Consider the following 144,179-nt stretch of genomic DNA (forward strand, 5'->3'; position numbering starts at 1 on the left):
TCCCTATTATTTGTTAATAAAGATTTCAGTGCCTTACTTCACCCTTTTCCCTCCTCTCCTGACCTAGGTTAGGTGTATGATATGCTGGCCTGTCAGGAAATCACAGCAAAGATGCTAAAAGTCTCATCCATGGGGACGGATGGAAATTTAATCTCTTTCCAGTGCCCAGACAGGGCTTTGAACAGAACTGCCCCATGGATTCAGAGAATTTTACCTTCCTCTTCTGGGATGCAGTCCTCATCTCATCTCCCATTTTGAGACCCAGTGTAGCACCTACGTTGAGAAGGAGTGTGAAGAGAGGGAACAGCAAAAGTCATACAGAGCCTCCAGTGTGGTCCTGCATCCTCCTTCCACTTCAGGAGATGATCTGCAACCAGGAACCGGGGCTGTGCAAAGCACACAACACACTTGAGCACAACTCCACCTCCAGCCTCTGCCCCAGAGTGGGAATCACAGGCTGCTCTGTTTGGGGACAGGCAGCTGCCATTGGAGCTCACCACACCAAGAGAGACATTTTCCCTTGTCCCACTGTGATATACTGTGGTCTGTGATCACCCAGACCCATGCACAATCAGTAAGGCAGGCAGTAACTTGCAGTTGTCAGAGTAAACGTGCAGCCAACACCATCTCGATGGCTTGGTGACAATGCCTTCAGTGACAACGTGGCCTGTGTCAAAGCAGCAGGATTGACCCTGATGTCTGGGGGCTGTGTAGGTGGAAAAGACAAGACCTGCAGTCATAATCAAAGCCTGAAGAAAATGAATTGAGAAATAATTCAGGAACAGTTCAAAGCCCTGCATGTGGGATGAAAGCCGACTTAAGTTTAATGAATCTAAGAAATGATTCAGTAATAGTTCATCCTGTGCAATGGGATCCCTGTAATTAATGTAAGCAGCATCCACGAGAGCCAATACAAATTAAGTACTGGTCGCTCAAATTAATTCTCTGCCTTTGGGCAGCTTTAGTTTTGTGCCCAAGTTAAAAGTTTTAACTGAGAGAAAAGCGAGTCTTTTTTGTGAGCACGGTCACTGTAGCTAGCTCTCACGGTATCTCGCCTCCCTGGTAAAAACACACGCAATCTCTTCAAAATAACAGATTTTCCCTCTTTCAATGCTCTGAAATCCACATTGAAAAGGTGTGTCTAAGGACAGCTTTGCAATTGAAGAGCTCTCAAATTTCTTCCTTCATTTTGAGGCATGCATCACTGCATTGAGAGACTGACACTGAAATACCTCAGCATCGTTGCTCACCCTTGTTTATTTCTGTCCTTCCAACTTCAGGCTTATCCCTCCTTTCCCTGAGCCCAGTGGTCAGTTTTTCCCTACTTTGAGAGCCCACAATATTTATGTGAGGAAAATAACATCAGCTATGGACAGGTTCAGTTTAATGCTTCTCAGAGCAGCGATCAGCAATATTGCTTCAGGGAGTGGGTGGTACCTTTCTGAAACACTGAAGATATTTCTAGACACATTGGTCTCAAAATACACAGAGGTTTTGAAGGCTTTCAAGAAGGAGGAGGAAGACTGCTCAGAGAATGCACTGTAGGAAGGCCAGAAGCACTGGCCTTGCCAAGCTCTTCAGACAGCCTTGCTGTGAAGACTTCAGAGCTGTGGTCAAAGCAGGGATAAGTGCATGCTTTTAGGTTCAAACACTTTTGAACTCTGAGCAAGCCTAGAGGGCAGTCCAAGATCTGGAGAAATGCCTTAGCCAGGAGGCAGAAGTTGTGACCTAAGGGACTGCAACCTAATACAGTAGAAGTCTGTTGGCTGTAGGTGTACCTTACCCAGTGGCAGACTCTTAAGCCCATCTGCTTCTGCAGCCTGATTTAGATCTTGCTGTTATTTGGTTGGATGTCCTGAACGCGTTAGTCAGCGTGAACCTGAAGGAATGCATGGAAAGTAAGAGTTAGGGTTGACTCAAAGTCAGAAGCTCCAAAACTTCCTGTAGTCAAGACATTATTTCCAGTTAGCTCCTGTCAGTTCTCAACAAATCCTAGCTGCACTGAGGGAGAAAAAACAAACAAACAAAATAAACCATCAGCACTGTTGAGAAACTGGTTTGCTGTTAGGACTCAGTAGCTAGCAGCATCTTGAAGAAATGAAGAGGTTATCTATCAAACTTGCTATTTTGCCCTCTGAATAGTATTCACTAAAGCCATTTTTGGCCAGCTGAAAGAAGTCTGGGAAACCTGTTGCTGACAGCTGCTGTTGGTCACTTTCTTGATGCTGTCAGTGTCAAACTATGCCCACCCAGAAGAAAGGGAAGATAGAAAGGGCTCGAACAGCTCAGCACTTCCATGGTCACAGGCTGGAGGCACTTCAGACTGCTGCTCCGCGCAGCACTCACTGACTGGTGATTAGATAGCGCCCAATTATCTAATCCCCAGAAACTCCACAGGTCAAGGGGAGGCGAGAGGGGAACAAACAAACAAACAAAACAAAAACAAAACATAAGAAAAAGGTTTGAAAGAAGTTGCATTATCATTTGGATCTGACCAACTCCAACAACCTTGTCGTTTTGGTTGGAGGAATTTGGTGGGTTTTGCTGGGTTTTGTTTTTTTAAAGGACACCAATGCAAAAAGCAAAACAAAAAAACAAAAAAAAAAATCCAAAACACACACACAAAAACCACACAAAATCCCAGAAAACAAACAAACAAGAAAGAAAACAAGGAAAGCAGAAAAGCATGAAAAACAACAAAGAAAACAAAAAAGAGAGCAGAAAAAATGCCAGAAAACAACAAAACAAAAAACAATTCTCCCAAAAACAACAAAAAAGGAAACAGAAAACAAACCAAAACACACACACAAAGAAAAAAAAAAGAAAGAAAAAGAAAAGAAAAAAAATAAAACAGAAAACAAAAACAAGAACGGAGCAGGTCAGGACAAGATTCTACCCTCTAGGAGAAAATGGTGGTAAAATTAAAAGCTAGAAAGTCTTCACTGAAAACCAAAAAACAGAACAGGTTAGTTTCAGCCGTTGAAGCTTTGACAGTTGCATTGATAAGCTCTTTTCTGTTGGCGAGTGAGTTAAGAGAAAGATTTGGCCAGACCCCAAATGGTTTTCTAGTTCTCTCTCACTTCGTTCCCAGCTGCTCTATTTATGCTAGTCTTTTTTTTTTTTTTCTTTTTTTTTTTTTTTTTAATTTTTTTTCCCCAAATTATCTCTTTCTATGAGAAATTCCTTTACTTTCATGGGGATTGGTGACTTCTTTGCTCTGCTTACCAAGATCTTCAGAGGCAAGGAGCAATAATAAATCTTGATAATAAATGACGTGATGGGTCTACGGCTTCTTCGTGACCAGGATGAAACGTAAATCTCAGTAGAGGGCCAGACATCTACCCACTGCTGGATGTGCCTTTCTAGAAATCCCTTCAGTAGACATCACAAACACTTCACACAACAAGGGAGGCTAAGAAAGCTGCTCTGGAAATACACTGGAGCAAGCGATAACCAAGCCTGCTTGGTTATTTCACCCTTGGTTACACCAAGGTGCAGCGCTCCACTGGAACTTAAAATCCCCCTTGTTTGGCCACATTAAATAGCCCCCACATCTCACCCCCACATCCAAAATGCCACCGTTGATGTCAGCTTTCATTCCCACCACTCCAGGAAGGTCAAGTGCTTGCTGGACGCCCAAAATAGCCTCGTGTCTCATCTCTGCTCTGGAGCAGTTTCTGCCTCTGTCCAATTTTGACTGGGGCCTCTCACAGTTCGGGAGACCGCACAGGGAAATAAAGAATTGCCTCCTTTGACTCCTCCTAAAATACCTTTCCCTAAACATATCGGTACTTCTAATTCCCCCCTTGACTGGCTAACCTACAGGTAATTTGGTGACACCCGTTGGCCGTGATGTTCCTCGCCCCCATCCGTACTTGCACAGCACGCCAGGCCTGGGCCTAGCGCTGGAGCACAACCCTCTCCTCTCTGCTTCCACGGGTGTTTCAGCTGCAGCAGCGCAGTTACCATGGCGTCGTGCAAAAGAGATTTGTTGTAACACGTCTGAAATATCTCGGATAGAGGATATTTATTTGCCGTGGAGATCTGTTTGAAAATATTGCCTCATGTTCTCAGCACAACCGTGTCATAGTCGTGTTGGGAAACCTCCCACGTGTATCTGGGAGAGGAGGAAAACAGAGTAGCTATGACAAGAGTATCACAAACTTCCCCCCGATCCATGTACTACAGACAAGATAATTACTTTTCACTACGCTGTCATTTGCATAAGAAGACAAAATACTTATACGTAAGCAAGTGGTGTATTATGACCCCCACTGCATGCACTTCACATGAGGTATAAAGCTGCAACATTTCAAAAGTTAAAATACATAATAAAATACATTTATGGGAGAAACCTAAGTAAACGGTATGGATATAACATTCATTACTGAAATAAGATGGTGTATAATTGCTCTTCTGAATGTTGAACTTTCCGTGTAATTGTACATAATGTAATGTAATTGTACATGTATGTAATTGTAGATAATGCTCCAAGAGCTTGGCCCACTTCTACTAATGCAAAGTTCTTGAAAAATTATAACACGCAAACAACCCCACCCAGAACAGACAGACCCTTGCTAAAGTAGGTTAAAGTAGAGGTACAGAAGCACACTGAGCAGAAATAGTGGAATTTTGGGGGGGGGTTCAAATGGCATTCCCCCTGCCTATCCCAAAAGACTTGTACAAGAGTGTAGGCCAGCTGTCTGAACCCTCGCCATACACTTTGATGTCCCAGCACTCCAGATCTGAGTTCACAAAAATCCATTCTGTCCACCAAGTGCCTATACACAACCCATCCACTACTGCCATTTTCAGCGTGCATTCTCAAAGCTGTCCTGTATCTGTACAAATTTTTACTAAAGCTCCTGATAATAACAGAAAAAACGTAGCGTAGATACAGGCACCCCCCAAGAAATAGCCAGATGTTAAAACTAGAGATAATAAGTAGGAGAGACAGAACAGCTTTGGCAGAAACCGCTGTAGGGAAGGGAAGGGTGGTTCCAGGAATTGGGAGTATAAATTTTGATTAGGGCTGGGCTGGTATTTCCCACTTCAACTGCCTAGTTTTTTCTTTAATGAGGAAATGGGATTTTCACTTTTGCCCCACTCCATGAGTGATTAAGCGGGAACAAGGACTTGCCTCCATCAGTAAGCTGACCCAAATGTCACTCGTAAAGCATGCCCACGCTAGGAACAGCGGTGTTTTAAACTCATTCCTGGTCTTGCTGTAAAGTGACTTAGACTTTAACTGAATGTCACAGAAAACGCAGCACTTCTCTCTGCAATTGCTTCTTCCAAACGGTGAGAGAAAAATGACTCTTTTCTGAAGAGCAGCTGTGTTTGGGGTCAATCTTCACTCCCTGCAAACACACTGGAAGCACTAAGCAAACAGAGAATAGAAGTTGAGATCCTGAAAAACAAGGTCAGCAGAAGATAAGCACAATTCTGAGTTTACACCACAAGCAGTATGGGTGATTCTTGTATAAGTGAATGAAAATCGCAATGACTGACTTTACTTCTGCTATGTGGGAATGGCAAACTAGTCTGTACCATAGGATGCTCACAAGTATTTCGTACAGAAATGCCACTTTCAGTACAAACATGGGATAATGTGTGCTTCTTTATCAATAGAAATTTGCCAACAGGTCCCACATAGATTGTGGATCTGGGCCAGGTTCAAGAACAAAAGAGGAAGGAAGCTATACTAAAAGGCTGTTAACAGGAGCACAGTCATCAAAGGGAGGAAAGGGGCAGAGAGAGAGCCTAAATTATAGGTTGGGGAATGGGTGTGGAAATCAGCAATACCCAGTTTTATAGACAGAATGACTTCAGAACAGCGTGGCGAGGTTCACATTTATCCATCTGCAAAGTTTCTAAAATGTGGGCATTCCTTCTGCTCCAGTTGTGTAAACTACAAGCTTTGCTAAATCTATTTTCTGCAGGCTGTATTATAAATTGTTCTGTTTGGTGATACAACAGGACTGCTTCTTCAGGCTCATCACAAAGAGTCAGTTGTTGAGCAATCTGGGCTTTGAAACACGGAGATAATGATCAAGAGCCAATGTTTATTAATAGATTTATGTGCTTTCATTCAGCTTATAAAGCCCATACTTCCCAAGATCAGACAAAATATATTAGCTATGGACACAAGCCAAAAAAAGTATTTAATCTTTATGAAAGAGATAAAAAGATAAAACAGCCAGCGAGTGATGCAGTTGAAGGATGGGACAAAGGGGAAAAATGACGCCAGTTAACGCGGCATGCCTGTTCCTCATACCCCACAACCAGCAGCAGGATCACCAGGCTCGGGAGGTCCTCTCAAGTTCATCCCTTCCTCCTCCTCAGGCAGGCTCTGCTGTACCTCTGCGGACCCTGCGGCTGTTTAATCTGACATCGCAGATCTTTCAGGGGACACCACACAACCTCCCCAGGCAAGCTGTTCTGCTCCTTGCAGACACGTTTGAAAACCTGCCCTTTGAGTCTTTCTTCCTTGAATTCAAGTCTATGACTCTTTTTTTCCCATCTAGGCAAACATAAAGAACAAAAATATAAAAGGCTGATGTAAATGAAGGAGGAATACTTTGAAACCTGTTACACCCTCCCTCACAGCTCCTGAAGTTGGCAATTTCAAGTCATACCTACTTCGATGTCCATACATAAGCAAACAATGTGAGTATAAAAACGTGTAAATACATTTTACACATGTGCAGTTATGCAGGGGAATATTTAAAATCATATTACACTATTTTGTTCAGATACTTAAAGAGGTGTGTGGTATAGTAAATTCTTTCACTTGTGTGTGTAAATCGGTGGATGCTCTCCATTTCAGAAAATACCAGCAGCCGGAACACAGCATGCTTCTTGGTTTGTTAATAGCATTTCGGACAGAAAATTACACAAGTAATTTTGTTTCTGTCTGTTCAATGACTAATAGCCTATCTGAAATAAATTATGTTACTTGTGGAATAAGAAAGTACTGCAGTATAGGTGACACTTCAGATTCAGATCTCTTGCTACTACTTCACTCAAGTTTAACCATTAGCCAGAAATTTACTTAGAGTGAGCTTTTCTAAACCTGATCATCACCAAAAATTCCAGTACATATGAAAAAATCAGTGTTCCCACAACGCTACAGATCTTACCTTAGAGCAGGAACCTTAAATGTCAGAAAGGATCTCAGCAGCTGCTGAGCTTCTAGGAACGGCAATACAGGATCACTACTGGTCTGCTGGCTGGACCTCATTACTGCCAGCTCATGTGCTCTGCTGCTCATGGTCACTGCAATGATTTGATCATCCCTATTTCACTGAAAAGCTCCTGCACTTGCATGCACATCAGGCAGCTGTGCACAGGCTACCAATAGCTTGCCAGAGTTCAAGTGCTGGACACACTGAAGAACCATGCCCAACTCTTAGCAAAATGCAAGCATATAACACTTCTGACTGAAGTATGCATAAAGAACACTGCCATTTTTCAAACATTTCATGAATTAAAGCTAGGAAATCCAATTCTCTGGGTATCACTGACTAATGAGCTGCTGGTTCATGGGAAATTTTTTTTTTCATTCATTCAATTCTTTTTTTTTTTTTTTTTCTCTTTTTTTTTCTGTTTTAGAGACATGCTGGTTATCCATATACCTCAATCAGAACAATGTGCCCTTCCTTCAGGAATATAGCTGCAGCAGGAAACTACTTTTGGCACAAAGACCTTTTACCTATGGACCTTCGGTACTACAAACCTGTTTCTGGTTAATCCTCTCTGATCTTCCAAAATCTACATCAGCCACTGGTCATCTAGTAGAGCATGAATTCAGTGAGAGCTAAGATACAGATTGCAAAGAGCTTTGCATCTCCTGTGTCTCACACAGTTGCACTATTCCACCATGATATCATGCAAGCCCTGAGCAATCAAGTGCACTAATGAAGAAACTGTTGCATGAAGAACCATTCGCAAGGCAGATGCTCCTGGGCAAAGACAAGCAGAAGAATTTACAACCCAGTACAAGAGAGCACATCACAAGTGGTGAGTTTACGTATGCTATTCCTGAATATTCCAATTCTTGAGCCAACTCTAACATTCTCATACACAAATACCATCTGCGATCTCCAGTCTTCTAGGATTACTCCCAGGAATGGCTGGTATCCAATCCTCACACTTCTATCTCGAGTTAGCCTTGCATACTTTCATATTTGCTTCCTAAAATATTCTAATCACATTATCCTCATATCTTTCCTGGCATTTCACTGGTTATACCTAGTACACTTAAACACCATTTCATGTGTATCCCAAACGTCTCTTATGGGAACTGAAGGATGATTGACAACCTCACTCCTTTAGGAAAATGGAACTAAATGTTGCACTAGTAAGAACTTTGTCACTTCACTTGGATTTCAAAGGTTTGAATGTCACCAAAAGACAAGACTCTGAGAAGAGGGATATACCCTTAACTGCATTGCATTTTCTCAGTGGCTAAATGAAAGTAAAAGTAATAAGGGTATTTCTTGATATACAGCATAGCTGAGACAGACACTGGAATAATAGATAGATCTGTGTTAAAACAGAAACCACAAGAAGTGTACAGACAATGAAGAAATTTGAGATCTGGAGAAAAAAACTAGGTATTGAGAGTCTGTTCCCTTAGCTGAGTGAAAAGACAGAGGTGACAACTGCAATGCATATTTTAAAGAAGCAAATACCATGTGCAAAAGACATTTTAAAATTCAAAAATGCAATTACAACCAGAAGGAAAGTATTAAAGGAAGAATTAAGGAAAGAATTAAATCAGAGGGAAGGAAATAAATTCAACTGTGACCAATTACTCTATGTCTAATAGACAATCAACCTTGATTCAGAAAAAAAACCATCAGGCTATAAGAATGCAAGGTTTCCCCCTAACCAGTTAGGTTCAATTGTAACCACATAATTGTTACTTTTTTACCTACATTCTATGGTAAATACTGTCCAAGAGACCTGACCAAAATTAATAGTCTCTCTGGTTTATAAAGCAAAACATTTAAGAACCTCCAAGCCTCAAGGTAATTTACTGTGATGGGTAGATTCATTGATTTTTTCTGGATCCAAAGTTCAGTTTCTTGGATTTAGCAAAAAGACAATTTATAAAACCTTTGAAAAAACAATACACAAAGCTCTTTTAAGGTCAAAGGTAAAAATTAATTTATTTGCTCAAGTAGTGAACAACTCATGTAGATGAAGGGTTTGCGAGATTAAAAAAGTGTTCTTTTTAGCAACAAGCATTCTGTTGGTAATCAAGAAGACAACATAAAAACAATTATTTTCTTAACATATGTCCTAGGCAACCCAAGAACACAAAAGACAAAGTCACTTTTTAAAAAACAAGGTTGTATGTCATTCTTCAAGAAGCACAGAAGAAAAATTTGTTGTGCCCTTGTAAAGGTAAGTTTTAAGACAAAATAACTCACCCTTGACCTTGTATCTAAGAAGTTACAAATAAAGATTTCAGAATGCAAAACCCCATATCTCTTAAGTTAAAAGACAGGCAGCTTCACTGTCTACATAAATTCGTATATCAAAAACATTCAGGGTTATACAATAACCAGTTGCTGTTGATTTTTGCACAAATACAGTTCACTCCAGAGTTTATAATATACCATAGTCATAGTGTCCCTTGGACAATGCTTATACTTTGATAAGCTTCTCAATCATTTACCAAGACATCAAGACATCATCTACCAAGTTCTGTTTTCCGTTCATCAGTGTAAGAAAATACAATTACATTGCTATTGCAAAGTCCCTTTTTCAAATGAAAAGTGAGAAAAAAAAGTTCATTAAAAAATAACATAAGTCAATGAAACCGTTGTCTTCTTCCACGTATACTCTTGAGGTGACCAGCAGAACGCCTAAGAGCTTTCCTCTCTTGACGATGCTGTTTCTCAGCTTCCTGCTGCTTCTTTTGCTGCTCTGACTGGAATATTGAAAGAAAAACAGACTAAGGTTCTTGCAAACTTACATATCAACTCATTGATCAAGTACTTTTATATCAAGTCAGACATTCTTGCAGGATATCTGGAAACGTTACTATAAACGGTCCCACGTTACCTTGTCTTATACCGTACCTACTGGTCTGGCTATCCCCTGACATTATCATTCAAAGTAAGTCAGAGTAAATGTTTAAGACAAAGATACTGAAAAGCACTGAATAAAATCACATATTTCAGATGAAAACCAATGTCTAACAATAGACTAAAATAACAATCCAGAATTTAGGTTTTAATGCCCTTAAGAAGGTAGACCAGAATTTCAGGCTATTTAGTATCTACTCTGGTTAACTGGTATCACCACCTTTAATATTTGCACAGGAGTATTTTAAAGTGACAGACAGGACAATTAGTTATTTTTGCTGAAGCACACAGGTTCCCTGTGTTCTTAGCATTTCTTGGAAGTATTTGATATACTGTATACAATTCTAGAAACACTTTTCATAGGAAAATAATTGAAAATCTCTGCTCCAGTGGTACATGCTCTGTTAATGTTTTTTCTCTTCAAATATGCACTGAAAGGGTTTAATTTACATACTATGCAGATAAAAAGGCTCCTACAGCCATAAACGTCTCTTTTCTTGGGAAGACTAAGGCTTGTTTTCAAACTAAGCATAAACTGGAACTAGTAGACCTGAACTATCCACTCTCAGACAAGTGTCCACGCTATAAAATACTCCATCAATTAGAGTGATTTCCACTGTAGGTAGCAATAAACCCATGCCCATATTATGGCAATAAAAGCCAGTGGTCTGCAAACTTTTATTGACTCCTGTTTCCCCTGCAAGTAGGGATAAAGAAACCCACTATGTGAAAATGTAAGTGTTTTCTCTCTGTCCCTAGCTGTCATCTGAAACAGTCATGACAAATCTTAGTTAATGTTTCCTGATCCAGCTAGTATGCTGAAATTCAATGATCTCCATTTGCACATAAAGCATTGTTCCTCTGTACTGTAACTACTTGGGCAGTCTATAAAACTTTTTTTTTTTTTTTTAAATATATATTTAAAATCCTCTGAAAACTAAACCGCAAAATATCAATGACAAAAATTCATTGCAAGATCTGTCCATATACATTATCAGCAATGAATTAAAATACTCAAAGCTGTAGCATATCTGACGGAGTCATGTAAAATTGGCATTCTGAACAACTGCTATATCCACTCTCTTCCTCCTTACTCCCACCCAAATCTTCACAAAACTGTTAGCGAAAGATGATAGTTCATTGTTCACCACTGACTGCAAGAAATCTTGTGGCTCAGCACTTCCCCATTTAAAGCTGCTATGAGAGAGACTGCTTTAAAAGTCCCCAAAAGCCTATTTACTTAGCTGCAAGACACTAACATATCAGTTTCAGCAGTTGGTAAAATCCCCAGAACGGTTATCCTCCAGAGCACTGCAGAGGAACCTATAACTCATTTAACAGTCAGCACACTTTAAATTCCAGAAATACAGGAATCAAGCCCGGAAACAGTCAATAATCAAGTCAAGCAAGTGTTGTAGAACTATTCCAATAGATGTGGATATTTAAACATTTTATTCAGGTATACCTAAAGTGATCACTTAACTATTTTCTTGTATTATCAGTTTTACAGATGAGAAGAAAATTTGACCACTGGTAAGGAGAAATGTATTACAGTGCAAAAAAAAGCTTACTCGAAGAAAAACAAGTACATTTTGTCAACTGAAGTATCAATTAATAGGGACCTTCAGCTTCTATAATGTGTCCTTGGTTCAATTCTATAACTTTTTTTTTTTTTTTTTTTTTTAAGCAAAAATTCCCGAAGTGTTCTACAACAGTAGCAGATGCACACATGGAATTCACCATTCCTGCACCACAGGGTGATCAGCTGTCAATGATCTACAAAATACCTTAGGACAGGAAATAAAAACCCTTTGGGAAGGGTAGACAGGCAGCAGTCAACTACACATTTCCAGTGGAATTTGGCAAGTACAACAGGACCAGAGCTCATTCTTGTGATGTGTTACAAAGTTCAGTGACAAAAGCGGTTAGGAGCTCTGTCTTCATCATGCTGAGACAAAACAGCCCCATCAGCCAAGAGAAAGACTGTCACCTACAGCATCCCGATTGTGTTTGGACCTGCAAACCAAGATCTGATCAGTCCTGGCACCGATGTCAGGTAAGGTCACAAGCTTCTGATGATATGTCTGCGAATGAACTATTAAAAGATGGAAGCCAGTATTTTCCACCGGAACATAAGGTTTTATGAGTGCTGCCTGAGTTATAAGGGTATAAGCATACCGAGTGCTACCAGAGGCTTTCATTCTCTTGGCAAGAAGCAGCAGAGTTGGCAGCATATAAAAAAACGAAGAGGGACATTTGTTTGACGGTTTTAAAGTTCCTGTTCCTTCATGCAAAAACTAAAGTTACTCGTGTATTATCTTAAAAGAAAAATAATAAAATAATAAAAAGTTATATATATATATATAGCTCACCTTCTTTAATCTGAATGTTGTCTGCTTGCTGCCTACTGTGGTATCAGAGACATTTAACGTGCCAAGTTTTTCTTCAAGCTTTAAACGATCTCCAAGAGTTTTCCTGCGGAGAATAATTAACATTAGTCCCTGTTCTTGCCATCTCTTTGCTACAATAAATGCTGATAATGCAGTCAAAACTAATCTCAGTTTCTCTGAAACCCCGAAATGCCATATGTCGAAAAAATAAGCACTCAGTAAACAGAGAAGAAACACAAGCTCAAATCATTCCCTCCAGATACTGTTTATATAAATTTAAAAAATGTTTCTACTGAAAAGTTCATTGTCTTCTAAAAAAGCATCAGGCCTCTAGCTGAAAAAGAAACCACATCCTACTATTGCTATAGTTTTCTATGACATTTTAGAAAAAGTCAGGTATTCTGCTGCACTAACAGATATAAAAAAAAACTTTAAAGCATGATCTATCCAGTTTGCTTAATAACTTATAATTTCTGATTTGAGAAACACATTTGAGGGAAGGAGCTAATCTTGGCTATACATTAAAATTAATTCATCACAGAATGAATCATCACTTCACCGACAGAAACTACATAGCCCAATTAAAAATGATTATTCAGACACTGCGTCCCGTAACTGTATGATACAAAGTTTTCTAAATAAAAGAACAATGCAAACAAAGCCAGACTGATAAAAAAAAAAAGAGAGAACCCGACCCCACAGTGCTCATCAGTAACTCAGTTTCTCTGAGTTATTTGGTCTCAGGCACCAAATGTGACTTCAGTAAGGGGGTTGCAAATTGGAGCAGCCGAGGGCTGAAGACCTCAAAGGACCTGAAGGACCTCCAGCGCAGGGGTGAGGCAGACATGGTTGATCCAGTCTTGCTAAATGCTATTTGTGGTTCCTACTGTAGCAAATCCTTTGTAATTTGGTGCCTACAAGCAGGCAAGGCTATGTGAGAACACAACATCGCTGGGAGGACCAAACTTACTCTGTGACACACTCAGAAAGCATTCACCTAACTGTAAATGAATTTAGATATTGAGAATTGAGATACTGCTATTAGTTAGATCTTCCTGAAGAGGGGTAAGAAACACTTTTTTTTGGACAAGTTTTGAAGTGCATGTGTTAGCAGAATGCCAGCATATACAATTCTGCAACTTTTTACTTTAAAGGAATGGTGGAAAATAAATCATCATAAAAATACACATGACTAGCAGCCACCCAAAGTCAATGGAGTTTCTAATGATGAAAGGCTCACAGATCGTGCCCCATGTATGAAGCCTCTGAAGCCTGCAGAATTTTGGTTAATGAGCCATTTATGTAACAAAGACTCTTCAGATTAACAATGAAAAATTACTGTCAAGAATTACTTTATTTCTCATGACTAGGTACTTTGATTGTATTTTTTCTGTAGTATATTTTTCATTCAGTACATGTAAAAACTTGTTCCATCTGTGTGAATCGGGAAGACAAGCTAAGCCTTAGAGCTAACTATGGCAGAAGATCAGTCGCCGACATTGTGGTGGGATTTCTACAAGCAAGTGGAGTTCCATTTTTTCTCCCCTTTGAAAGTGCATCGGAGAAATATGGCTGCTACCCAGCAATTATTGAGCATGACTGCCTAGATACTGCTTCAGTCAGGAGAAAAACTAAAACGAGAAGATATCAAGAAAATGCTTTTGGTTTGCAATTTTACAGAATAAAAGCAGGTATTGCTGTGCTTATCTGAAGATGTGCAGACCCAAATCACAGTGAATTGCACTCAAACTTACAACAGCTAGGGTCTTTTTTTCCTATATCATCCTCAACAAATTGATCCAATGGATTCCTTAAGAGTGTTACTCAAATCAACTTCTCCCACCCTTCAGTACAAAACCAAAAACTTAAAAAAAAAATCGGGCACTTATTTTTTCCTCCTTATAAAGCAAAAGAGAAGAGTTTTCCAGGACTTTTCCTTTCCTGCCATGATGCTTTAGCTGACTTTCCTAGATATTGCTATGTTTTTGTTGTCTTTTCTTGACTTTATTGCCCATCTCAGAAGATGTAAGCACTGATTTATACTTTACAAAGTACGGTTGCTACAGTTTTTAGTTTTGAAATGCTTTAACTTCACTTACAAACATTTTAAAGGGAAATCAAGAAAATCTAAAGAGCTCTTAGCACACTGATAAAAGCCCTCACCTTTTATGTATTCCTTTTAAGCTGTTAAGCAAGGAAATTATACAGAAAGTAAACAAATAAAAGTCTTGCATCTTTACTGGTACGTTCAGCAGGTTTTCACGTGTAAGCATAAGAACATAAAAGGGGGAAGAGAAAGGCAGACAGCTTTGAGACAAGGCGTTTGTTGTGTTTTAGTTTAAGTTTTGCAGCTTTCCTGCGCAAAGAAACGTGTAGACTGCTGGTCTGCTAAGAAATTTATAGTATGCACCCCTGCTTTAGAAGTTGGGCTTGGAGCCGTGCTGAGTCAGGAACATGTCAAAAGCAACACCCAGTTTTATGTAAGTCATAAACTGTTTCCTCAGGTAGAACATTATACGATTAGAGAAAAAAAGAACACCTAGCCATTAAGTGCATAGTGAAGGTATTAAGGTACTTAATTACATTGGTCACAGACCATCATTCCATTGCTTGAATAAATCAAATCAAAGACAAACATGCCAGCCTCACCGGATTGTACATGCCACTACAGTCTTCCCAATTTTCCGTACATTAGGTGAATTAATTATTTTTTATGCTGACTATTTATCACTGAATAAGGCCGGCAGAAAACATTATTTAGTTTTTTTTTTTTTTAACAAAAAATTCTACTGTGTAAAAGTGCTTAACAGAGCAGGTTAGGTCTCAACAGAGACTAAGTCATGATTCTGTAATCGTATCAGCTGTGCGGTACGACAAATGGACACCTGCTGTTAATTCTGAGTTTGCTCCCAGAATCTGAGGAGCATACGTAGTCAGAACAATGCTTGGACGAGCCCGAACGGCATCAGTGAGTACAGAAATTACTGCCAGAGCAAAAGAAAAAAAGGGGGAAAGACAATTCAGTGACAGCAACTCAAAGAAAAACAAAGGCGGGAGTCACATTTTTGTCATGCTGTTCTATCTTAAATCCCCCCTTCCCCCCCCAATTTTTAAACATTTTACAATACATCCCACCTGTGCTACTACTGCACTGAGGATACATGACCTAGGCAGCCCTAATTCCACATCACATCTTGCAAAATATTCTGCACAGAACCGTGAATCTTAAGACAGATGCTCTCTTCCCTAAAAGGAATCTTTTAAAAGATCTTTCCACGGTTTATGTCATCACTGATATTCTTCCATCCACTGGACAAGACTGTGGTATTTGATTTCATTTTTTCCTAGCTGAAGCAATGATCTTTCTCCCACTGAACACCAGATGAAAGATTTAACTTCATTCTGTGTCATTATCATTTTTTTTCTAAATGCTTCTCTTCTTTATAGCTGTGTTGGCTTATATATCTGACTTACAGTATCCTTGCACATGTTTCTAACAAAATGAAATCTTAATATTTCAAACGAAGAGTCCTTGAGAATTTTGTTTAGAGGTCAGTAGCTCAATTTGATGAAAGAAGAGAGGAAACAGGCTGCAGCCATACTGCTTTAAAGGGAAGTATTTCAATGTCAATGAGAACACTGCCATTTCACCACTCTTTCATGCTCCTTTCAAGTCACTTTATAACATGACTATGAATTTAATGTGAGAAATATCTTTATCCTAGGACATTTCCTAGGACAGCATCCACACTGGCTATTTTCCTTCTGACAAAGCAGAAGGACTGACAAGAGGAAAAAGCTACATCATCGTCTATAACATAGAAAGAAAAATAATCAGAAGAATGCTAGAGAAATCTCAGCAAGCTAGAGTCCAGAATGAATGGGTATATTTACTCTAGGGAACATCAGAAAACCCTGTGTGTGTAAACATTTGCTGATAACAGTTAACATAAATATCACTTGCAGAACTACTAGAAAACTAGAACTATCCTATTTGTATTTAAAGGGATTTTACTGGTACAACATAGAAATCATAGACTACTGTAGGAACAATGTACCAGTAATGCTCAGAGACCATATAATATGGTAACTCTAGTTAAAAGCTTGTACATTTAAGAGAAAGGCTGAATTTTATCATGTGTTTCTCTACCTATCTCTAGGAAAAGTCCATCATGAAACATCTAGGCTGCATTATCAGTTCCTACTCACATAAAAAGCAGCCCCATTATATATGTTATTCACCTTGAATGTACCATTTTATTCTAAGTAAAAAAATAAAAGGCTATTATGGGATCCATCTAACACAGCAAGTTGTTTCCAATATTAGCCAAAATTCTGCTCTGCCTCCAATGTGCTGCAAGAACTTTGAACCTATTGTCCCTCATGGTTTTAATGTTAGTGCCTACTCTCCAAATAATAAAAGCTATTAAATCTCATCTTCTGAAGGCCTAAACTCACCTCTGGAAAAAAAAATGTCAATGAGATTTACAGGCATTAAGCGTCTCAAAGCCAAGTCCTTTAGTTTGCAAGCCTAAAGGTTAAGCGTGCCCTTTATGCAGTACCCAATTATTTCAGTTGATCAACAATTTAAAGAAATCCAAATAAGAAAACTGAGTCCATTTTTTTCCTTTTGCATTGCAAAAATAAGAACAGTTAGACCTGACAACAAAAGGACAGCATATTTTACGAAAATTTCTGGATGCCATAAAAATACACAGACCAAATGATTTTTTCTTTTACTACCCGGAACCTGCCCCCAAACAGTGGCTGATCATGCAGTACTAGACAGCCTTGTAGAGGGTCAGCTCAAAAACATCCAGAATGTCAACCTCATATTGACATTGGTGGAGAAATATAACCAGTCTCAGAGACATCAGTGCTGTTATTTGTGTAAGCAGCACTGATCCTGAAAAAAAAAAAACAAACAAAAACAAACAAACAAAACAAAAAAAAAAACACGGATGCCCAGATCAGGCTCAGAATACGAATCTCTTACTCATCTCATTTGCATTGTGTCTCTGGCATACTTAAAATGTTATATTTGTTTGGCAATAACTAAAACCTTTCAACAATTATGTCCCTCTAAGTCATATCCCTGAATCACCAGATGTGGCTTTATTAGTAAGTGCTTCCAAGACTATCATGCTAACTAACCAAAATGCCACTGGCCTGCACTCTAGAGAAATACTTGAGAATCTTCCACCCCCAGATGTTAAAATAGGAATTTTAGTCTTACTTCATTAATTTTTGTTTTTTGGCAGAGTCTTTGAAGCTTCTGAATTCCTCTCCTTCTTTAATCTCGAAAAACTGAGGTTTTAGTAATGTTTGCTGATCCTCCTTGAACCTTTCCTGCCGCTTTACTTTTTCCTCTTGGCGCAGAAGCTTGCGCTGTTTCCTGACCTCTTCAACCCAACCTTTTTCATCATCTGAACTCTCAGAACTTTCTGCATCACTTGGTTTTCCTTCTGGTTCTTCCTCCTCTTCCTGCAGACAAAAATAGATTAAAATGAGAAATCATCAACTAATTTTCTTTTCAAACCATTTCTGCAGTGAGAGTACGTCAGCTTTTACTTAGATGCACTTGAAGAGATCCAAAACCTGAACAAAAGCACTAACAGCAAATGAAGCAGAAATATTATAAAAATTACCTCCACCTACATATTATATGTTTTTCAAACCTATATTCATGAAGACATACACCTGAAAACTTAGATATAATTTATAATATTATCCAACTAATTTAGCTGGTAAGACATTCGTGCATTGCCTTCTTCTTTCCTTCTTTCTAGGGTAAAAAAAAAGCTAAACGAATGACATAAAGGTAAAAATATGTCTTTTTCATACACCAAAAGGAAAATATTTTACCTGTTCTTTTGCCTCCTGTTCCAGTAACAGCTTTAGTTTCTTCTTTCTTTTCTCACTTGTTTTAGAAACAAGTGGATTAAGTAGCCTGAATTCTTCACTCTGCTCATCTACCTGGAAATCTGGATTCTCAAACATGACTTTAAAGCGATCATCTTTGAGAAGGCTAGGCATATTCTGGAAAAGAATCGAAGCATGAGTTAGTTATAAAAAAAATATCAAAACAGACATTGGTAAAAAATACCTAACAACACTTCAATTAAACAAAACTCAAAAACTGAATGCAAAGTATCAGTTGCTTTATCCTTCCAGGTCACATAAATCAAGATTTATGGTTATTATACTTTATTACTTTCACAAAGATCAAATAAGTATCATTCTAAGCTACCTGTAAGCAAGACAAGCACAGTACAGACACCATAAATACACAATTACTACTATTTCTGAGTTAATATATCTCATACATTCACAGCCAGCTAGTCTGGAGACATGTTGATATCCATTGACTAACCAGCAGTACCTCTGAGGCAAATACCCTGCCTGATGAGGATGACTCTACAGCACGTAAAACAAATTATCAGAGTAAACATGTCTTCATAAAATACTACTATTGTTTTACTGTAAATACGTAAGTATTTCTGTACATCTTATTACAATTTCTTCACTGCCCTCACATACAGAATGGAAAAGGCAGTTTCATTCATGCTGGAAATTAAAAGAACCCAATGTAAATTATGCTATTGTTGAGTTAAGAACAGTTCAAACTACAACTAATGTTCACATGAATACTTGTCGTTTCAGACAGTTGAATACATAGCTTTTTGCAGTAAAAGCTGATCTTATAATTTAACATTTCCAAACTTCTACTAGCACATTGAACACACCCCAGCATGATATGTTCATTGTTACCTACAAAGTAGGAAAAAAGATAGAGGAAACAAGTTTAAATTTCAAGTGCAGAAGCTGTTGCAAATGTGCAACTTGCAATCTCATTTGGAAGCTAGAAGCTCAATCTCAAAGCCAAAAATAAAGGGCTCTTCACAAGACTCCTAGAGCCATTTCAGGAAAATAATCAGACCACACATTTTAATGTACTCTTTTTAATGTACTTTGAGATGCCATCTATCTGTATTCCTACAAAAATCACTCTCCATTTATTGAACTCATTTCCACTCCAACACTGGCTTAGAAATCCTGCATTTAAGGTTTTACCACCACCTTCTTTTTTAGTAGTTCATGGTTCCTAACCATCTCAACCTTTCATTGGATGCCACATGAAGCTAATAGCTGCCTTTCATGACTTACAGAATGGTTTGCGTTGGAAAGAACCTTAAAGACCAGTTCCAACCCTCCTGCCATGGGCAGGGACACCTCCCACCAAACCAGGTTGCCCAAAGCTCCATCCAACCTGGTCCTGAACACCTCCAGGGATGGGGCTTCCACAGCTTCTCTGGGCAACCTGTTCCAGTGCCTCACCACCTTCTGAGTGAATAATTTCCTACTAACATCTAATCTAAAACTCCAATTTTGAGTTTTAAACCTCTTACCCTATCACTATCTGCCCATGTAAAAAGTTGCTCTCCATAGAAGCACTCTTTACGTACTGAAAGACCACAAATAAAGTCTCCCCAGAGACTTCTCTTCTCCAGGGTGAACAGCCCCCAGCTCTCTCAGCCTTCCATCACAGGAGAGATGCTCCAGCCCTCTGATCATCTTTGTGGCCCCCCTCTGGACCCACACTAACAGCCCCACATCTTTCTTGTGCTGGGGGCCCCAGATGTTGATGCAGTACTCCAGGCAGGGCCTCACAAGGGCAGAGCAGAGGGGGACAATCATCTCCCTCCACCTGCTGGCCACTCCTCTGTGGATGAAACCCAGGATGCAGCTGGCCTTCTAGGCTGCAAGTGCACACTCATGGCTCACTCACATCGAGCCTTTTGTCCACCAGAACCCCCAAGTCCTTCTGTGCAGGGCTGCTCTCAATGAGTACTTCTCCCAGTCTGTACTCCTGTCTGGGATTGCCCCGACCCAGGTGCGGCACCTTGCACTAAAATGCTAACAAATGAAAAAAGTTTTTTTTCTCTGAACAGCTTTGATATCAGTTCTGCACTTAACTAGCTTCTGGACTCCTACAAGGCCCACCATCATCTTCAGCAGGGCATATTTCAGCATTTAAAACTTTTAATACAGATGACAAGGTTATTACATGGCCTGTTTGATACTCCAGCTACACAAGTCCACTTTACAGTCACCTAGTAAATATTTATGAGACAAGAAACAGAGTTCTGAATCCGTTTGGCCAGGTAACAATAAATTGGTAACTATAAGCATTATTATTTCTGTGTTCCTAGTTAGAGAAGACTTTAAAACAAAAACTTACCTTTTGCTTCCTTTTTCTGGTAAGCTGTTGTTCTTCTCCTTCTTCTTCAATCAGTTTGAGTGCAAGCTCTTTATTAACTTTTGGAAGTTTCTAAAGAATATAGATATAAAGAGAATACGTGTATAAACACAATGTTATTTTTATGTATTTCTTTCCAGAGTATTGCATTTCAATGGCCTGAGTCGTTTAGTTTAATGGCAAGCAGAGACTGGAAGTTTTACCTCTGGGTTATCTGCTCAAGCAGCAAATGTGATGAGAGTTGCTCTTTTACAGTTTGATATCAGACTTTCTCATCTGTGGGATTCATATGCATGAGAATATTATGTTTCCATTCAGAAAGTTCTATAAATTAATGCCAACTTTACTGTTTGTCTCTAACGATAAACAGAATCAAATCCTAAGCAATTACCTTTCTGAGATACACTTAAGAATATGCTATTTTTTATGTTTTTTATGAACAGTTCTTCCAGAGCATATTCATTGTTCCCAGGATTTACCTTCAGCTGTACTCTCTGTGCACGTGTTTCTTCTATCTTCTGTCTTATTTTCTCTCTTCTGTATTCTTCATAGGCAAAGGGGTTAGCCATCATTTTTGCCTTTGAACAAGCAGAAGGAAAAAATATATATCATTAATACATGATACTGTCCTTTATGTGGGAAAAAAAAAAGCACAACACATTTTATTAAGAGCAGCAGTTTACAAGCATCATTTTTTACCTTATGATAAAGTCTTATATCCATGAAAAAACCATGCATATATGCTCTGAGCAGCGTCGATCCAATGAGATGCGCAAGGCCTGGGAAAAAAAAAATTACAGAGGATTTCAAAGAGCTTTCACAGATAAAGATAAATTTCACTCCTATTCCAAGCTAGCCACTTCACTTACTCAGTTCAAGACAAACAAGCACTGCCAATGCAACACATTAATCTCTCTGATAGTCACATCCAGCACACCAAGACTAAGTAAAACTGCAAAAAATCAAGCTAGGCCAGCAAGAAATCCTAGCTACTTTGGAGCAACAAAATCCATTTTTGTTGTCATAATACATGTTACTGTGCACTTTTTATAGATGTCTACATGTTCTGTGCACCATAGGAAGTCTACAAAGAAAAAGTTTTGGTTTTTCTTTTTGGAAAGTCTGTACATGTTTGACAAGCACTTTTATTGTGTGGTATGCCGAAGTTATGAATGAAAGAATTTCATCTTGGGTCCCTATCTTTGAAGAATCAATGTGCTGAAAGAAATACAGTACCACATCAGGTTATAAAACTGTCACCCTATGCCCTAACCGACAGTAAGAATGAAAATACTGAACAGTTGTCAAATTGTCCTTCCTTGTATCTTCACAAAATTCCAAAACTGAGAAAAAAGGAATCCTTTTATAGCAAAATATCCTCTACAGATCCCCAAATCTTTAGAAACTAAGAATTAAACCTATTCTAGAACTAAAGGGAAAAAAAAAAGAAGAGAGAGAGAGACAAAGTTCTGTGTATCTCAGAAAGCAAAGTTCTTATTTATTTTAAACTGTTTCCAGGAAACAACCCTCCTGCATACTCCAAAATAAGAGTACTTCAGATAACGGGTGCTATACAAAGAACACTGATGTATGAAATGCAAAATATATCCCAAGATGGTTCTTCATTTGAAAGCTTGCACTCAGGGGGGAAGTGAATTTTACTACGTAATTGTGAATATTTACTGTGAAATTGTGAATATTTATTGTGAAAATTGTGAATTTAAAGCAGAAGAACTATTTCCAGTCAAGTCTCTGTGTTGATAATGCTACACTGCCTAATTCCCTTAAGTTTTGAATAGGGATCTATGGGCTACATTCAGACCACCTCCTTCAGAAGATCAGGCAGGTGTTCTGGAAGACCTCCTCCTTGTCCTGCCATATTCAGAGGTAAATGAATTAAACTGGAGTAAAACACTACAATCAAAATACATAGTGGAACGAAAAAGAATCAACTGCCTTGAGTCACACATGCTTACCCTCTCTGCTATGTCATTTTCAGTATTCTAGTTCCACGAAACCATTTTTCCATTAACCCTAGAATGGAGTTTTATTTTCTGGAAAATACTATCCTCAATTAGGGTATCCTTTGGCAGGTGAATCATTTTTCAACACAAACATCTAGTGTTGCACTGGTTGGGAACCAAGGAACAGAAAGTCATCAATCTGGTATACTAATAACCAAGACGACTGGAAGAAACTACTGCCAATGAATTTCAATCAGTTCTCTGCATTTCTTACTGATAAGTCACATCTGAACTAATAAACTTAGATGTGTGATAAAAAAACAAACAGAATAACCAAGTCAGCTAAAGAAATTTTACCTAAATTTTCAAGGTCTTTTCTGGTCACAAATTTGTAGTCATCGTAAACTGTGCTCTCTGGATTCTCTTCCAGTTCTTCAGTCAAGTTGTCCAAGAAGGAACACCATCTGGGGGCAGGTCCTAAAACCTGGGGATATTACAGAAAGGTACAAAATCGTATATAGATACAGAAAAAAAAAAAAAACAACACCTAATGTTAGGCTCTCAGCTCCTGTGCTGGAAGAATAAATAAATCTCCCTGAAATCAAATACACCTTAAGAACAACAGCAGTTGGAGAACACAATTAAATCTACTGCTTACATTACCAATAAGAAGTACTATCGATTATTTAAGTGTTCTTTTAACGTAGGTAATTTATTTGAGACCAACAATTTAGAGGTTTATATTCAACAGTTTCAAGTGATCCTAGTCGGACCAATTAATTTATTAAAAGCTCAGAGCTAAACATTATAGATATAATTAACAATGTAACTAATGGCACTAGATATCAACTAATCTGTACAGCACAGCTGGACCATGGTCTCATTAGTTTACTACATGATCACATTAATTAAAATAAGTAGGGCAGAATAGGATTTTATACAGAACATTACAGGTATATTTCATGTACTTTTGTTCAAGGAAAAAATCCAGACTGTATGGACAATTAATGGGAAATATTAAAAAAAGATCGCATATTTCCACCATGAGGCAAAGGATTTATTTGAACAATATTACATTGCACTATCAACTTTCTTTTCCACATATGCTTCCTCCAACTTCCCAAGTCAATAATTATCTCCCTTAACTTTTCCCTCCTGCTGTTCTGATTGAAATTCCTCCCTATCCTGATGCGCACTGACATACTCAACTGTTCCAGTATTATTATTTTAGTAGGTGAGCTAGCTGAACGGAAAAATCCAACATTACATTTTTCTCTCCAGAGCAAATCAGCTAAGTTTTAGAATGCAAAGTGGCCAGTTAACTCCTGGAGTGGGACTTCTATTGAGGCTTCCATTTTGTTCGCTAAAAACTCATGTGAAAAACTCAAATCACAAAACAACAATACAAACAGCAATGGTTGCAACTCAAATCTAAGCGCCACACTTTCATATTAATAACAAAGCAGTCTAGAAATATTAAATGTGCTATTGTTTTTCATGCCATTGAAGAAACCAGCAATTGGTGCTTCATTACCAGATCACCAAAACATGAATGTATTAAGGGAATCATCTTTAAAGTTTACCCATTTTTGTGTTTTGGATGACAGTTTGCCCTTGTAAAAAACAAAACAAAACAAAACAAGTCGCTTATTAACTATCAAAACTTTTCCTGTAATCGAATGTAAGTATAAATGTCTGCTGAAGATTATTAGAAATGAGATTAGAGAATCCTTGACTCACTTCCATTCCAATTAAATAAAAAGTTCCCCTTCATTCCATCTTGCTGACGCATTATGTAAAGATCTCTATCACTTCAATAAACTTTTTTCATCACTTCCATTTCTGTGGCACTATCTGTTCAAGCCTTGCACAGTGCACATTACTCATTAGAATTCAAACAACTGTAACCAATTAGGGTAATCCCCAGATGTGATCTTGACTGGTGTAAATCTTTAAAAAAAAAAAAAAAAAAAAAAAAAAACAAACTTAAAGCAGAAGTCTCAGAAATAAGGAAAAAATGTTTCTCCACCTTTCAGCTGTAACCCCACTCACTGTTCATGCATACCTGTACTCAAAACCTGATACTAAGATTAAAACTTCTATGGCAAAATGTCAGTCAGTGATGAAACACCTAAAAGCTACACGACCTTAATTTTCTCTACGATGTATGAAGCAAGTTGCAGGACCACATCATAGAAAACAAGGGGGGAAAGTGAGATAATTAATGGAAAAAAAGCAGTGGCAGAATACCGGGAAAAAATACAGAGTTCTGCCATTTTTCAAATTTTGCATGTAAACTGACAAAAATGAAAACCCTACAGAGATGTTTCTGTAAGTTTTATTGCCTCGTTTCCCTCTCTCTCACCCTACTAAAACTTCTTGCCTACCTATTCCAGGACACCTCTAGGAAACCTCTAGGATTTTGCTTGGTATGTTAAAAGGGAACATCTTTTAAAGCTTAGGACAAAAATTAAAAATAAAAAAGGCAAGCGATACCAGACACAGTGCCAAAAATATCAACAAGAAATTTCTTTCCAATGTAACCGTAAATTCTTCACAGGCTTAAAATGCCACTGCATTTCAATTGCAGAGTGATCCACTACCAGCATACCCCGCCCTCATGAAACGCGAGGCTCTGCTGTCTCTGCACCCAGGTACAAGCTCCACAGCTCCAGGGATTTGTCTGTACCATGCCATCAGGTATGCAGCAGGCACTGGGAACACTGCCAGCTGACGCTGGTATGGTCACAGCATGCAGCATAGCATTTTGTAGGGGTATAAGTTTTAGGGAATGGCCTCAAGTTGTGCCGGGGGGGGGTCAGGTTGGAAATGAGGAGACATTTCTTCTCAGAAAGAGCAGTCAGGCACTGGGACAAATTACCCAGGGAAGTGGTGGTGTCACGGTCCCTGGGGGTGTTCAAGGAAAAGTTGGACGTGTGGCTTAGGGACATGGTTTAGTGGGTGAGATTGGTGGTAGGGGAATGGTTGGACCAGGTGATCTTGGAGGTCTCTTCCAACCTTGATGATTCTATGATTAAATGTAGGCAATCGCATGCAACTCAACTGGCATTTACAGTATTTGTAACATAACATATAGGTTTCTCTGCAAGTTTTAGAGAAGTTACGTATAGCTAGTGGGAAAATCATTACTAAACGAGTGCACATCTAAACTTGGCTCGCACTCAAATATTTATTCGGCTGAGAAGCCAGACATCATCATCAACAGTGATCAAAACAATATTTTCACTATTTTCCTTATGATTCCATTTTCAGCCGAATTACCACTTCTTGAAACAATCTCCGACAATTTCCAGTGAATGGCAAGACGACCGTCTTCAAAAATATTTTTGTCTATCACCAGAAGGGCCTGGCCTGGCAGCTGGAGCCAGCTGGCAGCAGGCCGGGTGGGATCGTTCCTGCTCTCCCTTCTCCTCTGTCTTCCTCCTGAAGGGTCTGGAGCTGTCTGGAGCTATCAGCTGTGCCAGGACCCAGGGGCAAGGATCCTCCACCACAGGGCCAGGTATCCTGGCACCGTGTCGGGAGGCAAGGGTGGTGGGACAGGCCCAAGCACGAGACATGGAGCGCGACAGCCGGCCTGCTGCAGCCCCTCCTCAGCACAGGTGATGCAAATACCTTGCCCTTGCCTTTCACATGTTACACCAGACCATAGGAAGAACAGATGCAGATTTCTTAATTAATATTATCAGTATCACGACATCAACTGCCAAACTTTTATTAGCACAGTATTAGAATGTCTTTATTTATTTACCATAGATGCAGAAGATGTACGATGAGTAACTGAGCATGTGACTCAGCTGAGTTTACAAGCTGCTAATATGGCCAAACTGTTCAGGAAAAGGAGGAAGAAAAAGCTGACAAATATTTTGAAAACTGCAAAATAAGTTCAAAGAACACCATTGTGTTCTGTTTTACAAGACTTTTACTTTAAAAGTCTTACAGCACCACATATCTTGCTCTGTGAAACATCGATTGTGCCTAATTCCTGAGCACTTCTGTAGAAAACCTTCTGTCATCATTCTGTATTTCCCCTGAAATTAATGAATGCTAGGACTAACTGGGTGTTATTACCAACCCACAACAGACGTTCCTTATCTTCAATCTGGAAGACCAGACAGCACTCGTCCACTTTTAACTTGCCACTCAACAATTTGTCAGCCAGCTCTGCAGAGCCACCAAAAGACTGGGTCTAATCCTGACTACCATTAAGCATGCAACCCACCCAACTTAAAAGCAGCCCAGGATGCTTAGCAGCTTCTACAGCCAGATGCCACGAGATTTAAATGAAACAATTCTGAATTCACACACAAATGAGTATTGTTAAGCATCTCTTAAAGGACAAATTTGACAGAAGTGAACCAAACAGTTGGTCTTCTCTGAGAGTCAGAACAGGGTCCAAAATCCAAGTTTTCCAAGACATTAATGACTAAGCCCCTGGAAGACTTCATCCAAGGCAGTGATTAGCTCCTAAGTTGCAAATAAAAATGTCAAAAATGTTTTAAGAGTCAAACAGCAGAAACTCCTCCCAACTTTTATTGATGTACTCTAGCAATTAAAAACATGCAAAAATGCTATATATGCTGCCCAAATCAGATTTGAAATAACTCAATTAAATTTGCCAAGTTTAGATTGCCTAAATTCCCTCTGGAAGACTAACTTCATGTATGTGGACATCATTCAGGAGAACGCTTAGAGCTTCCAGAGAGGTTTTGTAAAGCAGAAACACTGGTTTCCTTAGCTCTGTAAGACAGCAACATGCAGTTTCACAGAAATTAGCAGTGTAAAGCTGTATCACTCCATACCTACAGGAATACAGTTACCAGCAAATAAATATGAGAATATGTTGTATCACTGCTCCTTCATAATAAAACTTCAAAGCCTTCTTTGAAAAATCTTGCAAGTGTTCATTGTGGTATCTTCTATGGATTTTAAGTTAGGCTGTAAGATCTCTACCAGGTAGCAAAAAGGGACTACTACAGTTAAATCATTCACTGCCATTCTTTCTGAATAATGTATATTACAACAAAAATGGCATGTATTTAAGGTCCTCGACAGAGCTCTGGTCACAGTGTATTGTGTAAAATTACTAGTCAGATGATAATTTTAATAACCATATGGTATGATAGGAACTACCTAATGAGAAATAGTTTATGCTGAAAAGGGAATTACTGCATAGAAAGGAGGTTATAAGTGAAGTTTAAGGACTATCCTATTAAACATTTTCACTAACAACTGCCACAGATAGTGGGAAGATGCCTGTGAAATGTACAAACTGGCAGAAAAGAAGGGTCAAAATCTCTTAAGTGGAAAAAAAAAAAAAAAAGCTGCCTTGAAAACTACAAAAGCTGCAAATCAGATGAAGTTTATAGCCAATTACTACCTGGTGTAGACAACAAAAAAAGAAAAAAAGTGATGCTGTCTGATCACAAGACAATAAAATTGTTTTAAAGTCACTGTAATAGTATAGGATACTTGATAATCAGTCAGGGGCAGTATCTTGTAGAACTCCAGGCAATCATGTTCAGGATCCATGAATGCAAAGTTTAATAAGCACACTGAAAAGCTACTGGGATGATATGCAAAGCAATAACGCTCACACAAGGTTATGTACTTGCAAAATTAAAACAGTTACACTGCAGGGTTAGCTGAACATCAGATGGATGTGAATGTCAAACAGTCTGTTAATGAAATATTGAGTAAAAAACAAATGACTGATTTTAAGATGAAATCTGACATATTCATGGAAAAGATAATGCAATCTGATTGCCTGTGATGTGATAGGCTGGGACTCCATGACCAACAAAGCTCCTCCATTCCTCTGTTACCATTAAAAAAAAGCCTTAAATCAGTTTAACAAAGAAAAAATCTTTTCTAGATTATAATTTATAGAAATGGTATGTATTTTATACATATGACTCAGCGCTCTCACATATATATCTACTTGTAAGAGAGAGACAAAAGGAAAATATTTAAAATAAAATGGCACACAATCGTTTTACATTTTTAGCCAGACATTTGCTGGAGAAAGCAAATGCCCATCTGTGTGTACATATTCTCAGCTTCAATTATGCCATGTAACAGGAGAGGGAGATTACAGAAGGTCTAATGAGGGAGGAGAAGAAACTGGGTGATCCCCAGGGTGTGGGCAGTGATTGAAATGTGCAATTGCGTTTTCAACATAATTAGCTCCCTAATTGCACAGCCAGGTTTAATTAATGCAATTACATGAGTAATTAATTACTATTCATTTTAAGAGTACTGTTTTTAATGTTTTGTTCTCTAATTTTAAGAATTAGACAGATCTCAATATGTAAAAATTTTGAAAAGTTTCCATCACATGCATCGAAAAGGGAAGAGGAGAAAGAATATCTCCTTACACCTTCGTACAAGTCAAGGTTACATCAACGGCAACCCATAGCTCTCAAAACCCTGATGTATCATTTCCAGCTTGCAAATATGAAGAACTGCATCTCCATTCTTGTTTCTGGGCTTTATGGGCTTCAGGTACATCCAGGCCAACAACTTCAGGAAAGCCATGAGATTAGCTTGTGCTAGAAAAGAGCCTTGGGATGCCGTTACCTTGTTATGTTCCTGTCTACTACGTTTCCACATACAGTACATTTCCATTAGCAACCAGTGTGCTCCGAACAATTTGTGATTTTCAATATTCTTCTGACATTCCTTTCTATTCTTTTTCCCCTATGAACACTCTACAATCAACTCCAATTGTGCCCTTTTCATCTCATGAGTAATCCCATTTAATTTAGAAAGTAAAATTCTTTCATTTTCTAAATTAAATGGGTTTGGGGAATATACTCCAAACAAATCTCCCATATACTTTCATTTTTCTTAATTTCATGCTTTCATTCACCCTGTGGATTTGATGCTTTTACAGTAACTGAACTTCTCACTGGAGTACAGCTATGACCGAGAGACAGAATAGCACTTTTTTCCTTTCCAGTTTGTTACTAACAACAGCGTTGCATTTGGTTTTAAGCCCACGCACTCATAAATTTCACTGAACTATACAACGAATTGGCTCCTTCCCTCATCCCAACTCCAGCACATCCAGACATTTTTGGCAGATTCACTAATCTGAGAGGTTGGTTTTCCTACCTTTCACCGTGCTATGGCAGCTGCCAAATCAACCACTTGGAGGTTTTACTCCTTAGAGAGCATGTTAAAGGAAGTGTTGCTTTTAAGATCTTTCCAGTGTTAAACAAAAACTGCTGCAGGAACTTGCACACATCTTCTAGGAATGAGATACTAAATCTTTCTGGTAGTTATCAGATAGTACATGTAAGTATTTCATTTTCTAATCCTAAACAGTCTAACTTTATAGGTGTTTTTGGTGTTCTTGTTTAATCTCATGTTGTCTGATCTGACAGATATTAGTCACTTAACCAGCCACAGGCCTGTTCTCACTACCACTGTCTTCCCAGTGAAGCCACCACACCTTGTGAAGAAGGCAATAATCCTGTTGCTTGTAATGCTGAGGGACAAAAGCACCCTCCAGGATATGAATAGCAAATAAATTTTCAGCAAAGACGGACAAGTGCTCCTTAAAACTGTAAATGAAATCAATAATATTTCTCTTTCTCACTAGACAGGAAGAAAAAGGGATGCTTCTCAAGTCAGTTACCAGCAGTGGCATTAAGAGTTAAGCAGCCTAATGCTTTCATCAATATCCCTGTCGTGTTCTGACATGCTGCCACACATAAAAGATAAACACTAGTCACTCTTGCTATGGATCTCTCTATTTCTCAAACTCCGTGTGCTTTTTTTAAGCTCTCAAGACAATTAGAGATAAGAAAGTTTGGTGTCAGAAGAATAATAAATAAAACTCGAAGTGCAAGAACCCACTACTTTCATTTTAAGTCACCTAATCTAATGAAGCTACGAGTGGCTTCTCAAAGCATGTGTTACAAAGCATGATCTGCTTCAAACTATTCCATAAATATCATCTGGAAACGCATCAGAAGTTCCCCCAAATTCCCCAGACACACCACCACCCCTGAACCCTGCCTGGTCAGAGAGCTGGATCAGCAAGCAAAGCTTGAACAAACTCCACGACCACCAGCAGGAACTGAGCCACCACCCTGAGCAGAAGGAAGCCTCCAACCACCAGCCGAGCGCTCCTGGCAGGCTGAATCCCGACACCTCGCTGGCACAGCACCACTGAGTTTTCTTAACAGGGGAGAGAAAGTGAGCTTAAATATTCCTAAAGCTTAAAATCTGACAGCATGTTACAATCATCCCTTTTTAAAACCCATTTTTACCCTCTTCTCCCACAAGAATTCCTCCTGGATTCCAGGATTTTGAGAAATGTTCCACAGTCTGTGAAATGTTGAAGCTTCACTAACCAAAATACTTAAGGACTGCAGTAATTAGTATTACTTCCAAATTCACAGAAGAATGACAAATAGGAGTGCCCTCCACATTTTATATGAAGTCTAACAACAATAAAAAACCTAGCACAATATTCTTCAAATAATACAGACATCACAGAGCCCTCCCCCTCAATTTAAAGCTGTGATGGGGGGAGACAGGGCAGGTGGGAGACTTCACAGCTGCCCTGAAATTCTTTATTATTATTATTTATTATTATATTACAACAAGAAAGAGCTTCCAAGAAGGTCCTGCCTGTTCCAACAAGGTCAGAAACCTGCATCCCAAAATACAACAGCATCTCTTGCAACACTAAGGACACCGGCATGCAATGGACAGCACTCCCAAAACAGGGATGAGGGACACATACGTTGATTTTAGCATGTAATAGCCACGGATTGCAATCTAAATTAACAAGTTAGAAGAATTAAGAATAAGCTAGAAATGCAGAATCCTGGCAACCCATCTTGTCCACCTTTCTGACGGCACAGGAAACTTCCCAGTTGTTACCCTGCGTGGTCACTTGCCTCCCTTTTACGTCACTACAAACAGCTGGGCTCTTGTAATACAAGCCACATAACAAGTATTTTTATAGCATAAATATCTTTAAATGCATGAAAACAAAACTGACTGTACTGGGGTTAAGAAAATGACGTGGTAAGGAAATTTGAGGGATGCTACAGGAAAAAAAAGCAATGGTGAGTCCAGCTGTACTTCTACCTTATGTAACAGACAAGCTACTGGGAAACCAGGAGTACATGAGGAAATTGCCTCTCGTGGCAGTTCAGCTGCTCTTTGCGGAGCTGCGAGCAAGGCTGCTCTGGGTGTTTACTCAGGAACGGGACGGCAGCTACCTGCTGGGAACGTGCAGCTCCTCCAGACAGAGAACGAAGATACCTTCAGCACAAACCAGTCCACTCTTTCCAGAGCCCTATTTCAGCACAAAGTTTTATTTAACTTCAGAAATGCTTTGATAGATATGTCCTACTCAAAGGAAATTATTTCAAAATGCTAGCTTTCATACATTTGATTGGCTTTATTTATCTATCAGCTTTGTGTGATAGAAATCACAAATCCTCACAGCTTTTAAACTATTTTTGTATAAAAAAAGTTTTAACACACACTTTGATTCACTAATAAGTGCATCCAGAGCATGACAAAAATAAACCACAATATGCTACTTTCAAAAAATATAATATTTAGTTGAAATTATCTCACAGAAAATTCTCATATTTCGTCTTTTCTCAACTTATTTTTTTAATCTTTTAAAAAAGATTAAAGAAATCTTTTTATTATTATTTATTTTTAAAGAGATTAATTAAAGAGATTAATCTTTTAAAAAAGATTAAAGAAAACACATTAAAACCCCACTAATTCTTACGACATGCTGGCAGACCATAGTATAGTATAAAGCTTCCTTCTCGGAAATTTTTATATATTTTTAACATTATTTGTGATATGGTGCTGTCCATTAAAGAAAACTGGACAAGTGCTGTCTATCATATTATCACACAAAAGAGCAGTAAGCAGTGCCCATACTCCTTCATAATCTATTCATGTTGTTGAACTACTATACCAGCAGCACCAAAAACATCTCTGGCAAATGCTACAGGAAGATCAGAAATTGTTTTCCAATTATCACACGTTGGTGTTTTTCTTCTGCCTATGTGCAAAAAGCAGTCGTTTCTCTCAGCCAGCACATGGGAAACGGAGGATATCCTTTGTTGGGAATAAGCCCAGTGTGTTATTTTTCAGTTTGAAAGTGTTTAGGTTAAAAGGAGGAAGCTCACATTTCTGTTTGTCAAGATAAACAATTTTTTTCCTAAGCTTGTTAGTACTGTGAGATAATTGATGTATCATTCAGTAGACAGCCTTCTGTTTTATACTGTTTGCATGATTTTACGTATAAAGGATTAGAATGTCCTGAATGGAAAACCAGAAGGATGATACACTGAGACTCTGAAATAGCTTAAAGGCCAAAGACTCACTGAACTGTCTTTTTGTTAATGGAAAGTTTTTTCTTCCAACACCACTGTCCTTCACAGTCCCAAAGTGCAACTGTAATATGCGATGCCACAACATCTCTGTTTTCTAGTCATTTTGCAGTTTTCTTAAAAATAAATAAATAAAACTATGGTTAAGACCAACATTTCCCATTGTCTGCCATAACTGTTGCATTTATATTTTACCTTTTTTTATAATCATTATTGTTTTTTAATTTTTACCCCAGGGAATTAAAGACAGTTTGGGGATAGAAAAAATCTCTTATCACAATTCAGTTTCATGGTTGTTTTCCACCTTACATAAAACTTCTGAGATAATGGTTACATTGAAGTAGATGAACAACTCTAAAAAATTCACCCTCACCATACAACCTTCAAGAAGACAGTTGAGGCAGCATTAATTCACAATGACCGAGTGCTGCCAGTAAGACATGAAAACATCCGAAAAGAAATCAAAATCTCACAGGCTAACACTAGCCTGTTCCATTACTGTCAAAATGCCAGTCACAAATACAATAAGAATGGCATTATGTACTTCAGAGCTTTTGCCATGCTGAGGCCAAAACTCAGGTTAGATGATTTTGATGCAACTCCAAGCTGCTCCCATGAACCACTTGACTGAGGGCTGCTGATACACAACATTGGTCTCAAGTCCAACCTGGGGGGAGGTGTTTGCCTCTAATCACATCCCCACCGTATGAAGACCCAACCAAGAAAGAAAGGACAAGTGTTAGCAGATAGATAGTTTTAGGCACTGGAATGGGCTGCCCAGGAAAGTGGTAGAGTCACCATCCCTGGAGGTCCATAAAAGACGTTTAGATGGAGAGCTGAGTGATATGGTTTAGTGGAGGACTTGTTAGTGTTAGGTCAGAGGCTGGACTAGCTGATCTTGGAGGTCTCTTCCAACCTAGATGATTCTGTGATTCTAAGATCCCAAAATAATGAAATGATGAGCAAGGAAGTCTTAGATTGCTAAAACTGTTGTGAAAGGCCATGACCATAGAGGTAAGTGTGGAACATGCCTCATATGAGAAACCTCAGACCTTTTAAGTGAAAAGCAACAGAATGTAAGGATAGATATCGAATGATTACAACCCCTTGTACAGCACCAGCTGGTAGCACTGTCACCAGACTGACAAAATTTCTTCAGTCAATTCAGTCACATGTAGCAGCTAATCTGTAAACCTACAATCCAACCAAGCCATGTTCATCGTTAATTTACAATCCGGGATGGTCCCGAACTAGTATCAAAAGAGAAATGAACGAATTAAGGTATGAAACAGAACTGCCTTCATTTGCATTTGCCTCAGTACAAATTCCATCTACTGATTTGTTTCATCTAATATGAAGTACGTTAAATTTAAAGCATTTAATTAAAAAATAAAAACACACGAGCCAGTAGAATTTGGTGCCTCGATGTGGATCTGTGATTATGTTATCTCAGGTAACTACTAAGGGTACCTACACGTTTGCCTACAGTTTTTAAAAATTGTTGTTTTTTCTCTAAAACTAAGTTTTGTTTCTTTTTTTTTAAGGAATGTTAATTATTGAGGGCCATTCAATATAAAAGATGGTGATAAAGCATCATTAGTGTAGGCAAGTAGAGGACCTAAAAAAAGAATAAAAAATAATTTAAAACAGCACGTACGAAGGGAAAGTACCCCCAGTAATGGCTGGTTTAGCTGGAAAGCCACCCAATTTGATGAGGCCAAAGGTCATGAACATTTCTAGCAATAAAAAGATTGACACATCCAAAGAGGGTATTGGATTAGAAACCAGACCCTAACTATAAAGATATTCTTGGAGAAACTGAATCATTGAGCAGGCAAGAAGTACTTGCCCTTGAAACATTTCCACGTTCTAACTCCAACAGCCCTGAACTAGGAGAGCACCAGGGTATCAAATGATTTTCCAAAACCACCTGAAAAGAAGCCAGAGACGCTCCAGGATTTATTTTTTCTTAAAGAGCTTAATATCTTCCCTACACCAAAAGTACATTGCTTCTAGCCTCAACAGGGAGTTTTCTGCCAAGACTGCAGGAAAATAAAAAAACCATCCAGAACACAGAATATTACACTCAATTAATTACAGTCTTAATTGCTCTCTTCTTTTAACAGCCTAATGAATAGAGCAAGTTTCAGTTTCAGTATGTATATGTAGCCCAAAGTTTCAAGTCCAATAAAGGAGACAAGACTGGTTTGAAACGTCTGTGCTAAGATCAGACATGTTCCTGTAACCAGTAGTAAACACTCAGAATAAATAACGCATATGCCCCTTGCTTTCTTCCCAAAGGATCCAGGAGGTAACATGTAGGCTTTTCTCTGTACAGCCAGGAAAGTGAACCTTACAAGTCGTGGAAGCTGACAGCTTAGCTTAAATTTAGGAGAATCTGGCTCATTGTAGATCCCAGTCCACTGAACCACCTTGTGTCAGTGGAGCTTCTTCCTCTCCTTTCTTTGGGCAGAAGCTGGGTGCACTATTGACTCAACTGACGTTTCTGAGTCAGTAGTCTGAGAAGTATCCCAAGGCACACACAACTTTCATTTCAACCTTCCCGAGACACACTTCAAAGTGAGGTACCAGGAAGCCAGCTGGCAAGAGGCAGGCTCCAAATGTTTGCATAAACTGCAAGTTAACTATTAAACTATTGGCAAAGAGCCCAATTCTAGGCAGAGGCGCTTGCCCTCATTAAAGCCCAACAAAATAAAACAAAAACAAAGTCTCTAAGCTAAGCCACTCAAGATGTTACCTGTGTAAAACAAACATTTCATTTTAGCAGTCATTTTAACAATAAATTGGCCTTTTACTCACCCTTTGCACTGTGTACCTGCACAAGGCAATTTTTTGCTATTTAAAACCAAATCTGCTTGTCATTTCTAGCAAACCAAAAACCACCTTCTTTTCCCTCTAACAGTTTGCACACAAAAGGAACAACTGCTGTGATTTTTTTTTTTTTTTTAAGAAAAGCATAGTTCTCTCAGACATTCCTAGTCTCGAATGTCATACCTATCTTGCTGAAAATCCTGATGTGAAAGCTGAAGCATGCCATTTACAGACAATATTATGATAGCTGTTGTCAACTCCTTCATAATCTTGAAGTTCAAGAGACAGTCATTTTTTAGGCTTGCAATGGAAATTTAGCTTTGGCATGAACAATGGAGAGAACGGGCACATGTAGACAGATAATTCATTCAGACATGAGCTCAGTCAGAGCGTACTCCAAGCTAGCCAGACACAAGCCAGCTCCAGTTCAGAAGTCATAGAGCTGTGTTAGCACAGCACTGTGCCCACACTAATAAAACCTGCTGAGAGGCCGGGTATATTAGGCTGGGCACAGTCCTACGCTGTCTGGCCAACTTGAATCGAGGACAGAGGATTCTGGGTCTGTCTGCACCCATCCATGGGGATGCACACTCCTGTGCTGTAAGACTTCTGTGCACCTCTTCTACAACATATGGAAAAAAAAGAAAAAACAACAAAAAAACATTTCAAAGTAGAAGGGCTAGACTCCAGCACCATACATTCTTGAATTTAAGCATCTACCTCAGCCATCACCATGATACTGCTTTAAAAAGAAGACTTTAAAAAAAAAAAAAAAAAAAAAAAAAAAAAAAAAAAGAAGCAATCATTATTAGCACTACACGGCAGTAAGTGCTGGGGCCATCAAATTAATTCTGTTTACCCAAAAGCACTTCCAACAGCTCTGAAACACAACTGTCCTCCATAGCTGGAGCTTTTCCCTCAGGCATTTATTCTGTTGTGGAATAGAAGAACTGTAATTTAGTTCCTGTCAACATCTCAAAAAGCAAGGACACCTCTTAAGCGCTATTCATGTCTATTTCAAAGTAAACAAACAAATAGAAAATTAGGCAGTGCTTTGGAAAAATGGTGAACCCTAGTTCTTATGAGAAGCCAGAAAACTTTTCTGTGAAAAGAGATCAGGCAAAGCAGCAAATCATTAGCTCTTTAGTTTTGCTCCAAAACTGCACACAACTAAACTCATCTTTGTCTGTACAAAGGAAATTACTCAGAGTTCCAAGTACAGGAAGAAAATGTGTCTTAATAATCTACTGACATACAAACCAAAGGACAGGTGTGCATCTGAGCTCAAATAACTAGCCCAAAAGATCAAGGAATAGAAGCGTTAAAAGGAACACATTAATAACATTGAGTTTTTCTTAATAACAAATGCCCTGGAGCAGCTTAAGGCTGACATGACTTCTCCATTTCATATTTTCTTCATTTAAAAAGGAGATTAAAAAAAGCCAACAAAAACAGATTTAGCAAGCTACATACTTGATTTTTAGGAAATGCAGTAAGTAACCCTTCAATTATGCAATACTATTTGTGCCAGACCTTTCATTCTTGCAGGGCAGAATGAAAAAGGCAAACAGGGTAAACCAACAAGTTAGCAGAGTGTGAAACTTCTGTTTCAAAAATGTCTTCTACCTTTAGCTTTTCTATTGTCTAAAATTAATATTCCATGTTTTTATACTATCTGAAAATATTCACTTGCAATGAGCTATGGATTTTTGAATTAAAAAAATCATGCTGATACTTAACATGGCTTCAGCAGCCTTCAGATGTAAAGCCACTGACAGGAACTGCAGAAGTTCAGCTTATTCAAACGCCAGTTTTGCCTGGGTAGTACATTTAAAAATCAACTTTTAAAGTTCTCTTTATACACAACAGCATTAAAAAAAAAAAAAAAAAAAAAAAGGAGAGAACTGTTACATATGTTTATGCTTTAGCATTCATCATCTGGGAATCAACCATGGGTCCATTTTTATGCTCATGTGTCACTGTGACCCTAAAGCCCATAAAAAGGTATGATTGAGAGAAGTTCAGGTGGACTCAGGTCATCAAAGAACACTAACAAAGGAATATAACATAATGTTGATTTTCATGGGAATAGCCTGTACTCCACAAAAATAATAGACAATGGTAGGCAATATTTCAGTTTGTAGTTAATGTCTGTTAAGTGCAATTTGAGATCTAAAATAATATTTATACTTCTTAGCTAAAAAACATTCAATACTCACAGAGCCTTCTACAAAAGTGAGGCTTAAAGAGAGCAAAAAAGAAGTATTTTCCATTTTGATTTATAGTATGTGCAAGAATATTCAAAATAATACTTGCTAGAACAAGTTCCGACAACACCCATTGCTGGTGACAAATCAAGTCTGAAATATTTTTTTGGCTCAGTGGCAATGCTGGATGTGTACCTCTGATGTGCTATACCAGTCAGGTTCATATATCATGCATACTTGCACAAAAAAATCTCAATGCTCAATTTCCAGAGAGAAGCTGAACCGTAGGCTTAGTGACAGGAGGAATGCAGGTGGTTGGTTTTTTTTCTTCCATGTGAATTACTTAAATTCAGCAACCAGTCTATTCAAGTTTTACAAAATGAACAGACTTTGAAAATAAGGGAGTTTGTCTTCTCCAATCCCCTAATTAAAACGGAGATAGATAAAGGCTTGGAGAGCTCTCCTTAAACTTTACAATGAACAAGATAAATAGAAACACTGTGTGTTCAGCTTCTAACTACAGCTAATACATGGTCTTAAATACAAAAATATTTGTTGTCCCTACTCCCGTTATCTCAAGCATGGAACAGCTTCAGTAAACAAAGTGGTTAGAAACGGGTTCAAGAAATTGACAGTTTCCATCTGAAAAACAACCGGATATAAATGAAATGCAAAAACTTGGTGTATAAAAATGTACATTTCTTGAAATGCAAAAACTGATCTCTGCATCAGCTACTTATATAGTTTAAAATATTTTTCAAATTTAACGAATTTTGCAGTTTTTCCAGAACGTGAATAAAGTGACTTATGGAGAGCTGCACATAATTTTGACGTTCAGTCTGCTCTTCTGTCTGGAACATTTGCTTATATCCCCTAGTATTTATCTCCTTTCAGGCCATAACAAACTCTAGTGAGTGTAGTGTAGAACCAAAAACATAGCTAGAGTGAAATACAGGTGTAGTTTTCTGTGCAGCTCCCTAACGCCAGAAGGCATGCTGATAAGTCTCCCTAAAACAAAACCCACAGGAAGAAAACACACGCTTAACTGTTAAGCCTTTTGAGTGAAAAGCTTCTCAAGTGAAAAGCTCCAATTCAAGTAGGGCACTGAGCAGAAGCTACTCCTAAGAACCACACACAAAACCACACCATATTTCTTCATCAGGACAGAGAAAAATATTTAGTCCATGGTATACAGTGGCATTAAAGACACTAATGAAATATTTTTCAACAAAGCAAAACTATCACCTCAAAAGCAAGCTATACAGTTTCCTTTTAGGAATCCTTTTCCTATTAGCTATCTAAAGCAATTTTTCCCCATCAAAGCTCTACCTGAACTTCCTACTGCCACTAACCAGTTTTGGAACTGGCAGGAAAAGACAAATCGAAAGCTTTTTTTTTTAAATAATAATTTAGTATATAATATAAATAAGTTATGGTTAGCTTAACTTTATCATGAAAAGTCAGAGAATGTAGACAGGAATTTGCAGAAATCATTTTCCAACATGAAAACCTGACTGGCACCAACTTACTGACAGTTTTAAAAGAGCAGTATCAGCAACAATTTGTATTACTTACTGGCATGTAATAGATATTCATTTTAGGGGCTTCATTTGCAGTCATTAGCATTCCTAAAAAGAGATTTCCACATTAAAAAATGTTGGTCACAGGAAGATAATGTTACTTTATATAAATATGTATACACACAAACTATTTAATTCACATGTAGTAGGTTTGTACACAGGACTAGGAAAAAAAAGCCTGATAGCACTGCAATTAATAAAGCTTAATTTCTTATATATTTGTGCCTTTTGTTCTCTATCTTAAAAAAATGCTCAGCACAACTTAAACAACAAAGTTCTAACACCTGCAGACTGCCAATTTTCATAACAAATTTAAATAGTTCATCCCATAAAACTGTTTAGAACAAATCCAGGTAATACTACTTAAAACCTACCTTGGGCATAAACCGGTGTTATTAACACAAGGGGGTTTTGGGGATTTGTTTTGCTTTGTTTTTAAACACACATCTATGGTCTAAACAATGTCATAAATCATAATATGGTTTGCTGCTTGCTTCATATTTCATCTTGGAAATCAACAGTAGATTGTCAACACAAAACATGAGGCAGGATATTGTGGCATCAAATGCAAGTGATTATTAGCCAAGTGGAACAAATAAAATATGAAATATCTGTGAATATACCTAGGGAATGCTGTGAATACTCTGGATATAAAAGAACTATTGCAGAAATATTAAAGTCCACGGAATATCTGGAACTGTCACAAGACTAGGTATACACTCAAAATCAGAAACTCTCAGTTTCATTCTGCATGAGATCTTTGTAAGGACATTTGGCATATAATTTTATTTCAGCTTTGACTTTCCAGCATAGGTGATCACCATGTAATACAAGAAGATGCAGCACGAAGAAGAGAAGAGTAATCAAGTTAGATAACATTCTGATCCAGAAGTAACATATGCCATTGAGACTATGAATAATTGGGGCAGTTACCACATACCCAGAGGGCAGAAATATAATTTACACCCAACTAGAGGAACGCAATTAACATGGGTGGAGTAATCCTTCCTACCTAATCCTTTTTATTAAAAATACACAATGCAGCTGGACTTTTAATGTCAGAAAAAAGGGGGCTTGCTTTCCTGGCAAAGCAAGAAATTTGTGAAAGCTTAGTCAGCAAACTGAGGCTTAAAACCAAGCCTGGAAATGGTTACAGGCAGTTTAAGGAAAAAGCACGAATTCATAGTATATTTGGATAAGTTTTGTGCTCCCTGAACTTATCAGCACTTTTGGTACTACTACAGGAGACAAAGCATTTCTCCATTGACTGCATATGAATCACTAGAGATAAAACGATAGAAATTAATTCTGCAGGTGCTTCAAAGATGACAGCAAAGGGAAAACCTCCTCTTTGGGAGTCTTCCACCAATAGCTGAACGCAGGAAAGTTGTCTTCAGAATTTCAGCACATGGGTGGGCGTATACTAAGGGGAAATACAGAAACCAAAAAAAAAGGAACAAGTCTGTGAAAGGAGAAGTCTACTGTGCACTCTTCATTGTTTCAGCTCATTAGTTCTAACCAATTTTTACAGGAAGGGAGACCACACCCTAATAAACTGCACAGCAGTCTAGTGCGATTTCACTTAAAAGGGAAATAAATGAGAACTCTTCTATTACAGAAGCCATTTTACTAAGACCATATCTAGAAAGTGGTCAGTAATACAATATCATTCATTTGAAAAAATGAAAAAAATGGGGATGAAGCGGTAGTAAATGGGAGAGGATGTTTTAGAAAATGCAAAGCTTTTACTTGTAAAAAAAATAATTTATAATAATTGAAACAAATGATGTACAAATTTCTATACACTGAAAATGTTAAGTTGCAAAAGAGTTTGCTTCCCATAGAAAGCAATAGCACTGAAAATGGCTGCTAAAATAATTTAACTAAAAACAAAAATAAAGCAATGAAAAAAAACAGAAACACAGCTACTGAAAAAGATTAATTCACATTATACTGATCCACATCTTACCATATTTCAGAATGTTGTTACAAAATGGTTTCACTTCTCCATTTTTTTATTGCTTTCATAATTGAGACAACACAGCATTAAAACTGTTTCATTCAGCCGACATTTTTACGTAAAAAAAGGGCTGCAACTAATACGAGGTAGCAGCTACTTTGTTTTTTAAAACAAAACTGGAATATTACAACTATTCGAATAAAATTATAAATACAAGATGTAAAAGTAAAATATCTGCATGTACTAGATAGCTTTTCCTTAGGGGAAAACTGCTTTCTAAATGTAGGCTTAATGACTTCTGCTTCGTGACATTTCTGACATTATTCTCCTTAAGTCTGAAACAAGACCTGGGTGATTTTCATGAATCAACTTCTGAATTTTGACCCACATCAGTGAAATAAAGTTGGAAGAAGTGTTTTGTTCCATGCAGTGATGAACAGCAGAGCTGTTTTAAGTGAATGAAAGAGCGTAAGGGAAAGATTAGGGTACAGGCTTTCTGAGCAGTAGTTTCACATGAAGTCTGAGCATAGACTGGGCAAAGGTCTTGGGATTTGCTGTGCCACGCCAGCTTCTGAACATCCCAGGGTGCCCTGAGTGCTGAGATCCCAGTGACAACACTGACCGACACCCATACTATCAATTAAATGCTATTTCCTTTCCTGCTTTCCTCAGCTGCAACATTGGTATTACTGGAAGTATTTTCTGATTTTCAGATGTTCAGATGTAATTATTCTTTACATTCTAAGTGTGCATGAGGCATCTTAAATTTTGTAGAAACAGTATTTATCATAAACATGAAGTGCACCACCTCTCACCTTAAATCTCTTCGTTTTCACTGAAACACCCTCAAGTTTTTCACCCTCTGCCTTCACTGGGTTATAAATACAACCTAATTTTCATCCCACAACAGCTCTTAACAAAAGACCTCTAAACTGCTCTCCCTTTAGACATGGTCAGAGAAGAAAGAACAAAAATCAAAACTGACTTATAAAGGAATACAGAACTGGAATGCAGAGTCCACATGACTGGGATCAGACACACAGAAAACCAATGTCCCATAAGCAACTTTAAATAGACAGGTGCATTTAATTCTTTATGTTATGAGATTCTTCCTGCAGTCGCACAAAAATCATTTAAGCCCAAATCAGCACTTGAGGAAAATCTACATACCACAGAGACTGTAGAACATCCACAGTTGTGTAACATCCATCCTTATAGATATTTAAACTTGGCTGGTTATGACCTGAGCAACCTGACCAGACTTTGAAGTAGGATCTAACTTCAAAATTGGCCTTGCATTGAGCAGAGAACATACAAGCCCCAGAAGTCCCTTCTAAATTTTGCTAAGATTCTAGATAACTTAGTTGTCTTTCCCTCCATGCCATGATCCCTTCGTTATTAACACCGCATGAATGTTCATTCACTCCAGGACTCATTTGGATCAAATTGCTAAGCTCAAAGGTGAAACCTGGATGAGATGCTAAATGTAATTCACTTCAATGACCTTTTTCTGTAGTGCTCTTCCTGGGGCCTCTGTGGAAGAGGGAGGACCAGGTTTGGGTACCCGTGTTGCACAGCCCACACTGTTACTACAGCTGCTCTCCAACACCCCCAGAAGAACTCGTGTACAATCAGAGCACACAAGATGCACCCTCAGCGCCATGCTGTAAGCTCCCTCTTTGGCAGGCTTCAATTTTTTGCCTAAAGTATTTCTGGCACATTAATCTGGGAAAAACAAATATATTAGATTGCTATTGATACACTATTGAAGGCTCAGGAAAAAAACAAACAAACAAACAAAAAAAAAACAGTCCAATTGCTAAGTACTGGAAGACTATTCTTTTTCAAAGGGGTAAATCTGAGCAGCATGGAAAGGGGCTAGTAATTTCACCAAGATCCTGCAGACCCTTACGTTGCTGCTGCTGCATAAAGTCAAAAAGGCTTACCTTCTCAGCAGAACTTAGTATTTAAGATCTCATCTTACCAAAGAAAAAAAAAAAAAAAAGACATTCTTAACTGAAGTTGGCAGAAAAGACAAGATAAGTTTTAACTCGTTAGAAATCTCACTTATCTACAATCTTGAAATTGAGCTGCTGGTATGAATCAAAGTGTAAGTCGCTCTGTCTTCACTGCTACCTCTCTGAAATTAAGATAATAGCAGAGTGCAACACAGGCATTCTCTGATCAAGAATTTTGTCCTCTGACATCTTAAAGGCCCTAATTTTTCTTTCATCTTATTTGGTGCTGCTTTCTAAACAGGAAATGGGTGTTGTATACTCCTTAAGAACTAAGCAACTAAAAGCTAAAAGTTTAGTGCAGTACACGCAAAAATATTTTATACAATACAACCACTACTGTGTGAAGTATTTTTTCCTCACTAAGTAGGATCTGGAAACTAGTTAAAAGTGGACCTCTTTTTTGACCTCAATACATGGTATTACAATACACACCAAATTTGAGAAGTCAAAAAAAAGAAAAAAAGCACGCAGATCTGTGCATTTAGAATTCTACACTTACACATAAAAGCATTGCAGCTTAACCAGGGCACAGTAAGTACTATAACTAAAAAACAGGAAAGATCAAATGGCCATAAACATTTGTAAAAATTTGTAAACTCATTGTAAAGAGGTTTTTTCCTATCTCTAGAAAGCAAGCTCTAACTGATCTGGAGCTTAGCCTAGACAAAAGGCCAAAATTCCTTCTCTTATGAATGACTTCAGATATTTGAAAGGGCAGAAGAGGTCAATCACTCAAGTGACAGCACAACAGCTTCCAACTGCAAAGGTCTTCGATTTAATAAAGATGAAGAGGAACCAATGACGCTAAATAGCATGTAACCGTTTTTCTTAGTTCTGTCATAAGGAGAAAAGTAGACTTAATTTGCATCGCCTAAATAAAAAAGCCACAGTTTGGGTTAACACACGCTTTCCCTTTTGAACTTAATAAGACATTAATATATCTAATGTACCTGAATTTGGATAAAGACAGACATCATTGATGTCATATTCTGGCTCCATTGAAGTAAAAATCTTCCCCTGTAATTGAAGGAAGATAATAGATTATAAAGAATTCCAAACAATGTAATTAAATTTAGTAAATATAAACATTATGAATAGCCATTACAGAAGCTAAGAAATATGATGGTATCAAGATGGCAGAGATTTTGCAGAACAATAAAATGTTATTAAAGCATCTGATCATAACATAGAAACCTTGTACTGTGTTCTGTCTCCTATCAGATCTCTTACAAGGGAGTGTTGTCTACTGCTTATCAAGGACACAGCAATGTACTGTGGCACCTCTGATTTCTTGGCTTACACTTCTGTGTTGAAAATTCAAGTCAGTTCAGCTTCATTTTATTTTATTTTATGTAAAAGGAGGATGAGGTCCATAAGTTCGTGGTACATTGCCAGTGTAACCCTCATTTTGTTCAAGTCTGAATGCGGTAGTTTTAAGTAATTCCATTTTGTTAAGTACATTAGCTGAAATGATGGATGGGGAGTGGAGTTTCATTCTGGAGCTTGGTTCTTCCACCCTGCCCATGTCTACCTAAAATGAAATATGGCTCAGCACTTTATTTGTAAATTACAAACTGAGTATTAAAGAGGTCTAAACACAAAATTATATAAAAATAATGTAAGCATCCACTGGGATGTAGCTTAGATCAGAAATGAAGTTTTAATGGTTATTTAAGAACACGGTATAAGCAAGAAACATATTTAAAAAACTTAAGAATTGGAACAGAGTCTGAAAAACCCAGACAAAATACAGGTGCTCTTGTAAGCCAAGATGCAAGACAGCCAGTTAAAGAAGTGTGTCTAACAACTGGGCCACAGAATCCGAAGCATGAGAGTACATGCCTACACGGTTCTAAATGAGGGACAGGAACAGAGCAAATTTTCATCCTATTCCTCTTTTCTCTTTCCCTGCAGCAATCCCACCTACCTTTCTGGGCCCTTCCTTTCCCTCCCAGTTATATGCTGTTACCCCACCCACCTCTGGTCTCTCCCCGATGATTAATAAGAGTCCTCCCCCACGCCAGTCTTAGCAGACAAAAGCCTCATACTCCCCACCCCAAGGCACGTCTCAGCATGGGGCTATTCTGGTATCAAAGCCATATGCTCTCCACCCCACAGTCTGCCTCTGCAGTTGGTTCCCAGCCAGAGATAGTCAAGAACCAACATCTGGGAGAGGTGGAGCCAGCTGGAACATACTCTAGGAAGGAGTCCAAAGCTATCTTTGCCTTCCAGCAGTAAGAAACCCTCCCTTTTCCCACTGCACAGGCCACCTGACAAACCTTAGTGTTTCATTCTCAGAGAGGAAAATATCTATACCTAGGAAAATGAAGAGAGGCCACTGCAGATGTTTTAAATAATAACCAATAATTTATTTGCCCTTTAAAACAATAAAAAGTAACTGAAGAAAAGCTTACAAAAAAACTGCTTGCGATCTCAGAAAAAGAGGCTGTTGAAAGTTCATGAAGAAATACAACAATAGAGAAATGACTGCCTGAAATAGTTAGAAAATAAATGCCTCTAAACTACTATAACTGCTCCTGATATGTTACTGTTACATTACACAGCTAGAAAATCATAGATAGAGAATGGAGCAAGTTTTTGGGACTAGAATGATTAATGATAGTCCCTTAGACCAGACCAAATTACAGTGGTATTACTATGAATGTATAGGGTAACATATCTTGTGCAAGCTGCATTGATGGGGGACAAGAATAGCATAAGGTAAGAAAAGAAAGTCTTAATCAGATCGCAACTTCACTTATAGGTGCAAAAGACAGGGATAAAGATATTGTTTATTGCAACATAATCCATTAATACATCTTAATAAACATTGTAATTTGAAGCAGGTTTTATGCCTAGATACAAAATTTAAATAATTTTATGTGAAAACAAGCGGGACCTGATTTTAACAGTTCATAAACTGATCTACCTTTGAAGTTGCCCTTTTTTGAGCAGAGAACTGGAATGACCTCTGATGAAAAGTCAGAATCAGATGTTTCTAAGCACACTGAGAAACATACAGACTAGAGCAATGGCTAAGATACTTTGTGTTTAAGTCCCTCTATTGAAAGAAGCATCTTAAGCAGATATATAGTTTTTTGTTGTTGTTGTTTTTGGTTTTTTAGATGTTTGTATATCTTTACACCTGACAGGCTATTGAATACCTTCCCAGATACCAGCTTTTTTAGCCAGACAAGGCCAAATGCTATGTAAATTAGGACACATTAAAAACCCAGCTTCCCACCCTCAATTTCAGCCTCATTATTCAAGTTGCAGAAGAAAAAAAGTGAAAAAATCTGAATGCAGCAGCAGAGAAATACTTACTGTATCTTTGTTCCACATTTTTATGATTCGAGAATCTGCAGAGATAATTAAATCCAACTGATGCTGAAACTCAATTGACTTTATAGGCAGGCCATATTGGTGATCTTTGACTATTAATGGATTATTAGACCGGAGGTCATATAATAAAACCTTGAAGAATAAGAGACAGATTAAACTTACAATATTATAAAATCAAGAGGAAATCACACACACTAGGCCTTAACTAATGTTTTTGAGATGAGACATCTTGAGATGAGAAAAACAAATGAGATTTGTTTGCTTGTTTGTTTAAAAACATGGACAGGATCTCCATAAAAGAAATCATTTCAAGTTCTGAAAATGACTTATTAAGCGAGCCCTGCTTATTCTGACAATATATTTTAACTATGAAATACTTCAGTCTAGAAAAATTAAATACGAACTCAAGAATTTGCCATCTTTCTAAAGTCTTTTTAATTTTTATTGAAATTAAAATTGAAAAAAATGACTCTTTTCAAGACTCTTAGTATTTCTTAATTACTTGTATTTCACTTTTAGATTATTGTGTTATTCTTACTCACAAGATTAAAATTTTCAGATGCCCTTCTAGATTTTGTGAGTATCACTTTCACTCAGGAAAACACCACAGAATGCAATTATTCTTTTGAGTGAAATGGAGAGTACAGGCCATCTTTCAGAAACCTGTGTTTTTATCTCAAAAATTTCCTTTGCAACTTGAGAAAGACCTCAAATCTTTCATATGCCAAGTATGAATACTAATAATTTGGGGGAAAAACAGTAGTTGAAAGACAATTAATTCTGCTTCTGCAGCCATCATCAAGATACAGCATATATTTTGCATTGAGATGGCACTGGCAGAGTCTAAAAAAAAAAAAAAAAAAAAAAAAAGCTGTAACTTCCTCACATAATTGACTGTTAAGTCTTAAGAAAACTGCAGAATTCGAAGTTACCTAGGTTGGAGGTTGTGATGATTTTAAGCCAACCCTACGGTAATTCTAAAGAACAAGATAATCTGTTAAACTGCAAATTAATTTTGCCAATGACTATTGCTGCTCTACACGTGTAATTTATGGTCTTAGAAATACTTATCTTATTGTATATCTATATTGCATTAAGTGCACTCAACGTACAAGAGACCTGGACTGGCAACTGCAAGAAAAGGATCTTATAAGAACTGTTGCAGAAAAAGTTCAGTCTACCTGCCCAGTAGACGTTCCAACAGCCATTTTCAAAGCTCCATTAAATTTCAGCGCCGAAATAGATGGTAAACAATCTATCCTGCAAAGCACAATGCTTACAGTTAGACATTCTACCCGTAAGGATGCAAATACTTTAAATGTTAAAAATAGCTAAAGTAGTATCTGTAAATTAATTTATAGATACCACTCAAATACTACTTCAAGAAGCGAAATTGTTTCCATTCACAACTTGCACAGAAAATTAGTTATTGATCTGAGCAGTAATAGCTCAGTTTCTTTGTGACTAAAAAAACCCTCTATTCACACTATGAGAGATTCTGATGCAAAATGGGAACGGTTTCTAAAAGCAAAACTTAAAAAAAAAAAAACAAAAAAAACAACAAACACACACACACAAAAAATAAGAAATAGAAGAATGCACTTTGAAAGGTAGCCTTTACTCACTCTGTATCTGCTGTCACACTGCTTAAAGCACAATCCAGCAGCCCAACTCGATTTCTAGTTCTTGGATCCCAGCATTCCACTTTACCCTGAACAGATCAGAAAATATATTTCAAGCTTATGCAACAAATACCTGATATTGTGTTTAAATAAAATTACAAATTATTTCATCTATGAATAATTAATCAAATTTCCTAGTTTGACATGAGTTGTACTAATAAACACAGATTAAATATATGGAGCTTATATGCATTTAAACAAATGTGATCTGAATGAAAATGATTAATGCTAAATTTCCCCATATTAACTGGGTACAGAGGCTAGCCAATTTCTACAGGTAGCTATATTCTTAAGCAAGACAAAGCTATTTTTTCCTCATCTGCAAAATCTCACGCATCTCAGCAATGAAGACAGTTCCGAAATTGTACCTTCACCACACTCTAAAAAGTCATCTTGTTTAACAGATCTATACTTAACGCAGCAAATGAGATCAAATTAATTACGTAGGTTCCTGTTGTGATTTCTTCTTATCCTCATGCAAACTAATATTAAAGAGATACAAACACTGCTGCCCTTTTAATAAAAGGAATGCAAACATTTACCTCAGCTGTCCCTGTAGCAAACAAGAAGTGTACAGGATTTATGTCACAGACATTATTCTCTCTAAAACAGAAAAATAAGTAAGTTTAATGACCTCAGAATAATGTAACTAGAAAGATTTCTGTAATCACATATTGTTTAGCCCGGAGAAGCAAAAGCGGTGGGGGGAGGAGGGAGTACATGTGCGGATGGCAACCTAATAACAGATTCTCATACTTAAGAGGAGTTTATCAAGAATTCTGAGCTATCAGCAAAAATCAGAGACAGTGCTGATAACTTGAGATGGGTGAGGTTCCAACTGGATGTGAAGATAATATTTTTTATGCCTTGAGGATAATTAACTATTGGAATGAGCTGCCAAAAGAAGCTCTGGAATTTCTATACTCGGAGCTTTCAAGACCTTGTGGGCAAACTCATTTCAATTCAGTGTTGACCAAGTCTTGAGTAGGGGACTTAAGACTCAGGTTCTTTCAAACCCGAATGATTCTACAATCCTCTGCCCATGCCCACCACCCACCACCACACCTTTATATATTGCTCTGCTCACTGTAGTCTTAAATGACTCAATTACATCAGAAGGTCTTCCTGATGACATAAGTTAGAAGCACACATCTCCAACATATTCTGATGAACAGCCCGTCCTCTTCTCCCTCAACAGCTCAACATGGAGCCCTCTATTTCTCCAACAATTCTTTCAAAATACAAATATCTCTGATTATACTTCTCATCCCCCAAAAAATCCAAGTGTTCCTATTCCAAGACCTCCACCTATAACTCATCCAATTCCCCTGCCTAACAGCCTTTTCGCATCTTCAAGTTTCTTCTCCCTGATTCAGATTTCATGCTTGATGACCTAGCTCACCTGCTCCAGGATTATCCCCCACACCCCTTTTTCTTTTTGCTGCTACTCAGTTTATACAGTAGAGCCTGCCCAAATACCTCTTCTTCCTGTAAGCTCTCCTAGCCACTGAACACCAGCTGTTGCTCACCAACAAGCCACTTTTATCTTCTCAGGTCTCTACTTCTCATCTGCCTCTCCCCACACAAAAGAAGCCCAGCTGCTGCTACTGTCTGGTTTTCAAAAGTATCAGACACATGTTGGTGATATTAAATATATTTTTTATATATATATATATATATATATATATATATTTAATATCTTTGGGCTACTCCAAGAGCAGAAGGACAAAGACATGTCTGAGAAAGTACATACCCTGTGGGCAGATCTCTATATGACAACTAAATTGAGCAGTAATGGCAAAGTTTTAATGAAATGCTCTTAAGATCAAGTTATATAATACCTATTACGTGTCTACATTAAGCAATTTTAATTGAGTTTTCTTCTGTGAATGTTTTAAAATGTAAAAACTTGAACAAAGAATTACAGAACATAAAATAAAGTCAAGCTGAGGCTCAGCATATGTTTCTTTTCAACTCTACAACATAGTTGGGAATATTCAGATACAGTAGAGATGGCGAGCATATTAGGAGTTTGGTTCCACCTGGTGGAAAGAAGACAGACGGACATGGTGCATTACAGACACTTACGAAGCATCAGTTTGCAGGGAGTTGAGAAACCTTCCTTGTTCCAGATTTAGCCTGAATACTTCAGAACTACAAAGAAAAAAAAAATCACAATTATTCCTTTCTCTTACAAATACTGAAAAAAGGATAACATGTACGTTCACCAGTGCTATTTACTACTCCGCAGTACCCTATCAACTACTCTTTTGCCAGGAAAAGATGCATTAATCCCTTTTTTAACATCCTTAAATTTCCTACAGTTTGCATTACAGCTTGGATTACTAAAAGCTCTTCTCAAAATGAGATCTTCAAAGTTTGAAACAAATTTTATTTTTACTGTCTTCTCACAAATTCTGTTAATTATTTCATGTGATTGAAATGTGAAACATTGAAACAGTGAAACACTGTTTTACTCCTATTCTAACAGTAAGAAAAAGCTATGTTGGTTGTTTTATATCTCATTTTCCTTACTTAGATGTCAAACACTTTTAAAACAGTACACTGAATTGCAATTTTGTTGACAAAATAGCTAACAAATCATTAAAGGAATGAAAGTCTTAAAACAATGAAAAACTAAATTAATCTTAGACTTATACTTTTTTTTTTTTTTTTTTTTTTACATACACAATCTCTATTTGGAAAGAAATACTGCTTTTTCAATAACATTTTTAACTTTTCTAGTATTTTAATATTCATTCTGTTGTTGGAAAACATTCCTAACAAGTGAAACAAAACAATCTATGTAATCAATACCTTGCTCCTACAAAATACAGGTCACATGATGGATAATGATAAGAGAAATCTCTACCAAATTTTGGTATTCTTGTCCTGTAGTAATGGCCTTGTTGTGAATGAAACTCCACAAATCTGTCACACTGCAGGAAGACAATCTGAAAATAAAATAGAAAGAACTGAAACATACCAAAGCAGATGACAGCAACTCATAACACAACCTCAGATTTTTCCAAGCTCACACAGGCTAGCCATAACCCAGTTAAATAATTTCCATTAAAATAATAGAATTAACTAGTGCTTCTTCATTCTCACCAACCACAGCAAAAGCTCCATTACCAAAGATATTATTCTCTCCTAAGTCTAAGACTTAGTCCAAGTCTAAATTTTAGGAAAGCACTGAGACGTTAACTGGTCTTATGGCTATCAACATGAATGAGAGCCAAGTGTGCTCTCACTGTGAAAATGCCAACAACCCTCAAAATGATACCTTAGGAGGTTAGTGAGAGCAGACGGGGGAGAATGTGTTTTCATTTCTCCACACAGTGCTCATTACAACAATTTATTCAGTGAATTTGTGGAACCTCAATGCTTGCAGTTTTTGAGATTACTGGCACAAGTCCTGCTTCAAGCATTAAATGAACTCTAGGTGTCCCCTACCAATAAATATTTTTTATATTTTTTATGAAGTACCATTCCCTCTTTTTACCATGCTTAAAAAATTAAGACAGCTACTTGAAATTAATTTTATTTCTAGCTATTTAGTAAATTTCAGGAAAATGAAATTGAAGCTAAGGTTGTCAAGGCTTCAGTCTGCAATACAGTACCAATTTCAGTTTCAAAAAACACAGAAGCCTTACTGTTAGTAATAAGTCAAAAAGACTGCTGAACACGTTGAGAATACATTTCTCAGCCTCTCAAATAACTGTTTGGTCTTTACAACCAGAAACTTTATCCCACAGACAGGCAGGAGGCGACTCTACTGTACCAGTCACCTTCTTCATCCACTTGTGTTCACACACATTCTTGGAAAACTCACAGGGGAAAACTTTGAGAAGACCTGAGTTAGAAGGTTAGATGATAATGCCTCTGATTAAATGAAAATTTTCATTATGACAAGCCTGTACCAATAATGCTAAGGTCTCTTCTAAGAAAAAAAAAAATACAATGACAAATTAAAAATGTCTTGTCCTAATGGAAACAGCAAAATTATGTGCTTAAATTGTGTATTTCATTTGGCACATAACACCTTGATGAATCAACAAAGCAAAGTTTAGAGGAGGAGGCAATCTGGTACAATGTTTCACAATTTTTGGATCCTGAACAAAATTTGAATTGATAACTATGAACCTGAAAAAGGCTAACAGTTCTAAGAATTCATCTGTTCCTTCCTGGTACAGAAGTTCATAAAAGAACACATTACTTTCTTCCAGTTTTTGCCTCATTCCTATGCTTATAATTATCATTTCTACAACAAATCAATCTAACCCAGTGGTAGCTATTCTGTATCTCAAAAAAAACAAACAAACAGTATGTGGGCTACGGTCACAAGTGATTATAACTGAATGTTATCCTGACAAGAGAAACTAATTATGTTTTTCACATTAGTTTGGTTATAGGATAGATCGTTATACGAAGCTTTTCTCTACTGCAGACAAAAGATTTGAAAAGTGGTAAGGCAAATTATAATACAAAGAGGTAAAGAAAACAAAAAACATTTTAAAAGGTACAAAAAATGTTTATCCTGTTTGATTTGTGTTTGTTTTTTTAAAAAATCTGTTCCAAAAGTTCTTGATTGGCTGCCTTTACTATATATGAAAATACATTTTAATAGACATATTACACAATTTTCTCATTTATACATTGAAAACATTAAACATACCTTTGAGTAATCATCTGATAAAATCTCAAATGTAACCACTAGAGGAGAGAGCAAGAGAATTTCAAGTTAACTAAGTAAGCAAATTTATTTGCAAACATTGGCATATATCCTGAAAATATTTACACTTATTCTAACCTTTAGTCATATAAGTACTCCCCACAGGTGTCAATGCATAATACAGACATTGTGATAAAATCTTTAATTATATAACTTTATTTGCAAAATAATAAGTAGTTTCAGAAAACTTTAGAAACCTATGAAGCATCTTGTAATCTTTTTAGTCATTCTTGTACATTTGACATGTTCCTCAACACAATGCTCAGCCATGTATTTATTGGCTTGGGGAATGTTTAATGAAATGGTTTTGAGTAAGCATGTGGTCCATGGATCTTTGGTAAACTGTCAAAAATGATAAAAAAAATAAAAACAAAAAAATAACGTGGGGTCAGATGTACAACATGCAGATCTGCAGACCTGACGTTTCTAAGGAGTCAGCTTCCACAGAAAAAGCTTAAAGGGTCCAAAATTTAATAGCTACTGTCTATGCTGAAGACCGCAACATATTGAACTTTGCCTAGTTTTAAATAAGGTGGGTCAGGAACATTAGGGAGTAGCTGCTTCATCTAAACTGTTTCCATTTAAATGAGGTAACTCATTTAGGATTACCTGAAGTGACTCTATGCTACAATTCAAGCTAAACATACTTGACAGTGTAGAAGCCAGTTCAGAAAAATTAACTTCAAGCTCTAATTAACTGCAACAATTTACTACTACAGTGACTTCTCTTTCAAAGTGGGTCTCTCTTACCTCACCTTCCTCTCCCCAGCTTCTCCTACTGTCTCCCCTCATAGTACACTGTAGCACCTTCTCTTTACTCTACTAGACTCCTTACAGTACTGAGGCACCATTTAAGGAAACATTATCATGCCCTACTCCTCTTTTCCTGACCTAATTAAGGCAGTTTTCATTTTTATTTTATTTTTTTTTACATCACATATCAAAGTCAGAGCAATTCCAGTATCTGGAATTCTCAGTAGAGATTCTGGAAATCTCAGTAGAGATTCAGGTCTTCCTCTGTATTAGTCTTCTGCCATTGGTTTAACAACAAACAAAATCCTTCTCCAACACTATACACCCTAAAACTTCAAGCTTCAAAGCTGCAACAGCTCTACCTCCTCTCCTAGCCTAAGTTTCAGCAGATTCTCCCTTCTCATCCTCTAGATGACTCCTCGCTTTCACCACCACAGTTGTTCTCCCTCCAAAATACTCCCAAAAAGGGTGAAGTTAGGGCCTTCCGCATGCTGCCATTTAAGCCTTGTTTCAAAAAAAAAATAAAAAATAAAATAAAATAAAAAAACAAATAAAAGAAGACCAACCAATCCACCAAAAACCAACCAAAAAAACTACCCTCAGAAAGAATTCTCTGTTTCACAGAGGGAAGAAAAAAGATGTAGAACTGGACACTACCCAACCATCATAAGCACACAGCACTCCCCAAACAGAGCAGCCTTCAGCCACATTCACTCTCTGAGCCCCACGCTTACTGGCTCAGGGTAGATCTTACTCCTTTCATACAGCTCCAAGAGAGGAAGGAACTTTATAGAAAAAGAAGGAAAAATACAGAGATAAAGACTAGATGAGATTTTACTCTAAACTCTTGTGTTTCTCTGAAATATAATCTGTCCCCTCAGCACAGGGAGAGAAATTTGTATTGAAGTCCAACTTGAATTATATATGAAATACATCATGCACTAGCAGCCATAGCTTATACTAACCTTCAGCATCTAAACACCTTTCAAATTTCTGGGATAACTGATAGGTATCATAACAGCGGATCCTTGGCTTGTAAGTTCCTGAAAGAACAAATTGATCTTTAGTAAAACACTTAAACAAAAAGATAACATTAAAGTATGTATCAAACAAAAACAACAACAACAAAAAAAAACACCAAAGAAACAAAACACTTATGCATACAGTCTTTAATGCACCTCAACTATGAATATTCTCATCTTAACAAGGCCTCAGCAACTGGAAAAACAATCCCTAAGGTTATATTTCCAAAAAGCCTGTTTGTTGGTTTTTTTTTTGCTTTGGTGTCTGAAAGTACTCTCTATGTACATTCTTGTACTGAATGCGTCACACAGTACTTAGTAGTATCTTCCAGTAAATCTGCAAGATCAACTCTCCTTCTGCTATTAAATCCGACTAAAGTATTCATGTTAGGATCCTGCTCTGACAGTTATAAAATTTAGCATAACCTTCCATCCTTTAGAAAAAATACTCAAACAACAATGTTTAGAAGTTATTTAAGCAAGTTTATTAACACACAATAAAAATCACAGAATCATCTAGGTTGGAAGAGACCACGAAGATCACCTAGTCCAACCTCTAACCTAACACTAACAAGTCCTCCACTGAACCACATCAGTGAGTTAGGATATGTTAATTTGGATATGTAAGTTAGGATATATCCTATATAATTTGGAACTTAGTGTTCAACTGTATTATAAATAGAAGGGTATCTGTATTCTAAAAATAAACCTTTCACAACATCACTATTAAGACATCCATTGTGTTACATCTTAAAAATAGGCTTCCAAAATCTATTCACAGCTCCATTTAAAGCAGTGAACTCCATCAATTTTACCTGAAATATTAAAATAATTCTGCATTAAAAAGTTTCTAGTACTTTTGGCCTCTGCTACAGAGGGACCCTCAGTTAACTCACCAACTGCCATAATATACTGTCCATCTCTTGATACCTTAATCTTTGTGCAAACTGTGGGCATTTCAAAGTCTTGAATAAGTTCAATTCTTCTACGGATATCTACAAAGAAAAGAAATATCAAAACATAAAATTATTTCAAAAGCTAGAACTATTGTATTGGTCCCAAAAACTGCAATGATTTTTTAGAAGCACATTGAGTTCACTGAACACAGGGAATATCTTTCAAGATCTTTTAAATTATACTTAAATATTCACCTTTACCACACGCTATCAGGTAAACTTTATTATAAAGTTTGCTAACACCCAGAAGCAGGCTATCACCTTGCAAAACATGGTGTCCAACAGACATTCTGAGATGGTAATTAGGTTACAAATTGTGTAAAATATTAGTGAATGTGTATCACACATTCTACACAACAAAGATGTTGTATAATACATTCCATCATTGTGTTAAACCCATGCATTTTTTTTTTAGTTGTTTTATACCATGCTTCTTACAGTATGTAAATAGCCATATTTTACTTCATATCACAGAATGTTAGGGCTTGGAAGGGGCCTTGAAAGGCCACCTAGTCCAATCCCCTTGCCAGAGCAGGAATACCTATATCAGGTCACACAGGAACAGGTCCAGGCAAGTTTTGAATGTCTCCATAGAAGGAGACAATCCCCCTGGGCAGCCTGTTCTAGTGTTGTCACCCTCAACAAAAAAAACGTTTCGTCTCACATTTAAGCGAAACCTCCTGTGTACTAGCTTGCACCCACTGCCCCTCATCTTATCATCAGATGTCACTGAGAAGAGCCTGGCTCCATCCCCCTGATGCTCACTCTTTACATATTTATAAACATAAATAATATCACCCCTCTGTCTTCTCTTCTCCAAGCTAAAGAGACCCAGCTCCCTCAGCCTTTCCTCATAAGGGAGAGATGTTCTGTTCCCTTAATCATCCTCATGGCTCTGTGCTGGACTGTCTCAAGCAGTTCCCTCTCCTTCTTGAGCTGAGGGGCCCAGAACTGGACACAATATTCCAGATAATAATATGACATAACAATATTCCATATAACAAGTTTAGCCTAAAACGACGAAGTTCCTGCACTCTAATAAAATGCATAAAGGAGCATATAGTCGGAGGTTATCATGAACTATACATGGAATGCATCCATCACATTCCATGTATCTCTACAATCTCTCAATATTTAATGCCAGAAATGTAAAACAATAGCAGTAATGCTCTATTCACACAGTACTACATAGGATGCTGAAGTATGGCCTTCTAACATTACCTATAGCTTTATATTTGCACTGATTAAAATGAGCTCTGCATGAATGTCCTGTATTTGTTAACTGCCTGCTTCTGGCCTTGCATGGCATTTATGTGCCACCTCGTACTGCTGAGGACCAAGTGATGGAGAAACTCACCCACATCTTTCTTCTGTAACGCTCTTTTCTTCCTGTCCGAGAGCCACTGTACAGAAACACGTAAATCACTGTTAAGTTTATCACATGTAATGGGCACAGAGAACTATTAAAGCCTATCACATTGGAAAAAGTAGGAAGTTTAGGATCTGTCTGGAACATGAGGCTTTGTTTTTTTTTAACTATATTAAAAAAATCTAGTAGTAAGTTTAATCATTACTAAAGACACTTTAAAAACCAGTGTTTTAGAGGCTGTAGAACAGCACACCTAAAGTGAGAGCCACACGTGTTCAAACTGTACTTTAACACATGAAACATTTAAAACCGTTTTTCAGCTACACATCCTCTCCGTTCCACACAAGAGGGTCAGGCCAGGCTTGCGAGCCGCTTTAGGACGAAACATCACCCCAAATATTTCCGCAGCACGGGGGCCAGCAGCTCGAGGGGTCACAGCGGGCCTCGGCCCCCTCACGGCGGGCGGCGAGCGCAGCCCTGCCCGCGGCGGGGCGGCCCCTGGGGAGCGGCCCCTCGCTCACCTCCGGGAGGCTCCTGCCGGCGCTCAGGCTGTAGATCTTCACCTCGTTGAGGCTAGAGACCTGCATGGCGACGGCCTCGCACGCCTCTTCCTCCCGGCTGGAGGGGAAGCGGAAAGCGGCTGGCTTTCCGGGCTGCCGCTTTAACCCGGCAGCAGTGCGCCGTGAGGCGGACGCTGCTGAGGGGACGGGGGTGGTGTGGTGTGGTGTAGTGTGGCGGCTGTGCTGCGCCACAGCTCGTAGAGGGGGACTGGGGACGTTCACAGCCCGCCCCGAGGTGTAGATAAGTTGTCACTGGGTGAGGGAGGTGTTAGGCAAAATCCCATTTTATAACCTTAACGCTTAGCGCCTGCTGTCTGCCCGAAGTGTGGCCATTCCTCACAGCCAAATGGCAGAGGTAGGAGCAGCCTGTGCAGACGCGGCTGAGGAGGTTGATTTTCTTGCCCTACAGCGAACCCTGCCCACTGTCGATGAAAATCAATCAATCAGAATTTGGTTGAGCAGCATCTTGCCAGCAAACATAAAAATAAAATAAAATAAAAAATTGTTAGTGCTTTGTACCATCACCGTCTGAATAAGACTGGACACGCAAACGTCCTACCATTCCTATTTTAGTTTACAAGAACAACTAAGACAGAAATTATATGTATCTAATTTGTATATTTTCTAGAAACAAAATCACAACTGAGCTTGTATCACAACAACACAATTCTGCTACAAGTTGCAACAACTGAGTTTGTGTCACAACAATGCATAATTCTGCTACAAGTTATAAACTGAAGCTGTGTCAAATAAATCTTTTGTATGATATTCCCTGGATGATGTATTTCAACGACAGTACCAATTTCATGACTAGAAGGAACTCTTCTGCTTCATATCATTAGAGGGTCTTACAGCTGAGATTCACACAAGATCAACACACCAAAATATAGGTGTTTGTGTGGGTGCTAAGCTCCTGCTTCAGAGAGCTAAGTCTTCATAGACTTCACGTCTTCATAAATCTTCAAGTCTTCATAGTCTTCAGAGAGCTAAGTCTTCTTAAATGTGGGTTGTCTAAAGGCATTTGAGATGCCGCATGGTATCCAAGACACCTAGATAGTGTTGGCACAAGACCTATGGAAATCCCATGCCCTTTGCAGCATGAGCTGGAGGCCAGGCAGGTCGTGCAAGGACATCTCAAATGGCACTAGAAGCTCACACCTGACTCATCCCTAGTGAGTGCAGTTAATGATGCCTGAGGAGCAATGTGGCACGTTAGCCACCAGGTGTCTACTTCGGGGTGAGCTCAATCTTCTTTCTAGGTTCTACTGTCTAATAACTTAGACCATCACTAGCTGATAAATCTGAGCATGGCCGGTCACACATTTGAGACATTTAATAAAGTTTAAAGGTAAAAGATCAACTAGAATGTGGACTATTAAAGTTTCAGTCCAGATAATTTTGGAGCAGCAGATCTGTGTGTTACAGATAAGTTCAAAAAAATCAAAATCTGAATGATGCGGTTGAAGCTTTGATTAAACTTTTTGTTTCATATGTACAATGAATCTTTCTTGTATGTAGTAATCATATACTTTCAGATTTTTAGTTCAATTAATATAGGTGAGTAGTTAGGTGTGCTGACTGCAAATAGGTGTGAGAGAATGCTTTCAACTAGGAGCAAATAATTTCTCTTGGTTGCCTTTTGTTTGTTTGTTTGTTTTGTTGTTGTTTTTCTCTTCTTTTCTGGTTTCAAAATCTATTGTGGACATTACCTTGTGACATACAAGATACAGTGGTGTTCTGGAATGTTATTGTGATAAGCAAACTGAAAGGGATCTTTGCTTATTTTATTGGTAACTAGACAATATCCATTCCGTATATAAATGCATAGAGCTAAGGAATTATGATAGAGAAATATTTTGCATGTTAATCCTAAAATAAGTGAAAATGTTTTCATTTAAATAACAGTATTTTACTATCTACTATCAAGTCATTTTAAGAGTTCCTTCACTGAGATATTTGAGACTAATTTAAATACATTACTACTGTAATACACTTGCAGGACTAGGAAATAAGATTTTAAAAGATTCTTTTTAAGCAGAGGAAAAAAAAAAAAAAAAAGACATTACTGGAAGACTATGCAGGTAATGTATATAGTAGCTGTATAAATTGTTTTATAGAGAACAACAGCTCTGTGGTTGCTGTTTTGCAAGACAAAACATAAGCTTTTCCATTAAGATCAATGTCATAACTGTCTAGGTAATTAAGTTTGATTACCTGTTAGAGAAATTTGTCTGGGGAGATATTTCAAATAAGGTATTAATGCTTTTAACGACTATTTGGAGGCTGTGTTTTGCACACTAGTGTGACATATGAAGAAGTACTCATAAACATAGAGAAAGGCAAAGTCACACAAAGCTTCCTTGCATTGATGGATCGAAAGGAACAGAAAGACACATGATGATCACAAGGGAATGAAGTGGCTTTGAGGTCACATGGCACAGCACACAGTCCGAGCTAGGGAAATGGCAGGGGACACAGGAGCTGCCATAGCCGTGTTAGCAGCGGTATGCAGCACACTCCTACATCCCGTGGTAGGAGCTATGTTGCTGTGTGATCCTTCCTTCCACCACCTTCACTGCTGCTTCATCCAGAACTGAAAAATTTATAATGGAGGGTGGGGGGAGATTAAGAAGTCAGAATAAAAGTGGAAAAAGTGATAATATAAGACATTCAGTTCTATTTTGCTTAGGCATTAATATCATGTTTCCTTGAAAATTTCCTACCAAATCAATAAGTAGCATAATATTTTTCATTATAATAAAAGGAACCAAGGCGAATGTGGAACTATAAGAAACAAAAAAGTGACATTGCTACAACAGAAACATTTAGGAATAAAATAGCTTGAACTGTAGAATCCATAAATCTGACAACCCTTCAGCTTGGATGTTACCTTATTCACTATAATATCCATGCATACAGAAGTATCCTCAAAAGCTAACACCACTACAGCAAACAGCATTTCTCATCTGTTAGCACTGGTGTCAGCTGACACAATTCTAACCTTAAGAAGCTTATGAGAATATAGCTTTTCTAAAATTAATCATGCAAAACATTCCTGTGGCTTGAGACTACAGCTAGGATCCAATGCAAGCTCTGTACTTGGTTTGAAATGGGAAGGGGCTGAAGAACTGCCTTACCCAGATGATGTGGTTTACTACACTTTTACACCTTTCAGACCACTATTCTGTAGGTTGTACAGGATAGTATAGGATGTACATACCTGAACTAACTAGTTTTCATTATTAAAATTAAATGTACAGTCTAAAGAAACAACAACAAAAAAAGATTATTTTTTTTTTAAATCAGTTTATTTAAATGACAGACATGGCTTTTTTTTTTTTTTTTTTTTTTTTAATAACTTCACTAAAGTCCTTTTGCCGTGCCCTAGGGAACACCATGTTTGTAAAGAGCTAGAATAATCACAATCATGAACAGTGAATTTTTAATTTCCCTGGACAGGAAAAAGAATAAACCAAAGAAGCAAGCAGACAAAGTGAAACGGTGGCTATTTCAACTGCAAGTCTTTGTGTTTCTTTTTGGAAAGCTGTTAGTAAAGACTCTCCTCCTCCACACAAATATTTCTTTTTATATACCACTAAAAATGTTAAAAAGAAGCAAGGGAGGATGAATCCTGATGGTATATCTTGCCTAATGTAAAGAACCTATAAACCTTAACTCTGAACTGTTAGTTACCTGAAGTGTGATTTAGATGGAATGAATCTATCCAAGTCTAAGACTACAGACTTGTCCAAATCTAGGACTTCTCCCATGAGGTGCTTCTACCTAATGCCAGTGATACTTGAACCCATTATGGGTCTTCATTAGGGTAATTGCAAGTATCAAGAGGTCTGAGTTTGTACATGATCAGAACTGCCAGGACCAAGCAATGCAAACCCCTTGGTTTAGGACAGATCGTGTGAAAAAACAAGGGCCATCCTTCTAAAATTCAATTTCTTGTGGGTCTTCATTTACATTTGGTACATAGGAACATGAATAGGTTCAGAGGAAAATGCACTATCTTCTAAAGAAAGTAAAACACCAACTACAGGTTTTTGGAACAAGTTGCCCAGGTAGGTAAAGTCACTGTCCCTGGGGGTGTTCAAGGAAAGGTTGGACGTGGTGCTTAGGGACACGGTGTAGTGGGTGACATTGGTGGTAGGAGGATGGTTGGACCAGGTGATCTTGGAGGTCTTTTCCAACCTTAATGATTCTGTGATTGTACAGGAAAGCTTACCCAAGTGACAGCACAGTGATTAGAGCACTCAGTCAGATGTTGAGAACTGGATGCACCATAGGAGGGGGCTGAATCCCCATCTGCAGAGGTGCCCCTCACAGGCAGCTACTCAGGTATTTAGGTGCTCCTTTCCTTTAGAGCACGTCTGGTTTAAAAGGGTCTCCAGAACATTACTTCAGATGAGCTACAAAACACTCCCAAGATCTCAGGCAAATTTAAGGTAATTTATGACAAACTTAAGACTGAGGACTAAAAGCCACGACTGTATTTTGCCAGTGAAGCATCACCTAGCAGCCTGCATGAGCATTTGCTATGTAAACCACCCAGGGCAGCCCCAGAAACAGAAGCTGCCTCAGAATTTAATTATTCCAAGTCCTTCCGGCTCTCTCAAGTCGTTTTTTATTGAAAGCGAGTGACAGCCGCGTTATGTCTCTGGGTTTAAAAGCGCCGAGGCCTCTGTCAACAGGGCCCCCCCTGCGCTGCCTCGCCTCAGCTTCCCGCCGGGCCCGGCACTGCCTCAGCGAGCATGTCCGCGCCCGCCCCGGGCAGCGGGTGAGGAGATGGGCACGGTGAGGGGGGACACGGGGCAGGAGGAGAAGGAGGAGGACACGGGTGAGGAGATGGGCACGGTGGGAGTGGAGCCCCGGAGAGGCGCCCGGGGGAAGAACCGGAGGTCTCCGTGTGCGGTTTGTGCTTCTCTGATCTATTCACAGAGTAACAGCGGCGTAGCTGTCGGCCAGTGGTTTTTGTAACTGTTTTCTGTCTTATTCTGCTGACAGCATCTCTGCGCATCTTCCTCCTGCTCCTTCCTATCCAGCTGGAAAGGAAAACACAGGGAGAGCGATATTCCAGCGGTGTCTTTTGCAGCCTCCAAGTTGAGCAGCCTTTCTACATCTCGTTCCCACATCTGCCTACGGGCGCCCGAAGAAGTGAGAGGCAATACTGATCAAACACAAGTCCTGCATGGTGTTCGGCTGTCAGCGAAGTCCACAAACTCTGCGACGATGGAGACTGCGCTCAGCGATGCGAGTGGACCGGCATGGGAGGGACGAGGGGAGGAGGAAGCTTCAGCTCCTCGTCCAGAAGCTGGAGGGAACAGCCCTGAGAAAGGAGGAACTGCTGCGCTCCCTCTCTGACATTGTGCAGAAGGTCGTGTTCCAGTTCAGTCTGAGGCATAGGGTGACTCACTGTACTCGTGTTTCAAAAAAAAATAATCAGTAATTCACCCTAGCTCTGTCAGTTCTTAGGGAAGAGCACGTTTTATGTGGGACTTTGTTAGCCTCTTACCTGCCTTGTGTTTCTACAGTGACCAGGAGTGAAGGGAAAATATCAGAGCATGTCGGAGTTCTGGCTGATTTCTGCCCCAGGAGATAAAACAAATCTGCAGGCATGGGAGAGAATGAATACGGTGACACTGAAATCCAACTTGTCCAGCAACAGCAAGTTCCATATTCCGGACTTAAAGGTAAGTGGGGAAGCGGTTTGGGTATGGGTGATGAAACAGCCCCAGGCAGGACTAGAGACTTCTGTGGGATTTTTCATTTGGGACAATGTGCAGAGAGCTGAAGAGGATTGCGACTGGGGAATGAGTTGTGTTCAGTCAATTAAAAACTGATCAGAAAGGAACAGGAGTTGTTTTGCTTGAAGCTGACTTTTGTCATCTTCAGTATGTGTAAGGAGTGAAGGTGACCAGTTAAATAACTAATGTGTTACATTTGGCGTACCATTTTCTTCCAGCTGTGACAACCATATAGCATTGTACATCTTGGATCACTAATGCACAGGGAGTAGTGAAGTATCTAGAACCATGCCAGTAAGACCGCTGACAGAGAAGACAGTGCTATAATGCACATTTCTCTATGGGAAATAGATGTGTGTGGATATTCAGCTACATTAACAGCTTCATAGGATCATATAAATAGGGAGAGCATTAATCCTTGATTTTATTATGTCTTTGCCTCATTTAATCCTTCTTTTATAAGATTTGCACCTTATTTTTGTTTCACTTGTGGCTGTGAAAAGTTCGAATATGCTTCATTAAAGTTAGTGGAGCTACAACAGATGTAGAACTTGATTCCCTGGGGAGCTGCCATCGCCCATCACTTATAAAGCTACAGTTAGTCCAGGATCTGGCTTTAATCCAGAAAGATTGTTAATGGTTATAATTTGAGCTATTTCTGTTACATAAGGATGCAAGTGAAAGGGGATTGTGGCCTCTTCTCAAGTAAATAACCTACTGAATTAGCACATGAATGCTGCAGACTGGAGGTGCTGCTTTTTACACGTGCTCAGAGATTGCTATGATTTTACCTTCTGTGTGCCTTACAGTCACCAACTCAGCCAGCGTTGGTGAGAGTCCATTAATGTTAAAGGAAATGTTTGCAGCATCTGAAGATGCTAATTGTTCTATGTAAAATTTGTTTCTTTGTTCCTTTTTTCCTTCAGCTTGACCCTTTGTAATGATGGGCTGACAAAAGTGCAAGAAAAGGTTCGGCAATATATTGTAATGCCATACAATCACATCCTAAATGTAGGATTGTGACAGTGACAGAGTCACACAAAAAGCAGATGTTGGTGTAGGAGGAAATGGCTTTGTGAGAGACTTAGTCCTTGCAATTAGGAAAGAATGAGAATGAAGAACCTCTTGAATACATACTGCTTTGCTTGGTTCTCTCAGTACATCAGACTTGTATGTATGTTGGGCATGTTTCTACCTAGCATTTTATCAGGAAAAAGGCCAATATGTTCTACAAGATCATTCAGGAATGAAAACAGGAAGGAAAACATTGATGTGTGATCTTGAGATGTCATATATAGCTTTTCCTTTATTGAAAAAGGCTTTTTGTACCCTAGGCTTTGAGAAAAGGAATTGCTTCTATTTTCTACTGAGTGAATGAAATTCTGCAAAACTTTTGAATTCACACATGTTAAATACAAGTCAAAGTCCCTAAGAAAGCCAACGGAAGCCTTAGACTTGTGTATCTTTCACCTACTTCTCATCTCTTACACAGGTGGGGACACTGGATGCTCTTGTTGGTCTGTCAGATGAGTTGGGAAAACTTGATAGCTTTGCTGAAAGGTAAAATAGATCTTATTTACTGCCTACAAATGAGAAACAGACATTGTTTTTATGGCATGGTATGTCCTTGTGTTCACCTCAGTCTGACTCAGTTTAACCCAGACTGCGACCTGACTAAAGTGGACAGGTTTGTTTAACCCTTCTGTCAATTGCCATAGAAAGGACTATTTCTTAAAACCTGGCTGCACGAAGTCAGTGGTACTTCTGTCTGTACAGTGATGTCTGAGTGGCAATACTAGGGAAGCTGTTTCTCAAAGGGAAACTGTTAAAAAAAATGTTTTTTCTTTATTTTATATTGTACAGCAACTTCCACGCTATCCAGAATCTCAAATTAATAAAATATTTAGATAATATGAAGCCCTCCCTGATTTTCTTTTTCCAGAATATTATTCTTGAGATTTCTCTTTTCCAACCAGATTTAGGAGTTCTAAGCAGTAAGTTCTCCTGAATGAAATCTGGGACTCCCCCTCTTAGCCTTTTAAACTCCCAAAACATTGACTGTTTGACTATTAATATCAAAATATTGACTGTTTGATACATGTTGTATCAAACCTGTTTATGCATAGACTTGTGGGATCTCCTTGCTGACCATCACCAAGTTTGCTGTTAGGGCCAAACTGACCTGAGTGTACAAAGGATAGAGAACAGCAAGCTGAGGAAATGACAGGTTTTGAGATACTTCATGGCACAAAGTAGGCTTTGTTGAGGAAGCAATGAGAGTACAAGCTGCTGCTTCTCTTTTCTTTTTTAGCTTTGGAGGCATACCTCACATATTGCTGTGGTCTTGGCCACAGAGCCATATGTTAACTCTGAGGCTTTTTGCCTTTTCAATCCCAGCCAGGACTGATAAGGAGTTGCTCGTCTAAATATGCTTGGTACTTTTCATGAATTTTGTCTGTTGGATGCAAATGCTTACAGAGACACTGATATAAGCTGTTTACATCTATGTTAGGCTGTTTGGGTAAAAGTAAGTCTGCCAGAATGCATTTCTCCACAGGACAGTGTAATGATTTTACTGGTACTCGCAGCAACACTGATTACGTTTGATCACCCTGGGTTACTTGCAATTTTGATCTTTTTAGAATTGCTTTTTCAGGATTTTTTAGCAGGACAGAGCAGCTTAATAGTTAATTCATACATAAAACCTTCTCTGTTGCCACTCTGTCCATCTGGCAGGGAAAACTACCCTGAAGTCTCTGTAAACGCATCCAGGTCCCTGGTTCATACTGCAGGAGATTGTCTGTGCTGAAATGAAGTGGGAATGGGGGTAAATGGAGAGACCCAGTAGCAGCTGCCTATTCTAATGCAAGATTTCTCTATTCAGGGCAGCAGATAGCCAAGCAATTGTGTGATTCTGCTTTGAGGGTTGCAAAAATCATGCAGAATTGATTTTTAGAAGAGCTTAACTAATTCCAAACTTTGTACTGGAATAAGATTTCTGCAAAGCCTGCTGTAGGATCAGTGTATCACTGAGGATAGTTTATGTGGCATATCATCATGAGCTTCTTAATCTCCCACTGTTACCTTTGTCTTAACTCTTCAGTGTAGCATACAGCTCCTTGTTCAAGCTGAATGCCACTTTACTCCACGAATTGTCCCTTCAGTGCCAGTAGTGACACTCACTATATGACATACATATGCACTGAGCAAAGGAGGCAGTGAAACTTCTGCAGAGTAAGCTCCTGAGGTGAGGACTCTTCCTATTTGTCTTTGAGCTAACTAATCAAGAAGAAGCAATAAGATTTAAAAATAAGAAACATGCTTAAAAAATAAGAAAAATGAGTTAGAGGAGAGCAATAGCAGAGAACAATCAACACAAATGTACTGGAAGTCCAAAAGTGTTTATTGTTAAATAGATGCCAAAGGTCTGGAGTATAAATTGGGAGTCAAGGGTTAAAATGCCCAGCACTTGTACTTAGTGGAAGCAAATGGCATCCAGAGGGTTATGAGGCTGCTAAATGACCTGAGCATTTACATTCCTGCTCCTCTGTGGCAGCTAGCTACCTGCTGCACTGTTGCTAGATAAACAGAACTGCTCATAAAGCCAGGCAGCACAAACCTGCCAGCGCTGCCTCCTGCCAGGACAGCAGAGAAGGGGCAAGAGTTTGCAGGATCTACTGTTTCCATGTACTTTTATTATTTATTTACACAGGAGGCGGAGTGTTTTTCCATGTCACCGTATGGTAGGTGCCGTGGTGCTCTCCAAAGCTGACATTCCCCTCCCTTACTCTTACCCAGGGGCTCTCCAGGATCCAACATCTGCAGAGCCTGAAATTGAAGGGCTTCTGCTGCCTGCAGCCTTTGGAGACCTAGCTGCTAGTGCCAAATAATACACAGTATCATTTAAAGACTGATAAACTTTTCTTTTTTAATTAAGTAATGACATTGCAGCATTTTCACAAGCAAAATGTGTGTTTTTTCCAAGCTATAATAATAAACTACAGGGAGTTATTTTTGCAGGTTTTCTCTCTACAGGTTTTTATTACTACTTTTTAAAGGCAGTCTAGTTGAAACCCTCTCCTTTTATAACACAGCATTTGAAGGTGATATTTGCTCAAGGTGAGACTCACCTGATCAAATGGAGCGGTTTAAGGGCTGCTTGTGAAAGCTGTGCACTGCTGGATGCTGCTGTAGTCAACGGGGCTTCTCCAGGGGTCTGATTCCTCTCGCTTGCCTCAGCCATCAGTGGCACGCAGGGTGTGCTCTCTTTCATTGCCCAGGGAATGTATTAATTGAGTGAGGCCCAGCTGCCTTTCCCGGGATGGAAGGCAAGGTGCAGAGACCAGGCTGGGATGGGAGAACATCTCTCTAGCCCAGCTTGTTCTGGCCATACCCTGCCTGAGGGGACCCTACGTCATGTGGGCTGGAAGGGCAGGGAGCCTTGGCTGGGCAACTAGAGCTGTAAGGTGCACGAGAGCACATACCTGCCCCACCATCAGTCTCTAAGGTGAGAGACCAAAGCTGTCGGTCTCCCAGCTATCAGGTTAGCCACCAGCTGCACTCACCTGTAATTAAAACACTTCAGTCCCCTTGGAAAAGTTACTGGTTTATGTGCTTTCATGTTGGCTGCTTTCTCTGTTACATGCCCAGCCTCCTGCTGTGCGTTGTTTTCCTCCAAGTTCCTTTGGGCTCCCCGGGCATCAGGAAGGAGCTGAAAACCAGCTGCATCTGCCAGCTGAAAATTGCAGAAGTATTTGGCAAGGTGGCAGCTGACGCAGAATGGCTTGGTGGGTCCCTGCACTCTCCCCTCAGCCCGAGTGTGGGCAAAACAGTTCTCCACCAGCAGCTCTCAGCCTGCATGGGGTCCCTAAGTGGCTGCAGCTGGACAGTAAAAACCAGGGCAGCCCTTAAAGGGCTGTGAGCTGGTAGAGATTCCCCCCAGGGAATGGGGCAGCTCTGTTTGGTGCACCAAGCCTGGACTCTGAGCTGCTCCTGTCTGGTGTCATGAGAACAGCAGCAATTCTGCCCACTGTGTTTTTGGCAGCATCAGCAGTCTCTGATCTTTCCTCCCTGTCACAGGACTAGAAAACCTTTCCAGAAACTGTGAGCTTGTTCCCAGGAAGGGAGGTGGGAGAAATCTTTACCTCTGTGAATTCCTTCTTTTAAATGCCCTGTAAATCAGCTTTGCAACACATCAGAGAATCATTATCTCTGATACTTTCATAATATCTGTACCTGAAATCCCTTTCCTTAGCTCTTGAAAGCCACAGGATGTCTCAAGACACACTGTCATTTAATGTCACCACCCCATGGTCCACTTCATGTCTCTGCGAATGTCATGATCAGGCGGTCAATTTTTAGCTGTTGCTTTGTTTACGAGGAGTAGTAAACCCGGTACTGTTAGGGGAACTGAAGGCCAAATTCTGAGAATAGTTCTGAGTACAGAAAGATACAGAAACAACCAGAAATGCAGTTTGGCCTTTATGAAAGAGGTACTTTGTCTGGGATCAAATGATTCAATTCTACTGCTGAAGGGATGTGATGACACTTTTTTTTTTTTTTTTTTAATAAACTGTCTAGAGAAAAATCTTCAGAAGGAGGAGATTTGTCCAAATCACTGCTCAGAATCAAAGGAGGATTTGAAGCTTGTTCTCATACATCTTAAAGCAATGTCTTGGCCACCATGCTAAAGAGAGGGGAGAGAGTCCCCTGAACAAGAGGAATAAGGTGGAAATTCTCACTGTCAAAGAGAACATCTTTGTTTTCTCCTGAGTACCTAGTCAGAACCTTATTTCAGCAACCACAAGGGTTTATTCAGTGTCCTGTGGACCATATTTTCAAGCAGGGCTAGACTGGATGGTTCTGTGTGTAGTCTTGTCACTCCATCACTTTCAGAGCTGTAAACATGGGTTTCATGTCTTCCGGTTTCTGCTGTAAGCATCATGACTTACAGTGTATTTTTAGGAACTCTAGAGCACTGGGAAGAAGATATTATCTATGTGTTTACAGAAATCAGTGTATTTTAGTTCTGCTATATGCCACAGGTTGTTTATTATCATTTGAATTGCAAATTGACCTGCCTTGCTTCAGAGTTTTGTTGGAGTATCTCCATGTTTATCAGATCGTTGTTGTAACTATTTTATGTTGTTTCTTCACTAACAATGTTTCTCTGTTACACTGAAGCGTAATAAAGAAAATAGCCCAGTATATAGGAGAAGTCATGGAGGACTCCAAAGATAAAGTCCAGGAGAATCTTCTGGCCAATGGAGGTAGGTGCTGTGAATGGGGATATCTTAACGTTAACACATTGGTGCTACTGGTATTTGCTTCAGGATGTGAACACCTAGAATTGAAACACTCACACATTAGAAAGGACAACAATCAGGAATACTTTTTAAGAACATATCTGGCCAGATCCCTTTTTTTTACTTCTCAAAGTTTTATCCAGTTCCAGCTTTGCTTCCTGCTTCCAGGACAGTATTAAGCAGCTGGTACCCCTTTGTGGAATAAATGTTTTTAGCACCAGAGCTAAGGAATGAAGAGCAGAGAAGGAGACATCCTCCTTCATACCTAAAATGGCCAAGCATCTTTTTGTGGCCTTCATAGACTGGATCACTTCCAGGCAGCTAAACTGTATTCTATACAGCAGCATGGCATCCATGAGTATTTTGCTTTCCCTCCCTCAGTGCTGGGATAGATCCCGTGCTCTGTTAACCATGGATTTCTGACACCACAGGTGGACATTTGAGGCCCTGGCTCCAAAACATGACACACTTCATCTCCTGGGGAGTTAGGAGTTGGTTGTGAGCAGCAAGACCAGAAACACCATGTTATACTCAGTGCTGCAGTTACAACCAAAGCCTGAGCAGTTTCCTACACTGATAACTTGACATCTGTAGGTTCTGTAGTGGAGCTGTGATGCTGTTCAGCAGCTGGGTGGGTGAGGACTTCCCAGGCCAGCACAGGCAGCAGGACATGAGGGCTTTGGTTTCCCTTCTGATGTCCTGCCCTGGCTGGCAGCTGTTACACAGCAGAGAAGAAGAGCAGGCAGTGACAGCAAGAACACTTCTGACGTGATGAATTTGGAGCCCACTGCTTCACTGCATGCTCCCCTGCATTGTCTCTAAGTACTCAGTGTGGTGTTTTTGTGACCTCCAAGAATTTATTTCCTCACCTTATCCCTTAGTATGATACTCAAGGCCCTAAAGGGAACTTGTGTTAAGGACAAAGTTAACACTCAGGAACAGATCTCTACGCATTTTGTTAGACCCTGAGTGGGTTTCAGAGCTGCTGCAGAGCATGTTCTTCCCAAGCCATCCTGCATTTGTGAAGCTGGACATGTTACACGTGCTACATACAGGCTTGTAGAGTGACTGTCAGACAAGAAAGCTAACAGCACACACCCCATCACCCTTCGATTGTCTGCAGTGCTGTACTTCAAATCTGTATGAGTAAAGGATAAAAGGGGAAAGTTCTTTTAGAAATGTCCTTTGTGCATGAAATAAGACTGACATTTAATGTGTGCAACTATGTAACAAGTACAATAATCCCACTTATTACCTTACAGGGCTAAAGGATAAAATGAAATGTCTGAAAAGTATGTTGAGAATCACTGGTTGCAGTGGTGTTACAAGCATGCATCTGTGTGTAGTAGTGCTAGAAACGAGTCCTGGTCTGGTTGTAGAGATACAGTGATCAGGTTACGATGGATTTCTCAAGTAACAACCTCGTAGCTTGATCACGATATCCCTATGACTTGAGAAACATCAGGTTCAACTTATTTCCTTTGTTTCCTCTTTTCACACCCTTTTCCTTTCCTGTCAGCTCTGCATGTGCTGTAATAGAGGGATGTGGAAATTATTTGCGTATGTTACTAGTTTCTGTCCTTTGGTCAGCCAAGTGAGTCACATCATAGAACTCTTCGAAAATTACTCACTGCTTCTTAAAAAAAAAAAAAAAAAGAATCAATTTTAATATACAAATATATATATCTAGGATTCCCCTAATAGAATCCCATGTCATTCCTCATAAGCAGCAGCAATACTGCTGTAAGAATCCTCCCTTCCCCCTTTCTGGTTAACAAAGGGACCCCAAAAAAGGTCACAAAATCAGAAACAAAATCATAAGACGTGATTTCTTGCTGTCTTGTCCCATTTCAGACAATTAGACGGTCCAAACGGAGGTTTAGTTTTTCAGTTATACCGTAAAAATGGTCAGGTTTTAGCTCTGATGTATGTTGCTGACAGCAGTTGGGTCCACCAGGTGGTTAAAATGTTGGCTGTGTGTAGCAGTTGTCCGATTAGATTTGTGTGAAGGAAAATGAAAATACCAGAAACACAGCACTTTTGGTTAAATGAGCACACACACTGCATTCCAGCGGGCGACAACTGGAAGCAGTCACTTGGAGATGTCTCTCTTATAGAAGAAAAACTTGGATTTGTGTATATCGGAAATTTTGTTATATCATGATAGCAGGAGGTTCTTTTTTGCTTATTGACCATCAAAAATGTGAAATGTAAGTAAAGCTTTTCTTAAAAGATCTAGAGCAAATTCTGTTCCAACTGTAGTAACGCTGACCCAGAAATAACTTTAAAATTTGGTTAGTCATGGAATTACTCCATTTATAATGAGCTCAAAACTGAAATGGACAAAAAAAAAAAAAAAAAAGAGGAGTAACAATTTTGAAGAATCCAGCATTTTTGGGGAAAGCTGTTCAAGTTGCTGCCTAGAGCTGGGTGAGTGAAGCAGAGTTGGGAAGAACTCAGCCTGCAGGGTTCCTGGGCAGCCGTGAGCACTCTGGGGAGGAGGCATCTCTCCTCTCCTAAGTGCTCCTGTGAACTTCAGGTGTTTTGACCCCCCTGCCTCCTCTCTGGAGGTCTGAGCAAGCACTGCCCGAGGATGAGGCGTGCAGCAGCCCTGCTGCAGCTTTGCCCTATTCCTGCATGCTCCCTGTGCTGGAGGATTTGCCAGCTCCTGGTCAGATGTTGGCAGGAGGGACCTTCGCCTCCTGACTCCTGTGCTTTGGACGTGTGGCAGATTTACAGCTGTGGTTCGCAAAGAAAGGGAGGGAGAAGGTGGTCGTGCCAATGCTCTCTGCCTCCTGGGCAGTTTGTCCTTTGATAAGAAGCTGGTTTCCTCCTAATGTAAGACTTTCCATGCTTCAGAAATCTAATAGGGTAAGCTGACTCTGTTGTGGGGTGAGAGAAGCCCGTGGAAAGGATAGAGCTCTCCTGCCAGGGTGTTCGATGTCACGCAAGGCAGGGCAGCACCCCCAGCCTGGCAGTAAAGCAGTTAAACACCTTTCCACATTCCTCTTCGTGCATCTCAATTCATACAGCATTCCTCTCACCCTGGAAGTCCATCCCACAAGAAACTGTGCTCAGACCTCACTGCTGGAGTGAGTTAACTCTGGGCAAGGCACCAAAGAGCACTGAGCAGCCCCAGCGTGCCCCTCTTTTCCTTAGCACCTTGGTCCTATTCTGCTTCCCATCTCCCCAGAGCAGCTGCCCAGATATTCTCCATCCTTGTGGGTGTGGAAGGAAGCCCATCCTGCAGCTGACAACACCTCTGGCTTCTCTGTCTAGCCACTGAGACTGGGATCCGAAGGGCTCCCAGGACTCAGCATAGGTGAGGAGTTGTCTGAATTCATGAGCTGCTGGAGGAGAATTTTAACGTGGTGCCATAATGCACCAAGCTTAATGTCCTGAGGTTAGGGAGCCTTGGATTTCAGAAGTGAAGCAGTGCCATCCTACTCTAGGGGACATCCTATGCATCATTTCCCCTTAATTCTGGAAGATGCCAGGGCTCTTAGCGGTCTGAGGGTGTCTTGTTTTGGAGGGCTGCATGCACACAGGGCTTTGCTGTGAATTTCTGACGTGTGGTGCTGTGGCTGGACATTTATTTGGATTTATCCACGTAGAAAAACTCCGTATGGCTTTGTGTGAGATGGGGAGCTTTGTGGGCACAGTGAGGGAGGAATTCCCCATCACATCTGGATAGCTTTGATTTCTAGTGAGAGTTTGCCTGGATCATGGATAGGCAACATCAGCTATGCTCTGAATATCTTTGTTCAAACTCTCAGTAACCCGTTTCTTATTTTGGGGGTGTTGATTAGATTGAACACACGATTTGTACAGATTTGATCAAATTTCTGTGAGGATTCAGAGCTGAGCCGCTGGTTCACAGCCATCTCTAATGCTAATTAAAAGTCACGTGTAGGGTATAGTGAGGGAAGACCCCAATTCTTATTACTTAATTTGGTAAGCTGTCAGCTTTAATGCCAACTTTGTATTTTCAGTTGACCTCATTAGCTACCTGACCCGGTTTGAGTGGGACATGGCCAAATATCCCATAAAGCAGCCGCTGAAGAATATTTTGGAAGCATTATCAAAGGTAAATTGTACTCCAGGTTATAAGAAGATATTAGAAAGGGGAATCGTGTCTTCTGACAGTTTTTGGTCCCTTTGGTGCAAAACAGGAGCAGGCTCAGAAGCACACTGCATGAAATCAGTTAATTTAATTGCTACTGTAATAACAGGGATCACGTATTTATATAAAATATTTATATCATCAATAGGTTTATATACTTATATGGCACTTCATCAGATTTTCTAGGACATATTGATAAGCTTTCTGTGTTTTAGTCCCGTTATTGTAATATTTTATTGCTTTTTGTAACTAATATTATTCTCCATGTCGGTTTTCTTGTGAAATCGCTGGCCTTACCTTAAATCAAACACACTGCTGGTCAGACGAGTTGCTTACACTGCCAGCCTATTCAGGAAGGAGTGATCTGTTGTTTGATGTAGATAACAAATGAAATGGTGAACTAGCTCCTTAGGTACACCCACGATACACACAGTAACAGCTAATGAAATCCTTCTGGCTGCAGGGTCCGTTGCCACAGGGCACCTGCAGAACCCAGAAGTGATGTGGGTTCCCTCTCGGCCGTGATCAGCTGGTTGGTGGGAGGCTGACAGCTCTGTCCCCTCGCCACTGTGCAGAGGTGGAAGGAGGAGCAGGAGGACAATGCCTAAAGCACCCGATTGACTCTCAGTTTTTCATTGTTTTAGCAAATGACTCAAATAGAAACAGACCTGAAGACCCGATCAGCTGCATACAACAACATTAAAGGAAATTTGCAGAACCTGGAGAAAAAAACTGTGTAAGTATAGCATGTGCCTGTTCACCTCTGGAGTGCTGCATGGCTCAGGAGAGGACAGTTCATGCCCACGTCCACTTCTGTCCAGCGGGCCACGTGTGTTCTGATGGGAGCAAATTTAGTGCCTGGCTTTGGGCCATGCTGAGCATCCACAGCTGCAGGGGAAGCTGAGGGGTAGCTGATGTGATCAGCTTGTCTTAAAATCAGCTCATGGGAGACTGCAGTTCCTAATATGATTTTGTTAGCAGGGGGAGCAAACAGTCTTGGGAAAGGGTCAAAACCGAATGCCACTGTATTGCTCTGATGAGATTTCAGGGAGTCAGAAATTAGATCATCTGAGTCAACTGGCAGATTCCTTTGCAACACAGAGCTCTTTCCTAGGGGAACTCTGCAAATGCTTTTCAGAAAGTCAACTACAATATTCGAGGCAAAAGCATTTATTTTTCTTCCCTGCTGTGCCTACTAGCATCCCACTTTCATTTTTCTTCTCTTTATTTCATTCTGCTGGTCCAGACAAAGGCTAGCAGAACTCTACAAGTCTCTGCCAGGGCTTCTCTCTCCTGCCTTCAGTTGATTATGATCTTTGCCTATGTGCTACTACCTGAATTTTGCTGCTACCAAAATTGCTGTTGATCTAGATTTTCTCTAGGGCAAGTCAGGCACCAACTCAGTTAAACCCAACCAGAAGCCATAGAAAAAAGTACTTCCAGGTGGTGATTCAGAACATTTGTCAAAAAATGCGTCTGTCCCTCACGAAGACCTACTCAGCATGGGGACCATGGTGTTCCCAAGGGTCAGAAGAGCCCTATCACAGTTGCAGGCCTCGGCTGTGTTTGTGTCCCGTGCCACACCACTGCCAGCCAACCCCACTGGCCTGTGCTTCCAGCTTGGTATGGATGGTGTTAGAAGCGTTTGTCTTGGGCTGCGTAATCGTGGACAGGATGCACTAATGAGACAACAAGCTCTCATTTTCCTTTTCTTGTCTTCTCAGCCTGCTCCTGCAGCATCTCTCCAGCTCCACAACTCCCAGGTCAGGTTAAATCCCAGGAGAGAGGCAGCTGCTCTGTGTGGGCAATGTGAGCAGTGCCGGACCTAGAGCAAAGGGGTGAGGGACAGGAGCTGAGACCTCATGTTCCAGGCACTTCCTCTCAGTGCTGCCCACCTTTGAATGCTGGTGCCTCTGTGTACACTGGTGCCAGCTAGCTTGGGATTAACAAGCATCTAGTAAGTTGTTACTGGCCAGTTCATGTTCCAACTGGCACAGCAACCTCAGCCCCAAAACTACTGGCTCAGGTCCTTCTTCACGCCTGCCCAGTGGAGGAGGGAGGGAGCTGCTCTCTTCCCTCTGGTTCTTACCAGCCATGTCCAGCCTAGTCGCATGCATGTAGTAGGTGTGCAGCCCCGTGGGATCTCAGGTGATCAACAGGGCTGTGAGCAGGCAACTCCTGCAGGCCCCGCAGCACCTGTGCACGAGATTTCTGTCTCCACTATCCTTCAGCTGGAGGGAATCTCCCTGTGCTGCTGAGAGGGGCAGTTTGTTCTCCACCGTCCAGGTTTGCTTGGATGGCTTAGATCAGAACTGACATCGCTCGCTGTGTCTGACACATGGCCCCACAAGCAGCCTTGAGAAAAGCAGGTGCCTCCTGCAAGGTGTGGTGCTGCCTGGCAGAGGGGTGGCAGCTTCAGACAAGCACTTTCCAACCACCTACACCCTCGCTATAAAAACAGTAACAGCAGCATGGTGTCATTTCACATAGAGGAAAAGGATAAACTAGTGCTAGTCGATGACATTCTGGAATTAGCATTAGTTGTTTTTTTTGTTGTTGTTTTTTTTTTTTTTTTTGTTTTGTTTTTTGTTTTTTATTAAGTACAATAAAGATAAATGAACGGCCACTTTAGAAGCATAGACGTGTCCTTCAGGCACCGCAATCCTGATGCTTTTCTACCCCAGTGTGCACTGTTGGCAACAATACTTACAGCATGATACCCCAGCATGCTGCTGTTGGGTTCCTGCTAATGTTCTTTTTTTTTTTCTTTGTCTTGTTCACTTTAGGGGAAACCTGCTGACCCGGACCCTAGCAGACATTGTGCATAAAGAAGACTTTGTTCTGAACTCTGAATACCTCATCACGCTGCTGGTCGTAGTACCAAAGTAAGGCAATAGCGTGGGCACGTGCGCTCAGGTGCGGCATTGAATTTTGGGCCTAAATGCTGGATCCAGGCAATACTGGATCAGGGTGGGGAAGCCGATCCTCACCATGTCTGGGGAATGGGTGGATTTCTTAGCAAAGAGAATGGTTTCTGCCAAGGGTGATGCTGGCACGAAAGAGAGAAACAAGGACGGCTCCAAAGTCAGAGCAGGACAGAAGTGGGATGTAGGTTTTTAGCTGTTACAGAGCAGGTTCTCAAACAGCCTCCTGCTAGGAACAGTAGGAGTTAAAAAATAAAAATAAAATAAATAAATAAACAGAAGAACAGATTTTTACTGGAGCTTAGCCAGTTTATAAAAGGAATTAGACCTGCCATACTCACAGGGCCTCTGCTGGTCATGTAGTTGTTAGTGCCTGCGTGTAGGATGGTTGCTGTCACCACCAGTTGTGAAGGTACAAGACGTCCTTCTTAGAAGCCTACACAGAACTTGTCCTCTCAGTATAGCCCTATTCCGACACACACACACGGTACCATCGTTTTTCTGTCTGTGAAAAACACGTTATGAAAAGCTGTTTGAAGTAAGTTTGTTGAGTTTATTATTGGCAAGTTCTTTCAGATTCCTCCTATAAACAGATGTCTCGCTTTGCAAGCTCACCCTTCTCTTGACCCCGTTCTCTGAGTGCTGGCTCTTGCCATGTTTCCAGCATAGCACCAGATCAGCTCTGGGCCTGTGCTCACAAGATGTACCGCACCTGCCCACGGACCAGAGGCATCATACGTGGAGGTCCTGGAGCATGGGACACTGTGACAGCCTGTACATGTGTGCCAAGAGCCTCGTTCTTCCCACCTTCAGCTTCCTGCTTCAGACCCTTTCTCATCCCAAGACACTGTATGAGAATTGAGGGTGCAACAGTGGAAAAACATCTCTCTAGCTGATGACTAGGACAGGAAAGGAGAGAAGGCTGGTCAATAGCCAGCTGAATGTGAGCCAGCAGTGTGGTCAAGTGGCCAAGAAGGCCAACAACATCCTGGCTCGTATCAGAAATAGTTTGGCCAGCAGGACTAGGGAAGTGATTGTCCCCCTGTACTCGGCTTTGGTGAGGCCATGCCTGAAACGTGTTCAGTTTTGGGCCCCTCACTACAAGAAGGACATTGAGGTGCTGGAGCATGCCAAAGAAGGGCAGTGAAACTGGTGAAGGGTCTAGATAACAAGTCTTACAAGGAGCTGTTGGGGTTGTTTAGCTTGGAGAAGAAAAGGTTTAGGGGAGACCTTACTGTACTTCACAATTACCTTAAAGAGATTGTAGCAAGGTGGGAATCTGGCTCTTCTCCCAAGCACCAGGTGATAAGAGGAGGAGGAATGGCCTCAAGTTGTACCAGGGGAGGTTTAGGTTGGATTTTAGGAGACATTTCTTCACTGAAAGGGCTGTGCAGCATTGGAACAGGCTGCCTAGGGAAGTGGTTGAGTCACCATCCCTGGAGGTCTTCGAGTGTAGAGTTAGAACTTAGCAGCATAATTTAGTACTGGAATTTAGGTTAGAGGTTGGACCAGATGACCTTAGAGGTCTTTTCCAACCTGAATGATTCTATGATTCTAAGAAGTTTTATGTGTTTTTATCACATAACCCAGCTCCTACTCCAAATCATTACCGTAATTAGCTATGATTATCAATACATTTGCTTTCTAGTATATAGTATTTATTTACTCTGCCTCGTCTTGTGCTCAAAGGTCAAGCTACACACAGTGGCAGAAGACGTATGAATCCCTCTCTGATATGGTAGTGCCTCGCTCCACCAAGTAAGTGAAATTCCGAATTAAGGTCCTGGCTGGCTTCAGAGATCCCTGACGTTCCTCAAATTGTTCAGGAATGACTTGTCTAACACATGAGCTCCATGTTAACATATAGATTTGCCCAATCTCATTTGAAATCAGAAATTACACCACTGAAGGAAAGTACAGGTGAAAGAAAAAAACAAACCAACAACTGTTTTTTCTCTACAATTAGCATGTGGTTCCCTTTTCCAGTAATCTAGTTCTTTCCACGTGCAGTACGCACATGAGCAATGAGCCAGGTCTTTTGCTTGCTGTATAACAGAGACAAAAAACTAGTTACAATAATCCAGGCACAATTCAGAAACATGTAATTACATACAACTTTTTATAAAAAAAAATGTTTTACAGAAATCAAACAGTACCTTTCCATCTGTAATTGTTTTCTGCAGTAGAATAAAATAATCCAGTGTACTGCCATTTGCATTATCCTTTCACCTGGAATAAATAATCCTGTAAATAATACTGCTCAGTGTCATAAGTGAAAGAAAGAACTGCAAGAGGAAGGTGAAGAAAGCACAAGAGGTTTGCAATGTCGAATCACAGCAGCTGTTTCTCCCTCCCACAGGATGATCGCTGAGGATGCTGAGGGAGGACTCTTCACCGTGACCCTATTTAGAAAAGTGATGGAAGACTTCAAGGTTAAAGCTAGAGAGAACAGGTAGGCAGTCACGGATTGCGAGGCACATCAGGCTACAAACGGATGATGAGGGTAAAGGCACTTGTTCTTTGTGCAGTACAGCTGAAAGCATTGCTGTTTTTTAGGACTTTACTGTTTGGGCTGCTGCTGGCCCTGAAGCCACTGAGAAGGCAGTGGGAAGGGAAGGAGCTGGGACTAGTTAGAGCAATTCTTTGAACACAGAACTGCAGATCCTGGAATTGTTCTGGCTGCTCTCCTGCTACTGGCAGCAGGAAGTTTGCTTTCTGGGAGTGACTTCAGCTCCTGCCCTCCAGATACTTTAGATGGCTCAGTGGCTAGCACCTTTAAACATACCAATCCTGCTTCTCCAGATGCAAAAGAAATGTGTGTTTATTGCTTGGACTAGGGCTTGTGAGAGCAAATGTCACTCAATTGCAGGTTCATGGTTCGAGAATTTTATTTTGATGAGAAGGAACTGAAATGTGAAAAGGAAGAGCTGATGAAATTAGCTTCTGATAAGAAACAGCAATACGTAAGTAGCACATCGAGTTGATGGTGCATGTATTTAGGCCCTTGGTGTTGGTGTGTGTAAGGATCTCACTCAGAAATGGTTTTATAGTTCCAGCAGATTCCTGCGAGCTCTATCTAGCACCAAGAGCTCTATCTAAAACCAAGGCACAGGACAGATAACAGAATTTGCCCAAGGTTACTCAAGCTTCTGATAAGCTGGGAGCCAATAATGGGTTGCCTGAGAACTACCTCAGCAGCCCATGGTGGGTTCGATGGTGTTAGCTATGGAGCAGCTTCAGGGAGTGAAGGGCATCACGGTACCGCTACGTTTGTCCTCATAGGGCCCTCTGCTGCGCTGGCTGAAAGTGAACTTCAGTGAAGCGTTCGTGGCTTGGATTCACGTGAAAGCCTTGAGAGTTTTCGTCGAATCTGTCCTGAGGTAAGCGGGCAGTGCTGGCAGAGGTTCCTGGAGAAGTCAGAACGTGCAGCCCCGCAGAAGGGCGGGGGTGGAAAGCTGTGCCCCCCCGGGAAATGACCCCGTGTGTTGGTGTGTCCCAAGGTATGGCCTCCCGGTGAACTTCCAAGCGATGTTGCTGCAGCCAAATAGGAAGTCCGTAAAGCGCCTGAGGGATGTCCTGAACGTGGTCTTCAAACACCTGGATGAAGTCGCAGCAGCAAGTATAATGGATGTGCGTATTTAGGCTACAACTGCACGTGCTGTAGGGTTCAGGCAGGATCCCTGCTGACAGCTGTAACCTCCGGTGGCTACAGAATGGCTAGGGGCATCGGGCAGGGGCAGGTTATCGTGGAGATGTGCAGTGTAGTTTCCATTGAAGCAGCCACCGTTAACAGCTACCAGGCTGAAATTGGTCTGCTCAGTTACGGCAGTTTCTTCAGGTGAAAAGCTTCACGCCTTCTGTAAGCTTTCAGATCAACACAACAGCAGTAATTCAAAATGAACCCTAGGACTGTGACAGCTCCCTGGCCAGTAAGTGGCTGCCACTGACTAAACTTCTCAACCTGGGCCTTCAGCAGGCAGCAGTACTTGCTTTCTTCCTCCCCACATCTTCAGTGCATAAAGGATTTAGGATAAACCAGTGGAAATCCCATGGCTTAAAGCCAATAGCTTAGAACTGCCTAAGACCAGGCAGGCATGAGTCCCAGTGCATGAACCAAGGAGAAAGAAATATATTGTTTTAGAGATGAAGCACCACGAAATGCTGCAATGCACATTCATGAAGTTACAAACAAGCATCAACTCTCAATGCTGACGGCATTAGACAGCCTAAAACTACCAAGCAAACATCAGATTGTGTGTGAAGTCCCTGTGTTAAGCACAGCAAGTGCAAGACTCCATTCCCCCTAAGAAAGTGAAGTACAAAAAGCAATCCAGGTTAGCTTGGAACAGTGCAACGCTTTCTTTACTGGTATTGAAGTCATGTTTTCTTTTGCAGCCTGGCATGGACATCCCTGGCTTACAACTGAGCAATCAGGAGTACTATCCTTATGTCTATTTCAAGATTGACCTCAGCCTTCTTGACTGCAGTTAAAAAGAAAAAAATCACTCAAGCTTAATCTATTCAGGACCCTAATGTTATAATAAAAGAATCGTTAGCTGCTGAAAGTCAAATTAAAACACAGAAGCTGTAGCAGGATAACCACACAAGATTTTTCTAACACTTCCACTAAGGTTTAAGCAACTTCAGTATAAACATCTTTTGTTCATAGTGTTACAGAAATGTATTTCTGAGGCAGGCGGTACTACGGTAGTATTTATTATTTTGTTGGGAAGTTACAAAGATGGAGTCTCTACTGGACTGGAAATAAAACTGTTTTAAATGTGTGGTGGCTGATGGATCTATTAGGCATGTACAGTCCTGGTACTGCAACAACAACTTAACAGGAAAAAAAAGCATCAAAGCAGAATGCCATTTTTTTTTTCCATATAATTTAACAAAAGTACTTAAGAAAACTTGCCAGGATTGCTTTGAACCTTACTGTGATCTGATTTACAATCCCAAGCACTCCCAATCGTAGTTTTTGCCAAGTTAAAATATGTCAGTTAGAACATGTCATTAGGAGAGCTCATGTGCTAGGATGACTTGAGCTGGAGCACAGCTCCTGCCCCACATCAGTGGTTGTTATTACTGGCTGCCAGCAGTTACTACATCGACTTTCAGAGGAATGAGCTAAGTGCAATCCCTTACAGACACCACTGGATCACAAATATCCACATTTTAAGTTATTTCCTTGAAAGGATGGGAACTTTCAGTTCCTTCACTTGGTACTTATAAACAGGCTGATCACATGAGGGTCACTCTACTGCTGACACACGAGACATGGAGAGCAATGTAATGTAATAGTGTCTTTATTAAAAAAAAAAAGCAGCAGTAACTATACCCATGCCCAATCCTGTTTCCTCTTGCAAGGAAATTGCTGTTTCAAATCCAAACAGTGCCAGATGGGAAGTGAAGAAATATCAGATCCAACCTGCTGGAGACAGCACCTTGGTTTTTCACTTTTAGCACCTCATGTCCTAAAATGGGATTAACTTCACTGCTAGTCCTGGGGGGGAAAAAAAAAAAAAAAAAGAGTACCAAAGAGTACCAGCTCCCAGCTCAGCAGCAATTTCTAGTGGATGGTGTCTCCCACTGCAGCAGCAACACAATTTCCATTGTACTAACAATCATATGACGTCTGGCACAAAGAAAGAGAAACCCCCTGAGAAAGAATAGAAAAAGGAAGACTAATGAGCATTTAAACTAAGATTGTCTCTCTAACCAAGCTTGAGGCCAAACTGCCAAGACCTTTCGCAGCGAGGAGGTATGGTTTAGGACTCCCTCATTCTCCAGGCTCTCTTCTGCCATTCATTTTTCAAGAGTCACCCAAAACAGGATAGCTTTTACCACGTGCACCTCTGTCACTCTGTACAAGACTAACACTGTGTGTCAAAAATATTGTTTTATTCTTTACTTGAAACAGAAGCTGACCAGGTTCCACCTCCATGGAAAAGAAAAAAAAAAATCACATTTAAAATTGGTTACACTAACAGCCTTCAGGAACACTCAAACAGCACACCATCAACAAAATAAACCCCAAGATGTTTCAGAGAAAAAAAAAATCCATGTTGTCCTCAAAATATTTGTTACACAGAATACAATCAAGTTTACTGGTTATGACAATTCATAGAATTTCTGCAATGTTTTCTTGAGTTGCGTACAGTTCACTGCTGCAGTGCATCATGTAGCACAGTGTGTCGTGCGCTACTTCTCCATAAAAAGGCCACTGGAATATCCATCTGAATGGGAACCAGGTTGCAAACTGCTGCGCAAACTCTCCCAAGAAAAGAAGTCTCCTGAAGATCTCTCACAGCTCATCTTTATCCCAGTCATCCAGATCCACATCACTGAGATCTATATCATCTTCAACTGGAAGCTGTGAAAATGCAAAAAAGCCAGAATTCTGAGTCAACACACAACACCAAAACATTACTGACTTTGATTCTTTCTTCATCCTCAATATAAAGCTCCCTCCTGTTATTTTTCATTCCTAAGAGCTCAGTGGTATTAAGCAATGGATAACTGATCAAAATTTAGACTAGAAAAAGAACTTTTTCTACTAATTATATATACTCCAGATAAAGTCAAATACAAATAGACCACGTAACAGAACTACTATCACAGTCTATATTTTAATCCCATTACATTGACCAAAGCATGGTAGTAACTCATTTTTACAGCAGCGTTGAACTTTAAACAAGAACACAGTCAGTGTGTGGGGCTAACAAACTTTCCAACATTAAGACTTTGGTATTAAGGTCAGCACATCACATAGCCAAAATCTCCACAATGTTTGGGTCTTGCATGCATACACGCCTTCCTTACTCAGTATGGGCAGTAAAATGTTTCAGTTGCAAGTAACTGAACTTTAAGATTGCATCCTAGTAGCTCAACAGGAGCGCCATGTTCGTGTCAGACAATCAACCTGCTGCCTGTTTTCCCATGATCTAAATCCTGCCACCAGACCACCAAGATCATTCTTATTAAAAAAGAATTTTCACACTACTAGTTCTTACTCTGCCCAGTTGCTTCTGAACCTTGCAAAGCATCAGCACTTTTACAGAGAGAGCTTTTCTTACCTCACCATCTTTGCCATCCCAAGGTTCAACTGTGTAAATTTTAGGGAAAGCTCCGCCACCCACTGGTGCTGTTGAGCCGCGACCAACAGACAGTTCCCTGAGATGAGACAAGTAAAAATTAATTTTAAGAATTTTCTCCAGTCTCCATCCACCTGAACAGTCTGGTTCAACCCTACCTTAGAACAGCTCGAGACCAAGTTTCTTTTAAGCAGACTCTTAAGCCTCTGCTGGCTGCAAGGGCTACAAAACCAGCTCCTGCTGTGAAGCACCCCATCCTGCACTTGCTAGTTTATGCTTGCTTTACAGGCTTAACGTTAAAAAGCTGAAGAACTCATCAATCCTTTTGCATTTTCAGGGACAAATCAGATGTGGCACAGGACCAGAAAGATGACTAGCAATAGACAAAACCTCAGGTACCTCAACAGCACTGATTGAGATTCATTTATATAATTGTGAAATGACACTGCTAGCAATTCCCAAACTAGGAACTTCCCAATTACTAATGATTAACCAGATCTCACCATTTGAATTAAACAGCATTGATTACCACATCCCAATTTACCAGTTTATTAGAGAAACAGAATTTTTCAAGATCGGAGTTCACTTCTGTTTTCAAGCTATTTTCAAAAGTCTTTGCAAAACTACCAATAAATTCTAAACAGCCAACTTCCTAACAGTACCTGTCACACAAATGTAGACTGCTTTAGTAATTGCAATCCCACTGAAATCATTCCCTTTCTCCAGTGAATGCCTTTTATATTTAACTGTGCAAGTCTCACCTCATCCATGACAGCCTGATTTTGGTCCAGAAAGACACAGCACCAGATATCCAAAGATTTGCCTCACTTAAATAAAAGATTTAATACCTGAGAAACTCGTTGATCCCTTGCTCACTGAACGATCCCTTCAGAAGGGCAAATTTCATCTTCCGAGCATTAATAGCTGCCATTGCTGGATACCCAAAGCCACCAATCCCCAAAGAGCTCTCAAGGTCTGGCTGAGCACTTGCTTCTGTCCACAGCCACCTGGAGGAAAACATAAGATAATTCGTAATTAAAAATAAGTATTGCCCTTGTTTTAGAGTCACACACACCCTGCAGAGTTTGCACTGGGTTCTGAACTGTCCTTAACAGTGTAGACCCATCCCTGGTTGTTACTCCAGTCAGCAGGGAGTATTGGGGTCCCAGATTTGAACCACCAAACAGAAGGAAGCCCCTCCTGAACAGCCCAGCCCCAGTCCCAGCTATTTTCTGGTGAATCAGAACAGCCACCTAAGCCATTCCAAGGCAAGAACACCACTACCAGCCTGAACAAACAGCTGCACCTATAATAAGCAATGTTTAAAATGGCTCAAGTCACAGGTCTCAAATATGACAAAGTGCTGCCCAGGTACCACTGTAGATTTCTTGCCAAAGACTGGATAAACAACCATTCACCCAGTATTATTTCCTCACTGGTCAGGACTCAGTTCCCCTAATGCTTGACAAGTCTGCTGAGGATCCTTTGGAACCAGCTTATCTCAGCATTTCTCCTCCAGGCTTTCAAGCCGTTTTGCCCCTTTTTCACAGCAGCCAGTGTCAGAACAACTCTCACTTCCCAGAGAGGTCAACATGCACTCTAGAGAGGAGCAAAAATGCTGAACCTGCTGGCCTGCTCCTTCAGGAACATGAAAACTGTTAGCAATTTATTTATTTTTTTTTGAGAATGCCAGGCACACTGACAGACTTAGCCATCAGCAAGACCCTGAAAGAGTCCAAAATATTGCCCCAAAGTACTGTAACATTCATGATAAGAGTATAACATGCTTAATCTGATTTATTAATGCTTGGATATCTCTTGTAAACGCAGGGCTTGAGAGATGCACAGAGACAAGAAAAATACAGCTGTTTATTCTAGTGACACAAGGCACCTCCAGCCCCAGCACAGTTAGTGAAATACCAGGATAGAGGATCCAGGAACAGCTCTCTGCAGATAAATCACTACCATACAAGATTCTCTCCCATTACCTCTAAATATGCCCACATCTTTTCCAAAAACATGAGGCCACAATGCCACTCACCCCCACATCTTCTTTTTGTATTTTTCAGCCATTTTTAACATGACGTCCAGGTAAGAATTCCTCCCTGAAGCTCCTGTTTGTCAGACAGAATTAAAAATTAAACACACTTCTACGTGCTTTAAGGGACAAGTTCATATAGAAGACTGCTTGCTTGTATGTTTACCTGTGTCAAGAATATGAGGCAGGACAGAAATGATGCACAGCTGATGAGCATCACAGGTAGTCTTCAGAACATCCTCACTAATTATCTAGAAGACAGAGAGACACAAAGTCAACAGAAGACTTTTGATTACCCAGCTGTGTTTGCACTTCCCTCCAGCAACCACCAACTCCATCCTACCCAGTAATAAGCATCTGAAATAACACAAAAGCTTGCAAGCCCCACCTACTTACCTTGGGGGACACCTACCTGTCCCCCAAGGTAAGGCTAATTACAAAGAGTTCACAAAGCTTTCTGTTAAGACTTGGAGCAAATTAAGCAGTATCAAACAAGGCTTGGAGGGAACACAGTAAGATGCCACTTCTAGCTCAAAATTTGTGCCCTTAAACCAGGGCTTGTGTAAAACAAACCGCTGGTCTCACTGCAGGTCACCGCAGACTGCGCACCCAAACATATGCCTGTGCCTGCAGTTCCCATTCACGCTGTTGTTAGCATAAGGAGAGCCAGCAGGGAGCAGCATTTGCTAAACACAAGGAAATTTAGCTGACATTTGATGGAGCAATACCACTTCTGTTTGATCTACCACCTTAAAAAACAAAGGAATCAATACATTTATGTAAATCAGTGGTCACTGAACTTTGACTCCACACTCTATCAGTAAAAAACATGTTTTCAGCACACAGCCCCAATGTACAACTAATATACACCTGCTATTGTACGAATACCCTATGCATATAATAAAGTACACACAGAACAGAGATTAAAAAAGGATAAGGGTGAAGTAAGCACTATTTAAGAATATGTATTTTTATTTATTTCATTAATTGTACAACAGTTTTTCTTCCCTTACCTCAATGTCTTAGCACATGCACCACTCTGGAGACAACTGCTCTCGATCACCATTTCCATTCTACCCCCATCAAGGCAAAACCAGAAATCACCACTCTGAGCATAGAATCCTTTGGACCACAAGTTGGGTCAATTTTCATGCAATTCATAAAAGAGAGCATACAGATGCTAAAACCCTACCATCTTGTTCTTCACTCAGCTTTTCCTTCATTCCCCTAGAGGGTTCAGGCATAACGGTACCAGCGCTGTCAGTGCCTTCACTGTACCAATTCTGAGTCTTTTAGTGAACAGCGGATTCACAGTGAATTCACAGAATTAAAGAACCGAAAGCAAAGTGGTCAGAATTGTTATCCTTCACTATTTCTGTCTCAAAAATGGTACAGAAGCAGCATCCTGTTTTATTGACAGTCAACATAGTCCTCTGAAAACGCTACAAAGGTTATAATGGAAAAAGCAATTTGAAAAAAAAATGTAGAGGTACCTCCAAGAGCTCAGGTGGTGGTGCATTATCAGAAAACAGATCCAGAGCACGAGCAACAATATCAGATCTGGTTCTCCCACCATCATAATCAACAGGGTCTTCTCCTTTCTGGAAGATTTTAATTGTGGGAAATCCACGAATCTGCAAGGGAAGTTTAAGTCACCAACTCAGTAAATCTGGTCATCTGTGGTGGAAGGCATCGGCTACCCTGATGTATCCCAGATTAAGAAGAGATTTAACTTGTAGATGAATCAATTCTTGCAACATGTTACAACTGAACTTTAACAATTCTGTAGCTTCCTACTTATGCAACAACTCAAAATAGTACCTACATGCTGAAATACCATTTCAAGTTTTAGGACTGACAAAGCAGCAAGGCTTTCCATCTCCCTTCAGAGATACCAAGCACTGCACGTTAATTACAGAAGGACTACCATAACCCTAGTCATTAGTTTCTCACACTTAAGTCTCTGGCAAAACAGCACTGTGCCTACATGGAAAAATCAAAAACATGAAAAAAAAAAAAAAAGAAAGACCTTAGGCTCCCTCCTGCTACGCTTCAAATACAATTTGTTCAGTGCTCTTGCTTATTGCCAGCCACATACGCTTACTGGGAACCTAAGCAGCACACTGTAAGTTCCCTCACACCATATTAAAAATCAAGACTACCAGTTTGTTTGGGCCCACGGCAAACTGATCTGGGTGCCACTGGTGAAGTGATCCCTGGTAAGTGGCTCAAAGCCACCTGTGTGTGTTCTGGAGACACCCAGACAACATACAGGTGTGAAAGGAGAGACCTCTCACTACAGTGATAAGGCTATTCGGGATGCTATGGAAGTGAACAGCCTTCTTCATCAGCAACCAACAGGTTTCTTCCTTCCCTCTTATCCCTTTTATATAGTTACTGATGTTCAGGAATGAATTCATTGTGTAAAAATCGTATGTGCCAACATTTTTAGAACAAAACATCTTATGTGGTGCCAGGCTGCAATCAGTTCAGTAAGACCGAAGGGAAATCTGACTTACTAGGGACGGAAAGGAAATGATAACCACTGCCCGGCACACTCACCCCATACCGGCTCGCCAGCATCTGATTGACTGTTGCGTCTACCGCAGCCAACTTTACTTTCCCCTTGGTTTGTTCTTTCACCTCAGTGGCAGCAGCTGCCCATTCTGGCTCCAGACTGAAAAACAACAGATTATCAGTGCTCAAAGTCCTCTCAGGGCTAGAGAAAGCATACCACATTCCAAAATTACGGAGCATACATCACACAGAAGGAAAATAAAAACCTGCAGGATACATCACACAGAGGGAAAATAAAAACCTGCAGGATAAGACAGCCAGCTGGATTATTAAAAGTTAGACTCAAATCCTGCATCTGAAGGAGCGAAGAGGTTAATAAAACTTCTGGATCTCCTTCCCACTGGTAACTGGGAGTTTACTGCTAAGGGAGAGAGCAGCCAGAACAGCATCAAAGGTGCTCTATGCTGGAGAAGCCCACACATTTTTGATGAAAAAACCTTATAGGTATATCAGAAGTGTGTTTTTCTAAAGTCCCTTTCAGGGACCTAAGGGTATTGCACATAAATGAGCACTAATGGGAACCAAACTGTCAAAACAAACAAACAAACAAACTCATTTACTTTTTGCAGTGCCCACACCATGGGGCATAAAACTCCACCATCCACACATCGTCGCTGTTTATGACGTTCTTATCAAAGCTGTCGTCAGTCAGCTCAATCACGTCCTTCTTGTCTCCACCTCCGCTCTCTCTGCTCTGTGAGAAACAAACAGACCCTCACATAAGCAGCAGACAAAATGGGTTTCCCACACAAGTTCTCCCACCTCATGCTGCACCAAGCGCTCTTTATTTGAGTTCGATACAAACCAGGCAGCGTTAGGTCATATAACTTTCCCATTTTAGAACTGACAACAAATATACGCAGCCTATTCCCATGGCACTTTGAAGAAACAGCAAGAAAATCTTCTATTAAAAACAGCTTTTGGGTCAAACTGACTAACAGGAACATGTGGGAATGCTTCCCAAGTTCTTCACGCCCAGATCAGTCCAGGAATGAAGGGCTCTCCTCCACAACCCACCTGGGCCACCTCTGTGCCCTGCTTCTGTACAGAAGATGCCAGTGGGACACACACCCCACGGTGCAGCCCACCCAAACCTTGTATCTGGACAACCTGAGGATGTCAAGAGACTTACTCGATGATTTAGAAATTGTAGGATGAGTGAGAAGTGTTTCAATTTACCTTCAGGGAGAAATCCAGCAAGACAACTACAGCAGAACGTTACCAAATTTAAGAACAAGGAAAAAAAAAAACACTAGCTTAGACTTGGACCAGGCAAGGGTGGCCCCAGTGCCAAGCAGGCTCCAACACCACCTTAATCCCTCGTTAAGGTAACAGCAAATCCTCCTGGAAGGCATTTCCAAGCATACCAAGGACACAAAAAGGTCACTCACTAGTAGTCAGGTTTACTATAGAAAAGCCACACTGCCCAACCTGACAGCTTCCTCTGAGGGCTGCCCAGTTTGGTGGATAAGGACACAGCAGTGGATGGTCCCTGTCTTCACCTCCTAAGGCTTCTGACACAGTTTCCACTAATATCCTCCTTCAGGAACTCATAAAAGTGTCGGTTTGATAAGGAGACAGTGAGCTGCACTGCAAACAGGCTGAACTGCTGCAGTCTGTCCAAGAAATCCATTTATAAGCATGAAAAAATGTTTCTACTGCGTGGGTGGTCAAACACTGGCACAGGTTGCCCGGGGAGTGCAGTCTCTGTGGAGCCCCTGTCCTTGGAAATACTCAAAACAGGGGGCACAACCCCAGCCTCCTGCCCTGGACAGCCTCCAGCTCAAAGCACAACCACATTTCCCCAAGTACCTGTCTCCCAGAACTATATCCTCCACTTCTGCCGCTGAGACGGTCTTTCACCAGGGACCGAAGAGCACTTAGGGCAGCATCAACGATGGCATCGCTTGTCCTGCCACCTGCGACACGGCAAAACGAACGATTAGAACACCAAAAAGCCAGTCTAAAGCCAGCCACTGACTAAATTACAAATTTAAGGAACACATTCTTTCCCTAGGGGTTCTTTAGGACAAGCCGGACTGGGCTGTGAGCGATACAACACCAGCGGTGGAATGTTATTGACTCAAAACACAAGGATTCACTCTCTCTCTGCTTTTCAAACATCCTCCTTATCTGATGGAGGGGGTGACTGGGGTGAGTTCCACCGAACAGCAGGGAAGGAGAAATTTTTCGGAGCTGCCCATCAAGCTCCACCAACTAAGAACTGCTGATGGGACATGCAGCCTGAACTAAAATATGCACAACTCAGCCAGCAAATCCCACCCACCTGTCTCTCCCCGTTACTAAAAGCACTAGACAGGGAGGAACTGCAACACAAGACGGCACTAGCAGCTAGCACAATTACTGCATTCAGGGATGCTCTTAGCTGCGCAGCACACAAAACAGGATCACATTTACCCTGATAATCTTCTGCTTTGTTTTTGTTGGCTCCAAATATCTTGATAGTTGGAAACCCTCTGACGCCGTACTGTCCACCCAAGGACTGATGCTTATCTGCATCTACTGCACCTACTTTCACTACGCCCTGTGGAAGTAAAAACAAAAATTAAGGCAAGCTTTCAACAGTCATTTAACACATTTTATACTCTGCATATGCTGAAGACAGTTATTAGGAAGCTAAGAGAAGAGTCACTGAAAGCTGCTGTAACCCAAAAAGCATTAAACTAGGGAACACCTCTGATGCTCATTTCTTTCTTCATCCGAAGTTTTAAAGTTTTTTTCCCCCCCTTAAAAAAAAGGAATATGTATTTTATATAGGAAAGAGCTCAGCACATCACTGAATGACTGATTTCTGTAATGAAAGAAAAACTCATCACCAACAGCTTACAAAGCTGTGTTCAAATACTCAGTTCACCCTGTTCCTGTATTTCAGTAGCAGGGGACAGGACAGCAAGGAAGAAAAGATGAACGTGCTATTTTGGGAGATGGCTGGATTCTACAGTCCTGTGGTGCTGTTAGAAGCAGACCTGGAAAACAGTAATGGAAACTTGCTGGGACAAAATTGACTTGCTTCCTTCTACAATTGAATGGCTTTTTAGAAAAAGTGAACTTTTAAGTGCCTGTGTGCCACCTTTTATGGGCCACTTCCACAGCAGGACAAGTGTAATTGAAGGGCTACGATTCAGGGTATTTCCATTCTGCCACCACGTTTCCAAGCAAGATGAAAAACAGACAGATTCTCCTTAGTCCTCTGCTGCAAGTGCATTTGTGAAAAGTTAAACTTACTTTTAATGCTGTTGCGGCTTTCTTCCACTCAGGGGTTAGTCTTTGACAGTGACCACACCTTTTAGAAGGAAAAAAAAAAAATAATATTCATTCAGATTGCAGAACTATTTGATGAAGCAGAAAGCAGCCTTGTTGGGTTTGCAAAACAAAAGATTTCTACCCGTGAAGAGGTGAAGGGGCTATGACACATCACATAATTGATCAGACAACTTTAAAAAAGCCAAAACCCTCCATATATATATATTATACAGATACATGTACATACATACACACACTGCTCTTACAAGCTACCTGGCTTTCCAAATATATGTAAATGTGAGCACCAAAATCCAGATTTACACACAGTCCCATCTGATTACATCTGATGTAATTCTCACCATGGGGCGTAGAACTCGACGAGCCACAGGCTGTCACTCTGAATGACCTCCTTGTTGAAGTTGGTTGGTGTTAGCTCTATCACATCATCGCTGGCCGAGTACAGACCGTTAACTGCCAGGAACAACGTGCAGCTCACTGTGCCTAGAACGAAAAGCAAAGCAATCAGCATTCCCACAGACCATTTATGGCACTCCTGTTTCCATGGCTAAATCATTTCCCCTCCCCTAAGCAAGCTTTCACGTCAGCAGAAAAAAAAAAAGGGGGGGTGGTGAGGAACTCCGGCCTCACCAGACGAAAGAGAAATAAAGGCAACATATGCAGTCTCCCTCCCCAGTTAAATCACAGTTTAAGAGGATCATGTAATATATTCTCTGTGCCTACAGCACGGGGGACTCCTGCTAAGCTGAGGATCTCCAGAGAACATTCAGTCAAAGCTGCAACCCTAACTTCTGCTGGTACCAGACAGGCAGGACTTCCATATGGACCCCCAAGATCAGCTACAATTCCTTCTCAGTTTTCTCATAGGACCTCCTAAGCCAACTACCCGCACCTCTGTTAAAACATTTCTTACTTCTGGTCACTTCTGTATCTTATTATTACTTGAGGCTTTCCAAGTAAAACCTCACAATCCTTCCTTCTACCTTGTCTGAGGATTAAGACCTGACTTTATGAGAGACAAGCATCTTTGTAAAAAAAGTCCATAAAGCAGAAGATTTTCTTAACCCACCGAAGTCTCAGGGGAGTAAAAGCTCAGACACTGAAGTCGGAACTAATGAAAAAATAGTTAGCTTTTTTTGCAAGTGGTTAATAACTCGCATGGCAAGCTGCACCTTGTCTCTCTTCGAAACTGAAGATATGGCTCAGTGATGCAAACCTCTGCAGCACACGGCACACAGACTGCACAGCATCACCTACGCTTTAACAGTCCTGCTCGAAAAAAGGCAGTTTCATTATGTGTAGTCTGCAGATGAGAGAAGCAGAAAGAAAAAAACATCTTTCAGATTGCTCAGCCAGAGGTCAGGGCTGAATCACCCCACAGCAAGCCAGCACCTCACCCAGCGCTCCACGCCCCCTCCTAACAGGCTCTTCTAGCCCTCTTTTAGGGCAATCCCAGCTGGTTTCCACCACCGGATTTCCCTGTTATATGGGCTCTGTCCCTTCAGTTTGCCCACACACAAGCAGCACTTCATCAGCACAGATCAAGCAGCTTCTAAGGCGACATGTGGCTGTCACAGCATGTTACGGTGCCCTACAGTAACAACTGCCGCCTGGGCAGAGTAAGAGCACAAGGATGCAGAACGGTACTTGAATGCCAAAGCCATTCCCGACAGAAACTCTTCCCGCAATGGAAAGAGATTATTAAAATTAACCCAGTGTATTTTATCATCACCCAAGAGAACTATGGCAAAATACATTCAGAAACCAGAGCTCACCCAGCCATTTCTGTCAGCTCCCAGACACTTCAAATAGACAAATTCTGCCTCATGCAAAAAATATGCCAAAGAGAGCTTACACAAGGTAGCACGTGGTAAAATCTACCTAGGCACATACCACTGCGTTTTGATTTTTATTTTAACTCTGACTCATAAGCCAGCAGTATAGTTTTCCTTCCTATTGTGAAATATGCATGGTTTAATTCATTTTTAGAAAGTAAAAAGATTATTTTCCTACAATCCTTTAAGCCAGGAAAATGCGAACCTGGGATTGCCTGATTCTTAGGGGTAGAACCAACCTCAGATAATCTAATTTCAAAAGTTGTTCTCCAATGTAAACAAACTACACAGCCAGGAGCATTGTGAAACCAACCAAGGTGGCTCCACAATGCTATTACTCGTTCCCATCAAAAAGCCAAGCTCCAAGCCTGAGGAGCTGGGCAGGAAAGCTTTTGCTGAAGCTCGTCTTCGTGAACTCCCTCCTTAGGGACCTCCTGAGGCCCAAACTCACCCTGATAGAGCGAGAGCCTCCCCTCAGCGGCTGGGCATTACCTGCACCTTCAGCTCTTGTACACAGGGCTGCAATGGGGAGCGCTGAGCGGATTTAGGGATTTATTCAGCCCAGCAACAGGGGGAGCGGGAGAGGAAGCGCAGCTCCCCTGCGCCTCCTCCTTTTGGCTTCCATTAATTTCTTTCCTACAGTCTTTAAGCCCAACTCAGGGCAACCAGACAAGGTAGAGACAAAGAAATATCCCAGAACAAGAAAACACAAACAGAAAAAAAACAAGTTACTAGAGACGAGAGTAGCTTTTAGAAGTAGAATAACATAATTCAAGCATTTCTTTCCTGCTGCCTGGGCTCCTATCACACCCCCAACCCCTCCCCGGACCCCCCCCACCACCTGGAGCCCCCGTAATGGCGGCCGGAGCCCCCCTCAGACCGCCCGGGGACCCCGAAATGGCGGCAGGGGGCTCCCCGAAATGGCGGCGGGGGGCGCGCAAAATGGCGGCCCCCCCGCTCCCCTCAGCGCCTTCCCGCCCTTCCCCGGCGCGCGGCTCCTACCCCACCAGAGGCGGCCCGCGGCGCGCGCCCCCATGGCTGCCCCCTGCTCCCTCCGCCGCCGCCGCTCCTCAGGGCAAGCCCCGCCCACCCCCCCACCGCCTGTCCCCGCCGTGGCCGCCGCTGATTGGCGGAGCGGGCGCGGGCGCACTCGGTGCAGCCAATAGGGGGAGGCCGCGTCGGGAGGAGCTGGGGTGAGGGAGGCTGGGCGGGGCGGGGCGGAGGCCGAGGGGAGATGTCCTCCCCGCCCGCCCCCGGAGCCGGCCCCGTGGTGGGGCTGCCTCCGCCCTGCAGAGCGGGGAGAGGGGGCGTGGGGCTCGGTGTAGGCCGGGACTAGAGGCTAAAGCAGCCCGTTTGTCCCGTTTGTAGAGCCTCGCCGTGAGGCGAAATCTCACGGAATGTTGAGCCCAAGTGGCTTTATTGTGAAAAGCAGACTCAACAAAACGTTCTCTGCAAGCCACAAGCTTGTGTGTAAAAGTTCAAATAAAAGTAGAAAGTCACACAATCATGCAGAATTGTAGGTGTTGGAAGGGACCTCCGGAGACCATCGGGTCCAACCCCCCTGCCAAAGCAGGTTCCCTAGAGCAGGCTGTCCAGGCAGGCATCCAGACGGGCCTTGAATATCTCCAGAGAAGGAGACCCCACAGCCTCCCTGGGCAGCCTGTTCCAGTGCTCCGTCACCCTCACCGTGAAGAAGTTCTTCCGCATGTTGGTGCGGAACTGCCTGGGCTCCATTTTGTGGCCATTGCCCCTTGTCCTGTCCCCACAAACCACTGAGAAGAGGTTGGCCAAGCCCCTCTGTCTCCCACACCTCAGGTATTTATACACATTGAGGAGATCCCCTCTCAGTCTTCACAGAATCACAGAATTTATAGGTTAGAAGAGACCTCAAGATCATCCAACCTCTGACCTAACACTAGCAGTCCCCAATTAACCATATCCCTAAGCTCTACATCTAAACGTCTTTTAAAGACTTCCAGGGATGGTGACTCCACCACTTCCCTGGGCAGCCTGTTCCAATGCCTCACAACCCTTTCGGTAAAGAAGTTCTTCCTAACATTCAACCTAAAACTCCCCTGGCACAATGTAAGCCCATTCCCCTTGTCCTGTCACCAGGCACGTGGGAGAACAGACCAACCCCCACCTTGCTACAGCCTCCTTTAAGGTACCTGTAGAGAGCGATAAGGTCGCCCTTGAGCCTCCTTTTCTCCAGGCTGAACAAGCCCAGCTCCCTCAGCCGCTCCTCATAGGACTTGTTCTCCAGGCCCCTCACCAGCTTCGTCGCCCTTCTCTGCACCCGCTCAAGCACCTCCATGTCCTTCTTGTAGCGAGGGGCCCAAAACTGAACACAGTACTCGAGGTGCGGCCTCACCAGAGCCGAGTACAGGGGGACGATCACCTCCCTAGCCCTGCTCGTCACACTGTTCCTGATACAAGCCAGGATGCTGTTGGCCTTCTTGGCCACCTGAGCACACTGCTGGCTCATATTCAGCCGACTATCCACCATCACTCCCAGGTCCTTCTCTGCCTGGCAGCTCTCCAACCATTCCTCTCCCAGCCTGTAGCTCTGCTTGGGGTTATTGCGCCCCAGGTGCAGGACCTGGCATTTGGCCTTGTTGAACTTCATGCAGTTGACCTCAGCCCATCGGTGCAGCCTATCCAGATCCTCCTGCAGAGCTTTCCTACCCTCAAGCAGATCGACACACGCACCTAACTTGGTGTCATCTGCAAACTTACTGAGGGTGCACTCGATGCCCTCGTCCAGATCATCGATGAAGATATTAAAGAGGACCGGCCCCAGCACCGAGCCCTGGGGGACGCCACTAGTGACTGGCCTCCAACTGGACTTGGCTCCATTCACCACGACTCTTTGGGCCCGGCTATCCAGCCAGTTTCTAACCCAACGAAGCGTGCGCCAGTCCAAGCAGACCCAGGTCGCTCAGTCTTTCCTCATAGGGAAGATGCTCCAGGCCCCGTATCATCTTTGTGGCCCTCCGCTGGGCTCTTTCCAGGACATCCCTGTCTTTTTTGTACCAGGGAGCCCAGAACTGGGCTCCATCTAACTCTTACCTGCAGGCGATATTCAACACTTAAGTTGTGCCAGGGGAGGTTTAGGTTGGAAATGAGGAGACATTTCTTCTCAGAAAGAGCCGTCAGGCATTGGAAGGAAGGTGGTGGAGTCACCGTCCCTGGGGGGTTCAAGGAAAGGTTGGACGTGGTGCTTAGGGACATGGTTTAGTGGGTGACGTTGGTGGTGGGGGGATGGTTGGACCAGGTGATCTTGGAGGTCTCTTCCAACCTTAATGATTCTAAAGCCGGTGAAAATAAATACCTGATTAATTATATAACAGTAATTCTGTTTATTATAGTAAGTAGATTGATATCATTAATTTGTGATGATGACAAGATTCACAGTGATTAATCTACTGCATATTCAAGTTGCTAAATCTTAGCATAAATCGGGCAGCTTTAAAATTTAAAGTTTCATTCATTAACATACGTGGTTAGCAAGGATCTCACCCTCCAGGAGTAACCTTGAGAGGCATCCCTGCCTGAGGGGAGATCACTGCAGCCCACTGCTTCAGCAAGGAGACTTCAAATTAGGCTTTCTTTCGCTGCCATACTTACAAGGGAAAATGTTTGGCTTGTAGTCAAGCTTACCATATTGCTCTCGACCTCATACAATTCATTATTTCACCATTTAGGATTTCAGTGGTCACTTGCTCTAGGGCTGCGCCCCCCTTTGCTCATGATCATGGCTATGAGCATTCACCAGGTGCTCTGTTATTCATGAGCTGTCCAGGTTAAGGAATGGTCACATCGAGGCCTACTGTGGTTCATAACCTAAGCAGGACTTATGTCAAGTGCAGTCATTGAGCGTATCCATCACAATCTGCTGTAGGCCAACAGAAAGAAAAGCAGGGAAGGGGAAGGCTGGTTCCTGCTGACATGAGCACTGTTTTAGTCTTCATAGCCTGTCTGCATCCAACAGAGACATGAAAAATTTAAGTCCAGCAGCACGATATTGATATAGCTAGTTTGTATGAAAAATCAGCATCCCGGTTCAGAAGCTCTGGAAACAACTGACTGAAAAAGCTGAATGTTTTTTCCCTAATGATTGCACACCGCAGGAGGGTATGTAGCCCGAGGCAATGTTGTTGGTGGGCATAGATCCAGATGAAGGCTTCTGCAGAGCTAAGATTCAGCCATTAAGTGAGCTGTGGATTTCTAGTGTAGTAGCAGCTAAACTTAACGTGCCATTGAAATAGTAAGTATCAGAAGTTGTATCTGAAGTGGTCTAAATTTTTGCCACATCGGCATGCCTGTCACACAAGTAGCACTTCTCAGTGCTATCAAGTCCTGCTTTTTAAGAGTGTGAAACCTAAGCACAGTGGTGAGAACAGGCAGCCATTATCAACAATCAAATTTTTCATGTATGGAGGAAGACAGATGCATGACATAACAACACTTTTAATCAGAATAGCTGCATAATATTGGCATCTTGACATTTTCAAGCATGTAAGGGCAGCCTGCAGAGCAGGCAGATGCATGTTTGTGATAATTCCTGTTTCTTAAGTTAACACATACCTCACCTTTTACTTTTATTACTCTGAATCTGTGTGAAAAAAACATTCATTTTAGGGCAGTTTTTTATATTGGCACCAAAATGTCTTTTCTTTACATGAGATGCTGGCTAATAAGTGAAAATAGGAGCCTTCTGCAGTCACTTCATTGGTCTGAATGAACAAGAGCTGCTCTGCAGACCATCCATCCTACCGGGGGAGAAGTATTTATTTGAAGTTTTTCTTATATACCACCAGCATGATTAAAAAAGTAAATATGACACCTTGGGGCACTATACTACTAAGCTGTTAGTGTGACATTAGCTCCAGGAAAAAATAAAATAAAAAAAATTAAAGGATAGTTTTATGGCACATAGATACTGTCAGATAAAATTGATCTTGTTTGGCTATAACCAAGGTGTCTTTTGTCTATAAAAGATATAAAAGATCCTGAAGGTACTGTAGTACATTTGGTAGTACATTTGATTTATTTATTTTTAATCAACATTGTGTGACAGTAAGTTGAATGTCTGTATTTCATTTGTTCAACAGTAAGTTGAACGGCCAACATTTCTGTAGTACTAAGAAGCATGTGTTGAAGTATCTATTGAAGTACCTATTGCCAAAAACAAAAAACACCCTTTTAACACATCTATATTTAATCTTTATCATCTATTTAATCTTTACAGACTTGGTAAATTCCTAGTGAATTTCTACAGGAAACAGTACACCAGCAGCTTTTCAACATTTTTATCTGTGTTCTGGAATTACACATAAGGTAGTGCTGAAAATGCCTGCATTAACATAAAAATTAGTAAAGTGGTAAATATTGGTGAAAACAGGACATGGATACAGGCTCTTTGATGAATATGCTGCATTCAGACACAATACATTAAGGGTTTTAGTTTGTGTGAGGCTTTTCTCCCTCAGAGAAGACAGAACACTCTCCAGTACTTGGATGGAGCCTCTGAAAGAGATTTCAGCACTGTTTCTCCATTGCAGCATGAATTTCTACTGTGACAGTGCTGGTAATAAAGCTGATGTGATTCATGGCTACATAAAAAGGGGAATAAAGGAAAGATACTTTGTCTGCAGAGGTTCATGAGGCAAGTTATTGGGCCTATATTTAAAAATATATCCATAATTACAGGGGCAGGGTTAGAAGGGACTTGGCCAGTTTCCTGGGTCAGCACTGTGATACAGCAGCCCCTGTTCCACACCGGAGTCTGTGAGGCCTCATGGATGCATCCAGGGGTGCTGCAGGAGCCAGCAGATACAAAACCTGAAATCAGGTCCCTGAGACATTAAACACAGTATCTGAAGAAACACACACGGCTCCTGACTGGGAGAGCTGGCTGATGTTCTCTGTATGCACACAGGCTGCTGCTGTGTGCCGTGGTATGTGATCTGGGCGTACATCACCCAAATGAACACACTTCCCCCCAAAAAACGACCTAGAGGATGCTTGTATCTGAAGTGCTGAGAAGCTGGGTTACCAGCTCAATTTTAGGCACCTCCCTGCCTCAAAGGTGTTTGAAATTTGTCAAAGTCTCTTCAGCCATCGTCACCATGATCTTAACGTAAAATGTTCTCAGTCTTTCCCAAGGATCAGTATGGTAGAAGTGGGGTGAAGTTAAAAGCCCCGTGATTTTGAGCTGTGGAGAGCTTTTAAAAGTCCTCTGTAAAACCATGAGTTTTTTCCGGTATAAACTAGTAAAAATTGTTGCAGACCTGCCTTTGGCAGGGTTACTGTGCTGTGGTCTGACCACTCTTGGTCATGGTAGAAAACCTGAACTTTACTGACACGGAAAGGCAGATTTAACTAACAGCTCTGCCTTTCTATCTTGGTTTTGGTTTATGCAAAATCTCATCTAGAGGTCACTGAAGCAAATACCCACATAACACAAGCCTGGGTGCTACGTATCAGTGAATCCTTTTTTATCTTTACAAGCTAAGCCCCAGCTGTGTTGCATGGATGTTTTGTCCTCTCTCCGTGCAATGTCCATGTAACACTTGTACAGACCAGATAGCAAGAGGATTAATGATAAAAAAATGTGAGAAATATTCTTGTATCCCATGGATATCTTGTATCCCATGGCAGATGCACAGGGGTATAAAGTGCAGGGATTCTGGCTTTACAAGTTTTGAGTGCCTCCTAACCCCAAATCTGAGACATAGTTGAGGGCTCCTGGAATGCAGTTTGCAGTAAAACAAAGCTCACCCAAAGGAGCATTTTTCATTTGTGCTATTAGCATGCTTTTAATCTTGGTGGCCTTTAATTACTAGACAGAAGCTTTTACTGGAGACAGAAAAAAATGGGGGAAGCCTTAGAGCTAGAAAAAAGAGGTGGGGTAAGGTTGCTCCCTGAAGCACCTGGCTTTGCTTCCAAAGAGGTGAGAAAGCTGCTACTAGGCCTCAGCAGCAACAACGGATGGAGCTTGAGACAAGCTCTTGTCTCCTTAATGAGGCTAATTTTCTGCTTAGGATGAGGCTGAGACAAGGGTTTGGAAGTTGGAAGAAAACCTTTTGCTGGGATAATTTAATACACATAACCAGAACTAACCATGTTTGAAGAAGGAGGGGAAGATGTGGAGGCAGCCAAAATGTTGAGGGGCCTTCACTAACTTTGTATTTGAGGCCTTCACTAACGTCACTAATATTTTTACGTGTACCCCTGCAAATATTCAGAGATTCAGCAGGTCCTAGGATTAGGTACTCAGGACGTGAGCTCACTTTGAGTTGAATATGTGTGTCGTTACAGGACAGGCCCTCTCTCCTCTCCCAGGAGCAAGGCGAAGCCAGGATATCTGCTGGAGCCCAGCACACTTTCTAATTTTTGAACAAGTACTAAACCCTGCACATATCCCAGTAAAAGCCTCATATGAACATCCTTTGGAGAGCCTGCTGCTCCCAGCTCTCCCACCTGCCTGTCCTTGTGAACTGGGGGAAGGCACGCAGAGGGCAATGAGCACACGCAATCCACCCAGAGGTCTTGTTCCTACCTCAGACTCTGGCTGGCCTCGCCTGAATCCACACCAAAAAGGGAGCTGGGAGCAGTATGGGTTGGGCCATCACGTCATGGGAACTTTCCTGAGACATGGAGCGAGCCCTCAAATGTTTCCTTTCCCAGGGTATATCCTGATAACAAAGGGGCTGGATGGCAAAAGACACACACCGCTGTAGGAAGTCACCGAGAATTCAGCTGGGCCATGTGAGAAGCAGGGTGACTGCAGCATCCTTCGGAAGGATTCCCTCTGGCTTTCTCCAGATCCTGGTGTGGTGGGCTGTGCCTGCAGGGGGTGCATCCCAGGAGCTATGAAGCCTCTGCCACCCAGATGTCTGATGACACACCCACCCCTTTAAAATAACAACAAAAAAATGGTTCTTTTGGGAGGTTCTACAAACAGTAAAAATTTGAATGGATTAAAAAAGTGACTGGACAAAGTCATGGAAAGGAAATTCCTTCCCGACTAGCTGGCCATAAACTCTGTCTTGGAAAGTCCCCTAACCACATAATGATGGGGAGTGAGACTATGCTGGGAAAATGGCTCTATTTTTTTGTTTTATTAACTTCTTCCTCAATAGAGAGCTTGATGGCGTTTTGATCTGTTTTCATATTGCTCTTTTTGTGTTCTGAAATGCTTATCTATCTTTCATTAAGAAGTTGATTATTTGGGGAATGGAAGTGGCAAAAGCTCATGCAGGGCTCTAACCACCAAGTGTTCGTAATTTCTTAGCCTGAGGTGCTAATGGGAATCAAAAACTCCTCTGCTAGCTGAACGATGTATAAACTTGCATTTATTTTTGATGAAAAATTGAAATTGCTTTGCTAAAAAACTGCCAATATATTTAAAGTGTTGTAGAGAATGACACCAAAGCGGTGGAGGTTTAGAAAGATGAAGTGGAATTATCCATTTCCTAAATAATGAATAAACACTGAGTAGGTAGACGAACACGGATGCCAAAAAAATGTGTGGTTGTAGTGGGTTTACGTGGCAAGGTTTTGGTAGCAGGGGGCCATAGGGGTGGTTTCTGAGAGAAAGATCTAGAAGCTGCCCCATGTTTGGGAAGGGCCCCATTGTTTTCCAGAGCTGAGCCAATAAGCGATGTTGTTTTGTGCCTCTGTGAGAGCATATTTAAGACAGGGAAAAAAACGCTGTGCCACACAGCAGCCGGGAGAGTGAAGGGAGTGAGAGAACAGCCTTGCAGGTGCCAAGGTCAGTGTAGAGGGAGGGGGAGAGGTGCTCCAGGCGCCGGAGTTCCACGCTGCAGCCCGTGGAGGAGACCACAGTGGAGCAGGTGGCCCTGCACCGACGGAGGCTGCCGCCTGTGGAAGACCCCTGCCAGAGCAGATTCCGGGCCGGACCTGTAGCCCGTGGAGAGGAGACCACGCAGGAGCAGGTGACCCGGCAGGAGCTGCTGCCCGTAGGGGAGCCAGGTTGGAGCAGTTTTCTCCTGAGGGATGGACCCCGTGGTACAGACCCATATCTGGAGCAGTTCTGGAAGAGCTGCTGCCTGTGGGAAGCCCACGCCGGATCAGTTCATCAAGGACTGCATCCCGTGGGTGGGACCCCACAGCACAGGGGATGAGAGTGACCGAGAAGGAGCGGCAGAGAAGAAGTGCTGTAGACTGACCATAACCCCCATTCCCCCGTTCCCCTGCACCGCTCGGGGGGAGGAGGTGGAAGAGGGTGGATGGGGGGGAAGGTGCTTTTGGTTTGCTTTTTCCTTTGTTTTCTCACTTCTCTAGCTTGTTAGTAATGAGCAATAAATCTTACTGTCTTCTTATGCTGAGTCTGTTTTGCCCATTACAATAATTATTGCGTGATTTTCTCGTCCTTATCTCAATCCTTGAGCCCTTTTCACATATTTTCTCTCCATTCCTCTTTGAGGAGGGGGAGTGAGAGAGCAGCTGTGGTGGAGCTCGGCTGCCCACTCGAGCAGAACCACGACAGTGGTACAAATATGCAGGTGATAGATGGCATTTTTTTTTTTTTTGGTGGAGTATGGACGAGTGTATGGACGCAGAAGGAGAGGTGGAGAGAGACTAAATATGAACAGCTTATGGCCGGGTGCCAGCCATACAACTAATACCCACCAGATGCCACTGTGCCATCTCTCGATCTGTGTGTATGCCTGTACCTCCTTGACAGACTGGAGTGGAAAATGTCCCTTTTGGTGGCACCTTTCAGTGCTAACAAGACCATTGTACAATAGAAAGCGACAGTGCCCACTGCTAAGACCTTTGTAAGGATTTCATACAAGCTCCTTGCGCTCAGCCTGCGCTGCCTCATGCCCATGTCTGTGAGCCTGGGGCACCCCTGGGATCCCCCTGAAGGCAGAAAGGCACAAGAGCTCTGTAATGCACCTAAATGTTAATAAAATAATTATGGATAGCAACTTTGTTGAAATGAATTGTCACCTATATAAACTCTTCTACCCTGCCTCAGCTGCATGGGGCTGACTCTTTCTCTCAACACCCAAGGTTAGGCTGACCATTGGCCAAAGAACACAAATCTGTGTTGAAATTGGTGCTTCTAATTCATTTTAGCTGGTGAATCTCTGTCAATAAAATGTGAGAGTAGACTTGAGTGGATGTGCCTGCTTGTTGAGTTTCAGAGAATTTGCAAAACTTAACAAAGTTGAAAAAAAAAGCAATAAACCAACAGACCACAATAGTGTAGGTCACTCATTGTTACTCATTGTGCAGCTAATACTAAAATGAGAATAAGTAAATGTTATATGTTGGAAAATAGAAGAAAGTAAAGTTATTTATCTCATAAAGTATCTTGTGACTTTCTCCTATGCTTGTAGGATTGCTCATAGCCTCATTTGCTTCATGTCTGCATGAGTGCTATGTAAAGCATTTAAGATAAATTAAAAACCATAAACATGTACAGACACACACATATATAATCTTCATACACACAGTAAGAAGTTGTGACATATTTTAGCTTGTTACTTGTTACGTGTTATATGGTACCTCCTTGTTACATTGCCTCTGCTGCGTTGCACCACCTCTCAATTTCAGGAGTTTAAGAGAATAACAAAAAAGATTGTATTAGTGTTAAAAAAGTTATAGTGGGGATCCACCCTGGTATTGATAGGTAAGGTCTGATCTTCAATTCAGGAATGCTTTTTATTATTATTATTATTATTATTATTATTATTATTATTATTATTATTATCTGCAAGACTAAATATTGCCTTCTTTTATGTATTTAAACCTGGGAAAATTGAGGGGTTTCTGTCAATTGGATTAAGGTCTTGCACTCAGTTGTGACTTAGGAGAGCAAGTATGCCTCACTGCATAACTTGCTGCAAAGATGGCTTGTTTTGTACCTCTCCTGGCAGTGAAAAAGGGCAGTGGTCTGGGAGCACTGGTGATGAAACATGGCGTCACTTGTGTGCCCTGATGGGGACTGCCTAGCTGTGATTTGGGTTTCCCTTTCAGAGAGGTGCTGTAAGGAGTTTAGCCTACCTGACTTTCTGTCTTCATGTCCTACCTGTGTGAAGTTCATCTTTGCGTGCCACTCCAGCTCAGTGTGTGCATGGTATTCATGGACAGATTGATTTTCTTTTCAATGCACTGTTATTACTGACTCCTTATATCAGCGCTCAGACAGCTCGGTGCCTTTGCTGGTGTCTGAATGTCACAGGACCGTGCATGAAAGTTGGTGACCTGAAACAAAGTGGTGTTAGCGGGTTGGAGAGGCAGTTAAAAGGCAAGGTGAGAGGCAGATCAGCCTTCAGCAGCCAGGCAGTGTGGATTTATCACCTTGCTGTCGTTATTTCAAGTCAGGTGTCCTTGCTCCACATTCAGATGCTCTGAATAACAAGGCAGCAGCAGTGCCCAGCACTAAGAATAGCAGTCTTTGGGTCCTTGGAAAGCAGGAGGCTTTTAAAGGCAAGATGTATTTAGCTTCCATTGAATTGGTTGATTGTGTGTTATCAAATATCTTTCCAATATCTTCCCAGCAGCCAGTCTGCAACTGAAATAGGTTTAGAAATCTCTTCAAGAATCAGGCAATAAATAAGTACACTGATCAGTGTAAGGAAATAACAATTTCTTCGGGCCTCAAAGCAGATAAAGTAATAGCATTTCTAGCATTAGAACTATATTTTACTTGAATGAGTAGGTCACATACTGCAATCCCTGTCTTTATTATACCACCCATCATTATAAAAAGACATAAATGCAGATCTTTGGCTAAGTGTACAAACAAATAGGTGCAACACACTGTAAAACAACTGTGTTTGGTACTGTGGCAAACGCATTACAGATACTGAATTTCTCAGGAAAGATGCTACCATGAAACAGCAACCAGCTTCACCTGAACTCTTCCAGTGCAAAAAGACCCATGAGAGGGCAGAAAGAGAACCCAGAGCCATGATGAAAGCTTCAGGGTCTTGGGTCTTGCAGCTGCCCAGGCTGCTGGGTTGGTTCATTTGCCTTGTGCGTTCTGCAGTTTCTCATTTGAGTGACAAACAAGTTACAAGCAAAAAATCAAAGCATCTTATCTCCAGACACCAGCTGGTACTCTGTCTGGACTAAACTGATGGCATTTAGGAGTACGGAGAAGAACTGTGTGAAATCTGTATTAAGCATCTTGACAAGGAACGTGTTTTCCTTGTGCTGGTGGTTGGATCCTGCTGGCTCCTAGCCCTTGCTCTGCCACAGATTTGCTGTGCCTGAGTTTGCAAGTCTGCATGCAGAGCAACTTACCTTTTCCTCTGACTCGGCCTCCCATTGTCACTAATTAAAATATGGAGAAAGCTAATTATTGTTACTGTGCAGAGGAGCAAGCTGAGGAAAGGGCATTGCAGGCAGATAAGATCTGTCGCGTGTTTTTATTTTTTGGCAGAGAAAGGTCTGGAGAACTCTCTCTTTTCCCCCTTTTCTCCTTTCCTGGGGGTGGTGGTGGTTGTGATGGTGACTTAGGTCAAGACCAGAGGAGTCCTGGGGTCTGTTTTCCTAAGTGACCTGTTTGTGTGCTACCAGAAGATGCATTGCTTCCCAGTAAATAAAAAAAAAATAAAATAAAATAAAATAAAATAAAATAAAATAAAATAAAATAAAATAAAATAAAATAAAATAAAATAAAATAAAATAAAATAAAATAAAATAAATAAATGAAATTCTCTATCCTGCTCCACCTGAGTAGGGGAAGTTTCATTCAGATACACGCAGCCGAAGGGTTGTATCTGGGCAAAGGGAGGGAGGGAAGGAAAGGATGGACTAATGACTCCCCCCTGCTACTTTTTAGAGAGATTCTCTGGGAGAGAATGATTTTTCTGGGACAAGATTTATCCTTTTCTCACCCCCTGCTGCCGCAGGATTGCTCCTTGCAGTGACTGGGAGTAGCTGGCAGATGGTGCTGTTTGCTTTGCTTTGAGCTTGCCTCTGTAGAGCTGGGGCTCTGCCCAGACAGCCTTGTTCGTGCACGGAAGGTGTGCTGGGGAGCCGAGATCAAGGGAGGAGGAGAAGACTGAAAAGGGGTGAAGGGGAGTGAATCCTACAGCCCTTAACTTCTTGATCAAAGACACCAGAAGTAGAACTGAGTTACCGTGCTAACATAAGTTGCACAGGGTTTGCTAACGTTCAACTGAGGCAAGATCAGACCTAGTGAGTCGTATTTTTTACTGGGTAGTCTTAAGTTGATATAGACACCAACCTGAGGGCAAGAAGGTTTCCTTCTGCTAGTCTAGACTAACCTGGGTTAAAACAAAGTTCCTCGAGCTTCTGCAAATAAATTCCTGTCAGAACCAGTCCATATCTTTTAGACAAGCAGACAACCACAGGTTAAAAATGAGCAAAGGTCAAGAGTTAAATGCTATTATTTCGTCCCAGCTGAGCAAATGACAATTTCATGCACTGAATTTTACAGTGCTCCTGTGGAAGAAAAAGATCCCACTGCCTCATATTGCATCATATCACTGTAGGAAACGACGCTGCTACACTGTAGGAACACTACTGTAAATATGGAGGGAAAGGTTTTCTATATTTACAACAATATTTACAAAATAAAACAATTGCTCCCATCCTCAAGCCTGTGTGGTCTCAAGCACCAGGATACAGGTGTCAATAGCTCCTGGTACACCCATATACAGACATTTTCCTTCTGGAACCCACCCTGAAGTTCCCGTTACCAATCCTGACACCATCAGTATCATGTAAGGTCATCCGTACTTGATAGGGACACCCCACTAACAGGCAAATGTTAGTGCTGTGTCGCCAGGTATAAGGGAAACTGAGATAGTAGAGTAAGAGTGAGTGGTGGCATTTTCCTTCTCACCCAGTTTAGGGAAATTAACTTAATTGCAGAGAACTGGGAGATGTTACAAACTAAAACCCATGAGTTCTGTCAGCTCGGTCTAGGACAGAGAAATAAAATCTTGAATGTTAATTTAGGAGGTTGACAATGTGATAATGAAGGGGAATGTTAGAACATGTCCTTACAACATTGCTAAAAATTGTAGCAAGTGATTTCTTGAATGTGGAAGAACATTTGTTTCATGAGCAGGGCCCTGTAGGGATGCTAAGACATTCAAAAGGAACTCATGAAACCGAATGTACTCGTCAGTGACTGCTTCAAAACATCTCTGCTCTATTCAAAGGAAATAGTAACCATGTAGGAAGGTTCATGTATGTGTAATTATCGGGACTGATCTGAATTTCTGTTGTGAAATGTGAAGTTTGAGGAACACAAAGCTCTTCTTTGCTTTTGTGAGTTACTTGGGGGGGATGTAGAGAGAACATTTATGTACTCAGCTGATTTTCTCTGATACTGATTGGAGCACAGGCTTGAAGAAAACTTGCAGGACATTTCACTGCTTGAGACCTGAGTGCCACAGCTGGTCACAAAATGATTATTTTACATTTATTGGCCTGTATTCACCTTTGGGCTTAACAGCACTCCATAGCCATACAGTTCTCAGGTCAGCAGCCAACTGCATGCCACCCTTCAGCAGGGCAGAGGAGAAAACCTGACTAATTACGGCTGAGCAGACCCTCGTTTTAAAGAGTTTTGTGATCTTTAGTGCTCAGCGGAGACAGAAAACGCCAGTTTTCAGAAGTCTCATCAGATGTCAGCACAGCCTCTTTCCTGCAGAGCTGCCTGCCAGAGCACTGCTCAGCTGCAAAGGGGCTGCTGCACCGTGAGTGGGATTTGATCCCTGAGTTTGCCACTGCTGTGGTTTTAGGTGAGCCACCAGGCCTGCAGTGCCCAGGTCAGAGTGGCTTCGGTGCCAAGACTTCAGGGCATAAAGGAGAGGTCTGCTTTTCACAGCTCTCGTGCAGCTACAGCTGCTGAAATCACACTGACAGGGCAGCAGTACAGGAGGCAGATGGATTTCAATGTCTGTCTGCTATCCCTGGGTTTCAAATTTATGCCTCTGGAGGTGCCTCATAAGAAATAAACAATAAGAACATACCAGCTGGCCCCACAAGGCAGCGAGATGAATGAAAGCTCTGTGTACAAGTACGTACGATCAGGAGGCAGTGTATGATTTGTACAAGTGCCACCCTGCTAGAGCCTGTATTTGAACATCTGACTCTGTGCAGCTCCAGGGTTGCAACCTGGCTCTTTGCTCTCGTGGTAATCTGCCCGGGATGCTTCTGTTAAACCACTCAGAAAGAAAATGGGTTGTTTTCCTTATTCTGCTGCATGTGAAGATAGTAACACCGGCAGGGAATGCAAAATCCAGAGCTTAGATTTCACAAGACAGATAAAGAGGGGAATAATTTATGGTTAGTTTCATGTTGTATTCTCATCCTTAAGCATATAAGTCAAAATTTTCCCATTTTATGACTGAATTGGTCAAGTTCAATGTACTTATGCCAGAACTGCTGAGGGAAGCATATGACTTTGGTTTCCATTGCTTTGGGTTGTTGACGCGCTGCTGTTGTACCTCTGTCAGTAAGCTGAGCAAAATCCGGATCCCTTTTTGGCCTTCGGGCCAAATTGGCCTGCTGTGGCCACTACCACACTATGGAGCTCTTTAGCTTCTGAAAAATGTTGTTTGCATCTGGATTGATGCCTGGCTTGTGTTTACTCCAAAAGCAAACCCAGGGACTATCTGTGAAAGTACTAGTTGGGACAAAATTGCCTCATGGATTCTTCCAATAATGAAGCCACTCCAGAAAATCAAGTGCCTCTAGCTTAACTTATTCAAATGAACAGTCTGACGGGTTTCAGCATAGCTTGTTTTCTCCCTGTAGGTACACTTCTTACATGGCTTCTAGAGCCAGGAGACAAGATGCAAAGCAAAATTTCAAGGTGAAACTTTCCCTTCCAGAAAACCAATAACTTTTTTTACACTTAACTTGATCCAAAAATTTAACTTTAATTTAACTTTAAACTTAACTTGATCCAAAAAGTAACACTTGATCCAAACCCATTTTTTAAAACTGTTTATTTAGGTGTTTTTCTTTCTGATTAGAAAAGACCAGGGGAAAAATGCAGAAAAATAACCATCTATTATGGGAGTCATTTGCCTGTCCTCCACGACAAAGTTACATGCATGATGCAGGCTGCCTTTGTAGCTAAGAAAGAGAGATAACTACTGATTTCAAACCAAGAGAGATATCTAGATAGGTCAGGAGAGGTTCATATCACAGAATCACAGAATCATAGAATATTTCTGTTTGTTGAGCAAACCAAGAACCTGGGTGAACCCAACATCTAACCTTCAGGTAGATGAAGCCTGTGCTTCCTAGATGAAGCCTGGGGTTCCTGCCCATTCTGTTTAATATTAGCTCCTCCAGATACTTTGCCCACATATGGCAAACTGTTCAGTTTTGGAAACCTTCTGCTGGGGAGAACTCAAATTTTGGTGGCCGTGGAACGTGCCCATGGAAACACCTACCCCTGCTCCCTCAGGGGTGTTTGAAGCACCGCCAGAGCTGTGAGACACTGCTGCTTCCCCTTCGGTTTACATAAGCCATGCAAAGAGAGCCTTTAAACTTGCTTTAATCATCAGTGATTCATCTTCCCTAGTTTGTGTCAAAAAATAATTAACTTTAGTGTGCTAATCTGCATATCTCATTAATGCAGGCTCTAAAGACGGGAAAATAAAGAGCTGTCATTCAATCCCACTTCATCCTGCTCACGCTGTGAGGAGCTGGGGAAGGGAGCTCTCCAGAGGGGACAGGTGGGCACGGGAGCCAGCAGCTTGGCTGGCTTGGAGACAGCCACACTCTCCATCCCCCTACCTTAGTCCTATTTTCCATTCCTCCTCAGAGAGGCCAGTGCAAATCTGGTGTGCAGATACAGAGTCTGCACTCACAATAAGCCACAGAATTGGTCAAATGAGTTGTGTCTAATGAGGTGGAGGATAAATCCTAACTCTTCCCTCCCGAAGCCCCTGATGCCAAGCAGGAGGGAGAACTTGCTGTGGAGGGAGAGGTTTCAGAACAGAGAAGACTGTTAACTTGCTGCTCTGCCCTGCCAAATCTGAGATTTTCCCAAATCTGAGCTTTTCCTGGCATAGAAAAATTTGTTTGGGATTCCTGGCAGGTAAATGTAAGAAGACCTCATTCTTGTGTGCGCTTTGAGCTCATCTCGATTTGAAGAAGTGGGCTAAGGATGTATGGGCTGCAGGTGGTTAGGAGACATCCTTCAAGCTGAGACTAAACTCCAAGATGGTGAAATTAAAATCGTTCCCTAGCAATAGCTGGGGGAATATTTTTCTAAAAATATGATACAGACAATTTAATAGTCCCCCAAAGAGTTTCTGCAGGAGACATGGAGTCAAAGTTTAAGCATAAAAGTATGAACTAAAGGGATTTTATTCTGCTTTAATTACAGACTTCAGTGAAATGTCTGCTGTGACATTGTTACCTGCTCCTTCGTGCTTGGCCACTACACTGGTCATCCTCCCAGGGATGAAGTGCACCTATTAATTAGCAAAGGACTTCACATCATTTGAAGAGGATTAGAATAGAAAATTACTATTTCCTAGGAGAGAGAGCCTTGGAATTTCATAGTAAAAGCAATAAATACCAAATAATACCCAGTAAAAAATAATCAGCTGCTCCTGTCCCAAGATGAGCTTACCTTTCTGTGAGTAAAGTGCTTTTTGAGGACTGCAGGTCACCGACCAGACCTTGGCCTGAGATGAGGTTCCCTGAGTAGGATGTGTAGAACTGCATGGTGTGATGTGCTAAATGCTGCATGTTAACAGTTAACAACGTGAAAGCCTGCCAAAAGTTAAGGATTGCACTGTGAGAGAAAGCTGGATTTCACAGGTGGCTATGTGAGAAATAGCCCAACGTCACAGATAATCGGAGGGACGTACCAGGGAGTGCTGGGGACCTTTTGCAGAACAAAATCTTGCAAGTCCAGCAGTGCCCAGGGAAGCATGTCAGTCATGCTGCTATGGAGGTCCAAGGTGACCTATGTAGTGGCATCAAAATAGTCATATTTGGGTACAAATGCAGCAAAATGGGGACAATGAAAAAAAAAAAAGCATTTAGGGATGGGTTTATTGTGTGAAGGCTGAGGTAGAGAAAGAGAGGTACAATGGTGGTGAAAAGGAGTGTTGAGAAATGGGAAAAGGAATAACAACGCACACAGATCTTGTGAGAGGAGCTGTCTAGGAGCCCCTGTTGGGCAGCCCAGTGCTTGGTCAATGCAGCTGGAGTGGGACCATGAACCATGCTCTGACCGCGGCTTACCTCTGTGGTCAGGGGGCACTAAAACCAAACAGAAGTACATCAGAAGTACACCTTTTGCCATTCCAGCTTCACGTCCTGACTGTCCTGGAGCATATACCATCCCGGTCAGTTGGTTCTGTTCCTAAACTCACAGCAAAGCTGCAAAACTTGTGTGCAGACAGCAAGGATTCAGCGTAGAGTCCTGTCTCTGGCAGCGTTCCCATATTTCACTGCACAGACTGAGCATTCCCATTAAGATAAGAGCACAGCTGGATTCATTTCAAAAGTATTTTTTTTTTTTTAAACATGGGAGATAGCTCTTTTTATTTATTTATTTATTTATTTATTTTTCAGCTGCATCACAGACTTCAGTACATGGTTACATGACTGGTTATAACAAATGTTTTGGTTACATCAGTGTTACTCTACAACACATGTACAATGGTGACTTTTCCTTGAGCCCATGGAGCTCAGGATCTATGACAGTGAATGAACTTCACTGACCATCTCTGAGCAGCATGGGAAAGTCAATTGCAAGCTAACGTGATCAGGCTGCACTGTTTCTTCAGGGCCGTGTATAAATCCAGTGGTGACGAGACCGTCCAGCTTCAGCTGTGCCAGCTGCAGAGGGCATACAGCAAGGGGAACAATTCCAAGCGCTTGACAGAGGGACATGGAGGACTAAATTTGAAGGGAAGTCTCTCATGAGTGCTGTGTTGTACTGTTTCCGATATGTTCCAGGAAACTGGACTTCGTGTACACACTTTAAGATTTAATGGGGTCATGTTCACTTGTCTTCTACGGCTGATGTTGCCTTTTTATTGAAACAGACCAGGAAGACCAGGAAGGCCTTTCATACTCCTAATGGGTTAGAGCAAAGGAGTAGGAATATCTTAATTTGGGAACGCAAACATCCATGATTAATCTTTCTGTAATAGGTAATTGAAGACAAATTCTTTCATTTGAAGTCCTTTAACTACATGGAACTTTCCTGACAAGGTGAATATGTTACCTCTCGGATAGCTTTGTACTAGGTTGCCATGGTAATTAGAGTCACAAAATCTAATACAAATTAAGGTGATACACTAATAATAAACCTTTGAAGTTCACTGATAATAAAGGAGAGGGGCAGTAACAAGGGAAAATGCTGACAGCTCATAGAAGCTTTCAGAATCTTCCTGGTAGCCAGGTCTAGGAGGGAGATACAAAGGACTGAAGGACCAGCCCTTTGACCTCTGCAAGCCAAGGGAGGATGAAGGTTTCAATCCCAAGGTCGAGGGCACAGAATTAAATGGCAGGTTAAGAGATGAATAATTAGCATAAAGAGAAGTGCAATTTTTAACAAGCTTTGAAAAGGGGAAGGTTAATTAACAATCTGCTTTGGAAAAGAACATCTTCAGTGCTCTTTTAAACATTTTTTTTTTTGATCTGTCTTAAAATGAACCTCTGGAGCAAAGAAAAAGGATAACCCTTAATTATCTCCAGGAAATGTTGAATTGTGGTGAGCTCAGAATTGTAAAACAAAGCAGTGCAGGATAGATTTTTTTTTTTTTTAAGCTACCTGTTAAAATTCCAAAATATTGTGAAACCCAGATTCAAATGTTGGTGAATTTCTCTGGTGCTGCAATGTAACAAACAACTGAGTGAAGCTCATTCCTGTCAAGTGCCAAAGTCCTGATTGGAGGAATCCTAGAAAATAATTGTACAGGCTTGAAGCTCAGACCTGTGACTTCTTACATTCTGCAGATGATATCAGTAGATTATATTATCTTTATGCCATGAATGGCAGATACAAGTTGGCATTTATCTCTGCGTAGTTATCTGCCTGAAAGATGGCTAAGTCAAAACTAATTAACTGAGACCCTCTAAAGTCATTGGACATAAACAGGCTCCTCCAGAAGTCAGCTTCTCTCAATTTAAGGTATCTTCATATCAAATGATGATGATATCTGCATATCAGTTGAGGTCAAATGAATTACCCTCTGCAATTGCCTATTGACTGGGAAGTGAGCATGGCTGACATGTAGGCACCTGACTTTCAAACATCTACAACTGTATCAGTTAATTCCTGCTATTTTTACTGTTGCATGGTGTGTCATACTGGGTCTTTCTGTATTTCATTTCCACAGTGGTAATGGGCTTGAGAGGAAGACAGCAATCATCAACAGATGTTTAGATGGAAGCCCAGATTTGAATGCCCTTTGCTAGGAATCTTTTGAGTTTAGCTGAGCCAAGGCAGGATTTGACAGAGATCCCAAATTGCAACTTTTCCCCAGTACCACCTAAGATTTGCACAACTAAGTAGAAAAACTGAAATAGCAACAGACTGATCCATCAGATTTGGTTTGATTCAAGTCCTACAGAGGGAAAAAAAAGAAAAGAAGGAAAAGAAAAAAAGAAAAGAAAACAAAAAGCCATTATAATCTACATTTCCTTGGGAAAGAGCTGATTTCGGTGATAAGTGCAATCTTTGCATTCAACTATTACCCTGAGGTTCACAAAGGCAGCATTTATCTCTGTGTTCACAGAGAGAAATCACAGAGCTCAAAACAACCATGAGAGATTTTGAAACAGCCTGCTACCTACCTAGATGGAGCAATTGGATATTGATCCCCTTTTTTTTTTTTTTTTTTTTTTTTTTTTTTGTATTTGATGAGTATGGCATATAAGAGTGGCTCAAATTCGCTTTTGAAGCCAGCCCATGGAGCAGTGAATTGTGTAACATCTACACAGAGTAACTCCCAGGGCTGCGAGAAGAGTCCAGACAGAGCCACATGGTAAGACTTGCTTCTGTGAAGGTAATTGCCCTTTATCATATAAAGGAGCACAAAGACAGCAAACTGAGTTACATCCCGCTGCAGTGCTTTCTGTTCAAGTGCCGAGTACTCTTCCTTCCTTATTTGTGACAGAAAGGAATGTGATACGGAAATAATTCACGTTATTTTCGAGCCATAAAGCCCCACTTAATTAGCAATTGCAAGATAAGGCCACCAGTTGATCTTCTGAGAAAATGACCACATGCTTGTTCGATTGGATATGATTAGATTACGATTTGATTAGTAGATTATATTTTATCCTCTTTTGTTCATATTGTTCATCAGAATGACAGACAACTGCTTAATGAGAGACTGTGGTTAATAATTAGCAGTAGTATCTCTGCTAAATTTAAAGCTTCGTTTCTACTTCCTACTGTTTAATGAATTAGGCAATGAGCAATTTTTTAATTGGAGCAGGCTTGATGTGTACGTAAGTCTCCTTTCAGCAGGTCCTTTGACAGTGCTGGCTTTGATTAGCACAATAACTAGAAGCCCTGCTGTGTGGAGGGTTTTTTGGGTTTTGTGCGTGTGTTGTTTATTTTTCATTTGTTTCTTTTTTTTTTCTTCTTTCCATTCCAGTGGCCAAGCGCAGGGTGCCAGCTAAGCACCCAGACTTTGAATCTTTGAATTCATGCAGAAATTCATGGAAATCCAGGGGGGTATGACTACTGCAAACAGCAGACACAGTTCCAAAACCAAGAGAAAAGTGGGTTTTGGATCTGCAGATATCCCATGAACCAGTGTCCCTTCAGGAATGTCAGCATAGGATTATATACAGGCTGTGTTTCTACCAGTAGGTCCAAAAAATGCCATGGCGTGAGGCCAAGTGCTGCAACACAGTCATTTCCACTGGGGTACTCCACTTCCATGTCATTAAGACCAGGCCTCTTGGTTACTATGGGCTTTGAGTGCCCTGTATAATTTGGGCATTTAAATTTCACCTAAAACATAGATGTCTAGTGAAGCCACCCCAGAAAGCACTTAGTGGAGAGGAGGATGTCTCTGAAGACCTCCAGAGGAAGCCTGTCTGTCTAATTAAATTCGGGGAAACAATTTCCTTAAATCTCCGGTCTTTTAGTTAGTTCAGCAAGTTATTTAGATCTAGTCAAATGAGTAGCTACATTTAATAAAAATAGCTAGAATGGGCTGTAACTAGACTTTTTATCTATTGAAAAGCTTGGAATGAGTACCCAAACAAAAAGGAAAAATCAATAAAAAAAAGAAAAATATCAATTTATTTTGCCAGAATGAGACCAAATTCAATTCTGAACAAAACCAGCCATTTTGCTTATTCTCATTTTGATTTTTTCCATATAAATATTTGTACAACGGCATTTAGAATCAAAGTAATATAATTAATTATAATCAGATTAAATATTTGATCATGCTTACCTTTATAGAAACAGAGAAGTACTGTGAAAAGCAGAAGGAAATGCACTACAGCATTTTACTTCCAACTCCTTTGCTGTCAGCCTCAGAAGCAAAACACAAGCTCATCAAGTACGGACAAATGGTTCTGCAAATGGAGCCCTATACGTTAAGTAGATTATGGCATTAGTCTTTTTATATTCAACTGCATGCACAAAATTGTCTTCTGAAGCTGTAACATGGATCCATTATTAAACATTAATCTGAGTTAATATTCCTTACAATTTTACATGCTATATATATAAAAAAAAAAAAAAAGGTGTTTACATGTGGTCACCAAGACACAAATGTTGTTAAATTTGAATTCTGGTGGCTCAGACTAAGTACATTTTGCTGTAAGACATGTTTCCTTATATACGAATAGTATAAGGCTTATTTATGTGCGTGCCTGGGTACAGTCTGTTGTCTGCCTCACTATTAATTTCCTTGCCCAGGAGTGCCTGAGTGCTGAACAATAATGATAGGAAAGTACATTGCCAGCACAAGCTATAAAGTGAAATGCTTTCTTTGTAGGATATGAACGTACAGTCTTGATAGGCTTGCTAATGCATGTGAGCATATACACAAGTGCTCATACACACACGCGTAGGGTTAAGTTTATTTTACTGCGTATGTTTTATGGCCCAGCGCCTATGCACTGTTAAATATCTGGTTGTTCCCTCCATTTTCTCATTACTCCACAGAGACCTTAATAATTAAATAGAACCTGACTTTTACATGTAGAGAATCTACCTTCTAAAACCATCTTAAAAATTTACTGCCATTACAGCTGCCAGGGTCTGCAGTTCCCAGGATTTATATTCGTTCACAGAAATGTTTTCTTTTCTTCTTGCTGGCTCTGCTATGTACTGCATTATATCCTACAGTGACATTTTTTTTTTTTTTTTAATAATTTAACTAATGTGCAAAACAAAATTCACCTGGCTATTATTCATTCTAGCGCAGCAGAGAAGTACAGCTGCTTCTGTCTTCATTTCACTTCTTTGAAAACACAGGGTTGTACTCAGCTCCTGGAGCTCCTGCTCTTGGCTGGGTGTCCCCTCTGTGAGCCACTCACCACTTTGCAGGGATGGAAATAGCTTACAGCAGCCAGGCACCATCCGTGTGGGTTGTAAAAACATCCACAGAACTGGTGCCCTCCATCTCAAATAGAAAAGGGCTTTCTTTCTTCCAGAAAGTGGCTGGCCTGGTAAGGAATGGTAGGTTAAAATTGGTGTCAGCGATGGCAAGGCACATGCAGGGGAGGAAATTGCCCTGACTACAAGTACACAGTAAGGGGCTCTCACTTAGATGCTAGCTCTCGGGAGAAGGCTCGTATCCAGGCTCAGGGGCAAAGGGAACATTAGGGATGACTGGGGGAAAAAGTGAGAACACACCTGAGAAGAGCTCCACCAGGGACTATTAAACATGAATCATCTGGACACAGCCTCTGGCTCGGGAAGCCCACAAACATCAGTCTGACAGATTCTGAAAGAATATCCGATGTATACAAACCTCATCTTCCTCAATGCCATCTACCCGTCACTGTCTGTCACTGGTGGAGACAAGATGCTAGGTGATCGGGGCATTTCAACTGACCAAGGCAGTCCTCTCATTTTTAAGGATTTAAATGTGGTTGGTTTTCCGTCTTTGTAAATGAGACCTAGCCCAGGGAATGCCACTTAATTCCCTGGCTATTTAGGGTTGGTGGGTGCAAGCTCTGCACAAGGTTTCTGTGTCCAGCAGCAAAAGATTACTTAGGGGGTTCTAGCTGTCATCTTTTTTCCAGACACTCAACACTAATGTGTATTTAAAAATCCATGAGGCAGAAAAGAGTCTTCAGAAACAGAGCACTAAGAATCAGATGGCTACTGGATGCACTCTGTATGCTGAATTTCTTTGGAGTTTTATTTAGAGATAGAAAGTATTAAAAATACACAGGCAGGAAGGAATGCATGGGCAATTAGATAATTCAAGCTGTCCCACTTCTCACCAGAGTGCCAAGGGGAAGTGAGTTGTGAGTAAAGGTTTACAGAAAAATTAATGTATTTTCTTTCTGCATTTTTTTTTTCCTGGAGATTGACAGCACTGCCATAGAAGGCAACCTGTACATACGGGGACGAGATAGAAAAGGAGAGAAATAATGAGATACAAATGTTGCATTCTCTGGAGGTTTAAGTTCTAATAAAAACAAAACAACATCAAGCCTCATAATTATGTCTGAACTGCAAGGTCCACGTTTTGACTTTTCCCTGCCACAAGGTGCCTGTGGGCTGATCTGGTCGAGAACTTGGGGTATCTACAGTAAGAATATAAAATGCTCTCCTTACCCCTATCACTTGCAGGACTATTGGATGCACCGAGTGCTCTCATCACCTTTGGCAACTTTAGTTGGAATAATACAGGTGTGAAAGGGACAGAAAAGGATTTAAGAGGGAAAAATGAAGCAGAAGGACTGACTGAATTATGGTAAAGGATAAAGATTTATTTGGATTTGGAAGACAGAGTATCTTTTAGCAATGTATACTTCCTTGGAAAACCAAGGGACTTCTTGGAAATACTTAGGGGAACCATTTTTGTCCCTGCTGGAAATGCAATATGTTGTCTGTGTTTAGGGAAAAATAAATAAATAAATAAAGAGTGGATAATCCCTAACAGAAATGCCCCAGATTAATTTTGGTGTGCGCTCCATACCTTGTGTCAACCCACCTCCTAAGCAGATAAGCCTCTGCCCTCTGTCCTTCCCCAAGCAGAGCCTACTAACAACCCTACAAGATGCTTCCAGCATCCCCATCCAGCAGCCTTCAGGGGCGATGCCAGCAGCCCCCCAGGCAGCACCAAGATCCCCTTCAGCCTTTCACAGAAACGCTGCCTGCCTTGCAGGAGCACGCAAGGAAGCATAACGCTGGCATTTCTCAAATGTCAAATAAGGTAACTCATTATCTGGCACATAATTATATACTTTAAACATTACTGGAAAAGGAAGAATTGCTGGGGCATAAGAGAGCCCATCTTTGAACTTTCTGCAGAGCTCTGCTCAAGGCATCAATGCTGCGATGCGGTAACATGACTTTGTTTAGGTTAGTGGCTGTTAGACAAATGCTTTGGAGAATAGTGCAATTAGAGATCCGAACAATAAAATCAGAGTAAATAATGAAGGGTGGGAGTGGGGGAAGAGAGAGAAAATAGCATTATGTTGGCAGCCGCCCGTGACAGTGGATCTGTGCAGTAGTATTTGTCTTTGTGTCTTCCTTCTCCCTCCCTGTTTACACGTGGCACCCTGCCCAAATTCAGCAGTGCAGGCTCTGGCCTTGCTTTATGTTACGTACTGTCCAGGGGCATTCAGGGGCTCCTGGTCATTATGTGTGGTGTTGCAGCACAGTCATGGCAGTGCTGCAGTAACCTGCCCTTGGTGGCAGCAGGCAAAGGAGAGAGGAGGTGACGGGGAGATGTGGGGTGCCTGCTGAAGGTGATGCTGTGGAAGAGCTGGTCCCAGTGGGACAGGCCCTGCCCAAGGGCAGCCTTTGTTCATCCTCGTGGTGCTGGGCACCCCTGCTCTGGGTGGCCCTGCTGGAGCAGGGGCTGGGCTGGGGCCTCCTCAGGTTCGTGCACACCTCAGCGCTCTGGGGTCCTGTAAAATGTCTGAGAGGCTGCCTATTTAAGTCCTTGTTAACATTTATATTTCTTCTCATGAAACATGGACTTATCTAACTGCCTCACGCCAATCCCACAAGTTCAATATTTCTCAGACTTGTCTGTGAGAGCAGCTCCTTGGCAACTTAATTAAAAACCAAAACCTTTTTCTGTAGAGGAAGCTTGTGATCTTCTGCCTCAGGAAAGAGAGTAGTTTAATTATAGCTGGGAGCTGAAAATAGTATCTTTCTAACCAATGGTCTAGTTGCTGTTCTCTGCCTCAGAGTGACTTATTTAGAGATGTCTTGTACCTGTTTTTTTTTTTTTTTCCTGCTTCTATTTCCTACCAGGTCTTTGAGCCGACCATGTGGCAGAATGACATATGAAACAAACAAACTGTACAGTATATATGTTTCCTTGTATCTCATAGATATGTAGACAATTTTTTTTTTCTCTTTGGATTTGAGCAAATGGTTTCCATTCAATGCAGGTATGAGGACAGGCTCCAAGACTCCAAGACACAAGGCCTAACATGCAAGCCCCTACAGAGCTGTGCCAGCAGAGAAGTGGTGAAAATAGATTCATACAGTTGTAGAATCATTTAGGTTGGAAAAGACCTCTGAGATCGTCAAGCCCAACTGTCAACCTAGCACTGCCAAGTTCACCACTGAGCCGTATCCCTAAGCACCACAGCTACATGCCCTTTGAATAACTCCATGCCCATGTGAGAGCCAGGTAAAACCCCTGTTTGTTCTCACAGGCTGCGAGGACTTCTCCTGGTGGTCTCTTCAGTTACACCAAGCTCCTTTCTGGAGCAGGACTGATAACAAGTGCTCCTTTGAGACCTGGGAGTTTGTAGTGAAGCTTGCTGTGAAGGGTTTTACAGCATGTTGCTGAGTTTTATCTGATTGTCCCCTGAACAAGGTGTTTCCAAAACGTGTATAAGAACATCAGCTATGTCCCAAGAGGTTCAGGAATACATGCGCCGCTAGTCACTTGAATCAAATGTCTCTTTCCCAAGGAACACAAAAACTGACTTTCTCATCTTGTGAGACAGTATCTTCTGGCTTTGCTGACCCCAGAGACTGCTTCTTCAGCTTCAAAGAACATGGGAGGAGGAGCAAACCAGCCCTGCTTCGTCCCCCCTAGTACTTCCCTCTGCACAGCTCCTTACACAGCTGCTGTTCTTTAGCAGTGCTGGCAATCCAGCTGTGGGGATCACTCATGTAGCAAAATCTGCCTGCTTATCAGCACAGACAGCGCAATTTACTTATAGTCTGCCAGTGTTTTGTTTTATATCCTGGAAAGTTTCAGCACCCTGAGTTAAGCTAATGTGAAGTGAGCTCCTGTATTGCCTCAAGAGCAAATTCTGTGGCTGGTAGCTTCTTGCTGGACCCCTGAAGTGGCTGCAGCAGCTTATAGAAGGAGTTTAAAGCTTCTGAGGTACCTGGGGCCTTAGGCCAGCAGTAAGACATCACAAGGCACAGAGAATAAAATGATGTTAATAACTCACTCCAGACATTGCTGTTTTTCATCTCTCCTAGGAATTTGGGCAGTACAGATACTTAATTTTTTAAAAAAGACCTCTTATGGGATATGCTAAAGACTTTCAAATAACATTGATGTCATTAAACTGTCTTTTAAGACTTGGCCTTGTCTAAAGTGCAGCAGCAAACATTTGCATATGGTATTATTATTATTACTATTATTTTTGTACCACATTTTGCTATCTCTTTTCCTGTTTTACCTTTCCTTCCAGAATATCTGTCAAAGCATTCACCAGACACTTACCATTGTACGTTTACATTTCTCTGAGTCGTAAAGATGAATGCCTACAAGTTATTTGTTTTAAGCATCCCATCAGTCTGTTGTTCATTGATTAAACTGGCCTGATTGATTTTGATTTGGCATAGAAATGCTAAGGGCAGATTTTTTGTAATAGACTAGGATCTTTGCCCTTGGTTTCCACAGCAAAGCAAAGTTATTAAGATACTAAATTAAATTCAGACTTTGAAGCCTCACTTTCACTTATTATACTGTTCTCTTTAATGGCTCCGTTGAAGTTAGTGGAAGCATTCCTTTTAAGTCAGAGGAACAGAGGTTAGGACAGAAGTTGGGAAGTTCATCACAGGATTCATAGCATTTCATGGTGGGAGGGAAATAAGGCTGAGAGCAGAATCCAGCCCTTGCAGGGTCACGCTTTTACTTACTAAAAGTAGCATGATCACTGTGGTAGGTTGCTTGTTGTTGATTTTTTTTTTTTTTTTTTTGTATCCCTGTCCTCCTTTACAAAATATTTTCTTCTGTGGCTTGGCATGAAAGCACTCAGAAACTGGAGGACCATTTAGATTCAAAACTTCTAAAGAGTGTGGCTGCTAGACTGTGACTTTCATTCCTGTCAAAGAGCCCCTCACTCACAGTCCAGGGAAATAGTTTTGCATATTCAGACCTCTTGGTCTCAACACAGCCAGTGTAGTTTTCATGAGGACAGAAAGAATCTGTAAAATAGCCCTGTCTGGATTTGAAGCAAAGATCATGTGGTGAATCTAAATGCTCCCAACAAAACTGCATCCCCCATTAGCTGGTACTAACCCAGCAGTGCTGAGTCGAGCCCCCTTTTAAACTGTGGTTAAAATCCACTGGCTCTATCACCACCTGCGTGGGCAAAACCTGAAGCCTCATTTGGTATCTAATCAAATTAAGCACGTATCTTTGGGGGGTGTCCGATTCAGTGCAAAGCGAAGAAATGAGCCGCTCAAAATAGCAAATTTCCATCGGTCTCCCTGGTGGTTGTAATGAAAAAGCTGATTCATGAAGTCAGAGACAAGAAGCTCAAATGTTTCAGAAATGTGATTGCCCTTTATTGCACAGTCTGAGTAAGAGCCTTTTCCTGCTGCCGAGTCCCAGTGTCTACAATCACTTTTTAAATACAGCTAATTACATGAGGCAGCTTCTCCCCCACCCCCTGAATGGTAGTCTAGACTTCATTTATCAGGAATACAGAGATGAATGAGATGATGCATTCAAGTTGCTGCGGTTTGGAGAAATGTCTTCTGTACTTGTAAATGAGGATGTCTGCTTTGGGGGAGATTGTTCTGAGATAATACAAAGGCAGCTGCAGCGCTGATCAGGAATTTTGTTAAGAATTCGCTTGTAACTATTTTGTTATTACACACAAATATGCTAAAAGCTGCAGCTGAACTGAGAAGTATGTCTGCCCTAAAGGTTTTTAAGTATCCTACAGGATCACGTAAGGAAGATGTTATCCCTGTAGCAAGAAGGTTGCACTTACGATAGTTTTGCAAGGATATAATCTTCCTGCAGATTAACAGACCTTTCAGTCTGTCACAGCTTCAAATTCATTTTCCTTATCTAGGGTCTCATGTCACAGACATCGCCATGGTGCCTTGGTACCTATTCAGAGAATACTATGTATTAACCAATAACTATTACAAATCCAGCAAGAAGCTAAACCAAGGGAAAACAAACAAACAAACAAACAAACAAAAAAACCACAACAGGATATCTTCACTGAATTTTCCATTTTTAAAAAAATAAAATTCCTTGAGAATGCACTATAATATTTGGGAAAACCCAAAGGTGAGAAAAAGAGAAGCTTTGCTGCCATAGGAGACTACTGTTTCTAGTCTGCATAGAGACAACTCATTACTCAGATTTGTCAAAAGTAGTGGTCTCTGTGTTCAGCTGCTTCTCATCACACAGAAAGATGACTCTAAGGCTGCTATTTCTCAGTAAGCTCATTTAAGAATAAGGACAGCATAGGGTAACAGCTATAGATTTGATGAGGCTCATGCTGAAAACATGAGGTGCAAAGGGTTTTATGCTTCATATTTTTAATTGCTTAAAACTTTCAAATATACTAAATGATCCCTTACCAGAGTTGTTCTTAGTACTTTTGTACCAAAACTACCAGTGAGTGTGAAGGTTGCACAGGTGTGCATCAGGTATGGTCTATCTGAATTACAGAAGGCTACTTCCAGACTATGAAATTAATAACAAAATAATAAAAATGTGGTGTGATTAACCACAGGCCAGCTAGAGTTCTCCCAAAGGATTTCTGGGTGTGGTCTGAAAGGCATCATGAACCAGGGACTTCTCCCAGTAGGCAACTGGGATGCGGTCACAGTGTGTTTTTTTAATTACATGGATGCCAACTAACTGCATCTGTTGACCTTAGGGGTGAACAATGGCCTCTAGCATTGTTTAGGGGATCAGTATAAGTGAAGGAAAGGAAATCACACCCCATTTTGCAAGGAACTTTATGCAATCTTTTTTCAGAGAAGATAGCCTTGAAAAAATGTTAAATATTATAGAGCAGTTGGCAGAAAGTATCCTGGATAGAAATATCTTTAAGCCGATCATCTGAGGGCAGCCCACTTAGGTTATCTGACATTATGGTTTGGGCTAGGGTTAACACATTTGTGACCTATGTTAGATACTAAGTGACTGAGTTCATGCTAATGCAACTCAGTCTCAGTGAGCTGAAAGCCATGATGGGGTGGTCCCCACTGCAACAAGCAAAGCATTTGTTTCAGATGTCCCCTTGGGTGGAGGAGCATTGGGAAAGATTGTGTCTATGGTCCTGGGAACCAAGGACTCACAGTGATGGTGGACAGGCAATGCTGCCTTGCACTGTCTCAACTCACACCCTCTGGGATAAAAAAGAACAGCAGAAAACCCGTTCCCTCTCCCCAAGGCTTTCTGTAAGTCACACATAACAAAATGTTCCCTTCCCTTGGTCCCTCTAAAGTCAATCCCTTCTTATCACCAGCTCCCAGCTGCCCTTTTTTTGCAAGGTTTCTGGAGGTTTCAAGCTCCAGCTCATCTGAGCAAGGACAGCATCCCCAAAGGCTACTAAGAAAGCGTTAAGGACTTCTTTGCTTGCCTTTTGAGTTACCAGCTGCTCTTCACTGGATCTGCAGGAGCTCCGCGGGGACTTTGGCTGGCGATGTTCATGCCCGTCTCCAGGCTGATGAGATCGCAGCAAGAAATCCCAGGGCTGGTGCGGCAGCGGGCTCATGTTTTCATCCTGTCAATACAACAGCCACTGCTGGCTGCAGCTGATTGATTGGAAGAGCAGCAAATTACTGTGCATTTTTAACTACGTTGCTTTTCTTCCTGAGAAAGTAATAAATCAGCTTCTGAAGCCAGTAGAATAGCAAAGTTTCCATCAGCACTGGAATGCAGAAACCTGTGGTACTGCAGATGTGCAAGGTAGACGTTCTTCTTATCCACCTGTGCTGCTCGCAGCCTTAAACTGTATGATTAGCTAGGAGCAGGAGGAGATTTCTAACAAATAAGGATGACTTTCATATTTTAAGACACAATAATGAGAAAGAAGAATAATAGGGAACAGTCTCTGGTCTCATTAATTAGAGTTTCTGGTGAGTCCCCTGAGGACCACCAGCTCTGGCTTGCCTCATCAGACAGATGTGGTTACCCCACCAGATCTGTGACACTGGCACTTGGATGAGTGATGAATCCATGTGGGCTGAAGGAGAGAGCAGGGTGACATGGTAACAAGGCAAAATAATTATTTTCTGCTTCATTGTGAGAAGTTCAGTTTTTCTATGTTCTTCTTCCTCCATGAGGAAAGCAAAGTTTCTCATCTCCAACTCACTGAATCCTTTGCTGAAAAAGATTATGGTTTATCTTAACTGGGCTGCAAGGGCCCAGATCTGCTCCTGGTTACATCGGCACATGGTTGGGGTAGCCCACTAAAATAAGCACAATATTCAATGAGTGTAACCCTGAAATGCTCTGTCTGAAGAAGATGGAGCAAAGAGACCCCAAGACCCCCATCGAGAAGCCTGAGGGTCTCTGTTCTGCTCACTAGGAAGAGTTTGTTTAGCAATCCTTCAGAATTTGCCTTCTAATGCTGTAATCTCAACACCCTATCAACAAATTACCAAATCCCATCCCAAGAATAATGATGCTGGCAGTTTGGAGTGAATTCCTAATGCATTTTACCATTTCTTTAACAATTACAGCTCTATTTAAAATGAAGAGAATTATATTGCTATTCAGTTTTAGAGTGATAAATTGCAGGATATTAAAAGATTCTTCTCTGAATGCAAACAATAGAGAACTTAATTATTGCTCAGAGTGTCACTGTAGCATTATGGAACAATTTGAAATTCAACTTGCCTGGTTAGATTTATTTTAAGTCTGACATTTTCAGCCCAGCTTTCACTCTCTGGGTCTCTTTTTCACTCTGACAACACATCAATCTATTTTCTAACAGTTCTAGCAGTAAAATAATCTCTCTTAATCTGAAGTTTTTCTCTATTATTTTATATTGTGAAATAAAAGTTTCCTTTCAAATGCAGCCTGGTACAGGAAATGAGTTTATATAGGAGAGAAATTCAGGCCATCAGCATATTTCTAATCCATATGTGCCTTTTGCCATAGATAAAGCTGCTTGAGAATTCTTGAAGAACCATCTTGCAATGAAAAACACAGTTTAACTGACAATAATACTCTATGGGAGTAAACCCATTTCTCTAATATTTCCAATGAGAAACCAAAATACTTCATTATGACTTTATCAATACATTCAGCTACTAGGCTGCAATCTGGAGTTCTAGATTTAAATATTCATTTTAGTAACATACATATATTTCCTACTAAGTATGTAGCATATTTCTTGCAATATAAAATTTGAAGGGATACATTTAGAATATTTTTTCCACTGATCCCAAATACAATATTTTACAATTTATTTATTGGGAAATCTAAAAATGCTTTCCTTCATTCTGATTCAGAACAATCTGAATGCTAGGAAGATGGCATCCCCAGCTGACAGCGTACTTCTTGGGTACCTTCATCTGAAGGCAATGGACCCAGAGGTGGCGTGATCTGTAGAGCACAGTAAGACCTCCTGCACTGCACAACACAATTTTTCTTTCCCCAACAGGCTGAGGGAAGGGGTTGCAGGCAAGTTTCTGCTGCAGGCAACATCTTCGGTAGAGCTCAGACTGAGATCTGTGTGCTTGGAGCTGGCCAAGGTTATCCCCATGACAACACCTGAAGGAGAAGATAAACCAACGTGAGACTGAACGGGACACACTTCTGTTCCTCGGGCAGCTCCATTCTCTGCTCCCCCTCCAAAAACATCTGGGTGAATGATATTTCACCCAGCCTTGGTGAGATAACAGTGTGTGCCAGTCACCCTGGGCACATCCTTCTCGCCAGTCCCTGAAATCTTTCAAGGATTTCCACAATCTTCCATTGAACTTCAGGAAAAGAAAAAACACAAAAGGTGATTCTGAGTGCAGTAAAGTTATGAGGGCAGAGATGATTGAGAGGTCCCGCTGCCTACTCATTTTTACAGCTTATTAACGAGTGCTCAGTTCTTCCAGTTGTGATTTATTAAGCATCCTGTTCTAAGGAGATGATACAGAAGCATAACACTGTTCACAGTCCCTAAAAATCTGTAACTAGAAACTCAGCAAAGTGACTTAAGGAGATTTCAACACCACTTTGATAAAGGGATACACAGCTAAGATTTAAAACACCTCTTGAGGAACACACGGTGCAAAGCACACATATTGTAAATAATGAAATTTTATTAATGATCTTCAAGGCCCCATAACGGGGACAAAATATTATTGTCAGGTTTCCCAAGTGAGCTGGCTGTGCCCTGATTCTGTATTTGGGTTTATTATGTCTCATTCTTACGTGCCCCACGATGAAGAAGAAAAAGAAACCCTGCACGAGGAGGCTGAGCTGCCTCCACACGTGTGGCTGGGAGATACCTGTGTCACCAGCCCACCTCTGGCCCCAGGGGTGGTCATCTCCTGCCTTTTACCCCTCACAGGGGTTATTGGAGGTACCTGGAGAAACCAGCTGCATTTTCTCCTGTTGTTGTGGAAGAACTGCGGCAGGAGGTTTTGGGAAGCTTGTGTCTCTACAAAAAAGTCAGCGTTTATTAATCTCCTGCCCTTTACCATTGCTGTCATGCTTTTATGTGACAATGGCAAGAAAATTTACAGCTGCTTTCTTCAGCACCAAATGAAGTATTTCATGGAAAAGCAAAAGGTGGCTGTCACTCCAAGTCATTCCTTCCCCTGCTTCACCAGACCCAGCTTCTTCCTTGGATTTTTGGAGCCCCTTAGCTCCAGTTTCCTCCCCTAGATGCAAAGAGAGGATTCCCTGTAAGCTCCTACCCCTTCCTCCTCCTCTTCCTCTTAGTTACAGACACGGCTCATTTCTTTTGCAGGCACCCTCTGAGTCACTGCTGATTGCCTGCCCTTCTCTGCAGGGGGAAGCAATCGGAGTGAGCTGACTTGAGGCTTGTGCAGCTCTTCAAATTCTGACACCAGCAAATTATACTATGTATTAAAGCAAGTTCTCTTTCTTACCCCTAGGCTCCAGACTGGGTTTGAGGAGAACATGGTTCAGTTCCCAATTTTCTTCCACTTCTCAATAAACAATTTTCTTTAAAAAATGTAAAACAAGATGCTTTTCCCACAGCCTCATGAAATATTTATTTACTGTTTAGAACCCTTCAGTAAGTAGCAAAGGTCTCACATTTGGAAAACATAAAAGTTTCTGTAAAACCAATCTGTGCTTGCTAGCTGAATATTAAAATGCAGGATGGGTGAATTAGTAACTAATTCATGCATAATAAAACCCATACGCTTCGAGAAGTAATTAGCCTATTGTTTTGATTCAGGGAATGTTTGCTTAATAGCCTCAATAACCGCTCACTTTCCCAACCGGATCAAAATTAACATGCAGGGAAGACATTCAGATAAAATCAATCATTTCGATAATAAGAAATTCATATTTCGTTGCTGTTTCTGTAGATGGTCTGAAATCACTGAATTTTAGTTTTCTACATCTAGGAAATTTGTGGTTATTTGATTAGGGCTACATGATCTCCTTAGCACACTCCAAACAGCAAAATGTTATTAAAAACACTTGGCAGTGCATAAAGTAAACACTAACGACAACTGCTTATACATTATGTGCTCAAATGTTTAAGTGGATGAAATTCCTCAGGGAGAGGCGAGCGGTGGAGTGAAGATGGGGTGAAGGGAGAACATTTCCTCTGCCCTCTCCTGTAAAGAAAGCTGAGAGCTCCCTTTCTCCAAAAATAAACAGAAAGATGACCTAAGTTTCTACTCAGGAACTGCTACCTTTCCAGTGGCTGAAGTAAAGGCCTCATGTAAAGGTCTCACCTTGTGTGAAGGTCTCACAACCTACAGGACAGGTTAGCGATCCCCTGACTTAGTTCCTCCATAAGCTGTGGCACGTCAGGCTGCATCCTAGCAGATGGTAGGGTCAATATCATGTGATGTGGCACCATAAGGTATAATACAGGTGTCCTAAAGGATTTTGCCAAGTTAGGCCCTACTTTGAGAGGGACAGAGCTAGATGCCTGAGAAATCAGGTTCAAGAGCATTCGACATCAAATTGCCTGGCCCAGGGAATGCAATAGGACCTAGAATGGGATTCACAGGAGGTCTGTGAAGCATATGGGGCCTTATCCAATTGCAACCTGAGCAATTAGTAACAGGTGCCAGAGGATCACCTAAACAACTATCCAAGGTACACCTGCCTACTCTAAATTTGTGTCTAGAAAAAATACCACCACAATTCACTTATTTGAAGGTTCTCTTTTGATCATAAATGGAGGTAAAAGAGCTGAAAATAAGTTAATGTGTGTTTTCTTTAAAAACGTTCAACTGTAGCTTTCATTTTTATGTCAGCACTAGAAATCTAAGTCACTCGGGTACAGAGTAGTTAACATTATTCTGCGTAGAAGTTGACAGAGAGGGGATGGATTCAGATAACGATTGACATGACTACATTTATGTGTTTGCATATAGGTATCTACCAGAGCTTGAAGTGCTTAAGCAGTCTTTATAGTCAAAGGAAATCTAGAGTGGGTTCAGATGTCTAAATATATGGGTCTAGTGCAATCTGAGACCCCCTGGGACAGCTAAGATTCTTGCACAGGTGTAGCTGTAGACATACAACACAGGATAAAGGCTTCACTCACTTGCCTGGATACAGGTGTCTGTTGACCAATTTGACCTCTGAAGATCTGTAATTCCCAATGGACTCTAGGAATAAGTTCCATTGGTCATAAAAATCTCCATCACTGCTGTCATTGTGATCGTGGCGGGTCTGAATAGCTTTTTGGAAGCAGAAGACATCCTTTGACCACTAGGCCAATATACTCTTCTCCAGAATGAGCTGGGCTATCTCCATCTTGTTCTCATCTTGAACTGGTCACGTGAGCAATAAGGGGACTTCTTTTTCTAAAATTGCTATGCTCTGGAATTAAATCTAGTCAATATTGTGTATAATTACATATAATCACATCAATTAAGTTAATTTCTCTAAGGCCATTTTGTTTTGTTTATTTACAGAACTGCAACATGGGTGTTGGAAAAGTGGTACAGTGTAAAAAAAAAAAAAAGAAAAAAAAAGAATAAATAAGACTGGTAAGAGTGAATTTCTTAAAACTTTTGGGAGCTTTGAACAGCTGCTAAGTGCTACAGAATGCAGGACAAGAATTGTATAACTATGAGATGTGACATTCAGTATATTCTTAGCTCCCAAGTGAACAGGCTCCCTCTCTCCCCCATAGAGTCCAAGTACAAATATTTGTTTGCCTGTCGGTAAGTTCATTTAAATTGAATGTTACCAGGGTTTCTGAGAAAGCAAGGAGGACTTTGGGAGGGTAGGCTCTGAAGAACCCCCCAGACCGAAAAATCATCCTAAATCACGCATGGAGCCTGATTCTGAGTTCAATTACATGTGTGTAATTCCTTTGGTTTCAGTGGAATTAGTCCTTCATTAAGCAAAGGAGAATGGATCAGAATTAATCTCGAGAATATTAATTTAATTGTAGCAAAGATTTACATGTGAAAGCCCACTTGTATAATACAGCAAGATGATGATCCCACACTGTTTGAAGTGGTCCTGACACTAAGTACTTTTTTATCTCCCTGGGGCTCTCCTCGCTGCAATGTGATTTCATGCTTTGCATAACTCCAAGGTGATAGCTTGCCTTTGGTTTTAGGGAAATATTTTGTTTCCAAAATCAAAACGGAGCTAAGTTAGGCAGAAAAAAAAATAAAAAAATGTCTAAAAGTCGGAGTACATCTTTCTTATCTGAGGTTGGCATAACCTGCTAGAATTAAAAATTGATAGACTAAAAAACTGTTGAACACTCATTACGGCTGCAGATCAATGTTGAAAACAAGGGGTTATTTTTAGTTGCAAGGCGCCCTTGTCTTTATTCACATCGCTTCCCTGGAATATTTAATGGTAATTCACAATTCATGCATTTTGACATCTTGCTACTCTAATCTTCATTTTCTTGTCAAAGAAAATGTCTTAAAATCTGATCTGGTTCACATACAGCATTAATAGTGTGGTGAATGTCCTTGAAAGTCAACCCTGATCCTAAAGGGATCGGTCACTTTGCTAAATGGTAAATGGCAGTGCATAACTTGCTCATTTTCCGTTCCTTGAGCACCCAGAATGCATGTTGACTTGAGTGAGGCTTTTAAATACAAAAAGTTCATATTTCTTCATGTAAATCACACTATTTGAGAAGGAATCCAGGCTGTGCTGAACATCTGGAAATGGAGGGGTGACAGGAGGCAACAAGAAGCTTTAGAAGTCACATATGTGACAATCGCTTGTGCTGCTGTGCTTTAAAACACTATGCAAACTCAGCTAAAGTTATTCCCACATCAGAAGAACTGTTTTCTTACACAAAATGGCTATTAGGTTTAATTCTGACTGTGGATATAAATGTTTGAAATGCATACATCAAAACTGCAGTTTTCAGGTAATTTTAAAAGATTCTTCTTTAACTGAAATCATTACTGTGCTCTTGAGCCAAATTGCTACTCTGAAATTTTTCAAAAATGAGCAATATGAGGAACATGTGGAATCCTTTCCTCTATTTTCAAAAACTAGATGTTGATTTCTTGTAAGGCTTATGTTGCACTGTAAAAAAACTGACTTCTTAAAAATGCTTTAACATGGACATAAACCCTGTGCTGTGTTAGACAATGCTGCTGGAAGATTTATCAAGATTTTTGCTTTCTTTCTTAATTCCAGGTATATAAAACAGTTAATGAAGCTGAAAGCTGTTATTAAACCTCTTCATAATTTAGGAATAAAGTATTTTAGAAGGAGGTTGAAAAGAGATAATTAGATATTTGAAAGCCTACTCCAGGGCTAGACCTTACCTGTAAGTTTCAAGCAGTTCTTTGCACAGTGCTGTGGCATAAACAAGCCAGGTTTTCATTACTCAGTCTTGGCCGGTTAATTTGCATCCCTACCAGTGCCCTGGGTGAGGGAAGAGAGAGAGATTTTTGTCAGCAGAAAGGTGTTCCTACTTTTGCCAACTTCCAGTGCTAGCAGCAGCACCCCCAGACATGCCCTGCAGTAGGGACAAAAGTGATTCTCTTCTGGGGAAGGGAAGGTAAAAGAAGAGGGTGGTCTTCTACGGGAGCAGCTTTCCATTGGGGAATTTCCCTGGAGGAGGCAGCACATGGGGAGGGGATGATGGTTGGTGGAGTCAGTGGGCTGGATGAAGGGGCTCAGCTCTGCAGTTAGCTTGTGGAGGTGCCATGGACCACGAGTTAAAGCCACTCTTCCTTAGATCAAAGGTCTATCTGCCCTCGTGTCCTGACACTGAGATATCAGTGAGTATAAAATACAGAGGCACATCCTGCATAACAGGATATGGGGACATGATATGGACATACACCATAGTGGTGCATGATGGACAGTCTCTGCCTTTCTCACTCTCTCATGTGGTCCAGGATCTACAGTCATCAAAATGCTTGGCAGGAGATGGATCAAAATAGATGTGCTACACTGTCAGCTTCAAAGATGGTAACTGCATATATGGCATCGGGCTTTGCTGTCCAGGGCTTTCTGAACAGTCAACTGTGCTGCCATAGCTAAATGCAGTACGTAACACAACCCTTTGCACTGCTATTTTAGTGCACGTTATCCTATCTGCATATTTGCTAGGAGGGAAGTGCATGAATATAGGAGTGCTGATTAGTGGGGAGAATTTTATAGAACAATGAAGAGCTGAGGTGACTGACAAACAGATGCCATGAATATTGCATTTGCATGATGATGATTTACAAGCACCAAAAATTGCACCCGTAGCTCCAAAATCAAGAGATTTTATTTTAAAAACAGGAGGTCATTTTTAGATAATCTGTTGTCTGTTTTATTTAGTTTCTAGGTTTCCACCTTTCAGGTTAAAATGTATGCATTTTTTCAAGCTTTTTTCCCATTTTTTTTTCTTTAGAAGTGCAAGACTACATTCCTGTGAAGTCTCTATTGACATTCTTGCACAGTCTCTATATTTCATCATCCGGATCCTTCTAAGAGGCACTAAATTACAAGGTGCATGAGAAACTCATAATATGAGTTGTCACGGAGTGATGACTTGTTCTTTCATACAGATCAAATGGTCCAGCTGAAAAGAAAATAACATATTTCTTTCCTCAAGATTTAACTGGGTAGATTAAGTTGATTTTACAAGAAAAGATGGCATGAAATAACCAGAAAATGTACTGTACACCTTCCTATCTTGCAGTTCAAAAGGAAGATCTTCCATGTTCTAGGATTGATGATAGGAAGACCCCTTTATGCATCTTCTCCCTGCATACCTGGAATTTCAGCTAACCTTGACATCTTCCTTCCCCATGTACCCCAACTGCCTGTGGCTTGGATGTGCCCCTATCAGTTTATTGGTGTTTCTGTGGTGGAGGCCAAGACATCAAAGTCACGGAAGGGTTTTGGGGGACAGCAGAGACCTCTGGGATAACATCTGCAGAGGTCATCTATATATATATGTTTTATTTATTTTATTTTATTTTATTTTATTTTATTTTATTTTATTTTATTTTATTTTATTTTATTTTATTTTATTTTATTTTATTTTATTTTATTTTATTTTATTTTTTTTTATTTTTTGGCACAAATGACAGCAAAGAAATAAACTCAGCTATGCATCAGGAAGAGCATTTAATCTTGAATGCAAAGGCTCTATCACTCATGGAGCTACTTTTAGTTTTAGGGCTCAGTACTGTGTCAATAAAACTAATGGGAATTCTGTCCTTGCCAGAAAAGAGATCAGGATTTGGCCTTTGAGAGCAACATACTTAATTCTAGTGTGCATCCTGGCTTCAATTTTTAATGAGAAAATGGGAATAAACAGAACAAAAAGTATTCCACAAGTCCCAGATCCTCAATAAATGCGGCATAATGGTAGAGCTAAAATTAATGCTATTTTTTACAATCTGGATAAGAGGGTGAGAGAGTGAGGAGAGTTTGCTACATCACACAATACAGGAGAGCTCCTTTCTTCTTCCTGATGGTCCCAACTTATTGGGTGTCTGAGTTTGTACCTGATGAAGCACTGTTATTCCAAGGCAAAGACTGACAGATGTTGGACAGTCATGCTGGGCTGATGTTATTAGGAATTTTAATTTTGTGTCAAGAAGAGGAAAGGGAACCAAAGGAACTAAATTAAATCCCTGGCACTTCCAGCATAATTTACAACAACAGCAAAACTTTCAGCAAATCAATGCCTATGTGTCGTCCTTTTGGGTACCTGCCCTATGGCTTCCGAAAGTGTAATTTCCTCAGTCCTATGGAGATCTTTTAAAATCAGATTAAATATCTGCCCGGTCCCTTACCATGGTAAATTTTGTAATGAAAGCCACAAATTGATCCCATTAAAAATAAGAGCACTGACAGCTTGTGGATTTGGGGTGTTCAGAGGACCCAAGTGTAGTGAGTCTATCCCTGCCACAGGAGGAAGGCAGTGCTTATGGAGATCAGCAGAAATGCTCCTCCTGAGGGGTCCAGGAGCATCCAGCTTCTCCTGGCCTGAATACACCTCCAGCTGAGCCTGGAGGCCATCCTGCAAGCATAGCTCTGTTTGATGGGAATGTACTAAGAAGGTGCAGCTGGTGCAGACACCAGTTATCTGAGCTGCTCCAAGGTTTCGTGTCCTCTGCACGTGGCCTCCAGGCTGGGGATGACTGGAAGGTCCTAATGACGGGAGCCGGGATGCCAGGAGCAGGGGCAGCTGTTCCATGAAAAGATAAAACTTAGTGAAATCCGCTTTATTTGAAACTTTCCCAAACAGTATAAGCATGCTTTCCAAACCACTTCTGGTTTTCTGTTCCAGTAAATTTGAATTAAATACTTCCAAGCTCTCACAGCATCCCCAAAAATGTAGTGGAAAAAGTTTAGAATTTAATGTAACATCCCCCAGATTTATAATGTCAACTGGCATCCTGATGGATAAAGTCAGTCAAATGCTTCTATGACTTATAACAGGGTGTTCAGATCAATACTGCCAGTCTGATAAATGCTCTACAGAATGACAGATATTGATCCTGAAACATGGGCTAGCTGATTTTGGAAAACAGCGAATGTGCTGGAATTTAGACCAAATGAAAGCAAACAATGATATTTTAAAAGTGTTTAAACCCCAAATTTTAATTCACCTTCTAAAAGATGCACGTTCATATTTATTTTTATCATACAACCTGAGATTTGTGGCCTGCACAAGAAGCCCAAGTCACTTTGCTTCTGTCAAATATTTCATGTGTGTCTCTGCCACACCTGCACTGAGCATCTACTGTCTCACATGCTTAGGAAGTAGCTTCAGGCAGAGGTGGTAAGAGCTGTTCATAGGAGTATAACATCCCAAGGCCTATAGGGGTTAAAGGAAACCTTCCCATATATACTTTTCTGAGCATTAGAAGAGAGGCTTTCTGTGCCATTATAACAGCTATGGTAGACAGCTACTGCAAAAACTGCCTTTGGACAGATGTGCAGGGGGAAGACGCTCCCAGCAGCTCCTGGCTTGTCTTTGTTAATGGGGGACACTTGTGCCATGTCCCTGGGGTGTTGAGCAGTGTGGCACAACCCATATGTGCACAAATTAAGATTTGCATTAATAATCCTATTATAAGTACAAATGCCACTCCAGACTTGGACCATGTAGTGCCTGCAGTGTGTAAAAACCAAATACTTGTTCTTGTAGGAAAGGGCTCCTTGTTATAACACCCTTAGCCACGATGACCTCAGTTTTATTTCCCAGGCCACTTCACCATGGCACTGAGGTGGTTTCTGGCACGGAGAGGCAGTAGGGTTGCCCACACTGATTGCTCCTTGTCCCACACACCTCTCACCCTGCCGAGCTTGCTGTCCCTGCAGGGGCAGGGGGTGACCGGCAGCACCAGCAGTGGCTCACAGCCCTGAAACCCATCCCATGGGCACCAGCCTCCCTTTGACCACAGAGGTAGTTGTGCTCCTCATTGGGGTACCTGAGCTGAGCATCTGCACCTGGGGGGATTGAATTTGAGCCTTAACATCTGAAAAGTGCTTCATGAGACTGAGCAAAACACGAGGGACAAAAACACAGCAAATCCTGAAACTTTCCTGCTCTGAAAGCCATACCTTCAATGGGAAGGAAAATAAACTTTCAATGATTTCCCCCTATGGCCTTAAGACTTGGGAGGCCTTAAAACACAGGTGGGGCTTGCAGCCATAGTCTGGATCCCCGACGCATTTGGGAACATCACTGATAGCAGCCTGGAGGCAGGCATGCAGGGCTTCCCAGCAAAGCCCTTGCAACAGCTGCTGAATTGGCTGGCAAAGCCCCACCGATGTGACCTTGTTATTAAAACAGAGGGTTTATTTACAGCCTTGTTAGGGTGATCATCATTCCAGGTAGGGCTAAATATAGAGTGTTGGTGAGTAGCCTCTTGCATGTGGGGTATTTCGTCATGTAAAAGGTCAGCAGCAAAATAACTGGGTCCTCTCTTCTCAGATCTATCTATTCTGCCCCAAACCATGATGTATTGCTCAGAGGTGGTATCAGTAATGGTTTATTTAATTACCATGAAGAATCCCCTAAGCCAGCCAGGTTTCTGGTGTCTGGTCCTTCATATGCTGGTCAGGGAGAGGACTTCCCAAGCCAGCAGGCAAATGCTTAGAGGTTAGCCAGATTCACCACGAGTGGGGGAATGCACAAGTGGAGGGATTTCCTTGAGTCACCAAGTCAGGGCACCAACTACTGCAGACACTGCATCATCTTGGCCCATCTATGTAAAAAAATTAGCACACTTCACCTTAGTCATTCCAGGTATGCAAGATGCTGCTGGGTGCCACGTCCTGCCTGAGAAACATTCTGCTCATCATCTGCAAGAGATACACAGGCACCAAAAATTGCACCTTCAATAGGAACCACACTGTGGGGCTGAAGGTCTCCAGAGGTGATGGAAAAGGATTTGTGAAGAAATCTCCCACATATCTGCATCCCCAAATTGTCAAGAAATATAATTGCTACTGGGAAGCACATAGGTAACACAAAATAAACTCTTCATACAAATGATGTGAATGCAGAACAGTGCTTTGGATAACTCCTGTGGTCAGGAAAGGAGCTTGCAGTGGGCTGTGGCTGTCCTGTGTTACCAGTGTGTCACTCAGGCAGGATCGGGTCACTTCTCTCTGCTGTTCAGCCAGGGAGATGCTGTCAGGAGCAGCCCTGGGTATCAGACACCAAGCAAGGCACGGAGGGACGTCTGCAGTGAGTGACTTGAAAGCCAGAAATCATCTGTGCAGACAACTGAAGCAAGTGGCTGTGCGTAAACATGCTCACCTCTCCCTGCAGTGCAGCAAAACAAAGTCTCTGCTAAGCCACACATCTGTAGGCTGCAGGCAGCAACCTGCTGCAGAGTTTGTTCCCCATACACATGCCACCCCACGTCTGGAGATGACAAGACCACGGTGGTGGTGGTGGGACTTCTACCCTCATCCCAGGCTGTGTATGTGCACATATCTGAAGGTCAGAACTTCCCAAACCTTAAAAAACAACAGGGTGCTGCAAAGGTTGGAGCCAGGCTTTTCTTCCCCTGCTCATCCCCATTCTCCCAGATGGCACAAACTCAGCACATCATCTCTTCTTCTCTCCCTCTTGCCCATCACCACAGCTGAAAAATGACCTGTCAGCATGGTGCAGGTACAGAGCTGTTTTCGGCTCAAAGATATACAAGAAAACATGTACATTACTCACTCTGCCCTTTCTGATGGGGCAGCCCATACTCCTTCCTTCACTCCTCTCCTGCAGATGTTTCCTGTGGGACATCCTTGACTTTGGCTTGAAGAATCTGAAGGCACCTTTTGTCTGCCACCTCACCACAGAAGCTTTTTGTGTCAGCCTCCATAGCACACAACAAACAACCACCAGATTACCTGAAGAGTGTCAAAACATTTATGTGACCAAATATTTGTAGTCAGAGGAATGGTTTTAAGCAGGAAGCGCAGCATCAGGCTGTAAGGGCTAACTGGTTTGGGGCAGAAATGCATGGCTTTATTTAGCAAGACACACATGGAGGCTATGCATGAGGGATGGCATTTTTTTTGGAGAAGGATTGCAAGATTCAATTTTGTGATCCAGTGGTATCTACCATGGCATAGTGTTACTGCGTCAACACCACAAGAAATAGAAGTCCTGTTTATTTTTGTAGAAATAGGCCGAAATCAGACACCCTCATTTAAAGACCTTTATGCAGTCCAGAAAAAGTGGCAATTTGGCTCTCAATATATTTTCATCTGTATATTTTTCACATATTTATGCACTTTTAAAATATAAAACAATGGTTCTTAAAACTGGTTTTGTATTTTTTATTTTCAGAGACATTAACTTTGCTGTGACTTTTTGTAGTCTTGGAGATTTTCTTTTTCCCCAGTTAGTTTTTTTTTTTTTTTTTCTGTTTCTTTTTTTTTTTTATTTCTCCAGCTTTGGGAAATTTTTTCAAGGCAAATTTGCTACTTTGCTGCACAGCAGCTAAGGCTGCAAACGACCTGACACATTGCAAAAATGATGTCAAACTGCTTTTCCAAACTTTCTCTCTAGCTTCTCAACTTTTGAGGCAGTTTCAAACTGCCTTTCCTTTTATTAGAAAAGCTGTAATTACTATCTGAGGGCAACCTTTGTTATGACATGAAAAGAAGCACTCCAACTACTGTGCTAAACATTAGATGTTCGGCTGAGTGATAAAACACTATAATCAAGCCCCACATGTGACTGTCTCCTTCAACCAACCTTCGCATATGCAAGTGTTAAAAATTTCAAGTAATATAGTATTTATGAGGGCACAGCACAGGCTTGTGAAATGAATGTCCTATATTTTATGTGTTTTGAAACGGGAAAAGCCAAGTAACTGCTGCTGTGCGTGGTGTTCCCCTCTCCAATAAAACCAGTCCTGGTGGCAACGACATGAACCTTGCTTCTCTGCACGTGGGGGGCAGGTGCAAAGGTTTTAGCAATGTTTTTGGTTCTAAAAGTTTTTCCTAGTCACAAGTTCACATTGCTCCAAGGAGTGGCATTTACCTGGTCTTACCATTTGTGTGAACTCTGAATGTTGTTCAGGTTTGCTGGTGAAGCTGGAGGTGGGATTTCTCCAACCCACCTTTGCCCTTCTGAAGCTCCGGGGGCGTGCTCAGGTAGACTCTGAGTTCTCTGTAGAGTAAATGGAGGTACCTTTAGGAGAAGATATCATCACTTGGGGGTTTCTAGGACTAGTTCTGTCAACCTGCTGCTGGGGTAGGTCTCCTCTTTGCCATGCACGGGAAGCATGAAATACAGGTCAGCATCCAACCCCTCACCCACAGCAGAGATGCTCAGTCCAGTGCTAGCTCTCAACCATCTCCAGGAGAAGCACAGTTAGGAGTCCAATATCGTTCTCCTTTGTAATGCATCACGGAAAGTAGGATATCTTTGTGATGCGGGATTTAGTATAGTTTGCAGCATTCCTACTGCCCTGGTACAGAAATGAGGGAAAACATTGCCATACATGACATTTGTTGGACTTGGAGAAAATGGGTAACCCTCTCTGCAACAGACTGATATTGGTGTGACACTACATAAGACTACTCCAGAGACCAGGCTGTGGTGGTCCCACAGGCGGAGATCAGGAGGGGTCTGATCAGCAAGTTATTGTTTCACCACAAGAGGTGATTTAATAAAAATCAAGCTGTCTTCCTCATTTATCAGCTTGAGGAAATCATATCTTCCCCATGCATTTTTGTCTTTGAAAAGACATCGGAAGCTTTCTGGAGCAGACCTATGTCTTTGTTGTATCTTGTGCAGCCAAAACACATCTTCAGTAATACCAAAATAGAACATAATAGGAAGCAACATCCTAGTAACTCTGGGAAACCACACTGTTGATGTTTGACCCATTTGAAGACAGAAGAGTTCAGGTTCTGATAAGACCACTCGTTCCACATATTCCATTCATATTTTCAGATGAACGGAGCTATTTTTATATACATCCTAAAGATTAGGCTACTATCTCCGGTGCTGAACTTTTCGTTATGATTTAAATTATGTTGGATTTATATTGTATCGATTTGCTAAACAAATGCACAAATTAAATTGATTCAGAGATCTAAATATAGAAATATTGATTGCTGTGAGGTAGATCACTGATAGTTTGCTTGCAGAAGCCTTTCCTAGCATCACTGCTAAAGACAAGGTTTTCTTTCTCTAGGTTGTTAGTGTGCAGTTGGTTGTCAGTCGATGCAACATGTATGCATGATGCATCCAATACATGACAGATATTGTCTCTGATCTATGTTAGCAGTGAGGTGATGATTATTTGTGATTTGCTTAATCACAAAATAAGGAAATGAAAACAACTCAAGACATTTGAGCATTTAAACATCTTTTAATTTTTTTGCTTAATTTCTTAGGACATGGTATACATGTTTTTAATAATAATTTTTAATTAAGGTTTTAATTACCTTTCCAAAATAAACCTATGTGTTTTTTTATAGTATTATTTTCATTCAGAATGTGATATAAAATATGACTGTATTTTACCATTGTATATTAATTACACTTATATTTACTCTGGGCATTCAATTTCATCATCCCTTTTTGTCATTATCATCGTTCTTCCCATCATCACACTGGAGATAGATAAGAAAGTCTTTTATACTCACAGGTGATTTGCTTTCCATCCATAGCAATATGCAAATGTATATATATATCTATAGTTCATATATATCTATAATTCAGTTAGCTCAGGTCATCTCATAGGCTTGTTCCTGTCTCCAAAATTTGATATTTTCCTTTAGTTCTATTTATTCCATTTTCAAAAGTCTCATGGTTACAATTTCCTGAGTGTATCAGTTTTTTTGGGGGGCGATATTAATTCAATTCCACAACTGGGTTATTGCAATCAATCATTTTCCAACTGAAGTAAAAAGGTACTGACAACGTGACATCCAGTGTCACTGATTCATATGTGCATATATTAAACCTTTAATTTATTGGGATAAATAGTTTCCTCTTAATATTGTAATTGCTTAAACATGGCTGCTAAAAGCAGGCAGGGCTGAGACCCTGCATGTTCACAGTATCCAGCAACGGCAAACCCATCACAGTAATCTGGATTCAGGCTTCAGGCACAGCATGGAGCAGGAGCAAAAACCATCAACTCTTTGGCCCCAGAGCTATTCTCCTTCACTTCCATGAACGAAATCCTAATCCCTCCTTTTACAGGAGGCATTGGGAATAAATACAGTGCACAGCAAAAAAATACAGCTTTTGCTGGTGCACATCCTTGGGCTAGGAGTCAAAGCATAGATGCAGTGCTCGGCTCTGTATCATGCCCTCTCTCCCATTCTGGGAATAGATCAGCAATAAGCATCCTTGCAAATGTTTGTGTTTTTCTGCCCAGGAGTTCAATAGCTGGTGCAGAAAATACAGAGGAAAATACATAATTACCTACAGAAGGGAGCACAAAATGTAGTCTTCTGCAATGTTTTCAGCAATCAGTCAAGAGTTTCATTTTTTTTAAAGCACAAAGCCACTGCCCAGAAAAAAAAGCAACAACCCTATGCTGGAAAAGGGATAGATAACTTGTGACTCCATTAGTATCTGCAGTAATGCCACACGGAGCAGGAATGCTTTGTACTCCCAGGCAAGTTATTCTTTAATGAAGTGGATGGTTGATGATTCCAGAGGATCATTTCTAAGCGGGTTTTTCTTTCCTCTTTCTTTGGTATGCCCCTGGCTGTTCTGCCAGTGAACAGGGACAAGAAGCAAAAAAGTTGGGATCATTTATACAGCAGCGTGCACCATCTCTCACATCCATCAGCACTATGCACTTGTAAAGATGTCATTACCATTTTTTCTCCTGTTTGCTGATAAAGCACCTTCTTAATTATTATTGATGATTCTTTTCCTGAACCACACATAATGTTTTACAAAATGTATGGGTATTTAAACCAAACTAGCCCTCTTTTTCCCATTATACGTTTCTAAAGGTGCATGCAGGATGCAATCTACTTTCCAAAAGGATAGAAAACAACCTCTGCCTTGAGGACCAGAAATGTACAGAAATAAAATGGAAAAACATGCGAAGAACATTTTTTTGGGCAATTGTATATTGTAGGAAAAACAAACAAACAAACAAACAAAAACAAACAAAACATAAACAAACAAACAAAAACCTCTAATCAGCTTCCAATATTCTGGCTCTCAATTTTATCACATTACTCCTGACTTCATTTTTCTGAGAAGGGATGAAGAGATCTCCATAGCTCTCTTTAAGTCACTCAGTTTCTGTCTTTTATGTTCCTTCTCTGCCTTCCCTCTGCTTTCTGGTCATATTAGTATTTTCTTCTGGTACTGAAAGGACACAACCAACCCATTATAAACTAATAAGCCAAACATGCCTGGAAATGATAGACAAATCTAAATGAGACTCGAGACTAAGTTACTATAAAGGATATTGTCAAAATAATTATGACATGGAAAGAGCTCAGCTGAAGCATCAGAGAAGTATTGCTGAAGACTGCATGCAAAGAAACACTGGCACAATTTTGCAAGGACGTGTGGGGTTTGGAGAAGGCACGTTGCCACTCGGACTGCTTGTTTGTAAACAGCAGACTGCAGAGTCATGGAGGTCCAACCAATCTCATCTGCCAGCCCCTGAGAAAACTGACCTTCTTTGGCATTCCATCACGTTTTTAACATCCAGACAAAAATAGCCACTGTGGGTCAGATCCATGAGGGGTGAATGCAGTACATGGTGAGAAATTCAAGATGGCAGAACTGTGCTGGAGCTGTTCTCTGGTGGGAGACAGTATTTCCACCCTATTTTCAATAGAGAATGGAATAATAAGGTTCTTACTTCCTAAGTAAGGCCTTCCAGCCTCAAACATTCTGTGATTTCCTTCTCTGATTTTTGTGATTTTCTTCTGTGACAGCTAAGTTAAACTGGAAAGTACGTGGCAAGCACGGAGTGTGGGGTTCACATCACCATACTGGCTATCCATGTATCAGGCATCTAGTTTAAGCTAATAAACTTTTCCTATATTCAGAGGAAATAAATATGCATCTCTGGATTAATTTAGATGACTAATTTAGATACATAAATATAGGTGTCTTAAAAGAGGGGATCTTCACATATACCAGGTGTTTAAGGTCCTACTGTAATGAGCAGCGAAATACTCAAGCCTCCAAAGAGATCTAGGGGGTGACTCATCGCATCCTAAAGCGGACATGCACATCTGCTCAGTTGAGCATCCCTGGCTGTTTTGACTACAAAACTACATTCATTTGGCTAAACATAGGTTTCGAGTGCTGTTTGAGATGCCCTGAGGTATCCTCCTGTCCTCAGCAGCTCTTGCAGAAGAGCAGACCTCTTTTAGTGCATTTTCTATGTCTGCCAGGCCCATGGTCTGATGCAACTCTCTTAAACCCCTTCTGACTCCAGTGTTTAGCCACCTGCCCTATCCATGAACACCTACACTTAGAGTAGAGGTGTTTACACATGGAGCTGAATCCCAGCCTCTGGGCCAAACTCACCCCTCGGTTAGCCAGGGAAGGCACTAAGCTGAATGTGTTGTGTTTTGCTGTATGCAGCGATATGAATCATTTAGATTTCTTTACTTTAGTAGGGTCACCTTCAGATGACTTCAA

General features: G+C 41.0%; 3 protein-coding genes across 4 annotated transcripts; 1 reads left to right on the top strand and 2 right to left on the bottom strand.

Annotated features, from left to right (window-relative positions):
- Nucleotides 1–9,169: 9,169 nt before the first annotated feature.
- NOL10 (nucleolar protein 10) lies at nucleotides 9,170–58,186 on the bottom strand. Of its 2 annotated transcripts, XM_084283510.1 has the most exons (21): nucleotides 58,092–58,186; nucleotides 57,559–57,604; nucleotides 56,142–56,240; nucleotides 55,189–55,266; nucleotides 53,414–53,451; nucleotides 51,553–51,689; nucleotides 50,824–50,889; nucleotides 49,278–49,338; nucleotides 48,679–48,764; nucleotides 48,235–48,313; nucleotides 47,036–47,185; nucleotides 44,662–44,728; nucleotides 39,729–39,781; nucleotides 23,072–23,198; nucleotides 21,450–21,529; nucleotides 21,230–21,328; nucleotides 20,733–20,822; nucleotides 18,356–18,529; nucleotides 17,727–17,974; nucleotides 12,473–12,575; nucleotides 9,170–9,943 (listed from the first exon to the last, which is right to left on the bottom strand). In XM_084283510.1, exons 1-21 carry the CDS (start codon nucleotides 58,155–58,157, stop codon nucleotides 9,824–9,826), a joined length of 2,067 nt encoding a protein of 688 aa, XP_084139636.1. In that variant the 5' UTR covers nucleotides 58,158–58,186; the 3' UTR covers nucleotides 9,170–9,823. The 2 variants fall into 2 exon arrangements, with proteins under 2 accessions (XP_084139636.1, XP_084139637.1); XM_084283511.1 differs by lacking the exon at nucleotides 12,473–12,575.
- A 5,441-nt stretch (nucleotides 58,187–63,627) lies between these two features.
- On the top strand, nucleotides 63,628–81,956 carry ATP6V1C2 (ATPase H+ transporting V1 subunit C2). The gene is made up of 12 exons (XM_084285416.1): nucleotides 63,628–63,829; nucleotides 65,376–65,443; nucleotides 70,067–70,152; nucleotides 74,181–74,275; nucleotides 74,956–75,047; nucleotides 77,098–77,196; nucleotides 78,925–78,993; nucleotides 79,595–79,687; nucleotides 80,105–80,198; nucleotides 80,518–80,615; nucleotides 80,736–80,865; nucleotides 81,631–81,956. Exons 1-12 carry the CDS (start codon nucleotides 63,701–63,703, stop codon nucleotides 81,724–81,726), a joined length of 1,149 nt encoding a protein of 382 aa, XP_084141542.1. The 5' UTR covers nucleotides 63,628–63,700; the 3' UTR covers nucleotides 81,727–81,956.
- Nucleotides 81,957–83,118: 1,162 nt separating this feature from the next.
- PDIA6 (protein disulfide isomerase family A member 6) lies at nucleotides 83,119–95,140 on the bottom strand. Its single transcript, XM_084283715.1, has 13 exons — nucleotides 95,067–95,140; nucleotides 92,571–92,712; nucleotides 92,194–92,251; nucleotides 91,366–91,492; nucleotides 90,760–90,866; nucleotides 89,508–89,641; nucleotides 88,933–89,047; nucleotides 87,864–88,004; nucleotides 86,537–86,621; nucleotides 86,374–86,446; nucleotides 85,181–85,339; nucleotides 84,315–84,411; nucleotides 83,119–83,611 (listed from the first exon to the last, which is right to left on the bottom strand). The coding sequence occupies exons 1-13, from the start codon at nucleotides 95,098–95,100 to the stop codon at nucleotides 83,543–83,545; spliced, it is 1,341 nt and encodes a 446-aa protein (XP_084139841.1). The 5' UTR covers nucleotides 95,101–95,140; the 3' UTR covers nucleotides 83,119–83,542.
- Between the last annotated feature and the right edge of the window lie 49,039 nt (nucleotides 95,141–144,179).

This window comes from Netta rufina (genome assembly GCF_964035555.1).
Source record: "Netta rufina genome assembly, chromosome: 3".
Classification (NCBI taxonomy): Eukaryota; Metazoa; Chordata; class Aves; order Anseriformes; family Anatidae; genus Netta; species Netta rufina.

Coding starts and splice junctions, on each gene's coding strand:
- NOL10 (XM_084283510.1), bottom strand. CDS start 58,157: ATGCAGGTCTCTAGCCTCAACGAGGTGAAGATCTACAGCCTGAGCGCC. Junction 51,690..53,413: donor TATCAGATGATTACTCAAAG/GTATGTTTAATG, acceptor TTTTATTTTCAG/ATTGTCTTCCTGCAGTGTGA. Junction 49,339..50,823: donor TCCCTGCAAACTGATGCTTC/GTAAGTGTCTGT, acceptor TTTCTGTTTTAG/AGAGAATAATGTCTGTGACA.
- ATP6V1C2 (XM_084285416.1), top strand. CDS start 63,701: ATGTCGGAGTTCTGGCTGATTTCTGCCCCAGGAGATAAAACAAATCTG. Junction 63,830..65,375: donor TCCATATTCCGGACTTAAAG/GTAAGTGGGGAA, acceptor TCTCTTACACAG/GTGGGGACACTGGATGCTCT. Junction 70,153..74,180: donor GAATCTTCTGGCCAATGGAG/GTAGGTGCTGTG, acceptor TTGTATTTTCAG/TTGACCTCATTAGCTACCTG.
- PDIA6 (XM_084283715.1), bottom strand. CDS start 95,100: ATGGGGGCGCGCGCCGCGGGCCGCCTCTGGTGGG. Junction 90,867..91,365: donor CAAAGCAGAAGATTATCAGG/GTAAATGTGATC, acceptor GCCGTGTCGCAG/GTGGCAGGACAAGCGATGCC. Junction 83,612..84,314: donor GGGATGGCAAAGATGGTGAG/GTAAGAAAAGCT, acceptor GCATTTTCACAG/CTTCCAGTTGAAGATGATAT.